Source organism: Malania oleifera, chromosome 2 (assembly GCF_029873635.1).
Source record: "Malania oleifera isolate guangnan ecotype guangnan chromosome 2, ASM2987363v1, whole genome shotgun sequence".
NCBI lineage: Eukaryota > Viridiplantae > Streptophyta > Magnoliopsida > Santalales > Ximeniaceae > Malania > Malania oleifera.
Genome location: NC_080418.1, coordinates 17,416,595 through 17,560,773, shown reverse-complemented (window position 1 = coordinate 17,560,773; position 144,179 = coordinate 17,416,595). Strand labels below are relative to the sequence as shown.

The 144,179-nt window shown below is 36.9% G+C and overlaps 3 protein-coding genes across 8 annotated transcripts; 1 reads left to right on the top strand and 2 right to left on the bottom strand.

The window, feature by feature from the left end:
- The first annotated feature begins 60,362 nt into the window (after nucleotides 1-60,362).
- Nucleotides 60,363-61,635, top strand: LOC131148489 (aquaporin TIP1-2-like). Its single transcript, XM_058098199.1, has 3 exons — nucleotides 60,363-60,576; nucleotides 60,694-60,944; nucleotides 61,041-61,635. Exons 1-3 carry the CDS (start codon nucleotides 60,444-60,446, stop codon nucleotides 61,413-61,415), a joined length of 759 nt encoding a protein of 252 aa, XP_057954182.1. The 5' UTR covers nucleotides 60,363-60,443; the 3' UTR covers nucleotides 61,416-61,635.
- Nucleotides 61,636-62,213: 578 nt separating this feature from the next.
- Nucleotides 62,214-109,225, bottom strand: LOC131148486 (uncharacterized). The gene is made up of 10 exons (XM_058098198.1): nucleotides 109,014-109,225; nucleotides 108,857-108,942; nucleotides 108,518-108,565; nucleotides 108,341-108,429; nucleotides 98,769-98,822; nucleotides 97,035-97,102; nucleotides 96,816-96,865; nucleotides 96,570-96,667; nucleotides 93,176-93,304; nucleotides 62,214-62,610 (listed from the first exon to the last, which is right to left on the bottom strand). Exons 1-9 carry the CDS (start codon nucleotides 109,121-109,123, stop codon nucleotides 93,200-93,202), a joined length of 708 nt encoding a protein of 235 aa, XP_057954181.1. The 5' UTR covers nucleotides 109,124-109,225; the 3' UTR covers nucleotides 62,214-62,610; nucleotides 93,176-93,199.
- On the bottom strand, nucleotides 109,134-118,957 carry LOC131148485 (uncharacterized). Of its 6 annotated transcripts, XM_058098197.1 has the most exons (6): nucleotides 118,455-118,940; nucleotides 117,312-117,381; nucleotides 116,169-116,283; nucleotides 115,979-116,060; nucleotides 112,908-112,959; nucleotides 110,980-111,227 (listed from the first exon to the last, which is right to left on the bottom strand). In XM_058098197.1, exons 1-6 carry the CDS (start codon nucleotides 118,556-118,558, stop codon nucleotides 111,165-111,167), a joined length of 486 nt encoding a protein of 161 aa, XP_057954180.1. In that variant the 5' UTR covers nucleotides 118,559-118,940; the 3' UTR covers nucleotides 110,980-111,164. The 6 variants fall into 6 exon arrangements, with proteins under 6 accessions (XP_057954177.1, XP_057954180.1, XP_057954176.1 ...); XM_058098194.1 differs by lacking the exons at nucleotides 110,980-111,227; nucleotides 117,312-117,381 and adding an exon at nucleotides 109,134-109,244 and having other exon boundaries at nucleotides 118,455-118,928; XM_058098193.1 differs by lacking the exon at nucleotides 117,312-117,381 and having other exon boundaries at nucleotides 111,022-111,227; nucleotides 118,455-118,957.
- Nucleotides 118,958-144,179: the final 25,222 nt, after the last annotated feature.

The window sequence follows — 144,179 nt, the reverse complement described above, 5'->3', positions numbered from 1 at the left end:
GAAATTTCAGAAGATGTTTTGCTTAATCAATGTACTAATTAGGTGCTAATCTAAGCAAATAAACCCCTATACATAGAATAGGTTAAAATTATAACCGTTGGGGATATGTAGGGTATTATTAAATTTATTTTAAAACCATTTAATAAAATTAACCCTATTTAACTTAAAATAACCATGGTAAAAATTAAAACAACCTGAGAGTTTTAGGCGCCTAACCCATGGTTCGGTCGCCCAAACAGACACAATAGAAAAAAGTTGATTTTTGAAGCTCGGGTGCTTGAATCATCGTTCGGTTTGTTGACCAAAGGCGATTTCCATTATGTCCGACGTTTGGTTGCCTGGTACTGAGTTCGGTTTACCGAACTCATGTATTTGGTAGCCTGAGGCAATTTTGAACGTGAATGTTTGGGCTGCCGAGTTGGTGGAAAAGTCAGATTATGAGTTTGGTTGACCGAGGACGCTACGATCCTTTTGGTTCGATCGTCGGAACCAAGTCAAATCTCTGACTGGTCAATGGTTCAGTCACCACGTGTTTTGAACACAACAGTTTGATCTCCTGAAACCTCACTGATTTATCCCTATAAGTTCTGTTTTACTTCAATTAATTCCCCTAATAATATATGTGATATTGGGGACTATCTTACGTGTAAGTGTAAGCACTTAGGGTCATTCTAAGGTCTTTGAAAGTACGCCTAAAAACCTAGCATTGGTCGACCTTTCTTGTCTAAGGTCTCTTGATTTCCAAGTGATGTGGAAGGACCTAGGGTCGTTCTAAGGCCTTTGATTTTGTGGTTCCTACATACATGATATGCATTAATTATTACAGACCTTTCCTATTTAACTATTACAGACCCTAATAAAATATTATCTAAAATTACAACAAATGAATCTTCTAGATCTTCTTTTGCTTCAAGATAATATGTGTCATCATACGATCTTGCTAATATGAACATGCACACAAACTTGATAGACATTAAATACCAGAATATTTGTCATAATCAAAATAAGGTATGATCTATAAAATTAACACGACACGTCCGTGACGTTGAGGTGGATATTCTAGAGTTGACGATGCCCAAAAAATCCTCCCTAGTTGAAAATTATGCGCTTAGAAGCAAACTTAGTTTATTTTAAGCACTTGGGTGTCCAAGTCGGATATACGAGGTCCAAACCAAACTCCTCCCTAGTTTAAAATTGTGTGCTTATGAGTAAGCCTAGCAAACTTAGTTGATTTTAAGCACTCAGGTATAAAAGTCGGGTATACAAGAACCAAACTGACTGGGGGTTAGTCCCGACATGTTCATGACATTGATCTGGATATGTTAAAGTTGACGGTACCCAAAAACTCATTCCCAGTTGAAAATTATGCGCTTAGAAGTAAACCTTGCAAACTTTGTTGATTTAAGCACTCTGGTGTCCAAGTCAGGCATACGAGGTCCAAACCGAGTGGGGTTAGTTCTGACACCTCCATGATGTTTCGGAGGTGATGGTGACCAAAAATTCCTCCCCATTTGAAAATTATGCGCTTAGAAGCAAACTTAACAAACTTAATTAATTTAACTACTCAAGTGTCTAAGTCGAGTATATCCTCTCCAAACAGAGTGTGGTCAACTCTAACTGATTAAACTTAGATATTTGAACTTGTATCATCTTTTTTTTTTTACTATCATTCTTACTATCAAATCATTTGTACTTATTGTACGTACATATTCAAAAATTATATACTAATTTTTTGTATAATTATTACTTTGTAGGGTCTGCGGTCTATCACAGGATGATGAAGACGACAATGAGCACTAGAATAACAATGCAGCCTATTTTTTTGTATTTTTTGTTATCTGAATAGATCATGTATTATTTATGATGTATACAAATTCTAACAATTTTTATGTATATATTTTTGTTTTCTGAACAATTTAGGAATTTATCTTTAATTATTGTTCAATATTATATGTGTAAAAACTTAATTACAAGGTTCTCACAGTGACTAATGCATGATTTTTTTTAAAAAAAAAATTAATTATTTTAAACTTTTAGTGACGATTTTATAACCGTCACTAAAAGTTGAGAAATAGTGCGTCTTTAGTGATGATTTTATAACTATCGCTAAAAGTTGACAAATAGTAACTATTAGTGACGGTTCTGAAACCGTCACTAATATTATATCTTTAGTGATGGTTTATTGAACCGTCACTAATAGTGTGTCTTTAGTGACTGTTTTGAAACCGTCACTAATAGTATGTTTTTAGTGACAGTTTTGAAAACCGTTGCTGATAGTATGTTTTAAAACGAATTTCAGCCCAAAAATTGTGTCTGTAAAAACTGAATACTCTTTCTGATTTTATTGAATGTATCAAGAAGAGAACTAGAAATTACAATCAAGAAGAAAACCAAGAAGTGAACCAGAAAAACTACAATCGTATTTTCTGAAATTCATACCAGCATATTGTATACACTAGCTGGTAAAAATAAAACAGAAAACAAAACAGATTCCCATTCCTTTTGGAGGGAAAAATAGTTACAAGATTAATTTACAGCTACCCATGGTTACAAGGATTATATCACAGCCTCATCTCCTCAAGCCACGTATTAGCAAAAAATTCATCACTGATATTCTATTCTTGTATCACATTTTTGCCTTTCTCTGCATTGATATTTCCAGCATCTTTCATTGTACTGATATCTCCAGCATTAGTTTTCATCTTGTCAAATTTAACACCCCCCCTCAAGAGCAAGGCTCTTGTTGCTGGATCATCCATGATATATTCTGGATATTCAATTTGATGAGTAAAAATATTAATTAATCCCAGCTTCTTAACCATTCCAACATAGTTATCTACACCAAGTGCTTTAGTAAAAATATCTGCTAATTGATTCTTGGATGCAACATAAAAGGTTTTGATTGTACCATCTAAAACTCTGTTTCTAACAATGTGACAATCTGCTTCTATGTGCTTTGATCTTTCATGAAACACTGGATTTGCAGCAATGTGCAATGCTGCCTGGTTATCACAGTAAAGTAAAACTGATTTCTCATGCTTCACTTGTAAATCTTTTAATAAAAATAAAATCCAGGTTACTTCACAAGTAGTGCTTGCCATGGATCTATATTCAGCTTCAGCTGAAGATCTTGACACCATTGATTGTTTCTTTGATCTCTATGATATCAAGGCATTTCCAAGAAAAACACAATATCCAGTAAGAGATCTTCTTGTATCTGGACATCCTGCCCAATTAGCATCACAATATGCTTTTAATTGTAAATCTGAATCACTAGGAAAAAAAATCCCTTGTCCAGGTGTTCCTTTAATATATTGCAAGACTCTTGTTGCAGCCTGGATATGAGGAACTCTTGGCATAGCTAAAAACTGACTTAACCTGTTCACGGCATATGTGATATCAGGTCTGCTGAGTGTCAAATACATCAATTTACCTATGAGCCTTCTATACTTGCTTGAATCTGATAGAAGCTCACCACTGTCCTTTGATAGCTTCAATTGTTGTTCCATTGGAGATTTGGCAGGCTTACAACCCATCATGCTTGTTTCTTTTAAAATTTCTAAAGCAAACTTTCTTTGGTTTAAGCTTACTCCCTTCTTGCTTCGAGAAATTTCAAGTCCTAAGAAGAACTTAAGTGAACCAAGATCCTTTATTCCAAATTTATCATCCAGAACAGATTTCAAAGTTGCTACATAAGTGGGATCATTTCCTGTGATTACCATATCATCCACATAGACCAATAAAGCTGTGAACAAAGAACCTTTAGCATGAATAAAGAGAGAATTATCAGCAGTAGACTGCACAAAACCAAGTTGCTGAATAATATTTGATAGTTTCGTATACCATTGCCTTGAAGCTTGTCTCAAACCATAAAGAGATTTAAGTAGTTTACAAACAACAAGAGGAGCTGAATGTGAGGAAAAAGAAACAACTGAAGTCCCCCCCCTTGCTGTGAAAACCAGGAGGCAATGACATGTACACTTCTTCATTTAAATCTCCATGTAAAAATGCATTATTAATGTCTAATTGGTGAATAGGCCAACATCTAGCAGCCGCCAAAGCAAGAAGAACTCGAACAGTGACTGTTTTAGCAACAGGGGAGAATGTCTCAAGAAAATCAATGCCTTCCCTTTGTGTATACCCCTTAGCCACAAGTCTTTCCTTATATCTGTCCACTGTTCCATCAGCATTCAATTTAATTTTATACACCCACTTCCACCCAATAGGAGTTTTACCAGGAGGTAAAGTTGTCAACTCCCAAGTATGATTATGTTCAAGAGCTTGAATTTCTTTGTCCATTGCAACTCTCCAAAGAGGATCTTTAACAGCTTGAAAGAATGCTTGTGGCTCTTGAGGTGATGTGCTAACTGTCAACAAATATGACTGATAACAAGGCTCCAGATGTGAATAAATGAGCCCATCAGCCACATCATAAGGTGCACCAGAAGGATGAGAAATAGCATGAGTAGTAGCACAAGCATAATCCTGTAAGTAAACTGGTTTAGTGGATTGTCGAGATGATCTTCTGAGAGGTGCTGATGGTAATTCATGAACTAATGGAGAAGTAGATTCTGATGTGACTGAAATAGGAACTGTAGGAATAGTAGGATTAGAAATTGTCGGAAATGAATTTGAATGGAGAGGAGAAACCTGAACTGAAATAGGATCATGAACAAACTCTGAACAAGCAATAAACTCATCTTGTATATTAAGAGGAGTGACAAAAAATCTATTACCTGAGCTGGAAGATGCAAGGTCATCAACTTCAGGAATTGAAGTAAATGGATCTGAAATTTGGGCTTTACCATCAACAAAAGGAAATATGTGTTCATAAAAAACCACATTTCTAGATATGAAAACTGCATTTGTACATAAGTCTAAAACCTTGTAACCTTTAATGCCAAAAGGATAACCTAGAAAGACACACCTCCTTGCTCTTGCTGCAAATTTGGATCTATTATGTGCAAGAGTAGATGCATAACAAAGACAACCAAAAATTTTTAAATGATCATAGGAAGGAAGGCTGCCATAAAGAATTTCATAAGGAGTTTTGTGAGAAAGAGGCGCACTAGGAATTCTATTAATCAGATATACAGCAGTTAACACACAATGTCCCCAAAGATGTAAAGGTAAATGAGAATGAAACATGAGTGACCTTGCTACATTTAAAATATGTTGATGTTTCCTTTCTACAATTGCATTTTGCTGAGGGGTTTCAACACAGCTTAAATGATGTAAAATTCCCTTTTTAGCAAAAAAATCACTCATGATAAATTCAGTTCCATGATCAGTTCTAATAATTTTTACTTTCCTAGAAAATTGAGTTTCAACCATAGTACAGAATTGTTCTAATATGGACTGAGTTTGTGATTTGTGTTTCAACAAATAAACCCATGTACATCTAGAGCAATCATCCACTATAGTGAGAAAATATCTGCAAGAGTCAATGGTAGATACAGAAAATGGACCCCACAAATCGCAATGAATTAAATCAAAATAGTTCTTGGAAATATGTAAACTTTCATTAAATGGTAATCTTTTTTGTTTGGCAACAGGACAAACATCACAAAAGAAATCTTCATTTGAATCACCAATCTGTACATTATTTGACTTGAGTAAATTCAACTTAGCATTTGATGGATGCCCCAACCTCAAATGCCATATATGTGGCTGAATTTTATTAGCAGCAGAAGAAACAGCTGAAACAGAAGAAGAAACTGACTTGCTATCTTCCAGCAGGTATAGACCATTACTCTCTTTACCCAGACCAAGTGTGCTCCAATGAGCAAGGTCCTGGATGAAACACAAGTTACCAAAGAAAATAAGGCAACACTGAATAGATTTAGCAAGTTGACTAACTGATATGAGATTAAAACTGAACGATGGAACACAAAGAACATTATATAAGGTGAGGTTTTCATTAATTTTAACAGTCCCAACATGTGTGACTAAGGCTACCTCACCGTTTGGAAAATTCACATGAGAATTCAATGTAGCAATTATAGTGCTGAAACAAGACACAGAATGTACCATATGATCAGTAGCACCTGTGTCTAGAACCCACTTAGCAGATTCAAAACAGGTTCTATTAACCAGTTTGGCTGAAAAAATGGAATGAGATAAATTTGGACTGAAGGAAAAATTAGAAACAATACCAGACATGGTTTCAATATAATTGTCAGGAGTTTGAGGATAAGATGTAATGGCTGATGCATCAACAATAGCAGTAACACCAGCAAAAGAACACATGTCAGTACCTCCAGAAATCAAACTAGTCAATCCATTACCAGTACTCACATTGGCTGCAAGATGATTTTTACCAGAATTACATCCAGCATTGAGGAATGTCAATAATTTCTCACACTGAGTTTTAGAAATAGAACATTGAATCGAAACATTCTCAGGTGCTGTTCCAGAATTGTAGATAACCTGATTAGCACTTGGTCTTCCTTTCGGTTTATATCCTGGAGGATAACCATGTAACTTGTAACATTTATCAATTGTATGTCCAAGCATATTGCAGTGAGTGCATAAAAGTCTCTCTCTTTTATTATTTCCTTTGTTCCAAGTAGAATTACGATAGTTACTTCCCTTCGAATTTACATACATTGCCACTGAATCAGGCTTTGTAGTGTAAAATCTTCCATGTACTACATTCTTGTGAGACTCTTCTTGAAGAACCAAAGCATAATTTTTTCTAATCGAAGGAAAAGGCTCTTGCATCAGAATTTGAGTCCTTATATTCTCAAAATTCTCATTCAAACCCATCAAAAATCTCATAGCATAAGTCTTGTCGTGAGAAACATTTAAAGCTTTGATGGCTCCACATGTACACTCTGGTAATGGCTCTAAATTTAGTAGCTGATCCCATAGTTTCTTGAATCTTGTATAATACTCAGTAATTGTCATCTGGTTTTGAGAAATAGTAGAAATCTCCTTTTGAAGATTGTAAATCTTGGGACCACTACCCTGTGAAAAAAGTTTTTGTAGTTCAAGCCAGGTTTCTCTGGCAGTTTGGCAGTACATTATGCTACTCGAGACATCAACATGCATGGAATTGATCATCCATGAAATCACCATTGTGTTGCAGCTTAACCAATCTTCATAAAAAGGAGATTCTGGACTTGGCTCAGCAATTTTGCCATTAATGAAACCTATCTTCCTTTTTGCAGTGAGAGCTAATATCATAGCCCTTGACCAAGAGTGATAATTCTTCATTCCAAGCAGTGGTTGTGTAACCAAGATATTACCTGGATTTTCATTTGAATTGAGAAAATACAGATTTGTAGAACTGGTCTCAGTGGTCGATGGAGTAATACGATTTGTTGGATCATTTGATTCGGAGGATGCCATGAAGCTCCAGAACTTGATTGAAAATACAAGCAGAAAAAATGAAAAGAAAATTAGTTAGGAAATCATTGATTCTAAGCTAGCCCAAGCTCTGAATCGATTCTCTGATACCATGTAAAAACTGAATACTCTTTCTGATTTTATTGAATGTATCAAGAAGAGAACTAGAAATTACAATCAAGAAGAAAACCAAGAAGTGAACCAGAAAAACTACAATCGTATTTTCTGAAATTCATACCAGCATATTATATACACTAGCTGGTAAAAATAAAACAGAAAACAAAACAGATTCCCATTCCTTTTGGAGGGAAAAATAGTTACAAGATTAATTTACAGCTACCCATGGTTACAAGGATTATATCACAGCCTCATCTCCTCAAGCCACGTATTAGCAAAAAATTCATCACTGATATTCTATTCTTGTATCACATTTTTGCCTTTCTCTGCACTGATATTTCCAGCATCTTTCATTGTACTGATATCTCCAGCATCAGTTTTCATCTTGTCAAATTTAACAGTGTCAATTATAGCAATGGTCTTAATCTTTTAGTGACGGTTAATTTGTGAGCTTCAATTAACGCGTGCTACATGAGAAAAAATGTAAAAGCAAAGCTGGTGGGTTTCCAACGTTTTCAATGGATGGGGATTCACGTCAACAAAATAGTTGAACTGTTTTTTGTCACAAGCTAGCTTCCATGCATCTATTTTTCTTGCCCAATGATATTTGCCCGGGAAACACTGCCGCTGAATGTCCGTCAACACAAATCATCTTACATAGCCAGAAAACGCCAAGTCTCATATACATTCAGTTATGTACTACGAGAGTGACGAGACAAACCCAGCGATGGATGCGTGTCTTAACTTTCCACTAAAACAACAAAATCTTGAATGCCCTACAGACTGCCAAATGTACGTACCAGTTCATACATACATACATACATGCAGTAGCCTTAATAATTAATTAAGCTCAGATTTATCATTTCATGAGAATATCATTCACTAATTTTCACTACAATCGGCACGTTAATTGTTCTTCTCTCCTTCATTTAAACACCAAAAGTTTATCTCAGTTGAAAAATTATAAATCTCAAGATTCAAATTTAGATAGAAGGCCAAGCACTTACTAATTAATAACCTATGGGAGTCTAAGTTTGATGAAGTGGGAGAGGGTTATAATTAATTAAGCATGGCAAGTCAATGTGAAGTCTATGGGCAGGGGAGGGGAAGAGTGGAGTTGGGTGCATAAGAGGGCAAGGAGAAAAAGGAACAAATGAAGGTTGGACCGCTTTGCTGTTGTCTCCTTTGTTGGTATGACCAAGGTGCTTCAAACAATACTGCGTTATACTGTCTCATCAACTGCAACCCACCATTTATGGCCCATCATATTCATTTATATTTATAAATAATTATATAGTGACATTATGTTGTGTTATGATTCATTAATTTATAAAGTTTATTCACTTGAAATCAATTATAAATAGGAAGTTTCGCACCGAGGATGAGGGGACCGACACTGTCCTGAGCCCTTCAAATACAAAATCTCGCTATTTACTTGAACCAAACTCAATGGAGATGCATTGGGAGATGCAGGAGGATGAAATCTCTCCCTCTTTACCCCCGGTAATATGGTACAACAAGTTTGAGTCAAGATAGTATAATTGTATTATCATATGAGAATATTTTGGAATTTGCATATGGAGTTAAATTTTCATATTATAGCTGAGAGCGAGTTGAAATAGTAAGGCAGTTTTGTTTGATGATAATGAAAATTAAATAGGGATTTTGGACATAGGTACATTACCGAATCACATAAAGTTGCCGTTCTTTTTCTTTCTTTTGATTTTTTTTTTTCTATTTTCTTTGTATTTGTTGTGTATGTGTTCAAAATACTTCCTTAATTGTATGACATTTTTTCTTCAAAAAGCTTTGGGACAAGTTTCCAAAGGGAGCAAGGTTTAATATTTTTTTTTTAACCTAGCTAGGGAAGAATGGGAAAGAGATGGGGTAAGTTGCATTCTTATGTTGATTTTTTTAATGTCCAATGGATGAAGTATAATTTTTTAATTTTAGGGGAAAATTCTCAATCCCGCGTAGATCACTGAACCCCTTCAAATGTCCTTGGATATTTATACACAAAGAAAGATATTTATTATTACAATATATATATATATATATATATATATATATTTCTTTTGAAAAAAGGGGGGGGGGGGGTCCCTGCAGTGTGAGCAAAACAGTAGAGGAGCCCAATTAAAAGTACCTAACAGCATCGATCAAGAGAGTGAAAAAAGTCTTCACAACTCCAGGGGATGAAGAACTTTTAGTCTGCAAAAGTCCATTCATGTACATCTAATCTAAATATAATACATATATATAATAAGCAGAGAAATGTATGTACATATCCCTGTCAACTAGCTAGCAATTAGATATTACATATGTGCTAGTATTTCCTCCTCTAAACATATTAATTAATGGAACTAATTGCTTATTAATGAATTCCTTAAACCCCAAGTTGGTTAATTAATTAGCTAATGGGTAAAGGGTGTAGGGTTTAGTGGCAGCGCCACGTTCCTATATAGCTAGGCATGGCTATGTGGGCTATTTGGGGCGTGCATAGGTGCACCATCACCATTCCCCATTCACCATTCACCGTTCACCACCATTGGAAATTGGGACTCCGAGAGGCATAGCCGCATAGCTGCCCAAGCCTGTTTCCCCTCCATCCCACCTCCAGTCAAATTAAATATGGACTCTTACCAAACTCCCATCATACCTAGCGAGCTCATAGTAGAGAGAGAGAGAGAGAGAGAGAGAGAGAGAGAGAGAGAGAGAGGGTTCTTTTAAAAAATGCATTAATGGGGGAAAATAGTAACGCTCAAATTTGAAAAAAAGGGGAGAAGTGATGTAATAGAGTGTTAGGAAAACGTACCGATGGTATGACATGATGTATGATAGTGGATGGAGGAATTTTATCATATTAATTAATGTTAATATTAGTGATGAGTTAAACTGTTGGAATGATTTTGATGGGAGTGTCAATTTCTAGCTAGACAAGGATAGATGTTAAAGCACATTCATCTAAATCATATCTCTGCTTTGATCATAAGTCTCTCATTATCAGAAACCAGAAACAGTCATGAGTGGGCCTTTTTAGTTAAAGCTACGATTAATTTATTCTACCCATTTGCGGTGGATTTGAAATGAACTCCCAGAACTCCTCCTTTCTTCAACTCTCTCATCATCACCCTTTTCCTTTTTTCAATTCATTTATGTTCAGCTTCTAGACATCAACTTGCTTTTGCACCTCAACTTAATTAATTTCTTTTTTTAGCATGGTGGCATTCTTGCACTGACATATTCATGAATCATATATATATATATATATATATATATATATATATATATATAATCTTGAATTCTCATATGTGGGACTGAACTTGGTATGGGATTCACCTTGGTGTCTCCTTGACAATTATAATCACACGTTTTATTTTATTATTTTTTTTAAATGATGTGCCTAATTAGTTCGATCGATCTGTTTATGTATAGGCTAGTAGCATTTCGCGTCTCCAAAAGTCACATATACTTTCGAGTGTCCGAGTTTAAGTTCATTAATTATTATAAAAAATGAAAAAGAATGAAGAAAGAAAAGAAGAAATAGTAAACATATGGTAAGATAATCAGAACCCAAACACTGCCTATTCCTTGTGAAATAAGGCATCCTTCCATCTTCTTTATTCAAGGGTTTTTAGCTTTAGCTCTCCATGCACCGCGCAGTGCAAACTCGTGTTAGTGATTTTATGTGTCTTGTGTGGTGCGTGGGTGCGTGCGTGCATGGGAACTAGGCAGGGTTAGGCAGTGTTTGGTTTACTGCAAAACAATCCCCAGAAAAGAAATGAACCTTCCTGGAATTAATGATCAAACTGCCTTGGTTGGAACTAATCCCAAGAGCGTTGGCATGGAGTCAGATGCATGGGATCTAGTTCAATGTACTTGGGCCATTACGGGTTGGTTGGGGGCAATTAGGTCTGGGCTTGGGCACCTAGCCACTGGGCCTGCTGGGTCAAAGTCTCCCAACACACACACACACATGTATATATATATATATATATGGTTCATATATGTACCATCTGGGTCTGGGAATTCGGCTATGTGTCTCCAGCTCACTGGCCCTAAGTCAATACTAGCCGTTAGAATTAATAGAGGTGGAGGACTTATTGGGAGTGGATGAAGAGCTTTGGCTAATTTGGCTGCTTAATGAATTTCGTCCTCGATGATGGCACTATAACCACTAAAATTAAAAGATTAATATTATTTTTTGTTTCATTTACGGAATGTACTAGGTAGGGGTATAAGTGATATTAAAGAATAAAAAAGTTTACGAGGTAATAAAATTGATGCTTTTTATTTTATGAAAAATGACGACACGAAATTAATTAAGTTGGTTATATATCAAGTAATATCATGAAAGAGTTTAGGAATAGATACCCATAAAGTAAAATTTGAGAATACCCATTCTCGTTTCTTCTTTGTTGTTATCAATTTTTGTGAAGCTATTTGTCTGATATCTGAGATCAATTTTTGTTCATAAATTAATGTACATACTCAAGAACTTAGTTATGTAGCAAGACAACATTTTCTTTATGCCCCATGTTGATACGTGCAACGAGTAAGCATATATAGTAGGTTTTTATATAGTGCACATTGGCGAGATGAGGAGTCAAGCACCGATACCGTACTTATATTATACGTCACAAAAAAAATCTATAAAATATAGAATTCAACGCGCTTTAGGTGCCATTTGGAACTACTTTTGAGTGACTTAAAATCATTTTCAAGTTCTCAAAATGCCAACATATCATTGCTTAAAAGTGATTTTGGGTTGTCGAAAAGTTGCGTCGAATGACAGCTTAGTGACATCATATTAATTCTAATATGGGTGGGAATGATAGAGTTGAATTAATCCTTTTTAAATTAGAATTTGGTTGTTGGAGTATGGAAACTTGAGTGGGAGAGGGCTGCCAGTGCTGCATCCAGCAATGTATGTAGAACTACAACACCAAGAGAAGTCAATTAATTGTACCACATGAAAAAGGTAAGCACAAGGAGAGAAAATCTTTGATCTCTCCGAAAGGAAGTCAGTGATGAGAATGATGAGCAAGTTGACGGGGAATTCAATTTGGGGGGGATAATGGGGAGGTCAAAATGAAAATTTTCAATTGGTTTGATCCAAACATTCAAAGAAACTCGGTTTGTTTTCAGATTTATATCATTTTGTTCCATGTGCAAATCTCATTAATAAGCTTTGTTGCATTCTAATTATAAGTGTGTACACTCACATCAATTAGAGAGTTTAATTTGTTGGTGTTCAAATTTTGTGAAAGGGGCCCTCCACTTAATTAGGATTTGAAGTTTGCCAATCATAGTGTAGCGTTCGCATTTGAATTTTGCGCCCTCTAATAAATGAAATAAAAACATGTAGAATAGTCGTTCCACTTACAATAATTAAAGTTATAGATATGGTTTGGCGTAGGTCCAATAATGTGACTCCCACACCACTTAGCATACCTAAACATTAATAACATAGCCCAACCTGGTTAGCTCAAGTGGTAAGGATGACTTATGACATTGGTGACTCCAAGGTCATGGGTTCGATGTCCCATTGAGAGTTTATCCCGGTGAATTACCAGGGATGCGTTAATGAGGTGGGCGACTTTCACCCCTCAAATTTGGTGCAGCGCCATAGTATCCAAAGTAGTGCGATGGTGGCTGGAGTACTCCTCTGATTATATTGAAAAAAAAAAAAAAACCATTAATAAAATGAGTTCTAAATCCTATATAAAGAAATCGTCCATTATAAGCATTTCTCTTTAAATGGTGTAGGAATAATCTTAGAGTCTCCAACGACGCATACATAACGTTTGTACTTGTGTTGGTTTGAGCATCAGTAATGCTTTTGTGATTGGCGAGTTTTAAATTTTATGTAAAAATGGTGCTCCCAAAAATCTCGTGTCAAGTTATTACTAATAAACAGTTTCTCTATATAAGAATTGAAATTACTAACCAAAAATTCTATATTTATCTTTGAACCTAAAGTGATACAAGATGCACATAGTTGAAATATATATATATATATATAACACTCACTTAATAGCTTCAACTGTTAAAGTGACATCTTAGGTTTTTAAACTTTTATAGAAATCATTGCCCGCAAGCCGCTCTAGTAACACATGATTGGGTTTTCCTTGGCGGGCCGGCCTCATTCTGGATTTGGGATGACCCTGACTGGGCCGACACCCCTTTTGGGCTTTGGGCTTTATAAAATGAGCACCTTCCCTTGTGGTCTGAACGTATAGTTGGCCCATTAATCCATCAACTGTCAACCCAATGAAAGCCCACCTTGTTCCAGTCCATGTCCTTTTTTAATGTAACAAAAACAATTCCATTAGGGACTGCCATCAAAAAAATGGAACAAGGATGCGAAAGAACTGCACCTATAATTTTTAAAAGAACTCCCTAAATTTTCTAATTTATATTTATTCTATGTTTGAGAGCAGAAAATTCAAACATTTATTATTTGATTTTATCACATATATTTCTTCCTTCACTAGTTTGTAAGTGGCAAACTTCACATTTTACTCCTCAGTACACTCCAACACCCCCAGCAGCTCCTCTATTTCCTGAATCCAATCTTCGGCTGCGATCGGGTTCGATCCACCTGCCAACGTCGATGGGTTCGCCTGAGTGAACTGCTGAAATATGTCACCCCTATCAGCCATTGGCTGATCCTGCTCTCTAGAGTTCCTCATGTTTTCTTTTCTAGCCTACCACGCTATATATCGCATCACTGCTGAAGCATCAGCATCATCCTCGTTAGAGATATCTCATCCAATCATAACATCTTTTCCTCTGGGATCCATCCTGCAAATAGGATATAACTCGACTTAGAAATTTCGCATTTAACATAATTAAAACAACTATGGAATAATGGAATTGATATAATATACATGTTCTAATTTAATAATTCATATTCCAATTCTATCACAAAATCATTAAGGTAAAAATCTCCATCCTAACATTAACTTCATACACATACCCATTCATCCTAACATTCCAACCTAAATTTTCTGAATTTCAGTCCCTCAACCTAAAAACGAAACCATTGATGGATTTACCATGGTTTTCAGAAACTCGTGACTAATTCAGAAAATCATAAAAGTCCGTCAATAGATTTCTGCTTCCAAGCTTCCAGATTAAAACCCATCTTAACCTACCCACTCCTATCCCTATCTTATCTCAACCTATACTCTGGTAATTATCAATCTTCAAAGTCTGCAGAATCTAGCAAACTTAGGCTCTAATACCACCTGTAACAACCTCGACCCGCCACGTGGGCCCGGAGTGCTACTTTAGTGACTTCTGTGTACCTAATACCAGGTTCATCATATATAAAACACACATATACAGCGAAAATAAGACACAAAATTCTCAAATTACATTACCAGAGTTCTAACTATCTTTATACACAAATATATCTATTTCCACATAACTACATCCCATAAAACTAAACAAAAATAAAATATCTATCTACTCACTACCAACATGAATTTACACCTCTAGTCCGGCTCCTCTAGCCCGCTAGACCCGATCTCTAGGATTTTCTGAAAAGATAGTTTATAAAGTAGGGGTGAGATACAGTTCAATAAGGGAAAGACTAAGTTAAAATCAGTGTGTGGCAGTATGCATTTAGTGTACAGAAAATAACCAATTCACTAAACAGATAAACACATTTATGAAAATATTTTAATTTTACACACACACACACAATTAGCCGAGGATAGGGAAGATTACCCGCTCATACAAGTAGCTTTCCTCTGCTCTAGTACCATTACTACTACTAGGGCACTCACCTTTCTCAGTAAGCCCTCGAAGTTATCCTATTAATTAACCGTATTCACATAAATTAATAGATATGTATATAAGACACTCCCTATGACAAATATGTCATTTACTTCCTCATGGCACGAGTTGTACGGCCCAAAGGCTGGACTATTGTGCTGGGGGATCCACCCAGATAATAGTCATTTGTACTCTCCGCTAACATAATCCGCAGGTCTATGTAGCTCCAATTGTTGGTCTGATTGCCCTCACCCAGGGGCTGTATTCACCTCGCGTAGGAAAATCGGACAAGGACACCCTACACCTCTCAGCACAGGTGTGGGCACACACAACCGCATAACAAATCTCTAGCAATGGTACCGTGTTCGCAATACACTGGTTCTTAGGGTTCCTAAAGTATATCATGCAATTTAGATAATAGAAATCATCGTTTAAAACATTAATTCACATATATTCCCTATTATCCCAAAACCAGGCCCCCGGCCACAAAATACAACCTAGCTCAAATCGTTTAAAAAAAACCCTGGCCCTCGACCGTCAAATCAAAGTCCTACATTTTTCACAAGCACTTCCAGTATTTTTCACAACCATTCCAGTATTTCTCAAACAATCTAGTATTTCAAAATCTCAAATCTAGATTTACAGTAATCCATACAAATTAAATCATCCCCCACACAATTTTCCACATTTTAACATATCCATATAAACAAACAAGCTTTCCACTATTCGTTTTATTCAAAAATACCATACCATATATCTTAGGTTTGTAAAATCCATTTCGAATGACTAGTTTTCAAAATAATCTTTAAATTCCCAAATAAATAAATATATTTATATAAACATAACAATTAAATGGATTCAAATTTCATAAAATTACTGATATAGCTTAATCCCCTTACCTGATTCCTGAAAAACTCGATAACACCCCGGCCTACGCCCTAGGCATTCAAAAACCCCTGAAACCTTGAAATTCAAATTTCATTACATTACTCATCACAAGCCCTAAAATAACTTTCCCTAAAATTTTCCTAGGCTCTCAATACCCTAAATAACCTAATAAACCCTAAATTATTAAACTTACCCCCGATTTAGGATTGGTACCCCGGAACTCCAATTCAAAAATCCGCTCCTGCTAGATTGTAGAGAATCTCCTCACGAATCTCCTAGTAATTTTTGTTCTTTAATTGGGCTTATAATTTAAGAGAAATTGAGGTAAGTTTGAAAATTGGCCTTACCCTAAGAGATATACCTACATCGCTCCCATGATAGATCCGCTCCAATAGAAGTGTCGGTGGCAGCAAACAGAGCCCAACGATATTTCCACATTTTCGATCGGCCGAATATCGGAGACGATATTGAGGAGAGTGGGAGAGAGGGGGCGCAGGAGACGCGCTGCTCCTCTGTGTTTTCTTCTTCCTTCAGGATATAATATATATATATATATATATATATATATATATATATATATATATATATCATTATAATATTATATTATTATTATAATATATTATTTAATTAATAATAATTAATTAATTAATTAATTATTTTTTAAAATTTTAAGTTTAATTTTAATTTTAATTTTAATTTTATTTATTTATTTTTAATTTTTTTTAATTTTTTAATTTTTTTAATTTTTTAAGGATCACTACATTCTCCCCTCCTTACAAAAATTTCGTCATCGAAATTTGTTAACTATTACCAATTACATTCTTAACTCACTATCACTGTCTACAAAAGAGTTGGTAGCCACCCACATAGCGGCCTCGTCCCACATTTATTAACTACCCTCACTTATGATAGAGGAATACCGTGGTCATAGTACTGCCTTTGCGAAATTACAATAATCATAACAAATTTTTCCAAAGACTATCCATAATTAAAACTATACACAACTAACCACACAACCTACTATAATCGCTATATATACAACCATATACTTACCTGTCTGGCACTAGCCCTCGCTGAACAGCTGCGGGTACTTCTGGCATATTTCCATTTCTAACTCCCAAGAAGCCTCCTCAACTGCATGATTTTGCCACAAAACCTTTATTAGCGGTATATCCTTGGTATGCAGTTCCTGTATTTTTCGATCCAGAATCTGAACTGGTACCTCCTTATATGTTAGAGTATCCCCGATCTCCAACAATTCATAACTGATCACATGCGAGGGGTCTGGAACGTACCTTCTCAACATGGACACGTGGAACATGTCGTGTATCCTGGACAGCGCTGGAGGTAGTGCTATCTTGTATGCCATCGAACCAATCCTTTCCAGAATCTTGAATGGTGCAATATATCTAGGACTCAGCTTGCCCTTCTTTCCATACCTCATCACTCCTTTCATCGGAGTAATTCTCAAGAATATCACATCACCTACTTCAAATTCTAACGTCCGTCGACGAGTATCCACGTAACTCTTTTGCTGACTCTGGGTTGCCTTGATCCTTTCCCTGATAAGTTCGACCTTTACAGAGGCCTGCTGAACAAGTTCTGGTCCCAAAATTTGCCGCTTGCTTACTTCATCCCAATACAACGGAGATCTGTACCGGCGACCATACAAAGCCTCATATAGTGCTATTCCAATGCTAGCCTGGTGATTGTTATTGTATGCAAACTCAACCAACGGCAGATATCGGATCCAACTGCCCCCAAAATCTAACACACATGCTCGTAGCATATCCTCGAGAATCTGAATGGTTCGCTCGGACTGTCCATTCGTTTGAGAGTGAAATGCAATACTGAAAGTGAGTTGAGAACCCAACGCTCCCTATAAACTCTTCCAGAAACGGGAAGTGAACCGAGGATCCCGATCTGAAATGATGGACACAGGCACACCATGTATTATGACTATCTTCTGAACATAGAGTTCTACCAGCTTATCCATGGAATAACTAGTTCTAACCGAAATGAAATGGGCAGTCTTCTTCAATCTGCCAACCACTAATGCTGAAGGCAATCCCAATACAAAGTCCTTCGAGATATGCTCCCACTTCCACGTAGGGATGTCTAATGGTTGAAATGGTCCCACTAGCCTCTGGTGTTCTGCCTTCACCTGCTGACATGTCAAGCACCGACCCACAAATTTAGCAATTTCCCTTTTCATGTTACTCCACCATAACGATTCTCGTAAGTCTCTATACATCTTCGCGCTACCCAGGTGAACATAATAGAGAGAGCGGTGAGCTTCCGCCAGAATCATCCTCTTTATCTCTACGTCATCTGGCACACACAATTGAGTGTGAAATCTGAGAACTCCATCCTCAGCAACATTAATGTCTGTGTGCTGCTCATCCTGAATCTTCTCTACTATCTCCATCAACTCTGCATCTTTCAATTGAGCTGTTCTGATTCTCTCCTATAACGTCGATTGAACCACCATACTAGAAATGAACGTCTGATGATTCTCTTCTACCAATTCTACACCCAAACTCTCTAGGTCCATCACGATATGGTGAGAAGCCATAACTGCTGAGGCTGACGTACCCTCAGATTTCCGTCTTAATACATCGGCTACCACGTTCGCTTTTCCTGGGTGATAGCTAATGGTGCAGTCGTAATCCTTTATCAACTCGAGCCATTTGCGTTGCCTTATATTCAACTCCTTCTGGGTGAAGAAATAATTGAGATTCTTATGGTCAGTAAAGTTCTCACACCTTACACCATAAAGGTAGTGTCGCCAGATCTTCAACATAAACACAATTGCTTCCAGCCCCAAGTCGTGCGTAGGATAGTTCTTTTCGTACTCTTTCAACTAACAAGACGCGTACGCAATGACTTTTCCCTACTGCATTAGAACGCAACCAAGTCCCTTCTGCGATGTGTTACTGTAAATTACAAATCCACCCTCACCTAATGGAAGGGTCAACATTGGGGCAATGACTAGACGTTACTTCAATTTCTAGAAGCTCTGCTTACATTTGTCGGTCCTGTAAAACTTCACGTTCTTCCTCGTGAGTCGTGTCAAAGACCCTGATAATGTGGAGAACCCCTTGACAAATCGGCGGTAGTATCTGGCAAGACCTAGAAAACTTATGACTTCCTGCACGTTCTTCGACCTTGCCCAATCAATCACAGCCTCTACTTTACTCGGATCCACTGAAATCCCTTCTTTCGATACCACATGACCCAGAAATGCAACTTGCTCTAGCCAGAATTCACATTTCTTAAGTTTAGAAAATAACTTATTTTCCCTGAGCATCTAAAGTACTAGTCTCAGATGAGCTTCATGCTCCTCAGGGCTCCTCGACTAGACCAAAATATCATCTATGAACACAATAACAAACTGGTCTAAGTACTCGTTGAATACCCTGTTCATTAGATCCATAAATACCACTGGAGCATTCGTCAACCCGAACAGCATAACCAAGAACTCGTAATGGTCGTACCAAGTTCGAAAAGCAGTCTTTGATACATCATCTGATCTAACCTTCACCTGATGACATCCAGATCGCAGATCGATTTTAGATAAAATATGCATACCCTGAAGCTGATTAAACAGGTCGTTAATTCGGGGCAATAGATACTTGTTCTTCACTGTTACCTTATTAATCTCTTGGTAGTCGATGCACATTCTCATCGACCCGTCTTTCTTCTTCACAAACAACACTGATGCACCCCAGAGTGATATACTCGATCTGATAAACCCCCTGTCTAGAAGCTCCTATAGTTGTTCCTTTAACTCCTTTAATTCAGCTGAAGCCATTCTATATGGGGTTTTGGAGATTGGTATTGTCTCTGGGATCAGATCAATTGTAAATTCCACCTCCCGATTAGAAGGCAACCCCAGTAAATCCTCTGGAAAAATATCAGAGAACTCCCTTATCACTAGGATATCTTCCAACTTGAGTTCCTCCTTCGACACTTCCTTCACCATTGCAAGGTAACCCTAGCATCCCCCCAACAATAACCTCTTTGCCTAGATAGCTGAAAAGGATCCATGGTGCTGAATGCTCACATGACCCAACAAATACAAACTCCCGCTCCTCAGGAGGTTTGAATTCCACCTCCTTCCTACGACAGTCATTGCTCGCGCAGTTGGATGATAGCCAGCCCATGCCTAGAATAATGTAAAAACCATGCATATCAAGGACTATCAAACTAGCAGGACGCACTCTCCCCTGAATCTCAACTGGATAATCCCTGATCACCTTGCTACACACTAGCACTGACACTGTCAGTGTGCCCACTACTAACTCTGTCTCTAACAGTTGAACCCCTAACTCACATAGTTTAACAAATCCTCGAGACACAATCGAGTGGGTTGCACTTGAATCAAATAATACAATGATACTATTTGACAATATGGAAATAATACATGTCACCACATCATTGGCGTTCTCCGCATCACCCGGTGTAAGGGAGTATACTCGTGCCCGAGCCGCACCCCGCTGGTGACCACCTCGAGGTGCCTGGTTACCTCCTTGATACTGTGGCAGCAGCAACGCGTAGTTCAATACTGCACGACAATCTCGCATCCGATGTCCCACCTCTCCACATCGGTAGTAGACAACTGATCCTCCCCTGCACTCTCCCCAATGCCTCTGATGGCATCTGGAACAGATAGGACGCTAGGCCCCCCCCTAATGGCCTCGGTACCTTATCTCCTATCGCTGGCCCGAGAAACTGTCAAGTTGCTTCCATGAGCCCTGGAAAGTATTGGTCTGAAACCCCTAAGGCAAGAGCCTCTTCTTCTGGTTCACCACTCTCTCCCCTTCCTATGTGCTGACCTCAATTTCCATGGCCCGATCCACTAACTCAGAAAAACTCTGAGTCAATAGCGCCACCACTTGCGCGTGTATGCTCTGTCTCAGTCCCCTCTCAAACATTTGGACTTTCAGTGGCTCGTTCGGAACCATGTGTGACGCAAAACGGGAAAACTCCACAAACTTGGCTGCATACTGCTGCACAATCATGGGCCCTTGAGTCAGCTACAAGAATTCCTCTACCTTAGTTGCGCGGATGACAGCGGGGAAATACCTGTCGAAGAAAACCTCCCTGAATCGACTTCAAGTGATAGCCGCCAACCTTGGTGCTGCTCCACCATTTTCGCCGATCGCCACCATCTCTTTGCTTCCCCCACTAGTTTTCCAGTGGCATACTTCACCTTTTTCTCCTCAGTACACTCCAACATCCCCATCGGCTACTCTTTTTCCTGAATCCAATCTTCGGTTGCAATCGGTTTCGATCCACCTGAAAATTTGATGGTTTCACCTGGGTGAAATGCTGAAATGTGCCACCCCTATCAGCCACTAGCTGATCGTGCTCTCTAGAGTCCCTCTTGTTTTCGTTTCTAGCCTGTTACGCTATATTTCGCAGCACTATTGAAGCATCAGCATCATCCTCGCTAGAGGTCTCTCCTCCAATTACAACATCTTTTCCCCTAGAATCCATCCTATAAATAGGATATAACCCGACTTAGAAATTTCGCATTTATCATAATTAATGCAACTATGAACAATGGAATTGATATAATATACATGTTCTAATTTAATAATTCAAATTCCAATTCTATAACAAAATCATTGAGGTAAAAATCTCCATCCTAACATTAACTTCACACACATACCCACTCATCCTAACATTCCAACCTAAATTTTTTGAGTTCCAGTCCCTTAACCTAAAAACAAAACCATTGATGGATTTATCATGATTTTCTAAAACTCGCGACTGATTCAGAAAATAACAGAAGCCCGTCAATAGATTTCTGCCTCCAAGCTTCCAGACTAAAACTCATCTTAACCTACCCACTCCTATCCCTATCTTATCTCAACCTATACTCTGGTAATTATCAATCCTCAAAGTCTGCAGAACCTAGCAAACCTAGGCTCTGATACCACCTGTAACAACCCTGACCCGCCACGTGGGCCCGGAGTGCTACTTAAGTGACATATGTGTACCTAATACCTTGTTCATCATATATAAAACACACATATGCAGCGGAAATAAAATAAAAAATTCTTAAATTACATTACCAGAATTCTAACTATCTTTATACACAACATTTCCACGTAACTACATCCCATAAAACTAAACAAAAATAAAATCCCTATCTACACACTACCTACATGAATTTACACCTCTAGCCCGACTTCTTTAGCCCGCTAGACCCAATCTCTAGGATTTCCTGAAAAGATAGTTTGTAAAGTAGGAGTGAGGCATAACTCAGTAAAGGAAAGACTAAGTTAATGTTAGTGTGTGGCCAACATGCATTTAGTATACAGAAAATAACCAGTTCACTAAGTAGATAAACACATTTACGAAAACATTCTTATTTTACACTCACACACACAATTAGCCGAGGATAGGGAAGATTACCTGCTCAGACAAGTAGCGTCCCTCTGCTCTAGTACCATTACTACTACCAGAGCACTCACCTTTCTCAGTAAGATCTCGAGGTTATCTTATTAATTAACTGTATTCACATAAATTAACAGATATGCATATAAGACACTCCCTATGACAAACACGCCATTTACTTCCCCATGGCACGGTTTGTGCGGCTCGAAGGCTGGACTATTGTGCTGGGGGATCCACCCAGACAATAGTCATCTGTACTCTCCGCTAACATACTCCGCAGGTCTATGCAGCTCCAAGTGCTGGTCTGATTGCCCTCACCCAGGGGGTGCATTCACCTCACGTAGGAAAATCGAACAAGGCCACCCTACACCTCTCAGCACAAATGTGAGCACACACGACCACATAACAAATCTCTAGTAACGGTATCATGCTCACAATACACTGGTTTCCAGGGTTCTTAAAGCATATCATGCAATTTAGATAATAAAAATCACCGTTTAAAACATTAATTCACATATATTCCCTGTTATTCCAAAACCTGACTTCCGGCCACAAAATACAACCTTGCTCAAAGTCGTTTAAACAAAACCTTGGCCCTCGGCCATCAAATCAAAGTCTTACATTTTTCACAAGCAATTCCAGTATTTTTCACAACCATTCCAATATTTCTCAAACAATCCAGTATTTCAAAATCCCAATATACAATAATTCATACAAATTAAATCATCCGCCACACAATTTTCCACATTTTAACATATCCATATAAACAAATAAGCTTTCCACCGTTCATTTTATTCAAAAATACCATACCATATATCCTAAGTTTGTAAAATCCATTTCGACTGGCTGGTTTTCAAAATAACATTTAAATTCCAAAATAAATAAATAAATAAATATTTATATAAACATAACAATTAAATGCATTCAAATTTCATAAAATTACTAACTTAACTTAATCCCCTTACCTAATTTCTAAAAAACCCGATAACACCCCGGCCTTACGCCCTAAATGTTCAAAAACCCCTAAAACCTTGAAATTCAAATTTCACTACATTACCCATCACAATCCCTAGAGTAACTTTCTCTAAAATTCCCCTAGGTTCAGAATACCCTAAATAGCCTAATAAAGCATAAATTGTTAAACTTACCCCCGATTTAGGATTGATACCCCAAAACTCCAATTTGAAAACCCGCTCCTACTAGATTGCAGAAAATCTTCCCACGAATCTCCTGTAATTTATGTTCATTAATTGGGGTTATAGTTTAAGAGAAATTCAGGTAAGTTTGAAAATTGGCCTTACCCGAGGAGATATACCTACGCCGCTCCCACGATAGATCTGCTCCAGTAGAAGTGTTGGTGGCGATGAACAGAGCCCAACGGTATTTTTGGATTTCTGATTGGTCGAATATCGAAGACGATATTGAGGAGAGTGGGAGAGAGGGCGCAGAGGGCACGTGCTGCTCCTTTGCGTTTTCTTCTTTTTGAAGGATCCTTCAGGATATATATTTATATCATTATAATATTAGATTATTACTATTATTATTATTTAATTAATTAATTTTTTGAATTTAAATTTAAATTTTATTTGTTTATTTTTATTTTTTATTTTTTATTATTTTTAAATTTTTTTTAGGATCACTACAATACACATTAAATATACTATAATAAAAATTAAAATTATTAATTATTTCACTTAATTGTTATACTTTCAAATTTTACTTATTGGACATGATCATTCAAAAATAGTAAAAAGATTTTGTAATTGGTTTTATTATTATTTGAAATTTATGTATATTTTTATTTCAATTATATTTAAATTCATAGGATAATTTAATTTTAAAGTGTATAAAATGAATGATTTAATACGAAAGAACTACTTATGGATATTAAAATTTCTGACACCAGGTTTCTGAAATAACTGAAAACTATAAAATATGATTTTTAATTTTTTGCAAACAGTAAAAAGTCGACAATATGAATAGAAAATTAGCAATATAAACAAATTTATTTTTATAGTCTATTTCTTTACTGTGCAAAAATAGAAATAGAAAATAGTAAATAGTAACGATATCAAACAAACTCTTAAGCAGTCATAGATGGATTTTTATTATTCACATACAAAAGATAATTAATCAAATTTTCTTTTCTTCTCTTTTCTTTTTATTTTTTTCTTTGTCATATGTCGTGTCTTTTGTACTTGAAACAACTATTGTTTTTTTTCTATTACTTCTTGCTCAGTACATGTTGTAGCAACATCCCTGAGGGTCAACCTTGGAAAAGGGAGGAGTCAAATCTACGGATCGGCTTAGCTTAGTGGCGAACTCGATATTATGTGAAACCTAATATAAATTATAAGATTGAAGAATGGGTTACTTATAATTCAACAGAATCACCTCTAACCTATTTTATCCTAAGTGCGGTTAGAATATCTATTTAATATGTCACTAGTTCATTGGTCATTAAACTACATCTAGATCTAAGAAAACTAGTAGTCAATGGTCTGCATCACTAGATTGGATTTGGGAATATGATTATACAAAGAAAAGGTATTAGCATTCCTTCACACTCGTTCAACGAACGATACCTGATTAGCTTTTGTTTACCTTTTGAAATCTATCGATCAAGACTCTAATTCTTCTGTTTTATTCAATTATTTGACTATTAAATATTAGATAATCCTACAAAAGACAAAAACTATCCTCACCTTAGGATCTTCAGAAGTGTGCGAAGGACACAACTCCTAATGATGCTTTCAAGGATTATTTGCTTAGTATACTTATTTTTGAAGTGTATGCTACCTTTCCTTGACTTATTGGGAGAAGTTGCATAAGACGAAGACCCTCCTTAAAAGCATGCAAAGATATAGCCCATAAGACTGAAGGAAAGTTCTTTATGGACTTGATTTGTTCAACAACATTCAAACATGGGGAAAAAAACATAAATACAAAAAAAAATATATATATATATATATATATATATATATTTAAACATGTATACAAACAAGCAACTGATATAAATATTATGCGAAACACTTAATTATTTAAAATATACCGCGAGCCTATTAGAATCACTAGCGAGCAGACTCAAAGTGATTCTGTTAGAATCTCTACCCCTCAAGGAGCTCAAGGAGATGATTAAGGACTAAATAGCCTCAATATATTGAATATTCCTCATATGATAGTGCATACATACGCACAAGCATGTAGGCATACACACAAAAACGAAAGACAAACACATATTCATGCGGTAGGCAAAACATACAATAGGCAAGCCACATAATGAAACTTGCAAGAAAATTTTTTTTCTACAATTTTTCTATTTTTTAAGGATTTTTTTTGCACTTTTAAAAAAATTTTAGGAAATTTTCCAAAATTTATTTATTTTGTGATTTTTTTTATTTTCCAAGTAAAAAAGACTGAGAATTTTTTTGATTTTTTTATTTATCTCAATTTTTTGAGATTTTTTATGAATTAAAATTAATTTTAATTTAAAAAATAAATGGGCGGTTTAGGGAGGTGAACTGGGCCAAACGCAATCCAATCATTTTGACCAGGTCAACAAAGAAGACCTAAGTTGACCCAGGTTAAATCGAGTTGAGCCAAGTCAAAAGAGAGAGAAGACTTGAAGGGGTTGGTTTTGCCAAGTGTCACCCATCGTGGTGATAGGTGGCCCACCATACACGGACTTTTTTTTTTTTGACAAATTTAGATATTGACATGTGGATATCATGCTAACATCACCTGCCACATGGCATCTGAGATTGACTCGGATCCCTTTCACCTTCCCCTTTTCACTTAGATCGCTAGCGTGGTAGTAATCCAAAAAATACAAAACAAATGGTTGAGACCAAGTCACATCAAAGGGTGGCATCACCCAAAACGCATGGTCCAGAACGCACCACGTGTCACCAATGATGGGTGACATGTGGCTCACTATAGGAAGAATTAATTTTTTACATTATAATTTTTTTTATTAAGATTATTTATTTAAAAATATTTTTTTTATTTCTTTCCTTTATTTTATTTATTTTCATTTCTCTCTTGCTCTCTTGAGCCTTCTCCTCCTCCTCCTTTTCTGTCTCTTGCAGCAGCAGCCATGGCTGCATTCCATGTAAACCCATCTCTCTCTCTCTCTCTCTCTCTCTCTCTCTCTCTCTCTCTCCTCTCTCTCTCTCTCTCTCTCTCTCTCTCTCTCTCTCAACCTCTCTTTCTTTTCTGCTCTCTCTTCTCTTTGTCTTCTCTAGTTTCTCCAACTCTCTTTCTCCTCTCGATCTCTCTAACTCTCTCTTTCTCACTCTAATCTCTCTCTTTCCTTGTTAATCTCCCTCCCTAACTCTATTCTCTCTCCCTCTCCCAAGACCATAGAGAACCGTAGGGTTCTCCATATGACCAAATCACTACCTTGGATGCCGAAAATCCCTTTGAAGACCCAAGTATGCCCACTAACCCCCTCTTTTCATTTTATTTCTCTCGTGCTCTTTTCTTCCATTTTCTTTTCTTTTCTTCCATTTTCCTTGTGTTTTATCATGCCAAACAAGGCTGATCAAGGTTTGGGTTAATTAGGATTGAGTTAGGTTTAGGGTTTGGTGGGGTTTGGGCTCAGATCAAATGGGCTAGGTGAGGTTGCGTTTGGGGTTTAGGTTCAAGTTGGGCTAGGGCTATGGACTAATTAGGATTTGGGCCTTGGGGGGGGGGGGTTGGGTTTAGCTTTATGTGAGGCTAAGTTGCATAGGTTGGGTTTAGTTTAATTCAGGCTTAGGCTTGGGATATTAGATTGGGCCTAGGATTTAGTTCATTGCGCTTGGGTTTTGGTTTAAGTTGGGTCAGGCTTTTAGGTTTAAGTTGGGCCTTTAATTAGGGCTTAGGCTTGGGGGGGGGGTTTAATTTAGGTTTGGGCTTGGGTTTTATCTTTGCTAGCAGCTACAATCTTCTGTTGAATGACTATCATACTTTATTCTCTTCTTGTGTTTCTATTTCAAGGAAGAAGATGGAGAATATCATTTCTTTTAAAATGGCCAATGGTTGACCTTTCAAGCCAAAAAACAGAGAGGACTAAAGCATTTTCTTCCCCCCCCCCCCTCAACTAAGTAAATGCATGTGTGGTACATGATTCATTCTTAGTAGTATGCTTATCATTCTTCTAAATGAGAATTTGAATAATAATAATAATATCTTATAACTTTGCAATCAAAGAATCATCTTCTGATATTTGCATTAACCTTTAATATCGGTAATAATGTTGTCTCTTTGCTTAAAATCACAATCTTGTGTTGAATGACTATGATCTTTTTCTTTTTTTCTTTATTTTTTCTTTTTTTTGGGTTTTCTCATTTTATGCTTCTATTTCAAGGAAGAAGAGGGAGAAGACCATTTGTTATAAATATGGCCAAAGCCTTTTGGTTGACCTTCCAGGCAAACAAAAAAAATGTACTCTGCCTTGCCTTCTCCTTTTATTTTCAACTAAGTAAATGCTTGTGTGATCCACAATTTATTTGTATTAGTATGCTTATTGTTGCTCCAAAATTAGCTGGAAAATGTGGACTTAACTCTAACTATGACCACATACAAGGAATAAAAAAAGAGAGACTTGGAGGATCCGAGGTGTCCTCTGGGGTATTGCTCCAATGCCTAAGTCAAGGATTGTGGGAAGATAAGATTATTGCAATAGTAATAATATATGGAAATGAGATCAGATAAGGTACTTTACCTCTTCCTGGAGTGCCCTTTTTCTAGTAGTAGAGAGAGTGCCTATATTAAATTCAATATTTATAAGCCACTTATTTTAATGGTAGGAGGTTATAATTTAATTTAAGGATATTTATATTAGAGAATAATGGTGGTTTCTTAATTTTGGTCTCTTATTAATATGCTCTATTAATCTTGGCTATATCATTATCATTTTTGAAAAAAAAAAAAAAAAGTGAATTTGAATAGTATTTTTGAAATTTATAGTTTTTTTTTTTTTTTGGTAAGAGAGGGTGACACCTCCTTTCTTTATTAGAAAATCTCTCACTTATAGCGGAGGAATACCGTGGTTCAAATCTTGAGACATGGGGATAACAAAATCAAACCCCAAGAATCTAAAACTAACTTAACTAATTTAATCAAAACCAATAAACCAATAACCAACAACCAAACAAATAATAAGAACTAAACAACTATAAGTGGAAAACAAACAAAACTCTGGAAGATCTCAAGAAATAAACCATCCACTACAACGTTCACAAAACACCAGCATAAAGCATCACGAGCGCAAGGAAGGAAATCCCAACAAATCCAATCGAATCATTCCCCTAACTTGCTGTGGAAGATCATCCTGGCAACTATATGATCGAGATATACCAGATTCACCTTACTTGGCAAAGAAATCCGCACTTTGATTCGCCTCTCTATACACATGTTCCACTTTGTAATGTATGCCTCTCAAAGCTAACACAAGCTCTTCCCACAATTCCCATAAGTTCCAAGACGAACACTTCCCAGAATTAATCCACTGAACCAACAAAGCAGAGTCATAGGCAATCTCCACTTGATCAAATCCGAGATCTTTGCACAGATTAATCCCTATAATAATCGCTTTCAATTCAGCCATATTATTGGTTCCATAACCTAGTAATGAGGAATAAGCTGCTTTAAGGAATCCTCTTTCATGTCTTATCACGCCTCCACCACCACAATTACCTGGGTTACCTCTACAACTTCCATCCACATTCAACTTAACCTAACCTATCCCAAGTTTACACCATCTAACTACACGAGAAATATGAACCCTCACATTTTTTACTTGAATATCCAAAGCACGAAGGATTGCAATATCTATGCAAGAAGCAAGTGTACATTTATATAACTTATCCGAAATGGATCTCATCCAATATTTAATATCAAGCCACATAGTTCTCACCAAATCATGAATTGATTCCATCCTGGCTTTACATCGACAAGTCCAAAGTCTCCAAATGATGAGACTAGGTATGAGACCTACCAAAATGCTTAATTGTGAGGCCCGTTTTGCACAACTAAATCAGAAATTAATTCTGGTTTCCATGTATTTGTTGCCATACAACTAACACCCAATGCCATTGCTGCTTGTTTCCAAACCTCCTGAGCAAAAGATCCCATGCAAAACACATGGTCTAGAGATTCAATCTTGGCATTTGAACAACAATCACACCAAGAGGCCATCTGAACACCAACTTCTTGAATATGAGTATCAACCGAATGACAAGCGAACCAATACTTCCACATACAAATTGACACCCGTTTTGGCAACATAGGATGCCAAATCCAATTTGAAACTAAGAATTCCTTTTTACGCTCCCTTATAATTTCTTGAGCACTTGCCATGGTAAATTTCCCATCAGTTGAAGGTTCCCAAATTACTGTATATGGACCCTCCTTGCAAGAAATAGCAGAGTTCATCATTTCCTTAGCATGTTCTTCACCCAACAGATCCACTAATAAATTAACATTGCGCCCATCTCTATCCCAACAATCTCGTGTTCATAGCTTATGGTTTCTGATTTCCTGAACCTTAGCACAAAGGGGACTGGAGGCTAACCAACGATCAAACTAGAAAGAATCCGACCCTTCTTTAATTTGAACCCGAACATGCTCCAATACTTCAGGTATCACACATGCATTCAATCTCCAAAATCCGGTTCCTTTATCTTACTTCATTTCTCTCAAGTGGTGTCTGTTATTCAAATACTTGGCTATAAAGAATTGAGTCCACAGATTATCCATAGTTAACAATCTCCACACAAACTTCATATGCAATGATTTTTTTACTTCCTAAAAATCCCTAATACCCAAACTACCCTCACAAACAGGCTTACATATATTAGGTTAGGAACACCATTTCCTTTTCCTTTTATCATTTACTCCACGCCAAAAAAAATTCGATAATAGAGAATTTATCTTTGTGAAGACAATATTAGGAATGTCAATTACCGCTAATTGATGAACCGCCATTGATGATAATACATACTTAATTAAAGTTAAGCGGCCCCTTTGAGATAAAAGTTTAAATTTCCAACCCGCTATGTTTTTCGTCAATTTTGCAACTAGAGGCTCTAAAATACGGGCCGTAAGACAACCGGATACCAAAGGAATACCCAAGTATGTGGCAGGGAATCCTCCTTTTGCAAAGCCAGTCATCCTTTTGCAAAGCAATTCTCTTTGACAAAAAATAATTGACTTGGCTTTATTTATCATTTGACCAAACCAATCCTCATATTTCTTAAGAGTCTTGATAAGCATTCGAATGGAACTTCTATTACCATTGGTAAAAATAAGAATGTTATCTGCATAAAGTAGGTGAGATACCAAAGGCGCCCCACGAGGATGATAGTAAGCCCCTATCTCATTCTCCATAATTTTTTTCTTTAGAAGATGAGAAAGAATTTCCTGCAAAATAATAAACAGATAAGGAGATAGAGGGTCTCCTTTGCAAAGCCCTCGAGAAGGTTTAAAGAAACATTTATAAGTGTTATTCATCATAATGGAGAACCAAGGAGAGGAAACACATTCTGCCACTAAACCACAGAATATCTGGGAGAATCCAAAGCTTTTCAGAACCAAGTTTAAAAAATCCCAATCGTCCTTATCATATGCCTTAGCCATGTCAACTTTGATCATTACATTTCTACCATTAGACTTCTTATGCAGTGAATGAACCATTTCTTGTGCCAATGTAATATTTTCAAATATACTTCTATCGGGAATGAAAGCTCTCTGCTCTAGAGAAATCAATGAAGACAATAAACTTGTCATCCTTGCAACAATAATTTTTGAAAAAATTTTGTAGATAACACTACAAAGACTAATAGGTCTGAACTTTTCAAAACTCTGGGGATTTTGAACTTTTGGGATTAGAACAATGTAAGATGCAAAATAAAATCTAAGAAGAGAAGACCTAGCAAAAAAATTTCTAGTTGCATCAATCACCTCTTCTTTTACAATATCCCAACAATCATAGAAAAAAGTCGAACCAAAACCATCCAAACTTGGGCTACTATTTCTCGGGATAAAAATAATACCATCCCTTAACTCCACCTCAGATGGTGCATGACAAAGAGCAATATTCTCCTCTTCAGAAACCATAGGAGATATAATATCATCAAGGTAAGTTGTTCGACTGGGTCCTACACCTGTTAAGAAAGATTGAAAATACCTTACGGCAGCTTCGAAAGCTTCAATGAATAAGTCATAGTCTTCTTCCTCTTTTGGTTCACAAAAGCATGAAAGAACTTTGTGTTATTATCCCCCGCCTCCAACCACTTCTTTTTAGCTTACTGAGAAATACGAATCTCCTCCCTCTTTTCCCATGCTTCCAACTCAAGTTTAGTAAGGAAGAAATCTTCCTCAGTTTATGGCGAATACCCTTCCTGAAGCTGAGCCTCTAGAACATTCATACTTTCCTCTAGTTTTTTAATGTTCTGATGCACATGTCCAATTATATACTTGTTCCAGTTTCGGATTGCAACTTTTGTATGCTTTAATTTAGCAGCAAGTCTAACTAAACCCTTGCCAAGTAATTCCTCCCTCCAGGCTTCCTCTACGTAAGACTTAAAATACTGATGAGTGCTCTACATATTTTGATAACTAAAGGGAGAAGGACCATACCGATGCAAATTTCTATGAAACCGAATAATCAAAGGGTTATGATATGAAGTCCTCCTATTTCCATACTCAAAATAAATATTTGGCAAAGATTGGAGAAGAGTCAAATTATAGAGGACCCTATCCAATTTTGCCCAACTCCTAGAATGTCCACCGTGACCATTACACCAAGACACGTTACTGTTAGAAACAGCCAAATCCATAAGACCATAGTTGTCCAAGCAAGTATTAAATTCCTGCATAGCTGATAATGGTCTTGTATGACCACCAATACGTTCCGAATCTGAACATATGATATTAAAATCTCCCGCCACTAACCAAGGGAAATCATCCCTATTTACAAACTCCAAATCATTCCAAAGATCTCAGAGATCTGTTTGATGACATTTAGCATAAACAAATGAAGCCAAGAAATTCTGATCCACAAAACTAAAAATACTTGAAATAACTTGATCATACATATGTTGTAACTCAAAGTGCACTTCCTCTTCCCAAAACATCCAAAGTTTACCCCCCCTCCCACTGATGCATTCGCACAAAAATTCAAAAAATTTAGAAAGCCAGCCCATTGCAATATCAAACTTTCATCATAAAATGGCTTTGAAAGAACCAAAATTGAAGGCGAAAATTTCCTTATTAACTTTTGTAAACGGATTTTAGACGTGCCTAAACCTCGCACATTTCACACTAGAATTGTATTAACCATAAATCAAGTTCCTTTGGACGGGTAATAACCCGTTGAGACTTCTTCTCACTTTACCCATTAATATCCTTCAACTTAACAAGCGGAACATGTAAATCATCATTCGAACAATAGCCTTTTTCCAATGGGAGTTTCTCCAAGTATTTGTCTCCACCTCCCTATCCGATTTACAATTATGTAGGATATACCTAGGCATGATTGTACACTCTAGTTCCAAGATTTCTGAAACCATGTTACAAGATCTCATCATCTGATCACACACTACTATAATATCTTCCACTATCAAAATATCAGCGTTGGGAGCACCCAAAACTGGTTCAACAATCTCCTCCCTCTGCTCAATCTCATAATGTTTTTTGTTCATCTACAAAATCTCCACTTCAAGCCTCAGTTCTTTAGGTACAAACTCCCCCTCTTCCATCTCACTTTGCGGAACTGTCTCAACCACTAGCAAAATTTGTAATGTTGTTGCACCCTCTTGAATATGATCCACCTCTAAAGTTTCTTCAACAATGCATGGATCTCTCAATTCTCTTTGAATTTATTTCCTTTTATCCAAATGCTTCACACGCCAAACTTCTTGTCAATTTTCTTGTCTAGCATTTTTCGTATCCTTACGTCTATGCCCAAATTTTTGTTTCCTTTCACATACTCGGCATACCACCTTGGAATGCCCTTGTCTATGACATTTCTCACAATAAAATCCTTACTTTTCGTACCTCACTTCCTACCAAATTTTTTGATTTGCAGAAACAACAATCAGAAAAGCATCCACCTGATCTGCCAATAAATCCACCTCCATGCATATTCTCGCACCCATAGCCCTAGTTTGGTTAAGTGTAGCATTGTCAGTTCTTAGATATCGACCAAACCTCATGGCTAGAATCTATAAACAATCAGACTTGTACATGTGCATCAAAAGATTAGGGAGAAATAACCATTGAGGGGCCAAGGATGGTTCTTGCTTTAAATTGAAATCCTTTGTCCATCGAAAAAGACGAAACGGGAACCCAGCCAAAATTCTTCCTTTATGTGACCATCCATGAAGAAAATCTCATTCATTATTCATCTGAACTAGAACGTGAAAATCATCCATGAAACTAACAGAAAAGATCTCCGCAGGCCCCAAGACTTTATAATATTCAAACGGATAATGTCAATGGATGGCCTAGAGCATAGAAATTTCAAAACTAACGCAAATCGGAAATCTTCCGCCGCTTTGTTCATCTCAGCCTCAGAGAAAATGAATCCAATACCTCCATCTACATTAATAGGATATCTCATGACTAGTTTGAAAGAGGAAGACGACGGGTTAACAGCATGACAACGTGATACTACATGGGTGTATGACAAAAGTCTTGAACCACCTTTAGGAAGAGGCCCCACTAGTGGAGGATCCACCAGAGGGCCAATGTGCACCGCCATCGAAACCCTAGGTACGTAGGCGCCTAACTTCAATGAGTCTCAATCAGATTCATGCCTAAGAGGAGCTCACGCCAGCGGCAACGGGAGAAGTGAATGACAGCGGCGGCTGAGGGTTGAACTTATAGTTGTTCTTATTCTAAAATTCTTCCAACTTCAAATAGAGAAGGGTCGTGCATAGGGGTGGTTTCAAAAAATCAAAAGAGAAGGGAGCAGAGTTTCAAACCTAGTGGATCAATGAGATTCAAGGTTCATGGGGAGCTCACAGCGATTTGTGAGGTTCCAATCACAAAGGCTGTCATTGTCATTGTAGCCGTCTGTCTGGATGAGAGTGCGCTGGGATTCGATTCACCGCCTGTCTAGACGAGGGTGCCACCGGAGTTCGATTCAACAGTTGTTCGTGGCGATTGCAGTTACACACACACACACACACACATAGAGATGCAGGTGGCTTTGTGATCAATGATCTCACAAAAATTGGCGTGTCCAAATAATTCAAAGAATGAAACCTAATGCAAAGATTCAAAATCAGGGATCTTATCGTCGGTGATGATGAAATCGGCCAAGTTGTCATGTTTGCCGTTCGATTCGGAGCCGTGCGACATTAGAGAATCGTTGTTGCCGCTTGGCGATGGCGCCTACACCTCCTTGCCAATTTTGAAATTTATAGTTGCATAAAGCTTACATAACAATATTCAATGAAAATTTTAAATATGTAGAATTCTCAATTGTATTTATTGTAAATATTTATTCCTTCATTATCTAATTTCTCAAAAATATTAGTTATTTAAACAGTAAAATAGGAGTTTCACAAGAAAATTATGTCGTATTCTTTGCATAGAGTAGAGAGGATTGTTGATTGTTGATTAAAGGGACCAACAAGTGATTATCATCGTGGATATAGAAAATGTGCCTTGTTTGATCTATTGAGCCATAATTACAAAAATTGAGAGAGAGAGAGAGAGAGAGAGAGAGAGAGAGAGAGAGAGAGAGAGAGAGAGAGAGAGAGAGAGAGAGATCAACTAGGTGAGCTTGAGAATGGGTCTCATTAATCCATATCACATGCATGCTTCCCTACCATGCACATTCAAAACTTGAGTACTCTATTTGAGGTTTTTCAACCAAAGTTAATTTGTCTTCTTGGCTAGTAAAAGATCATTTTTTTCGCATTTAATCACATTAAAAACTTACATTTAAAACAATAAAATTATAATTTAAAATAAAACAATATTTATTAATTTAAATCCAATTTTTAAATACCTAATTATAATTCCTTGGGATTTTACTCTTCCAACAGCCTCTCAAAGGGTTTTGCAATAGCCTTTTTAATTAGCACACTATAGCAATTCCTTTCCTCTCATCTTCTCTACTCTACCTTATTTTTCATTGTCTTTGGCAACATCTATCATTTTGATTCTATAAGGACATATTAAATTGAGTTTATTGAATAATCGTAGTGGCCATAAATGACTAAATGTTAAATAATTTTGAACACTACAAGAAGTTTCATTTGTTTGTTTGAATGTTATTCATGCTTACACTATTTTATATCCATTTATTTTTTTAATAAGATTGAATTCATAAATTGCCAGTGGCTTATTATAATCAATTCCTAAAGCAAAACCATAATCATTATAAAAGCTTCAAATGTCCAATACATAAAGGGAAAATTGAAAGATAGAAAAGCCATTGAGTTTTGTCTTATCTACAATACTACAACTATTAGGTGAGTAGGTTATTCAACCGGCCAAAATAAATTAATAAATAGATAAGATTTTTAGAGTGGGAGAGAATAGATAGACACTCTTTGAAACCATAGTAGTTAACTGACAGTGACAACTCTTTTAGTAGAATACAAATGACAATTCAGATAAGATTATTAGAAGTTTAATTGTATTTGTGTATGATATGCAATGTATTTTTAATATTAGTATACTCTGCTCATTATTAAATCTTATCCTTTGGGTAGCAATATATATATACATAAATATTATTTATTCTAAAGTATAAAAAATGTTATTTGCAGGTGGTTCATTAGATCATTATGAACCTCGTTGAAGGTTTATTAAGATTGAGCAAAATAATGCATGAGAGATACTTCGACATGTATTCAAGTCAAGTGGATAGAGTGAGATATTCAAAAATTTGAAAAAATTGAATTTAAAATTTGGCTGAAATTTGATTATTTCAAGATTGTTGAATTCAAACTCGACTCAACTAAAAGTTCTTAAAACTCAAGTTTAACTCGATTAAACTCAATTCAATTATAAATTATATACAATGTATGTATTATATTAATTATGTGTATAAATTGTATATTATGTGACTTACATAATATAGAAATAATAAAATCAAAGGGTTTGATTAGGTTTGATTAGACTCACAAGAAGTATTTTTAAAAATTTGAACTTGACTTATTAAGCTACTTACATAGCTCGAACTCAAGAAGAATCGAATAGAGTCAAGCAATAGAGTGAGTCAAGTTCCAGTAGTTTGCGAGTATGTTTAACTCACTTATATACCTATAAATACCTCATATCCTATCTTATGCCCCTTCTCATTGCTTCTCAAAATCCAAACCTGGAATTTTAATATAAAAAACTTAAAATTCTAATGATTGAAACATCCTATGAGAAACACATAACAATGGACTTGCATTTATTCGGCTCACCAGTAATGGCCTAACTGATGAGCACCGCTCATGAGGCCCAAAGACATGCTCAATTGATGAGCACTGCTTCTGAGGCAACTTGAGAGTGAGCATGGCTCACCAAAAATGGCCTAACTGATGAGCACCACTCATGAGGCCTGAAGACATGCCCAATTGATGAGCACTACTCATGAGGTAACTTGAGAGTGAGTACAGCTCACTAGCAATGGCCCAACTGATGTGCACTGTTCATAAGACCCGAAGACATGGCCAATTGATGAGCAATGATCATGATGCAACTTGATAATGAGCATAACTCACCAGCAATGGATTAACTGATAAGCATCACTCATGAGACCTGAAGACATGCCCAATTGATGAGCACTACTCATGAGGCAACTTTAGAGTGAGCATGGCTCACCAACAATGGCCTAACTAATAAGCACCACTCATGAGGCTCGAAGACATGTCCAACTGATGAGCACTGCTCATGAGGCAACTTAAGAGTGAGCACGACTCACTAGCAATGGCCCAATTGATAAGCCCCTTTTATGAGGCTTAATGACAAGCCTAATTGATGAGCACTACTCATGAGACAACTTGAGAGTGAGCACGGCTCACCAGTAATGACCCAACTAATGAGCACCACTAATGAGGCCCGAAGAACATGCACAATTGATGAGCACAACCACCCAAAGGTAAGCTAAGCTTATAAGGTAGCCCTCTATAACATTGGTACAGCAGATAATAGCACTTGCTCAGCAAGAAGCTGCTCTTCAAAGAAGTAGCTTTCATCCAAAAAGCTACCCTGAAAAAATACAATTTTTTTAATAAAAATTTGCCTTAAAAAATATATACTGGCTCGAATTAAACCGAGAAGCTCTATAATTGACTTGCATTAAGCCGAGGAGCTTTGTAACCGGCTCGAATTAAGCCGAGAAGCTTCGTAACTGGCTCAAATTGAGCCGAGAAGCTCTATAATTGACTCAGAGTGAGCCAAAGACCCCCATAGATTTCATGGCTTAGATGGAGTCAAGATCATACACACAAGGTAAGTGATTCGAAACACTATCAAATAAAAGAGACTTAGTTAAAAAATTCAAAAGTAAAGGGAGGCAATTGATATACCCAAAATTAAAACACATTCATGAGGGGCTACGATTAAGAAACCACCCTTAACACCTTGCATAAATACCCTTAAATTATTCATAATGTTCCATTAATAACATAATAATGCACCTATAAATACAGAATTAAGAGAGGCCATACCTCAATCACTATAAAAGGGTACTTAAAGAGGTAAGCATCTCATTCTCATTCACTTCTCTTTTACTGTTTCAATCTAAACCTCCCACAGTCCCTAACTTAGGCAATCGGAGTGATCTCCCTGGAGTACACCTCGAGTCCTCCAAGCCATTCTTGTTTAAATTCTTACAAGTGGTCACAGTTGAAGATCAATGCATGTATACCATTCAATTTTTGGTAGCAACAGTTGGTACTGATTGTGGGAACTTGGGAGGTTTTCCATCTTTGACCATGGACCACATCACTTAACTCCAAATTAGAGCCTGTTATGGGAGACCAATAGCCCGATCAATTCATTCTACTCTGATAGAGAATTTGTTACTGAGCGTGCCTCCAAGAGTCTAGGATGTGACACTATGCTCCACAGCAGAATAACGTTCAAGCACCATGTAAAGGTTATTTGGTTCTTGGGCACCAAAAAACTTATCCCGTGGAATTTATGTCATGCCATTTTCAAGTTGACCAGCTCCAACAATGCCAGTGACCATGATGTTTGTCCTCAATTGGGAATCAGCTTCCTTGTTAACTCTTGATTGAGTTTAAACCATGAAGAGTCACCAGTAAAAACATATTTGTTCTTTTTAACAAAGTTAAAGACATCTCCTACAAATGATAGATCATAATTTCCGTCAAACATTTTGAAGTTAATGCCTTCATCCAAATGTGTATTTTTATCAGGTTCAAAGTTTTCAAACTGAAAGGTGAAAGGAATTCTCACTGACTCACTCGAAAAATGAGCAGCTTAGAAGCTATCCCAAGTATAGGAGTTCTGTCGTGTAATATTTAGCCCAAAGGTCATATCGTCTTCTCAAGGAATGTAGTTTAATATCAAATTTTACGTGATTCAAATCGGAAAGTAAGAAACAAAATGGCACTGAACACAGTTCAGATTCGAGTTTTCTAGATTGTTTGAGATTTATTTTGATGAATTAAAGTAATTTGCAATTTAAAATCTAAGTCCTAACACACACGAAATTATTACTAAGAAATGGAAATCCTACGTTACTAGCCGAACAAGAATTGAAACACGCGTTGAACTTCGAAATAACAACTAAAGACAATAATTTTCCTACGTAATTAAAACATGCAAAAAAAAAAAAACCCTCAATCAAACACAAACGTAAATAAGAAAAACCAAACTTTTAACAAAATCAAGAACTTGAATCAAGATCAAAATTTAAACGCAAATAAGAACTTGAACAAAAATTAAAGCTTTAACAACTTAAATAATAACTAAACACGATAAAAATGGAAACTTTAATAAGATTAAGCTTAAACTAAATCGAACTTCAACAAACAAAATTTAAATTTTAAGGAAAACTACTAATTTAACTTCTAAAAAAAAATTATTTTTTCTTTTTATATTTTATTCTTTTTTTTTTTTCTAGAAACAACATTAAACCTTAATCAAATAACAAAAATTAGTTCAAGCAACACTCAAATCTAAAGCTCATATTAATTATGAGAGAAAAAGCAAAAACAAAATTCCATAATAACACCCAAACAAATGAACAAAAGTTCCAAACTTGAATAAAAATTTACTGGAATTTAACTATTATTATGCAAGTAATTAAAGACAAAAATAAAGAGAGAGAGAGAGAGAGAGAGAGAGAGAGAGAGAGAGAGAGAGAGAGAGAGAGAGAGAGAGGGGGGGGATAGAAATAAGTTGTTGGTGGCTCGGGTTTGCAGATTGCAGCGGCGGCGGCAGCGGAGATTAACAGCTATGGCAGCAGTCTTCAGTTGGTCCTCTCGGCTTGCAAGCAGCAAAGAGGAGGGGAGGAAGCTCGTGTCTTTGGCTGGGAAGAACAGGGCAACAGTAGCTTCGAGCCTTCAGCAAGAACAACAACAACAACTTCGGGTCTTCAGCAGCAGCTACAGACCGTGGGTGTCAAGTGTTGCAGCAGCAGCCGTGAGCAGGAGCACCAGGCATGGATGGCAGCAAGGAGGGGGGGAGGAAGCTCGGGTCTTTGGGGTTGTGTGTGGCCGAGGGAGGAGATAGGGAAAAAGAAAGGAGAGTTGGCCGAGAGAGAAAGCTGGGAGGAAGAGAGAAGGGAAAGGGAAGAGTGAGAGCTTAGGGCTGGCTATGAGTAAGGGAGAGTAAAGAGTGAGAGAAAAAAGCAGAGAAGAGAGGAGAGGGAAGAGAGGGGGCTGACTTGTGGGGTTCCAACAATAGGGGAAGGAAGAGAGGGAGAAAGTTTAAAGAGATAGAGGAGAGAAAGGTAGCAAGGGAGAGTTGGGGGAAGGGAAAGGAAGGGAAGGAGAGAAGGAAGAGGGAGAGAAGGGAAAAGAAGAAAGGGGAGGCTCGGGTGCTCTACCAAGAAAAAGAAAAAAGAAAGAATTATATAAGGGAGAAAGGGGGCCAGCCCTACCCACACACACGGAAGGTCCAGACCCGGCTGCATGGTTGGGTCACATCAGGTATTTATTTATTTATTTTTATTTTTGCTTCTTTTTTTTTCAGCAAACAAGGGCGATTTTGATCGTCTTAGAGCTCGTATCACTCGAAACTTAAAACACGAACGTTGTAGGTAATATTCTCTCTTTCACTAGAATTTTGAATCGTCTTGATCGGAGTTCGGACGAAAAAATTATGCGCGAAGTATGAAGCAGTGTCGGTTTTAGCTCCCGATAATTGCCCTGCGATAAAAAAAATACCAAAAATTCATAAATTACTCAATAAAATCCAAATATTATAAATAGGATACTGTGCTAAAATATTGAGAGTAATTAGGTATTTAATTAAAAATATAAACCTCAATGCATGAATTAAAGCACCTAATTACGCAGATTAAGCGCGTAATCACACCCCTCAACTAACGTTTTGCTAGTTTCTAGCAAATAACGTGAATAAATTCTAGGGCGGTATCCACAAATACTAACTCCAACAACATAAAATGAATGCACATGCGACACAACCATACCGTTTCACATAGAGGAATATAACCAAATTTCATATCAGCTCATTCATATTCAATGCACACAACTCCGAAACACGTCACTCGTGCAAGTTTCATCTTTATATAGCAATTAAAAACAGTATGCTCACATGAAGTTAACCAGTAGTACAATTCAGAGTTAATGTGGTCATATAAATTGGAGTATAAATAGGTGAAATCTAGAGGAATGTGTGAAGTGTGTGACTCGTTACACTTAGGATACCAGTGGACACCTACAAAATGGTCGTTTTGACTCGGCCTAACTAGTATACCCTCAAAAATACTCAAAAAGGATAGTTTCACTCATCATATGTAAGGAGGAGTGTCGCGATCAAACATCCCATATATTGCAAGGAACAACATTAAATGTATGGAGTGGACTAGTATGAAAAGGATCTAGCCTATTTGTGAGGTGTCGGGTCCTTCACCCTAGCATCTTCTCACCTACTCGTCATATCCAACCAAGACCACCCTAGATCAACTTATTCACAAACCAAGCATGAATATTTCTGAGGCATTAAGTGGTTGAAGAGTCTTCATATGTGGAGAACATGTGTCGTGTCCCTAACTTTTTGTGGTATTTGTGTGGAGCAGGTATTAAATTTTTTTCTTCCGATTTTGGTGCAATTCTATTTCTCTTTTTCTTTCCTCTCCTCATTCTTTAGTTTCTTTCTTTTTATGGTCAATTAAGGCGATCATAACACTTCTTTATTATCTTCATACCTCTCATGTGAATTAAGCTCGAATAGTAGTCCATGAACTAAGTCTATCTCTAGGGGTGACTCAACCTTCACATCTTGAGTCGGCTACAAGACCTGGGTTTCTATCTCCCCATTAGATGTCACCTCTAGGCTAGCAAGTCAAAAACATAGACTAGTGTACAAAGAATATCCAGGGAAAAAAAAGGGAAATTTGAGTTTTATGAACTTTAAGCTGACGTCAAAAACTCAAAAGAATGATAAATGACTCAACAATACCTCACAAGGTATCATAGTCATCACGGACGCTCTATCAGTGCTCGTAAGGAACCTTAAGTGCTGCAAGTCACGTGAACATGTATTTTCAGCCTCGTGAGATAACATGTAAATACAAGAGTTTATATAGACAAATTAACACGAGTGTACTACCAATCAATTCTTCATGGAGTTACAAAATCATATAAAGAGAAACTACACATAAATGACTCGAGTGTGTAATTCTTACGTTATATGCAAGTATGTGAAGGGTATACGTCAGTGTTAATCATGGCATAAGTCAGTGTAATTCCTCAATACTCTTTTTATATTTCTTATTTTTTGTTATTTTTTTAATTAATATAAAACCCAGCAAGTAGACATGCACAGTGTCACATGCAAATTATCACCCCCCAAACTAAAGTGGAACATTGTCCTCAATGTGAAAGCATAGAGGAAATTGAAAACTGTGCATGAGAGAAGTAGAGTATATTTGGGTGGAGAAGTAATGGAAAAGAAAAACTGAACTACAAGAAAATATACCTAAAAATTAACTAAAAATAAAATAAGGTAAAACAAAATGAAAAGAAGGGATATAAAAATATCACAGTCTGTATGGCGAAGGCTTTGGAGGAATTTTATCTAGTGGGTGCAGGTATATAAATTGAACGGGGGAGTCTCCAAATTTGAGTCGCCACAATAAATTAGTCTTGTTACCTAGTTCCTTGAAAATTAAATGTTCACCATTCTGCTTACCCTCTTTATCGGGTGTACCCATCACCGTACCACTACGGGGATTCGCTTCAGTACTGCACTCCGTGACATTTAATCCAGTAGGGAATGATGGTTTCACGGCTATCAATCCCTAAGGGTAAGGTACCACAGGTTGGTACCCCTTACTGGTCTTGGTATCCACATTAACTGACTTCTTCAATTCTGGGCTCGCTTCCTCTGATTTTTCTTTGACCTCATCTATCTCAATTGTAACTTCAAGTGTCGGGACAACTGTTGGTTTGTCGGTGGTTATCTCAGGTTGGGAAACTTCTTTTCCACTTCTCAAAGTAATAACGGCCTCCGCTGTCTCAAAAGAAGCATTATGTATTTGTTGTTGTTGGTTCTAGTTTTCTTGAGGATTAGGCTAATGTTCTACCGAAATTTTCCTTTTTTCTAAGATATCCAACTGCGTGCTCATCGCATTAATGGTGTCTCGCAATTCATGTATAGCATAAGTGTACTGATTGTTAGTTGTGATATGAATCTACATGAATTGTTGAAAGATATTTTCCATCTGCGTCATGTTATCATTAGGAGATTTCTTTGCTTGAATAAGAGCTAAATTTGGTTGAAATCGCAGAGGTGCGTAGCTCTGAGAGACCTTTTGCAGCTAATACTGCAACTGTTGTGGATGGGCTACATAAAATTGAGGAATTTGCTAATACCGTGAGGAAGATGGACCAGACTGATCATTCCTCCATGAGAGGTTCGGGTGATTTCTCCATCCAGGATTATAAGTGTTTAAGAATGACTGATTTTGGGATTTGTTGACCCAATTTACTAATTGTACCCGATTAGATCTACTCTCCTGCCAAACTGGTAGTAAATGACAATCCTGAATTTTGTGGTCTGAGGTCTTACAGATAGAGCAATCCTCAACTTTCACTTTTTCTGATTCCATAATCTCTAGTTTCTTGGACAACGTAACAACAAGAGCCTGTAGACTAGTTTCCTCTTTGACCTCATATCTGCCTCCACCACTGATCACTCTGAGAGGTTGTGCTGCCATTGGTGCCTGTTCATGTCTTGTGTTCCATTGTTGGGCATTCTCAACTAAATAATCGAAGAATGATAAAGCCTCATCCGGTTCTTTGCTGAAGAACTCCCCGTTGCACATAATCTGGACAAACTGTTTACATTCAGGGGTTAAAGCAGTATAAAAATAATTCACTAACCTCCAAGATTTGAATCCGTGATGTGGACATATATTTATCAGGTCCTTGAATCTTTCCTAGCAAACTTGGAACATCTCGTCACCTTTTTGCATGAATCGACTGATCTGTTCCTGCAAAAAATTGAGTTTTCTATAAGGAAAATATTTATACAGAAATTCGTGTTGCATATCAGCCCAACTAGAGATAGAATTAGGCCTAAGAGAATTAAACCACGTATTAGCCTTGTCTTTCAATGAAAAAATGAAATAAACGCAATCTAATTGTCTAATTAGTAGCAACCCCATCTATAAATATAACACATGCAAGCTTAAAATCAGTTAAATGCTGATACAAATTTTCACACTCCATCCCATAAAATTGAGGTATCACTGATATCATTTCAGACTTAATGTTAAAGTTCTGTACATTCTTAGACAATATGATGCAAGATGATTGTGTGGTTCATGTGGGCTGCAAAAAATTCATAAGCATGCGTGGTGTGGGTGCAACCATATTTTTTTTTTCAAAACTCAATTTTTTTTTCTTTTTTTTTTTCATGAGAAAAATTAAAATAATAGGAAAAACACTAATTTGAAACTAAAACTAACATTCCCCGACAATGGCGCCAAAAACTTGACTCACTCAAAAAATGAGTAACTCGGAAGTTACCAAGTATAGAAGTTCTGTCGTATAATGTTTAGCCCAAAGGTCAGATCCTCTCCTCAAAATGCAGTTTAATCTCAAATTTTACGCAATTCCAATCAGAAAGTAAGAAACAAAATGGCACTAAACACAGTTCAGATTCGGGTTTTCTAGTTTGTTTGAGATTTCTTTTGATGAATTAAAGTAACATGCAATTTAAAATCTAAGTCCTAACACACGAAATTATCACTAAGAAATGGAAATCCTACATTACTAGCCAAACAAGAATTGAAGCACACGTTGAACTTCGAAATAACAACTAAAGACGATAACTTTCCTACGTAATTAAAAAATGCAAAAAAAAAAAAACTCAATCAAACACAAACGCGAACAAGAAAAACCAAACTTTTAACAAAATCACTTTGGGGCTATGTGGCTATTTGTGGCCAAGAGAGGAGACAAGGAAAGAGAAAGGAGAGTTGGCCAAAAGAGAAAGCTGGGAGGAAGAGAGAAGGGAGAGAAAGGAAAGGGAAGAGTGGGAGCCTAGGGCTGGCTATGCGTAAGGGAGAGGAAAGAGCAGAGAAGAGAGGGGACCGGCTTGTGGGGTTCTAGCAGCAGAAGAAGGAAGAGAGGGAGAAATTTCAGAGAGACAGAGGAGAGAAAGGAAGCAAGGGAGAGTTAAAGGAAGGGAAAGGAAGGGAAGGAGAGAAGGAGGAGGAAGAGAAGGGAAAAGAAGAAAGGGGGGCTCGAGTGCTCCACCAAGAAGAAGAAAAAAGAATTATATAAGGGAGAAAGGGGGCCAGCCCTACCCACGCACACGGAAGCTCCAAACCCGACTACATGGCCGGGTCACATCAGGTATTCATTTATTTTTATTTTTTTTTCTTTTTGTTTTTGCTTTTTTTTTTTTCAGCAAACAAGGGCGATTTTGACCATCTTAGAGCCCGTATCGTTCAAAGCTTAAAACATGAAAGTTGTAGATAATATTCTCATATTTCTCTAAAATTTTGAATCATCTCAATTGGAGTTTGGACTAAAAAATTATGTGCAAATTATGAAACAGTGCCCGTTTTAACTCTTGATAATTGCCCCACGATAAAAAAAATACCAAAAATTCATAAATTACTTAATAAAATCCAAATATTATAAATAGGATACCATGCTTAAAAATTGAGGGTATTTAGGTATTTAATTAAAAATATAAGTCTCAATGCATGAATTAAAGCACCTAATTACGTAGTATAAGCGCGTAATCACCTACCTTAGAGCTTTTGGTCAGGAGATTTTCCTCATGAAGCTGCACATATTGTCTTTTTATATTTTTTTGTATTTGACTCTTTGTCTCTCATTAGAAGCTTTCTCTACATTCCATTTGAGTGAACTCCACCAATGAAATGATCCTCGTCAACAATCTCCATGATGACATTCGCGAGAAGGAACTTGTTGACTTTTTGAGTCCGATCCCTGGTTTTGATTATGACAAACTGCATGTTACTAATGTGTGTGCCTAAGTACTTGAACAGGTTAATCATTAATATCACACACATGAAAGTGAAATAGAAACCAGAAATGACTTAAAGCACATTATCTTGTCTAATTCCATGAAAAGTCAAGAGCAAAAGAAGAAGATATTTGTTTTAATTGCATATGTATTTTTGTTTCATTATTTGGTCTGTAATAACTGCATCACATGCATAATAAGTATTTATGATCAACATGACCATAAGGAACCAAATGACCATAGGGCACCCTTCGGTCGACCGACATCAAACTTTTCAGATAAGCTCAAAAGACCATAAACTGACTTTAGGTCCCAAATTATTGCATGAAAAAAGCTCCTATAACTTAGAAGTAACAATTATATGACCAGGGGTGTCTTTAAAAGAGAGTTAGGAATTAAATGCACAAAGTTAGTGTGTTCAGTCGACCAAACCCTAACACATAGAGCAACTTCAGTCGACTGAACCTCCCTAGGGTCAACAGTTGACCATTTGGTCGACCAAGTTTGAAATGAACTTCAACGCTCTGGTTGACCAAACTGGCACGTAGGAATTTCCCAGTGCCCTAGTCAACCAAACCTCGAGTTACAATATGACCTGGTCAACAGAACCTATGAAATTTGGTCAACTAAACTTGACCTAGTCGACTGAACCTCGGAGGATCCAAAATCGTTCAAATATGGTCGACCGAACCTACAGTTCAAAAATGCCTCGGTCGACCAAACTTGGCAATTGGGTCGATCGAACTTAAAATATGGTTGATCGAAACTCTCAGGTTACTCGATTTTTACCAAAGTAAAAACGTGGTTATTTTTATTAACCCTACTTAAACTTCCTCAAAAATACCAAATGGGTCCCAAACAATTATATTTTTTGGGGTTTCTATATATACCCCCTCATTTGGTTTGATTAGCAACTGATTAGGAAAATCATTAGCTATAAGATTCTCTGAAATTCTTTTTGCTCATACTACTCATTTTGAACAAATTCTTTCAATCTTTTAAAATATATTTGCTTACTCTCCTCACTCTTTGATTTGAAAAACTATTCTTGAGGAGAATCATTTGATCATATTCCTTGTTTTGCAAATAGATTTCAACTTGAAAGGGAGTTTGAACTTTTTAGTATTGTGCATGTTTTCATCCATTTTCAAGCATAAAACTCTCGGCTTGCATAATCTTTTGAAAATTATTTTTGTGAGTTAGCTTAAAGAGGTTTTCCCATAGTATTTTATATTGATAAATATTGATTGGGAAAACTCTAAATTAACTTAAGGTCTTGCATCTTCATTGTAAGTATCTTAAGCTTGCATATTTTTATTGATATATATATATATATATATATATATATATATATATAGATATAATTTTTTTGCAAGCTTTTATCCTAATCTTAATTGGGCATCATATTGAAAAATATTTATTGAGAATATTTGATTAGGTTTCCCAAGTTCCTTTGATTATTCATTAATTATAATATTTTGAATCAAAGGTCTTACTCACACACACATTGATATACACAAATTATTGTGAGTTGATATCTTTACTTGACCAATCTCACCTAAGCATAAATACTATTATCTGTGAATGCATTGGTTATTGTTTGAGTGCATCGGTACATATCTACTTATTATAGAAGCACTATAATTGTACGTGTTGATTGTGCTCAAATTTTTATATCTGTTATATTCTCGACGTGTGGTCGAAAGAGTGAGACTTGCCCTATGAAAAGTCCCGGATTGACTTTGATCCCATTAGGAAAGCTAGGTGCACCATCCTATTAAGGTGTTGTGTTAGGTGCCGCTCCACCCATTAAGTGAGCCATAATGGAATCCTCTTACTTGTGAGCTTGAGGTAGGGACGTAGGCAGTATTGGCTGAACCCCAATAACATATCTGGTGTTAGTTTTAGTTTCCGCAATTTACTTTCTACACTTGTATGTTTATGTGTATTGTTTGAATATTTGATTGGGTTTGTGATTATATAGAAAGATCCTAGGTATGTGTAGCTTGTGGAATCTAGTTTAACCTACGAAAAATTTTTAAATACCCAATTCACCCCCCCTCTTGGGAATACACTAATTCCAACAAAATTGGAAGATTTGTTTTACAAGTATGGACCGGTTAATCACGTTGATTTAAAATTCAACCAAGGCTGCTTAGTTAGGCATTTGTTGAGTTTGAAGAGAGTCGCCATATGTGGTCGCGATGGCTATGATTTCAATAGGCAACAGCTACAAGTGGAACTTGCACATGGTGGGTGTGGGCATTCTTCATTAATTGATCGCTACAGTAGTCACAGTAGTAGTTGGTGTGATTTTTGGTGTAATCCCAAGAGGGGGGTGAATTGGATATTTTAAAAATTCTAGGTCAAGTGTGTCCTATTTTTATACCCACAATCAGTATAACACAACCTAGGGGCTTTTCTAATCAATCACAAATCCAGTAGATATATGAGTGTGCAATAAATTAAACTGGTATGACAGTTTTAGTATATTCTCAACCAATCACAAATATGTATTCAAACACATAAGCAATAATATCATCAAGTAAATATAAACATGCAAATACATAAATGTAAAAAGTATAGGGAAAGAGTGACACAAGGATTTTATGAGGTTTGGCACTCCGGCCTACATCCTTGCCTCAAGCCAACCTGCTTGAGGATTCACTACCTTACTCACTTAACCGGGAGGAGCAATGTCGTTTACAAACTCTCCTTACAGGATGGAGTCTCCCTAACTCACTTAATTGGGTGGAGCCAAACCGTTACAACCGATCCTTACAGGATGGATCACCTCCTCCTCTGGTAATATCCCATGCTAGGAATACAAAGAAATGAAAATGAAATTTTCGTGTACAAATAAAGTGCTTCTTCAATAAGCAAATGTGTACAATATTAAATTCAATGCACTCTTGTATGATGGGAATTTATGCTCAATAGAGTATTTATAGTTTTTTTCTCATAAATATATTTATGAAATAATGTGAGAGAAGATGATGATAATGATCTTTGATTCCAATACGAAATGTTCATGAGGTACTTTTCAAAGATCTAAAACCCGAATAATATCTCCAAAAGTATTTTTCAAAAATGAAGTGTAGGAGATGTTGGAAATTAGCTCACAAATATATATTTGCAATAAGTACAAAATGAGCTTTTGAATCTTGCAATGGATATGCACAAAGATTCATTAGCTATAAGGAGTTTTCCCAAAAACTATTTATCAATAAAAATAATATGGGAAAAACTCAAAGCTTACTCTCAAAAATAATTTTCAAAAAACAAATGAATGAGTGAGTATAAGCTTTTGAATGAGATAAAAATTGCCTACAATAATGAATATTCAACAATCTTCAAATGCAATAAGTTTGCAAGTGAAGAAGGTGAATCAATGCTCTCTTTCTAAAGATGATTTAATAAGAGAATATGAGAATGAAGTATGCTTGTATATGTGAGAGTAGGAGAAATAATTGCACAAAATATTTTAAGAGAATTTCAAGCTAATTAAGAAGAAGTTAAAATAGCTTTAGTGTAGGCTGTATATAGACTTCCTTGAAAATTTGACCGTTAGGGACACATTGGGCATTTTTAGAATTGTTTAATAAAAAAATTAATGAAGTTTAGCGCTGAAAAATTATCCAACCCAAGAGGTCCAGTCGACTGCGGACAGCACCGGTCAACTAGCCTTTCAAAAGCAGCGAGGGGTCCGATCGACTGGGGACATCACTAGTCGCCCAAACCAAGGCGATTTCCCAATCTCTAAGAAACGGTTAGTAGGCTTGATGATCCGTTCGGCCGAGGTTTGAAGGTTGGTCGACTAGGCATTTTTATTACAAAATTAGGCCAGTCAGCTAGGGCTTTAGAAACATTTTGAATCTTAAGGCCGATCAACTAAGCATATAAAGCACACAAGGTTCGGTTGACTGGACTTAGTTAAAAACAATGATTTATGGCCTAAGGGCATGGTCGGTCAACTGGGCCTTTGTATTCTAGCCAAGATAGCTTGGCTGGTTGACTAGGGCGTATATAACAGGAAATGGTCGGTCGACCGGGGTCAATAAAAAACCTAAGTTTAACCCTGTTTTTGACCTAAAATTTTCAAACATGTTGTATGAGTATGACTTTTTATGAACGATTTTTCAGAAAAGTTTTTGGTTCCCTATGGTCAGTTTATGGTCATGTGTTAAGCACTCAATCCCATCATGCAAGATATGCACTTATTATAGACCAAACTTAATGCAATTACAATTTATATTAAAAATGTTTTCTGCTCTTGCTTTTCACTTTGCCATGCTACAGGACAAGTGAAGTGATCTCTCAATTCCTCATGACTTTCATTGTACGTCAACCCTACGTGCCTTCTAAAAGAATTATTTGTTCAAGCACTAGATGCACAAGTGAAATACTTTGGATTTGTCATAATCAAAATGGAATAAGACTCATAAAGTCAATAGTTGGGGTAACTATGGAGTGTCTGGACATTCAGAATTTCGTGTGTTGGTAACTGGGAAGCCCTTTTCTGCATCATGGTAAGACTTAAAGAACCATATACATCGAGCAAGGGACAAGAAGTATGCAATTAGAAAGCTTGATGATTCTGAATCTCGCAATGCTTTTGTTCGAGCTTATGTTCGTGTGAGGGAATTTAACTTCTAAACTCTTTCACAAGGTACATCCCGACTCAGCTAGGCATTACTCTCAACTTCTACAGCTAACCCTCTATGAGAATTCTATTTTTTGTACCATCTCACTTGAATTAGGAAACCTTGGAAACCTACAATCCATAGATTAATTTAAGTAGTAATCTCTTAAAGGGAAGCATTCCTAAAAGCATTTGCAACTGCACATCCGTGAGAAAGCTTGATGCCAGTGTCAATAAAATCAGTGGCACAATCCGCATTGGCATTAAAAATTTTTCTAATCTCCTATCTTTAGAGTTTCTTCAATTGTATAAGAATAAGCTCATCGGAAAATTTCCATCTGAGCTAGTTCGTTGTAAGAAGCTAGTTACTCTAAACATGTATTTTTCATTGGGATTATTCCATCAACTATCTGTTCACTTCAAAATTTGAAGAACCTATCCCTGGGTTACAACTTTCTTAAGGGATCTGTTCCCTTTTGCCTTTCCAATTGTACCCATCTTATCCAAATTGATTTGGTTGTTAACAGGCTGATTGGGAAAATTCCTCAGGATTCAGGGAACTTGCATGTTCCTTATTCTTGCGGAGAACAAAATGTCAGGGGAGATTCTAGATGATATTTTCAACTATACAAGTGTACACAAACTTGATTTAACTACAAATTATTTCAAAGGAATTTTGACACCAAGTTTTGGCAAACTCTACAATCTACAGATGTTAAAGGCCCATATAAATTCAATGGCTAAGCCAATCCCATGGGGGATTGGCAATCTAAGTCAATTGATCTGCTTAAATCTTGCTACAAATAACTTTTTAGGATCATAGATGCCATCCTAGATGCACTATTTAATCTTAAGGTGCTTTCAAACTTAAAGCTTAATAGAAACATGCTTAATGGGTCCATCCCAAAAAAAGTATTTCATATCTTTGTGGACTAATGGTATTAGACCTCTCTCACAACCTTCTCACGGGGTCCATTGCTGGATCTGTGATCATAGGTATAAGAAGTATGTAGTTATACATGGACTTCTCATACAACCTTCTAACAAAAGCCATTCCTGATAAGCTTGGTATGTTGGAAATGGTACAAACCATTGACATCTCAAACATTAAACTTTGAGGAAGCAGTCTTGAAACAGTTGGAGACTGTAAAAATCTATTCTCACTTGATCTATCTACCAACAAACTTTCTGATGAAATCCAAGACAATGTTTATACAAAAATGGTTTTGCTTACTATCTTGAACCTTTCAAGGAATCTGTTCTATTGTGGGCTTCCTAAAAGTTTGGGGAATCTGAAGCATCTTGTTTCCATTGACCTTTCTCAAAACAAGTTCAATTGTATAATTCCCAAAAGCTTTGTCAATTTTCCATCCTTGAAACTTTAAACCTTTCTTTCAATCAACCCCAATGATCTATTCCTGAGATCGGTATATTTAGAAACAATTACATAAATGCCTTCAGTTTGGTTGGAAACTTTGCTCTTTGTGGAGCTGAATTTCTTGATTCTTATAGAAAAACCACCCACCAAACTGCTTCACACAATGTTTCCAAGAAAATTGTAATAATTGTCCTAGCCCTTGGATCAATTTTGATGATTATAATTCTTTTATTTCTAGTTTCTCTCAATAAGCAGATCAAGAAGCATAAAATAAAAGGGGCAAAGAATGCAAAAGCAAAGTACACATTGACACTGGCCCTCAAAAGCTTTAGACCAAAAGGAAATAAAAGTAGCTATTAATTCATTCAGAGAGGGAAATGTTATTGGTACAAACAATTCTAGTATTGTTTACAAGTGAAAACTCAAGGTATGTTGTTATGTCACAAGTGCCTTGGATTACCTACATTCGGGCTATGATTCCCCAATTGTTCACTACTACTTGAAGCCTTCTAACATTCTTCTTGATGGATCTTGGGAAGCCCATGTGAGTGATTTTGGAATGGCTCGAGTGTTGGGTGTTCATCTGCAAGACAAAAGAAGCCTTTCCTCATATGCATTTGAAGGCATCATAGGCTATCTACCCCCAGAGTCCGCATATATAAGGAAAGTTATGACAAAAGTAGGTGTGTTGGAATTGGTGTGATCCCAAGAGGGGTGGTGAATTGAGTTTTAAAAATATTTTGACTAAATTAAAATTTTACGCCGATTCACCGCCTATCATATCTCATTTTAATTATGATCGTTTATGTAAAACTGAATAAGCAATATGTGTAGACATACACATGTATCTCATTTAAAGTAAAGATGTGCATGCAATTAGTTATAACTATAAATGAAAGCATACACATGATGAATTTAAAGCGCAAAAATTAAATGAGATAAGGAGAGAGAGACACACACGATATTTGTTATCGAGGTTCGGCCAAACCAGCCTACGTCCCCACTTTGGGCATACCCCCCAAGGATTCTACTAACTCTACTCACTTAAACGGGCGGAGTAAAAGCCGTTTACAACATTTCCTTACGGGGCAAGGTAAACCCCAGGTCACATTACAGGAATGACCCCAGCCTACACATCTCTCCTTACGGGACGAGGAATACCCCAACTCAATTACTAGGTTGAGTTGAACTAGTCTTCCTTACGAGGCGGAGACTACCCAGTTCAATTATGGGTTGAACCCAATCAGTACAATAAAACATTTTTTCGTACATAATAATGCTTCTAAAAATACAAGTAAAGATGTACACATTTAAGCTCAATACATGTACTCTAATATGATATGCATTATGCTCAGTGGAGTAAGGGTGCTTATCAAATTATTAATGCACAAATAAAATATATGGATATAAAATAATTATTATGTTCTCTAACAAAGATTTTTGCAAATAAGAATATTTGGAGAATCTGAAGTTTAAGTTCAAGAAAATATTTGTACTATAAGTAATTTCTCCCAATAATATTTATCAAGAAAATAATTGGGAGAAACCCAAACAATACTCTCAAAAATGATTTTCAGAAGATAAATATTAAGTGAAAGTATATGCAAGTGAATACAAATAAAATGCCCAAAATAAAATACTCTCTTCAAAAATAATTTTGAAATAAACAAGTCAAAGAGAGTTGAGAGAGATTTGTTAAAAAAAATTTGCCCCAAAAGAATAATTTTGGCAATAAAAATTGATTTGGGGGAACTTTGATTAACAAAAGTTTAGAAAGAATTTTAGAGTTAATCAAATTTACTAATCTAGAGTAATGAGAGGGTATTTATAGTTTTTCAAAAAATATGACCATTAGGGACACGTTGGGTATTTTTCAAATTATTTAATTAAAAATTAATTACTTTTAAGCCCTTAAAAAATTCGGAACCTGAGAGAGGTTCGGTCAACTGACCTTCAACGTAGGTCGACCAAACACTCACAACCAATTTGTTTTTAGAAATAGGTTCGGTTAGCTATGGATGATGACCGGTCGGCTGAGCCAAGGCGATTTGCCAAACATTCGTAGGTTTGGTCGCCCAAACCTAAGGCCGATATGCCGGTTCATAAGGGTCGGTTGGCCGAGGTGTTTTTGAACCATAAGGAAGGTCGGTTGGTCGGTCAGGGGCAATAGAGAAGTCAAAATTTTAGGTTTGGTCGACCGTGAAAGGTATGTTCATTTTAGGTCGGTTGCATGAGGCATGGTCAACATTTTGACTTCTAGCTTACCGTGTGTTCGGTCGACCGTGGTGATTTAAATGCTACTGGGTCGGTCGACTGGGGCTATTAAATTAACCTAAAAAATCCAATGTCGATCGACCATCTTAGTCAAATTCATTTTAGCCCTAATTTTTTACCTTAACCGATTAGTTATTACGAAAAAGTTTTTCTGATAAAAGTGTTGATCCCTAGGGTTTATCTACGATCAATCTGAGCATTCAATCTATATCATGCAGATGCATGCATTATTACAGACCAAAGATATAAAAATTAAATAAAATACAAATTAAATCAAAATGTCTTCTTCTTTGCTCTTCTAATTTCATGTAAAGCGCCTGAGTGTATAGTTTTTACGTCCTTCATGGCTTCCATTTCCAGTCTCCTTATGTGTGTATTGAATTATGACATTTTTAATCACTAAATACACACATAAGTAACTTGTACTTTGTCAGTATCAAAATAGGGATCAGAATCAAAAAGTCAACAAGATGTATCAAGCTTTGGGGTAATAGTGATGGAATTATTGACTAAGAAAAGGCCAACATAGATCATACTGGAAGATGGTTTCCCAATCACTTTGCACCAACTTGTTGATATTTGGAGCAAATAAGATCATGGCCATTATGATGGTAAATTTGGATTATTGTGAACTAAATGCCATTGGGATTTGGGAACCATCATCAATGAGTGGTAGAAATAATTTCATTGCCATTTCTTTCCCTCCAACATTGTCCAATGAAATATAGGTTTCAAGAAGCATTGATGTCAAACCTGACATAGATATTGCACCTGGCAACAAATATAAAGTGATTTCTCCACAAGATTTTATGTTTACAAATCAAGCAATATAAAAACCCAAGTGCAGAATTGCATTGGCTGGGAGGGATGTCACTCCGTACTGGTGAATCTTACAAGCCAAGGAATGATTCTTATTAGATGACATTGGATTCCCTAAAAAACCATTCATTGTAGGTTGCTAGCAAAACTAAAATCAGAAATGATCCTGCTCAAAATTTGGTTTAGGAATTCAGATTGGCAATGCAACCCTCTGACGTTTGATTGCACTCCTTGATGATGCCAAATTTGAAATAGAGAATGATGGTCAATACTAATCCAAAGTTATTTCCTTTATTGCCAACTAGGTAAAATGGCAAAAGAAGTTGCCTTTGAGAATGGACTGGTAAAATTAGCATCAGAACTACTTTCACAATAGGATTATGGTTCGTGCAATACAATAAGCAAAATAAGTCTTCATTAGGATCTTCGTCGAGGCATACAAGAGCAAAAGAGACTTATTGAGATTTCTTGTGGTTACATAAAAAATTAGCTTCCATTGAAAATCATGCATGCTATTTTGCAACCTTGTTCTACTCTCATCAAAAATCATTTTGTTGTTGTTAGTTTCTTGATGCTAAAGGACTATCTTTGCTTCTTCTTTTTTCCTTTGCCAGCAAGTAGCCCCTTTTTTGGTTTTGACAATGTTGTTGCTACTATAATTCGTCATATCCATGAAGATACCCAAATTCTGCAGCAAGCAATGGAGTCTAATATACGACGTCATAGCCTTGCGGCTAACAGAAATCCCAATGAAAGGTTAAGTCCTTATAATTTTCTTTTGAATTTAACTTCTGCCATTTCACAGGATCCAAATATTTTTATGCAAGCTGCTCAGTCTGTGTGCCAAGTTGAAATGGTAGGTAACAGGCTATATACCATCTTATTGAAGGGTAGAGACAAAGATAAATGCAAAGAGAAAGATAAAGAGAACATGCACATTTTATAAGAACAACTCATGAGGCAGCCCAAGAGTGAGCACGGCTCACCGGTAATGGCCTAACTGATAAGAACCGCTCATAAGGCCAAAAGACATGCCCAACTAATGAGCACTGCTCATGAAGCAACTTAAGAGTGAGCACGACTCACCAGCAATGACCCAACTGATGAGCACCGCCCATAAGGCCCGAAGACATGCTCAATTGACGAACACTGCTCATGAGGCAACATAAGAGTGAGCACAGCTCACCAACAATGGCTCAACTAATGAGCACCGCTCATAAGACTCAAAGACATGCCCAATTGATGAACATTGCTCATGAGGCAACTTGAGAGTGAGCATGACTCACTAGAAATGGCCTAATTAATGAGCACTACTCATGAGGCCCAAAGACATGCCCAATTAATGAGCATAACTTATGCGGCAATTTGAAAGTGAGCCGTATTTCCTAATTGATGAGCACCGCTCATGAGACCTGAAGACATGCCCAACTGATGAGCACTGATCATGAGGCAACTTGAGAGTGAGCACGGCTCACCAGCAATGGCCTAGCTAATAAGCACTACTCATGAAGCCCGAAGACATTCCCAATTTATTAGCACTACTTATGAGGCAACTTGAGAGTGAGCGCCGCTCATGAGGGCCGAAGAACATGCACAATTGATGAGCGCAGCTCACCCAAGTGTAAGGTAAGCTCATAAGGTAGCCCTCTATATAACATTGGTACAACAGATAATAGCACTTATTTAGCAATAAGATGCTCTCCAGAGAAGTAGTTTCACAAAAGTTGTTCCGCAGAATGCTAATCGGATAAAAATCATCCAAAAAGATGCCTTGAAAAGGTTCAATTTTTTTTTATTAAAATTTGCCTTAAAACATATATATATCGGCTCGATTTGAGCCGACAAGCTCTATAATCGGCTTGGATTGAGCCAAGGAGCTCTATAACTGGCTCAGATTGAGCTAATAAGGTCCATAATCAGCTCGCATTGAGTTAAGAAGCTCCATAATCAGCTCGAAGTGAGCCAAAGACCCCTACGGCTTTCGTAGCTTAGATGGGCCCAAGATCATACACACAAGGTAAGCGATTCGAAACACTCTCGAATAAAAGAAACTTAGTTCAAAAATTCGAGAGTAAAAGGGGGGCAACTGACGTACTCAAAATTAATAGGCACATTCATGAGGGGCTACGGTTAAGAAATCACCATTAACAACCCTGTATAAATACCCTTAAATTATCCATAACGTCCCATTAACATAATAATGCAACCATAATTACAAAATTAAGAGAGGGCACGCCTCAACCACTATAAAAGGGTACTCCGAGAGGAGATAAGCATCTCATTCTCATCCACTTATCTCTTACTGTTGCAATATAATCCTCCCATAGTCCTTAACTTAGGCATCTGAGTGATCCCCCAAAGTATACCTTAGGTCCTCCAAGTCATTTTTGTTTAAATTATCACAGGTGATCGCGGTTAGAGATCAATGCATGTACGCCATTCAATTTTTGGCAACAACAAAATGGTTTAATTTTAAATTATTTTTTTAATTTTTTAATTTCTATGTTTAAACTAAACATGTTGTGATCACATGGAAGGATGTTAAATAAATAAAATATTGCCACTTGCTTTCCCTTTGAAATAAAAAAGATGCAAGTTGTTGTTTCTTTTATATATATTTCTTCCGATGCTTAATTTGTTGACCTCAATTTTCATGTATGGTAAAAAACTTGCACGTGTGATGTTGCAATGGTTATATAGGGACTCTATATTCCATTTGACTGTCTTAGAAATTTCTAATAATTTTAGTTAATCTTCCTTTTAGAGATTTTAACAATTATTGGTGAGTTTGAAAAGGGTATTCTTTTGGACTCTAATAGTTTTAGCTAATTTTCTTTTTAGAAATTTTAATAATTAGTAGTGAGTTTGAATAGGGTACCCATTTGCAGTCTTATTCTATATACGAGACTTAAAGATACCTAATTATATTTTGATTTATATAAATTTGTATAAAATGTAATACAAAATTATATTTTTTATTCAAATTCATCCAAATACAGATGCAATGTCTGATTTATAATCCTAAATGCAACATTAATTAATTTAATTAAAACATTATTTGTGTGGAGAAGCAAGATTAGCCTAATGATTGATCAATGCATGGTCCCACGCATTAGTCTTGCTAAATTCTTGAGGTGCATTTGTTTTTTAAGATTATCTTAATTAAATCAAATTAGATTCAATCGATTATAATAATTATTTTATGAGTGAAATTTTATTTTATTTTATTTTATTTTATTTTTCACTTGCAAGTTGTATTGAGCTAAGCTTGCTTGTGGGTAAGAACAAGGAGGACCACAAACTCTAACCGACACACATAAGATAGAGCTAACCAGTCCCCTCCCTATCGATCAACTCAGATTAAGGCATTAAAATGGGTTTTTAAAAATGAATCGAGATTACTAACCTCATATATAAATTTTATCGCTCAATCATAACTCTACAATATCCATATCTTGATATCATCTACCTCTCTTCTATACTTACACTAAGCCTTTTTATTATATCTTTTTCCTCTATCAGCATCAAATAATGCAATTAGAAATGAACAATCAGTAATTTGGTTAGTCTCTTCCCACTTAGTCTCTTCATTATTTTAAACAACTTTCCTCCATTTATAATTTTTTTTTTTTTAGATTTATGTTTTTCTCCCCACTCTAAGATGAAATTCTAGCTCCACCCTTCCATTTCTATACCCCGGCCCATATATACGAAAAATCAAGCACATGATAGAATCATTACCATAGTCCATCAATTAAATACCATTTAGTGTTGTCCAATCCTACCAATTTTAGCTTAGCTTGCCAAACTACCGCACCTTGAAAAACTTAGCCAACCCTAGTCCTCTAATAACCTATAAAAAATGCACCCTCAAGGTTATGAGTACGACTCGTCTCATCTTAATGGTTTTCATTTTCATATATTTCATATTTTTAATTCATATATATCAAGTGACAGCAAGTAATGTTGTCCCTTAGAATACATTTGTGTTGCAAGTTAATTAATTATTATAAGTAGTCTACAAAATCTTTACTTTCAAAACATTCCGACACTAATTAAGACGACATCCTAATGGCTAAAACATATGAATTAAGTTTTATATTGGATTTTAAAATTCTAACCTCGAGAATAGATGATTAGAAGGAATTTCGAACAAATGATTCATCATCTCATATTCTGTAGCTCACTCAATATATGTCCTAATGAGAAGAATAAAAAAAAACGACAGATCAAGTCATCTTAATCCATGCATAAAAGCATTGCAACAATAAACACGCATTTAATATTTCTTTTCCCTCTTTAATTATAAACTCATGGATAAGTAATTCATCGCTCACCACATATCTCTTCTCACTATATATGAATATTTGAACTAAGAATTTAAAACTTGAATGCCTCATGCTCTAACTATTAGAACGTCTACTGAAGAACTGCAACTCAAGATTTTCAATTAATAGTTATAAAGTAAATTATATTTTGAGATGAACTATTTTTTTTACCTAAACAATTACAAACCTATACAAAATTATTAGAAACCCTTTACAAACCTATTTTCCCTTAATAGAATGGGCACGGGTGCATAATAAGGAGACATGCATCCATGCTCAATTGGAGCACTCCACTCTTAATTAAAAAACCATGCCCATTAGATTATTGGGCCAATGGCATTGGCAGGGTTTGTCTGCATCACCACTGCATAAACAATCCATGGTCGGTCAATCCAGATTTAAATAAAAGTCCGCCACAATCATCCCTGGCCCCACCTCCCCCGACTTTTGGCCGGCTATCGAACCACCCCCCACCGTCCGATGATTTCCTTTCTGTTTCATTTCAAATATCAGCCGCACACGTGGCATCCCCACCACGTACCGGAGGCTGGCCTAACCCCTTCTCCCGACACCCTCGCGGCTCCTAAAAAGAGACCTAGCCGGTAGCCCCTCTCGACCATCGTTTGAAAAATCAAAGAATTACCGGATGGTAACCGGCTATTCCGGTTCACATGTGACGACGTATTTATATGCAAGCTGGGAGTAGGAACTAAGCAAGCAAGAACTCAGCAAATTAGCTATATATATATACACACATTCTTAATTAAGAGAAATTAAATTATTTTCAATTGCAAACATGCCAATTTCGAGGATTGCAGTGGGGACTCCGGCAGAGTTTAGCCATCCCGGCGCCGTCAAAGCGGCCCTCGCCGAGTTCATTTCCATGCTCATCTTCGTTTTCGCCGGCGAAGGCTCCGGGATGGCTTTCAGTAAGTTGTCCCCTAAGACATGCATACGAGCGTCGACACTTTTTTCCTCATCCAATACATTTTCCGAATTGTGCATGATGTGTTAGATTAATTATGTGTGTACGTAATGTGTGGCAGACAAGCTGACGAATAACGGGTCGGCCACACCGGCGGGGCTGATAGCGGCGGCGCTGGCGCATGCATTTGCGCTGTTTGTGGCGGTCTCAGTGGGAGCAAACATCTCCGGGGGGCACGTGAACCCCGCCGTCACATTTGGCGCCTTCGTTGGCGGCCACATTACGCTGTTGAGAAGCGTTCTCTACTGGATCGCCCAGTGCCTCGGATCTGTCGTTGCCTGCTTGCTCCTCAAATTCTCCACCGGGGGATTGGTAATTAGACACATTTAGCATTTAAAAAGAAGACAAAAAAGTTAATTTAAATTTCTTAATTTTTTGTTTATTGAATATGTGTGTGTGTGTGAGCAGGAAACTTCAGGGTTCGCGTTATCGGCGGGGGTGGGGGCATGGAATGCGGTGGTGTTGGAGATAGTGATGACGTTTGGGCTGGTGTACACGGTGTACGCGACGGCGGTGGATCCAAAGAAGGGGTGCATAGGCACGATTGCACCCATTGCGATTGGGTTCATAGTGGGTGCCAACATATTGGCCGGCGGGGCCTTCGACGGTGCGTCCATGAACCCGGCCGTGTCCTTCGGGCCAGCCGTGGTGAGTTGGTCGTGGGCCAACCACTGGGTGTACTGGGTCGGCCCCTTCGTCGGCGCCGCCATCGCTGCCGTCGTCTACGAGCTGTTCTTCATCGGGGAGGCAACGCACGAGCAGCTCCCAACGACAGAATACTAGGAAGCTAAGAATGATAATTGGAATGAGTACTGTCTGGAGAAGAGTGATGAAAAAAAGGAGGGGTTGTTGGGATTTGGGTTGTGCTTGGGGCGTGGAGGTGCGTCAATGGCAGTGTGAGCTAGTGCTGCTGTGGTTGTTTGCATGTAGGTGTGTCATGTGTGGGCTCTTGTAAATTGTTAAATTGCATGTTCATTCCCGTCAACTATTTTACCTGGTCTTCTTGTTTAATTACACCTTCATTTCATCCATTACATGCATTTCACTACTTCAGGCCCAAAATCAGAGAATGGTAAAAAGTAGTGGGTTCATGGGTCAAACTGGGTATATGATTCTGATGCTACGAAAATTAATTATCAATCAAAGAGCCGAACTGGGTCACATGGATTAGACACTGAACTTACAATCCAAAATGAAATAAAATAAAATTTTGGTTGGAGAAAAACAATTATCCTATATTTGGAGAGCTTGAATTTGAATTGTATTGGATATGAATAAAATGTATAAAATTATATTAAAATTTGTCCAAATCCACATGAACTTAAATCCAAAGTTCAAAATTCATGCTCCCAAACACTATCTTAGTATTATTGGGTACTTCATTCTAGAATTTATTGCTCTTATGTAAAGTGACTGGTTACTTTTGTGAACAAATATAGAAAATCACTTTAGATGTCACTAATAAACCTTTTTTCGATGTTAAAAGAAATTAGCCTATGCCGATATGGAATAAGTGCTTCTTGTAGAATTTTTAATAAATAAGAACAATTTACATATGTGGAATACTAGAATAATAAGTACTTAGTACCCAAACACAACTCATAGCAGAGCTATTTCAATTAATAAGAGCCTATTGCAAGTCCACGGTACAATGAGTGCACACCAAGATCACGCTTTAAAAAAAATGAAAAATGAAAAATGAAAACAGAACATAAACTACAAATTGCTCAAAATTATATGAACTCTTTAGAATTCAACGCTACATAAACATTACTATGAAATAATGTTGTTTGCTAGAGGAAAAGAAAAAGAGGAACAGTTTAATAAGAAACATCTTAGGGGAAGCATTTCATGAAATGAAAGATGGGGGTGTCCCTTGAGAGGGGGCCATGAATACTTTGCTGTAGTTGGGAGTGCCACAAAAACTAATATTCAGCTCTATGGCATATGGCAAAGGCTTCCTGCAGAAGTCATGTCCCTACAAGACAAACATGTAACAATGGCACAGACACAGCCACTCACTACACTTAAAATAAGTAACAGAGATGCAATAGCAAAGATAATCACTATTACAGCTGTATGGTAAACATCTTAATACAATGATGTAAAATAGCTTCAATATAGTAGCTCAATTAATTGATGTTAGGGTCAAGGCTTGCTTAGATAGGTCTAACAAGGTTTATGGAATTGGTTAACAGTTTTTAAGCGAGTCTCAATCAGATGCCACAGATATCCTGTTCAACTTCACCTATTTTGCATTTAAAAAAAGGCCATTGTTGTAGAAAGCTGAGAGCATATATATATATATATATATATATATATATATATATATATATATATATATATGACATCAATATCCAACCCATGGAAACATGTCAGTGCCAAGACGACTCAGCTTGTTCAGAAACAAAAAAACCAAAAAAAATCAAAACAAAACAAAACAGAAAACAAAATCAAGCTGTGAGCACATATGCTGTAGAATAATCACAAGAACCCTTTTCTGCCTCGCAAAGAAAAGGCAAATGTCTCTTATTTGACATGAACATAGAACCAATCATGCAGACATTTTAAAATGCAATTATATTAAAGGGCCCAACACCAACATGAATGATGAAGACAGCATTCATAGAAGCAGGATTATTAAAATTCATATCTTTAGGATGTACATTGGCACTAAAATCACCAACCACCACCCAGAGAGTGCGCAATTAGTACCTATATTACAGATCTATGTTATCTAGAACATGAAACATTCTGGTTTGTGGAATGGGAACTGGATCACGGTATGGCATGTGGTCTAAAATGTGAAATGTTAGGGGTTGAAGAAAAAAAATTTAATGTCACCTGTATACATGGTTATCAAAATCCCGACCCGGATCATGTGATCCTATGATCCTACAATCCAGACTTACCTAATTGATGAATCTTAATCAAGTAGGATCCCAATAGGATTCTAATTGGACAAGTTAGGATCTTAGAATCGTGATCCTACTTGTTATCCTACCAATCCTACTTGTGCAATGGAATATGGATTTTTTCCGTTTAGGATTTTAAAGAAAAAAGCCCAATATATATTTTTACTGGCCCAACCACTTTACTTTTTCAATAGACACAAAATTTGGTCTAGTTGGCTTGAATGCGTCAAAATTAGGGCAAAATAATGAGTAACAAGTAGGATTGGTAGGATAGCAAGTAGGATCTCTTGCAATCCTTGCAAGATCTGTTCAATCCAAGTCAAGAGAGCAACTAAGCCTCTCTTGCAAGCTCTCTTCCTTCAAAATTGAAAGCTCTTTGAGAGCCTAGAGCTCTTGATAGGCAGATCCTAGGTTGTCTATCAGTAGGAAAGGCCAGCTGAGAACTTTGAGATCAATAGAGAGCTTCAACAAATAACGAGTTGCAGAGTCAGACTGAGAGCTTAAAATTGTAGCCTTATAGCAGTTATGCATTATCTTTACAGTATTAGGCTATAGCAGTTATGCATTATCTTTACAGTATTTTTTAATTTTTTTTACTTTCTTCCTCTTCTTTTTCTCTAAGTATCAACAAGCTAGAGACCTATCCCTTTTCCCAAAGCAGAGAGCTTATAGCTTTCTTTTTCCTCCTCTTTTCTTTGTGACCAACAAGAAGTTCTAGCTTCAACAAAAAGCTTTTCTTCTTCTTTTTCCTTCCTCCTCTTTTCCTTCTTCTCCTTCTTCTTCTTCTTCTTATGGTCTGATAACAAAACCACAGAAGCTGAGAAATTTATATTAGTTTATTGAATTAAGATAGCAATTTTTTCTTCCTTTTTCTCTTCATTCTTTTTGCTTTTCCTTTTAATACAATAACTAAATAAATAAGCTAGCAACAGTCTGCCCTTCGCAGAGCACTTTGCAGTTCAGACTTTTCAGGTTTTTTTTAGGGTCAAAATTGTTGTAGGAAAAACCTGCTAGGACCTAACTAGCAAGCTAGCTATTATTCCTGAAATTTGTTTTAATTCTTAAACTTACAACCAAGTTTTTGGGATTATTTTACTGAGAGTTGACATAAAATGCGAAATTTATAAATTTTTAATTTATTTTATATTATAAGTAGAATGTTACTATCCATGATCCAATACTACAATCCGATCCTGCAGACCTTCCCAAAGATACTACGCAGGATCCCGATTCTAAGTTCTAATGACCAAAGTTGTATATTTAGGAGAGGATGTTGAGCTGTTTCTCAATCTAGAAGAGAGTTTCTGTTGTGGAATAGATTAATGACAGAAATAGAATTAAACTGTGATAATGAATAATTGCAGAATTGAGCAAGCACATATACAAAAACAACCCCATATGCAGATAAATTTAGCAAAAAGCTGTAGTGAACAAGTATCATGAAATGCTCCTGAAGACCACTGAAAACCCCTAGCAAGATCAATTCCAGTACCAGCAAGCAAAACAAGGGAATACAAAGTGAAAAAGCAGTTGCCTAAAAGTTCAAGGAAAAGACTAAATAGGACCTAGAAGCCTATTGTTGAGAGATTTAAAAAGAAGTTGGCTGACCAGAAACAAAACTCTCTCAGAAAAAATAAATCTCTCCGACTCACTCTCATCATAAGTATTCTGTCCAGCCTCCCTCCCAGTTTATTACATGTCCCTTTTCCCCTCGCTTGTTTTCTGGCCAAACGATTGGAGGAAAATCAAAAAACATTTTTTTTGGGAAATATGAGAAAGATATTTTTAAATTCCACTTAGTTCCGTGGGAAGTTGTTCGGCAACCAATTCTAGGAGGTGGCTTGGTGTCTAATCTCTCACACTTTTCAATAAGCCACTCCTCAGTAAATGGCTTTGGAGATTCATGAGTGAGATTTTTCTACAGAGAGATTATTGCATAAAGCACGATCTTTATCACAACGAGTGGGCAATGGGCATCCATAGAGCCCAGGCAGTCCTATTAATTGGGTGTCTAGATATGGATCAAAAAGGGTTAGGTGCAAGACTTTATTCACATCCATTTCAATGCTTGAAATAGTAACATCTTCTTTTGGCATGACATCTGGTGTTGCTTATCCCCACGTAGTTCCCAATTTCCTTCTATCTTCAATTTAGCCTGCAACAAAGATGCAATGGAAAGTATGAATGCTGACCACTCAAATATTGAACAGCCTAGAACATCCCCTTCATGAGAAATTCCCATGATTGGGAGCTTGACCCTTTTGATGATTTCATTGGCTTCCCCTACGCAAAATGTCCCTAATTGTACCAATCCAAAATTGCCAAAATGGAAGCTTCACAAAAGCAGCCACTTCATGGCCAATCCTTTCTACAAGCAGCTGGATGGTCTCCAAGGCTAGGTTTAACTTCCCCTGGAGAGCGAAAACTGCACCAACCAAAGTTGCATTTTTTTCTTGAGAAGCAACTCTGGGGAAGATTTTCACTATTAAGAACCTAGAGAAAAGGGGTATAACTTCGGTTAACATATGCTTTCTGTGCAAAGATTATGCTGAATCTGTGAACCATATCCTGCTTCATTGCCCCTGCAGCTATCTTGGACTTTGGATACTGCTCTAACTGACCAGTACTGGGCCACTGCTGAAACTGTGGAAAAGGATTTCAGGGCTTGGAAGGATATTCATATGAACAGAGAAAGGTAAAAAAAAAAAATAATAATAATAATAATAATAATAACCACCTTGTCCTTTATCCCACTCACCATTTTTTGGATTGTGTGGAGATAGAGAAACACGAGAGCTTTTGAAGAAAGATGTATTTCTCTCACAATCCTCAAGGACAGAGAGCTCACTACTCTTACAATTGGTTTAGCAGACTATACATGCTGGACACGTAAGTATTGATTTCTAGGTTTATTTGTCACTGCTGATTTTACATTTTTTTTGTGCCTTTCATTTTCTTATACCTAGGAGGCACCCCATTGGTTCCCTATAAATGCATGGATCCATTGCTGATGACACTCATTGATCCACTTAACCATCAACCTTGGACTATGTCATCTCCAGAGCAAAATCGGGTTTGGAGGACAGAACAATCCATTGATCAGGAGAGCTCAAAAAAAATGAGGACACTAGAAACCTTAGAGTTTAAGACGTGAAATGTCAAGAACTTACATTGTCAGTAGAAATCAAGATTTTGACTTCCACTTATTTTCTAATTAAGTGATAAAATAGATAAGTGGTTCTACTACGAACTTTCTTGAAATGATCCAAAGAGCACTTATATACGCTAATACACTTATATACACCATACACCACATCTTATCTCCACAACTCACATAGCAACACTTATTTTTAAGTGCTGCCTTACAACCTCCAACTGTGGAGGTAAGGTTGCATGCATCATGCCCATGTCTTTGATATGGAGTCAGAGCTTTTTGCACTGTGTGGCCTTGTGTATTACATTATCAGAACCATGTCAAGGCAAAGGTTTCGTTGTTTTAAGACCAAATTATTTCATCCAACTTAGCTCTTTGTTTAAGGAACACATTATCCCTTTTCGGTACTGTTTTTTTTAAGATAAAAATGTATTAAGAAAGAATACAAAGATATTACAACCTAGGAGTGGAAAATAATCCTCAAAAAGGAAAAAATCATATGCATATACGTACATATACATACATACACGAAAACCTCCCTTTAACCCTTTCTAACATTATTGATAGAGCACTAAAAATTTGATATTTCAGGCTGACCTTTCTTAATCTTACTTTAACCACCATCTAAATGAACTTATTTTCCTCTGAAAACAGGAAGCGAGAACCCCATCTGTCCATAGTTGTTAAGTTCCACAATCTTTCCACTGATATCCTCCATGGGGGTGGCCAAAATCAACATGATTGCCAATTGTTTTGTAATTGATTTATAGTAATTGATTTTCTAAATTTGTGCAAGGAAATTGTTTCCTAGAAAGCAAATTTGTTTGGCAAGGTCAAGGATGAAAATCAACATGAGGCTGCAATGGAGATCATTGTTAAGTTACAATTAGGAAGAAATATTTGGCCTAGCTCTCAAAGAGTCCGAGTAAAACTTGCATTTTTTATTTTTTTGGAGTTTGAACTTTGAAGCTTTTATTGCCACGCCTACTTCTCACTATTTTTTTTTTTAAAGCGCATAAGCATGTAAGTGAATGACAGAGACCAACTAGCACAAAACTTATCCTTTTGATTTATGAAAAGTGGAAAATACACAGCACACGTCGATAATTAAGACAAATGTGAGTATAAACTTAAACTAGACCACTAAATATGAAATGCTCACACTATGATTTGAGTAAAAAATACTACTATGTAATAATCTGACTCAGCAGCCTTCTGTTCATTGAATGTTGCCCCTGAATTCCAATATTCTTGTTAGACAACCCTTTACCTAAAAGCTTCAGCTGTTAGGCTACGGGTCAACAATGTATATCAAGTTTTACCCTCACCTGCACATGCAGCCCGATAGCACGTGGAGAGTGTTAGCCTTAGTGGCTACATGATCCTATTTGTCGTATTTTGATGACAATAACCCATTAGTGGTTCTAAGTTAACTAATCTTTGTATATCAAGCTATGATAGGTACAAGAAGCAAAAACATGAAGGTACAAGTGAAAATGCAAAGATCAAGCGGATACTAACATAGGCAAAGATCAAGTGGACATTCACATGGAAGATCTCAAGCACATTCGATTGACCAAGTGTAAAATCATATGTAATGGGGAATGTTTGAGGTAGAAAAGTTGTAACTCTTGTAGTACTATTTCACGCAAGCTTATTGAGCTAGAGTTGAGCAATTTGCATATGCATACTAGTTCATAGAGTATATAGGATATCATTCAATCATTCAAAAGAAAAATTAGTCTTTCATAGTTTCATACTTCAGATTTTTCAAAGACAAAAACATGGCTTTTATGATATTCTTATACTCAACTTTGTTTATTATGGGACAAGGGTTAAATGGTCTAAGTGTTGTACACTTTAATATACTTGATCCCGGTTGGGTTAAGACCATTTTTTCGTACCTAAAATACAAGAAACTCAAGGTTTTGAAGAAATAGGGAAAACCATCACTAATTTTCCATAGGTACATCGACGGTTTATGGCAGAAGCAAAATAGGAATTTGGCCTAGAGCAAACCATCCACAGTTTCAGGGAAGCCGTCAACAGTTTGGGGAAAACCGTCCACGGTTTTGTGAATCCGTCGACAATTTGTGTCGAGATACAAAACCCAACGGTTATAAACGGCTAGTTTTCAAAATAAAAAATTATTTTTTATGCCCAATGGCCTTAAAACGGCTAGAACTCAAATTTTCCTATAAATACAAGGATGAAGACTTGTTTTAGCATGAATCTTAGTACTTTACATCTAGTGAAAATCATTTCCAAGAACTTTGCATTTTAGTACATCATTTAAGTGCTCACTTTCTCTCTTGCTCTCTAATCTTGTATGTGATTCATTACTTGAGAGATTAGTGTGAGGATTTCTTTGTGATTGATATCAGCCCATTCAAGGAGCATTGTCACTGCCACAATTTGTATATCATCTTCATCTTGTAAGGGTTCTTTGTGAACCAAGTGATATGAGATTTGTTCCCTTGCTAAGGCTCTTTGCGAGCAAGAAGGAATTTGTTTCCTTGCAAAGGCTCTTTCTGAGCGAGAAGGGATTTATTCCCTTGCAAAGGCTCTTTGTGAGCAAGAAGGGATTTGTTCCCTTGGTGGTATAAAGGCTTCTCTGTCCTTAAATGAGTTTGTATAGTGGATTTGGAATCCTTGAGTGTGTCTTAAGGCATGGACATAGGGAAGGGGCCGAACCATGTTAATATCATTTGTTAAGCTTTTCTTCCCTGTACTCTTTCATTTACATTTTGTGCATTGTTTATATTATATATTGTGATATAATCATTTGTATCTAGCCAAGAAATTTTATTTTGTAGAGAGAAGCACAAATATGTAATAGAGTCTATCCACCTCCCCTTCTAGACTCAACTCTAGGGACAACAATTGGTATCAGAGCAAGGCACTTAATTTATTAGAGTAACTTCTAAAGCGGAAAGATCAATGGCATATATGGTGGACACTTCATTTTCTCAAGGGCAATCCATAGATAGACCACCGAAGTTCAACAGCACCAACTACCCATCGTGGAAAAATCAAATCACCATCTTCATTCAATCATGCGATCTTGATATGTCGGAGATCATCACCAATGGAGACTTCTCCTTCACAAAGAAAAATGACAAGAATGAAGATATACCAAAGTCAAGAACGAAACTGTCAATAAATGAAAAGAGGTTAATACAACTCAACTTCAAAACAAAAAATTGTCTTTATTGTGCTTTAAGTGATGATAAATATAATCATATTTGCATATGTGAAACCGCAAAAGAAATTTGGGACAAGTTTGAAGTCACATATGAAGGTACGTCTCAAGTCAAACAGTCTAATATATATATATATATATGTTAGTAGAAGAATATGAGATATTCAAAATGGATGAAGGTGAAACAATCACATCCATGTTCACTCGGTTCACACATATCATAAATGGATTAAAAGCACATGGTAGAACTTATTTAATAGGAGATAATGTGCTAAAAGTTCTTCGATCTCTACCCAAGTTATGGCATGAGAAATCAACAGCTATTGAAGAAGCGAAAGATCTCACCAAAGTCTCACTTGATGAATTAATAAGGTCACTCATGACCTATCTATTAGCTCCGGAGGAGCACATGGGTGGGCTTGATACACATGGGTGAATACCAATTTGACCCAAAAGCTTAAGCCTACTGGGTCTTGGGTCTAACCATGTATCCATCATCCACTCAAATTTTTCAATGTGTGACAAACTCACAAGAATTCTTAACAATCTCCCCCTCACTTATGAGTTCCAACTACTCACCCTTGAACGGAAACAGTCTCCCTTGTGGGAGTAAACCCAATTCCCCAACAGTTGCTCAAGTGAGCCTTACAACTGGTGCCTTACATGCCTCGGATTACATTCCACGTACCTCCGAAAAAATCCTACCTCCCACGTCTTGACCCTATTCGGATCCATCCTTATTAGCCTAGATGATCCTTATTAGCCTTGGTCACACACTTGATCCTCCAACTGTTAGCACGTCAGCAGAATTAGCTTCACGTCTCAACTTTTACAACGTCGCTCACCCAAAGTTACGAACAGTCAACTTTGATACCAGTTGTAGGAAAATTATCACGAAAATCCCAAAAAAAAGCTTGTGAGAAACAAAATTGAGAAAAAAAACACATGTTAAAGAAAAAAATAATAATCGCATGCACAAGATAGTATTTACATGGTTCGGAAATTTGCCTACGTCCATAGAGTTGCAAGGATCACACTATTATCAGGGAAAAAATACAAAGTGCAGTAGCACAGTTTTTTTTCTCTCTCAAAAACAACATCAAAAAAATATATATATCCTAATCACCAAAACAACGATTTCTATATCCTGCACAAGTTTTTTTGGGAATTTTGTGATAATTTCCCTACAACTAGTATCAGAGTCTAGGGTTAGGTTTGAGTGAGAGCAATGGCAGAGGAAGCAGGAAAAGTGCCTCAAATAGAAAAGTTTGATGACACAAACTTTGGATTTTGGAGGATGCAAATCGAGGATTATCTTTATAGGAAGAAGTTGCATCTACCGCTTTTAGGAGAAAAACATGCGACTATGAAAGATAAGGAATGAATTCTTCTTGACAGACAGGTACTGGGAGTTATCAGGTTAACTCTGTCTAGGTCTGTTGCACACAATGTTGTAAAGGAGAAGACCACAGAAAATCTGATGAAGGCTTTGTCTGGTATGTATCAAAAGCCGTCAGCAAACAACAAGGTGCATTTGATGAAGAAACTATTCAATTTGAAGATGGCAGAGAATGCATCAGTAGCACAATATCTAAATGAGTTTAACACTATCACAAATCAATTGTCGTCTATAGAAATTGATTTTGATGATGAGATTCGTGCACTGATCATTTTGACTTCCTTGCCAAACAGTTGAGAAGCAATGAGGATGGCACTAAGCAAATCTATAGGAAAAGAAAAACTGAAGTTCAATGACATACGAGTTTAATTCTGGCTGAGGAGATTCGCAAGAAAAAATGCAGGTGAAACCTCAGGATCTGGTTCTGCCCTAAACCTTGAGACAAAAGGCATAGGTAATGACAAAAATTCAAATCGGGGCAGATCAAAATCCTTAAATTCTAATCGGAACAGAAGTAAATCTAGATCGGGCCAACAAGTACAATGCTCAAACTGCAGGAAAACGGGTCACTTTAGGAGGCAATGCAAAAGTCTTAAGAAGAAGAATGAAGATGATTCTACTTATGTTGTAACAGAAGAGGTACAGGATGCATTACTTCTTGCAGTAGACAATCAACTTGATGATAGGGTTTTGGAATCAAGAGCTTCGTTTCATACCACTCCACACCAAGAAATCATACAAAACTATGTTGCAGGTGATTTTAGTAAGGTGTATTTGGCTGATGTTACAGCCTTGGATGTTGTGGGTATGGGAAACGTCCGGATGTTGTTGCCTAATGGGTCTATTTGGTTACTGGAGAAGGTTCGACATATTCCTAACCTGAGGAGGAATCCGATTTTTATTGGACAACTTGATGATGAAGGGTATGCAATGTTGTTTGTTGGTGGTACTTGAAAGGTACAAAAGGAGCCAGAGTATTGGCTCGTGGAAAGAAGACTAGTACTCTATATATAACCTCAAGTCCAAAAGACACAAATGCAGTTGCTAAAGCAAGTACTGATATAAGCTTATGGCACCGCAGACTTGGTCACATGAGTGAGAAAGGGATGAAAATGCTGCTATTAAAAGGGAAACTACCAGAATTGAACTCCATTGATTTTGGACAAATGTGAAAGCTGCATCTTAGGAAAGTAGAAAAATGTGAGCTTCTTGAAAACTAGAAGGACACCGAAGGCTGAAAAATTTGAGTTAGTACACACTGATTTGTGGGGGCCTTCTCCGATTGCATCCCTTGGAGGTTCAAGGTATTACATCACCTTCTTTGAGGACTCAAGTAGAAAGGTATGGGTTTATTTTTTGAAAAATAAATCTGATCTATTTGAGACTTTTAAGAAGTGGAAGGCTATGGTTGAGACAAAAACAGGTTTGAAAGTAAAATGTTTGAGGTCAAACAATGGAGGAGAGTACATAGAGAGAGTGTTCAGTGAATATTGTGCTGCACATGGAATCAGGATGGAGAAGACCATTCCTGGGACACCACGGCAAAATGGTGTGGCTGAGCGCATGAACAGAACACTCAATGAGCATGTTAGGAGTATGAGGTTGCATGCTAGACTACCAAAAACTTTCTGGATTGATGCTGTTAGTACTGCAGCTTACCTGATAAACCGAAGACCTTCAATTCCCATGAAGTTCAGACTTTCTAAAGAGGCTTGGAGTAGTAAAGAAAAAAAATTTTCCCATTCAAAAAATTTTTTTTTTGTGTTTCTTAAGTTCATATTGATTCCGATACTCGTAGTAAACTTGATGCAAAGTCTAATATATTTTTTCATTGGCTATGGTGATGAGAAATTTGGCTATCAGTTTTGGGATGAACAAAACAGAAAAATCATCAGAAGTAAAAATATGATATTTAATTAACAGGTTATGTACAAAGATAGGTCAACTATAGTGCTAGATGTCATTGAGATAGATCAGAAGAAATTTGAGTTTGTCAACTTAGATGAATTGATTGAAAGTACTATCCAGAAAAGGGGTGAAGCGGATAAGGAGAATGTAGAATCATGGGTAGATCAGAGTACACCTATAGCTAAAGTCCGTAGATCTTCTAGGACCATTAGACCTCCACAACGTTATTCACCCGCTCTAAATTATCCCTTGTTGACTAATAGTGGTGAGCCAGAGTGTTATAATGAAGCCTTGCAGGATGAAAATTCAAGCAAGTGGGAGTTAGCCATGAAGGAAGAGATGGATTCCTTGTTGGGGAATCAGACATGGAAACTGACTGAATTGCAAGTAAGGAAAAAGGCTTTGCACAACAAGTAAGTATACAAAATAAAGAATGAGAATGATGGTAGCAAGTGTTATAAGGCAAGATTAGTTGTCAAAGACTTCCAGCAGAAGAAGGGCATTAACTACTCAGAAATATTTTCTCTAGTTGTGAAGATGTCAACAACTAGACTGGTACTGGAATAGTGGCTGCAGAAAACCTACATCTTGAGCAGTTAGATGTGAAGACGGCATTCCTTTATGGTGACTTGGAGGAAGACATTTACATAATTCAGCCAGAAGGGTTCATTGTTCAGGGACAAGAGAACCTAGTCTGCAAACTGAGAAAGAGCTTGTATGGCCTAAAACAAGCTCCAAGATAGTGGTACAAGAAATTTAACAGTTTTATGCATAGAATTGGGTTCAAGAGATATGAAGCTGATTACTGTTGCTATGTTAAGTTCTTTGGCAATGCTTACATCATTTAACTGTAGTATGTAGATGATATGCTCATTGCAGGGTCTAGCATTGAGGAGATTAATAATCTAAAGAAGCAATTGTCAAAACAGTTTGCAATGAAGGATTTGGGAGCTGCAAAGTAAATTCTTGGTATGAGAATCATTAGAGACAAGGCTAATGGTATATTGAAGCTTTCATAGTCAGAGTATGTGAAGAAAATTCTCAGCAGGTTCAACATGAATGAAGCTAAACTAGTGAGCACACCCTTGGGTAGTCATTTCAAACTAAGCAAAGAACAGTCACCGAAAATAGAAGAAGAAAGGGGCCATATTAGCAAGGTGCCCTATGCCTCAGCTATTGGCAGCTTTATCTATGCTATGATGTGTACAAGGCTAGATATTGCACATGTAGTGGGAGTTGTGAGCAAATTCATGAGTAGGCTAGGAAAGTAGCATTGGGAGGTAGTCAAGTGGATTCTGAGATATCTAAGGGTTCATCAGATAAATGTCTTAGCTTCACAGGTGCAAGTTTGAAACTGCAGGGTTATGTAGATACTGATTTTGCTTGTGATGTTGATAGTACAAAGAGTACTACTGGGTTTGTATTTACTCTGGGTGGTATAGCTATATCTTGGGCTTCAAATCTACAAAAGATTATTACTTTCTCTACTAGAGATGCTGAGTATGTTGCAGCAACTGAAGCTGAAAAGGAGATTATTTGGCTACATAGCTTCTTAGATGAATTGATTAAGAAGCAGGAGATGGGCATTCTACACAGTGACAGTCAGAGTGCAATTTTTCTTGCTAAAAATTTGGCTTTTCATTCAAAGTCGAAGCATATACAGACAAAATACCACTTTATCCGTTACCTTGTTGAAGATAAGCTGGTAATACTTAAGAAGATCTGTGGATCTAAGAACCCCGCAGGCATGTTGACTAAGGGTATCACTATTGAGAAGCTAAAGCAGTGTGTAGCTTCAATTGGCCTTCTAGCTTAAGGACAGGAGGATGAGTTGTAGGGATGAGGGATTGTCCTTTTGGAGGATTGCGGTTGATGTTGGTGATTAAACTAGTCTCCAAGTAGGAGATTTGGCCCGTTTTGTAGCCTATTGTGAATCATGTACGCAGGATATAGAGACAACAAATCTCCCACTTGGAGACTAGTTCAATCACTAACATCAACAGCAATCCTCCAAAAGAACCATCCCTCATCCCTGCAACTCATCATCCTGTCCTCAAGCTAGAAGACCAACTGAAGATGCGCATAGCTTCAGCTTCTCAATAGTGACACCCTTAGTCAACATGTCTGCCGAGTTCTTAGATCCATAGATCTTCTCAAGTATTACTAGCTTATCTTCAACAAGGTAACGGATAAAGTGGTATTTTATCTGTATATGCTTCGACTTTGAATGAAAAGCCAAATTTTTAGCAAGAAAAATTGCAATTTGACCGTCACTGTAGAGAATGCCCATCTCCTGCTTCTTACCCAATTCATCTAAGAAGCCATATAGCCAAATCATCTCCTTTCTAGCTTCAGTTACAGCAACATACTCAGCTTCTGTAGTGGACAAAGTAACAATCTTTTGTAGATTTGAAACCCAAGATATAGTTGTACCACCGAGAGTAAATACAAACCTAATAGTACTCTTTCTACTATCAATATCACCAGCAAAATCAGCATCTACATAACCCTGTAGTTTCAAACTTGCACCTGTGAAGCAAAGACATGTATCTGATGAACCCCTCAAATATCTCAGAATCCACTTGATTGCCTCCCAATGCTGCTTTCCTGGCCTACTCATGAATCCGCTCACAACTCCCAATGCATGTGCAATGTCTGGCCTTGTACACACCATAGCATACATAAAGCTGCCAATAGCTGAGGCATAGGGCACTTTGCTCATATGGTCCCTTTCTTTTTCTATCTTCGGTGACAGTTCTTTGCTTAGTTTGAAATGACTACCCAAGGGTGTGCTCACTAGTTTAGCTTCATTCATGTTGAACCTGTTGAGAATTTTCTTCACATACTTTGACTGTGAAAGCTTCAATGTACCATTAGCCTTGTCTCTAATGATTCTCATACCAAGGATTTGCATTGCAGCTCCCAAATCCTTCATTGCAAACTGTTTTGACAAGTGCTTCTTTAGATTATTAATCTCCTTAATGCTAGAAGTTGCAATGAGCATATCATCTACATAAAATAGTAAAATGATGTAAGAATTGCCAAAGAACTTAACATAGCAATAGTGATCAGCTTCACATCTCTTGAACCCAATTCTATGCATAAAACTGTCAAATTTCTTGTACCGCTATCTTGGAGCCAAGGTCTTAAATTTCGATTTCGACTCAAATTTCGAAGTTCCAAAAGTACGGAAATTTCAACGGAAATTTCGATTTCGATGTCAATTTCGATTTCGATTTGAAAAAATAACAGAAACTAGTAGTAAAGCATGAAATTATTTGTGAAGCTTTAGAAATGGTTAACAAACATAATAATATAAGTTTTAAGACTAATATATTACAAATTAAATACATCTATGTTTTGTATGAAGTGGAAAAGTCGTAAAATAGTATGTGTATCAAACATGCTTGTAAGATAATGTATATTAAACATATTCAGTTAATGCAAATGAAATTCATAAATCATTTAAAAATTATTTATTGTACAAATATTGATAATTTAGACATGAATGGTTAAATAAAATATTACTATAAGTTTATTTTTTTCATATAATTTCAAAGGCACTTGTGATAACCTTTTGTTTCAATAAACTAAATTAAAAGAGAAATTTCACTTCACTCTTGAATCTCTCGTTTGAATTTCGACAAAATTTCATTGCATAGTCAAAATTTATACAAATTTCGATAAAATTTCGAGGTTTCGATAAATTTCGGATGATTCGTCGAGATTTCTACGAAAATTATGCAAGACGGAAATCGACTACCATTTCGATTTCAAGGGTGGCGGAAATCGAAAATTTCGACGAAAATTTTGACAATTTCGTGGAAATTTAAGACCATGCTTGGAGCTTGTTTTAGGCCATACAAGCTCTTTCACAGTTTGCAGACTAGATTCTCTTGTCCCTAAACAATGAGCTCTTCTAGCTGAATCATGTAAATGTTTTCCTCCAAGTCACCATAAAGGAATGTCATCTTCACATCTAACTGCTCAAGATGTAGGTTTTCTGCACCACCATTCCCAGTACTAGTCTAATTGTTAACATCTTCACAACTGGAGAAAATATTTCTGAGTAGTTAATGCCCTTCTTCTACTGGAACCCTTTGACAACTAATCTGGCCTTATAACGCTTGCTACCATCATGCTCATCTTTATTCTGTATACTCGTTGTGCAAAGTCGTTTTCCGTACTGGCAATTCCGTCAGTTCCCATGTCTGATTCCCCAATAAGGAATCCATCTCATCCTTCATGGCTAACTCCCACTTGCTTGAATTTTCATCTTGTAAGGCTTCATCATAACACTCTGGCTCACCACTATCAGTCAACAGGAGATAATTTAGAGCGGGTGAATAACGTTGTAGAGGTCTAATGGTCCTGGAAGATCTACGGACTTCAGCTACAGGTGTACTCTGATCTACCTGTGATTCTACATTCTCCTTATCCTCTTTCACCCCTTTTCTAGATAGTACTTTCAGTCAATTCATCTAAGTTGACAAACTCAAATTTCTTCTGATCCATCTCTGTGACATCTAGCACTACAATTGACCTGTCCTTGTACATAACATGTTCATTAAATATCACATTTCCACTTCTGATTATTTTTCTATTTTGTTCATCCCAAAACCGATAGCCAAATTTCTCATCACCATAGCCAATGAAAAAACATATTTTAGACTTTGCATCAAGTTTACTACGAGCATCGGAATCAATATGAACATAAGAAATACAACCAATGGGAAAACTTTACTTCTTTCCTGCTCCAAACCTCTTCAGGAAGTCATAACTTCATGGGAACTGAAGGTCCTCGATTTATCAGGGAAGCTGCAGTACTAACAGCATTAGCCCAGAAAGCTTTTGGTAGTCTAACATGCAACCTCGTACTCCTAGCATGCTCATTGAGAGTTCTGTTCATGTGCCTAGCCACACCATTTTGCTGCGATGTCTCAGGAATGGTCTTCTCCATCTTGATTCCATGTGCAGCATAATACTCAATGAACAGTCCATCTATGTACTCTCCTCCATTGTCTGACCTCAAACAGTTTACTTTCAAACATGTTTTTGTCTCAACCATAGTCTTCCACCTCTTAAAAGTTTCAAATACATCAGATTTATTTTTCAGAAAATAAACTCATACCTTTCTACTTGAGTCATCAATGAAAGTGATGTAATACCTTGAACCTCCAAGGGATGCAACCGGAGAAGGCCCCCACAAATCAATGTGTACTAACTCCAATTTTTCAACCTTCGGTGTCCTGCCAATTTTCAAGAAGCTCACATTTTTTTGCTTTCCTAAGATGCAGCTTTCACACATGTCCAAAATCAACGGAGTTCAATTCTGGTAGTTTCCCTTTTGACAACAGCATCTTCATCCCTTTCTCACTCATGTGACCAAGTCTATCGTGCCATAAGCTTGTATCAGTACTTGCTTCAGCAACTGTATTTGTGTCTCTTGGACTTGAGGTTCTATATAGAGTACCAGTCTTCTTTCCACGAGCCAATACTCTGACTCCCTTTGTAACCTTTCAAGTACCACCAACAAACAACATTGCATGCCCTTCATCATCAAGTTGTCCAATAGAAATCGGATTCCTCCTCAGGTCAGGAATATGTCAAACCTTCTCCAGTAACCAAACAGACCCATTAGGCAACAACATCCGGACGTTTCCCATACCCACAACATCCAAGGTTGTACCATTTGCCAAATACACCTTACCAAAATCACCTGCAACATAGTTCTACATGATTCCTTGGTGTGGAGTGGTATGAAACGAAGCTCTGGAGTCCAAAACCCAATCATCAAGTGGACTGTCTACTGCAAGAAGTAATGCATCCTGTACCTCTTCTGTCACAACATTAGCAAGAATCATCTTCATTCTTCTTCTTAAGACTTTTGCATTGCCTCCTAAAGTGACCCATTTTCCCACAATTTCAGCATTGTACTTGTTGACCCGATCTAGATTTACTTCTGTTCCAATTAGATTTATAGATTTTGATCTGCCCCAATTTGAATTTTTGTCATTACCTCTGCCTCTTGTCTCAAGGTTTAGGGCAGAACCAAATCCTGAAGTTTCACCTGCATCTTTTCTACGACTCTCCTCAGCCAAAATTAAATCTCGTATGTCATTGTCCTTCAGTTTTTCTTTTCCTGTAGAATTGCTTACTGCCATCCTCATTGCCTCCCAACTGTTTGGCCAGGAAGCCAAAACGATCAGTGCACTGATCTCATCATCAAAATCAATTTCTACAGATGACAATCGATTTGTGATAGCGTTAAACTCATTCAAATGTTGTGCTACTAATGCATTCTCTACCATCTTCAAATTGAACAGTTTCTTCATCAGATGCACCTTGTTGTTTGCTGACAGCTTTTCATACATACCAGACAAAGCCTTCATCAGATCTGCTGTGGCCTTCTCCTTTACAACATTGTGTGCAACAGACCTAAACAGAGTTTACCTGATAACTCCTAGTACCTGTCTGTCAAGAAGATTCCATTCCTCATCCTTCATAGTCACAGGTTTTTCCCCTAAAAGCGGCAGATGCAACTTCTTCCCATAAAGATAATTCTCGATTTGCATCCTCCACAATCCAAAGTCCGTGCCATCAAACTTTTCTATTCCAGGCGCCTTTCCTGCTTCCTTTGCCATTGCTCCCACTCAAACCTAACCCTAGGCTCTAATACCACTTATAGCACCGGAGGAGCCCATGGGTGGGCTTGACACACATGGGTGAACACCAACTTGACCCAAAAACTTAAGCGTATTGGGTCTTAGGTCCAACCATGTATATAAGCACTCATCATCCACTCAAATTTTCCGATGTGGGACAAACTCACAAGTGGAATTCTCAACACTATCAAGTAAATAAAAACACGATTTTGGAACTTGAAAAACCTAAGAAGGAAATAGGTGTTGCCTTGAAATCATCTAGTTTCAGTCACAAAGAAACGCTAGAAAATGATGATGAAGATAGTGAGGATGATATAGCATTACTCACAAAAAAATTAAGAAATACTTAGTAAAGAGAGGACAGTTTGGTAAGCAAACTAGAAGAGAGGAAGCAAGCAAAAACGAGAACATGAAGTGCTACAATTGCAAGAAGGCTGGGCATAAGATGATGAATTATCCCTTGAACAAGAACAAAGGGAAGTTTCGACAAGGAGATTACAATGCCATGAATGCTACTACTTGGGACGAAATCGATGGACTCTCCACCAATGATGAAGTAGAGGAAAAAGCGCATTTTTGCTTCATGGCCAACAAGCAAGAAGAGGTAAGTTCCAATGACAATGATTATACTCCTATGTATGATGAATTAGAAATTACATGCACTAAACTATTTGATGAATTAGTTTTAGTAAAAAGAAAGGAACTAATCGTCTAGCTTAAAATATTCTAAAATCTTGTCAATTCCATTTTCCATGTTGGTGAGGCGAGTATTAATTCCATGTTCCATGTTGGTGAGGCGCGCGTCAATCATATGAGAGTGATCTTCCAATGTAGTGATGCGGGCGTCTATCCTGCCAAGACGTTGCCTAATATAGTCATTACGAGGACCACCAACATCAGGCTCTCCCATACCCTCATCTTGATTTCCAAAATGTTCTGCTCCCATATCTTCTTCCTCCATAGCTTCTTCAACCTCATCTACTGGGCCCTGTGCCTGTTGTCCTTGCTTTAGTCATAGCAAGGATCGCTCATCCTGCACAAAGTGCATTCGCCACAGAGTTGACTCAGAATATATATCATCGGAAGTAAGATTTTCTATTGCTACACCTGCGAATGTCACATCGTAGTAAGAGAATATGCTCGTGAGCAAACGAGCTGAAGGTAGGCACCCAATTTTCTTTCGAAAGTTGCCTTGCATGTGTTGCACAATTATGGAAGGCAGATCAATCCCTTGCCCATGCCATATACAGAACATGAAGAAGATGTCTCCATGAGTTACCGTGTCACGTCCACCATGTCTTGGCAAGACATTGTAGATAATCATGTGATGCAAAACCCTGAATTCAATTATGAGATCTTTTGCTTTGGGTTTTGCCACTTCTGACACATTTGGGTCTCCCGTTATCAATTGAAGTGCTTCATGGGGATTAAACCAATCCCTATATACGAGCCAGACTTTACCAGGGAGACTCGCTATGTTAAATCTTCTGCATAACATAATTGCATTCAATGTGTCAATATCCATATATATCGTTTTACCCCTCACCATGGAATGTGTCGATTCGCGAGAAGTAGACGACACAAAGTTGGCGTAAAATTCCCTTACTAACTCAGGATATACGGGGTCATCCTGGAGTCATAAGGAACTCCCAACCTACAGCTCTAAATTTTTCTATGAACAAAGGAAATTTGTCTTCAAGGAATCTCAATGGAACGATTTTGCTACTTACAATGTTCCTTTTAGAGATGTCCTTCTTGAACCATACATAGGCTTCCTTTGAAACAAATATTCTGGACCATTCTATGGTAAACTTTCTTGATCTTTCGTGAGTTTGAGAAGCAGGTGTGGAATCGCGAATAGGTTCCTTTTCCTGTCTTCTGGAAGAACTTCCTTCACCTCTCTTGGCCTTGGGAGCCATTATAGCAAGGTTTTAGGAGGGTATTTGGAGGATTTTAGAGGAAAGAGAAACCAAGGGTTCGAGACTTAGGGTTTGGATATGTTTAAAAATGAGTCTCGTGCGCGTTTAAGTAGACTTCCCCTAACAAAAACTATCGATGGTTTGGTGCAGAACCAAACCATCATTTTACAAGATTGGCTTTCATAATTAATTCCATACTTCATGAAGAATGAATGATAATTTTGCAATAATTAGAATAATATCTCAAGGAGTATACAATTCTAATTGATTGATCAAAGATTAAGTGCTTATGAGTGGAACTCTTATACAACTGTAGTATGGATAGATATTCTTATTGATAAGATCACAAAGGAAACTTAAAAAAAAAAATAATAATAAGAGTATAAGAAGAAATTTTCTTCTTTTTGGGTCAACCATAAGTTGGTGAATGCTCAAAAACTAATCACATTGCACAAACATATGGATGCTCGTGGCTGAGCATGAATGAGTAGGGGCCTGTGCAAGCATGGACGTTCATTTAAGCATAAAATAGAATCAATTATTGCTTTGAGATATTAAATTGAATTTCCTGTTTATTCAATGTTAGGCACGAATGAGTATTAAGGATCTAAACAGTCTCTTTTCATCCTATGAGCTTTAAGGTGTATCATGTATGAAGTTTCATTTTTTATTCTCGAAGCGACATTGCATTCATCTAAAGTTAAACTTAGGTCAGAAGCAGATTTGTCCTATGTAAAGATTACCTCTCCTTGAGTTTCTTTGGTAGTGCTTCCAGATCAACATCCAAATTTGGAGTCATATATTCCTTGGCAGGGGATGCTTATCAGATTGAATATAGCCCGAGAGCTATTTGCCAATTTAGCCTTCATGAAAGAATATTCCAAAATAATCATAGGTGGATGTTTTCCAAATAAGCATAAAAGCTTCAAGCTTGTGGATTAAGCACGGGACTCATTTTTAAACATATCCAAACCCTAAGTCTCGAACCCTTGTTTTCTCCTTCCTCTAAAATCCTCCAAATACCCTCCTAAAACCATGCTATAATGGCTCCCAAGACCAATATAGGTGAAGAAAATTCTTCCAAAAGACAGAAAAAGGAACCTATTCGCGATTCCATACCTCCTTCTCAAACTCACAAAAGATCAAGAAAGTTTACCAAAGAATGGTCAAGAATATTTGTTTCAAAGGAAGCCTATGTACAGCTCAAGAAGTGGACATCTCTAAAAGGAACATTGTAAGTAGAAAAATCATTCCATTGAGATTCCTTGAAGACAATTTTCCTTTGTTCATAGAAAAATTCAGAGCTGTAGGTTGGGATTTAATTATGACTCAGGATGAACCCATATATCTTGAGTTAGTAAGGGAATTTTACGCCAACTTTGTACTGTCTACTTCTTGCGAATCGGCACATTCCATGGTGAGGGGCAAAACAATATATTTGGATACCGACACACTGAATGCAATTATGTTATGCGGAAGATTTAATGTAGCAAGTCTCCCTAGTAAAGTTTGGCCCGTATATAGGGATTGGCTTAATCCCCATTGTTGTGAAAAATAAGGGCGGCCTCTCCCAACAATACGCAGCGGAATGAACATTATATAAAGGATCACACATACATACTTGCAACAAACAAAATGGTGATAAACAAAAAACATTCCACAACCATAGCAATATAAATAGAGTAATAATAAAGGCAACGACACCAGAAATTACGTGGTTCGGCAAAACCTACATCCACGGGAGCAATCGGCAAGAGATTCACTATGAAAATCAAAGTCTCACAATACAATGATCTTCTCTCCTTTCCTCACCCTCTCTTACTCTCTTATATGTTGAAATATGCCCAGAATGACATATATAACAACCCCTCAGAGGTTTCCCTCCGAATACCCAACCACTCCAACATTCAAATTCAAAATTTAAATTCTTTCTCGCAGACCAACAACCACTCGTCGACGAGAACACGGCACTCCTCGACGAGCCAGAGAAGACCACTTGTCGACGATTATGTCCACTCGTTGACGAGTCTTTGAACTCTGAAATTTCCTGGCTCTCGATATTCGCACTCGTTAATGAGTCTTTGCTGCTGCCCTGCACCAAGACCACATTTATATGTTTTTCCCTTTATTTATAAACTCCCGAAGTATAAAAATCACACCATAAACAACAATCTCCATCTTGGCGATTATACGCCCCTTAGGAGAACTCGAAAAACATATCTAACTGCTCCACCTTGAATTCTGAACATTTGGTTGGGACCGTCTCCCTTCTAGCACTTAGAGACATGCACCAAGTCCAAGCAACGCCACTTGAACTTGCCGATGGCGGCTTCAGCTTCTACCATCAACCCTGATACAGTTGTAGATACAACACCCAAAGAATTCACCCTAGGCTTCCAATAAGACCATCCCACAATTGTAAACACAAAAGCTACCGCAAGCCTTATATTACCAAAGCTCCCTGCATAGTCTTCAACAAAACTAACAACTGACGGTTCACTCTGTTGCCTACTGAAACACCCCATTGTACAATCATGGAGGATCTTTGACATATCCCAGACATCACAGCCCATCCTTGGGTACCGAGCGGTAGACATTCCATATAGATTCTCCACAGAACTCCCCTGAGACAACAAACAAAAGTCTCCCTGCAGTTCCGTCCATAAAACCACCTTGAGATAACACCAATCTCACTGTAGCTCTATCCACAAAGCCACCCTAAGATAACACCATTCTCCCTGTAGCCCTGTCTACAAAACCACCCTGAGATAACACCAATCTCCCTACAATTTTGTTCAAACGAATCAGCAAACCAAGACCCATCTTGGCCGTTCCCAACACATTCATGTCAAAACCTTCCAACAGAGCATCCAACTAATTAGCCTCATTCAAAGCCTTTCCAGCCAATAACATGTCATTCATACATAACAGATACATCACTCCACGGCATCTTATCACCCTCTTCCACACTGGAAGCCTCACCAACTCACATACCTGAGTAGTGGTCTGATAGTACACATGAGCTCACTGTGATCGTACTGGTCTCCCGAGCTAAAACTCTCTGCAATATGAACAACGTCATCTTTGCCCTGAGTCTGTTGCTCCACCTACATCACATGCCCATTCAAACCATGATACTGTTGATCTGAGATAGAACTCCCCGCATTTCTGCCCTGAGTTCCTAACTCCACCTAAATAACATGATTGCTGCTACTGCAGATTTCTGGCATATGTTTCTCTTTACATGAATACGTTGTCCCATGACTTTATCACCAAAAGTCAAGTCCTCGATCACCCCTTTATTTGCCATAGGATCAACTAGCTTGCACCCACCTTTCTTATAAACCAAAAAATGTACTATCCGGACACAACACCAAGCCTAGATCCTCCATCACTAGAATAGTGCACCAGTGGACATCCACTCACAACCGAGTAGTCTACTGCAAAACCTGCCCACCATTCACCTGCAACTTTCCCATCTAGCGATACCATTGGCGATCAATTACACGAGAAACGCGTCATGCTCAATGACTTCACCAAGAAGTACCCTGCAAGCCCTGCATATAACCTGCCCTGCTCACAAAACTTCTTGAACAAAACCAGCATACTTAGCCCCAATGTTTGACTTGAGAATCTCTCTCCCAGTCTGGTTCTCCACCACATCCACTGCCATGAAGTACACCAATACCCTTCGTGATAATCCCACGAAAAACATATGTCTATCCCCTCATGCTATCATCATTGTTCCCAAACATCCGAATACATGTAGTCACCCATATGCTCTAATCGCATATGCCACAAGAAACCCGACTCAGACTCAACAGTTGCAACTCCACCTACAACTGTAACATCCCGTAGTGCAAAGATGTTTCTTGCTACTTTATCCCCTTTCATCACCATTGAGTTGCCACACATTTTCATTTCTTTGCATTCAGACTCGTAGCAATATCCATTACAGTCTAAAATTTCCAATGAAAATACCATTCTTCCTTAGACCCAATTCATGCTTTACATCACATATGGCTTTTACAACACCCCTATACATTTTGATTTTGACATTTCCAATAACAAATATTTTGCATGAAATATCATTTTCCATCAAAATACAACCAGTATAAACTGACCTGTCGGTATCAAATCATTTTCTAGGATAAAAGCATCTGGTGACTAAGATTCAAGAATCACCCGTGAGGCACTCCGAACCCGATGAAACACGTAGCATATCTCCAACACTACATTCTGAGTCTTTCTCCACTAAACTTGCAGATTTTGACGAACCCTTAGACATATATTGGCATTCCCGTTTTCGCCAAACTAATGCCAAAGAATTCTCATCCATGACGTGATACAACACGTCCTTAGCCAAACAAAGACGAATGATTGCTCCCAATTCATTCCAAGTCATTGCATCCATGCTTTCCGGTTGAAATTCTGAATAAACCTTCACCATGCCTTGTTACAACACGACATCCTTAAATTCGGAGTCCATACAACACGCTCTGATACCAATTTTGTGAAAAATAAGGGCGGCCTCTCCCGACAATGCACAATGGAATGAACATTGTATAAAGGATCACACATACATACTTGCAACAAACAAAATGGTGATAAACAGAAAACACTCCACAACCATAACAATATAAAGAAAGTAATAATAAAGGTAACGACACTAGGAATTACGTGGTTCGGCAAAGTCTACATCCACGGGAGCAATCGGCAAGAGATTCACTATGAAAATCAAAGTCTCACAATACATTGATCTTCTCTCCTTTTCTCACCCTCTCTTACTCTCTTATATGTTGAAATATGCCCAGAATGACATATATAACAACCCTTCGGAGGTTTCCCTCCGAATACCCAATCACTCCAATGTTCAAATTCAAACTTTAAATTCTTTCTCGCAGCCCAGCGACCACTCGTTGACAAGAACAGGGCACTCGTCGACGAGCCAGAGAAGGCCACTCGTCGACGATTCTATCCACTCATCGATGAGTCTTTGAACTCTGAGATTTCCTGGCTCTCGGTATCTTGCACTCATCGACGAGTCTTTGTTGCTGCCCTGCACCAAGACCACATCCATATGTTTTTCCCTTTGTTTATAAACTCCCAAAATATAAGAGTCACACCATAAACAACACCCATGAAGCACTTCAACTAATAACGAGAGACCCAAATGTGCTAGAAGGGGAAAAACACAAAGCAAAAGATCATATAGTTGAATTTAGGGTTTTGCATCACATGATTACCTACAACGTCTCGCCAAGACATGGTAGACGCGACACGATAACTCACTGAGACATCTTCGCCATGTTCTATGTATGGCATAGACAAGGGATTGATCTACCTTCCATAATTGTACAACACATGCAAAGCAACTCACGAAAGAAGAATGGGTGCCTACCTTTTGCTCGTCTTCTTACGAGCATATTCTCTTACTACGATGTGGCATCTGCAGGTGCAGCAGCAGAAAATCCTAGATCCGATGATATATATATTCTGAGTCAACTCTGCGGCGAATGCACTTTGTGCAGGATGAGCAATCCTTGCTATGGCTAAAGTAAGGACAACAGGCACAGGTCCCAATAGATGAGGTTGAAGAAGCTATGGAGGAAGAAGATCTAGGAGTAGAAAATTTTGGAAATCAAGATGAGGATATGGGAGAGCCTAATGCCGGTGGTCCACGTAATGACTATATTAGGAAACGTCTTGACAAGATAGACGCCCGCATCACTACACTAGAAGATCACTCTCACAAGATCGACACACGCCTCACCAACATGGAACATGGAATTAATACTCGCCTCACCAACATAGAAAATGGAATTAACAAGATTTTAGAATATTTTAAGCTAAATGATTGGTTCCTCTCTTTTTGATGATGATCAAAGGGGAAGATGTAGGTGTAGGTTGGTGGCTGGTGTGGTGTGTATATTTTGCTCGATTTTTTGGTAATTTTGTTGGTGTATTTCAGTTAGGAAAGATTTGTATATATGATTAGTCAGAAACTTGACTTAAGTTGTCATATCTGTAGTGTAATGCTTAAGTTGTTATAAATGAAAGTTCATTTTGTTGTTTTCAATCTCAATTCTATGTTGATTGGAATGCACTTTCTAGCTAAATGAAATGCATGTTATAAAGCTCCAATGGTATGATATATCTAGTTGAACAATTTAATCATGCCTTATATGCATATAGTAAAGGGGAGCAGACTTTTATTCTGTTCAACCATATGCATAAATTAAGGGGGAGCTTTAAATTATATCTTGTGGAAACACCAATGGTTTGTCACCATCAAAAAGGGGGAGATTGTTAGCCTTAGTGGCTACATGATCCTAATTGTCGTATTTTAATGACAACAACCCATTAGTGGTTCTACGTTAACTAATCTTTGTATATCAAGCTATGATAGGTACAAGCAGCAAAAACATGAAGGTACAAGTAAAAATGCAAAGATCAAGCGGATACTAACATAGGCAAAGATCAAGTGAACATTCACATGGAAGATCTCAAGCACATTCGATTGACCAAGTGTAAAATCATATGTAATGGGGAATGTTTGAGGTAGAACAGTTGTAACTCTTGTAGTACTATTTCACGCAAGCTTATTGAGCAAGAGTTGAGCAATTTTCATATGCATACTAGTTCATAGAGTATATAGGATATCATTCAATCATTCAAAAGAAAAATTAGTCTTTCATAGTTTCATACTTAAGATTTTTCAAAGACAAAAACATGGCTTTTATGATATTATCATATACTCAACTTTGTTTATTATGGGACAAGGGTTAAATGGTCTAAGTGTCGTACACTTTAATATACTTGATCCCAGTTGGATTAAGACCATTTTTTCGTACCTAAAATACAAGAAAATCAAGGTTTAGAAGAAACAGGGAAAACTGTCGCCAGTTTTCCATAGGCACATCGATAGTTTATGGCAGAAGAAAAATAGGAATTTGGTGTGGAGCAAACCGTCCACGGTTTTGTGAATCCGTCGACAGTTTGTGTCAGGATTCAAAACCCAACGGCTATAAACGGTTAGTTTTCAAAATAATAAATCATTTTTTATGCCCAATAGCCATTAAACTGCTAGAACCCAAATTTGTCTATAAATACAAGGTTGAAGACTTGTTCTAGCATGAACCTTAGTACTTCACATCTAGTGATAATCATTTCCAAGTACTTTGCATTTTAGTTCATCATTTAAGTGCTCACTTTCTCTCTTGCCCTCTAATCTTGTATGTGATTCATTACTTAAGAGATTAGTGTGAGGATTTCTTTAGGATTGATTTCAGCTCATTCAAGGAGCATTGTCACTGCTACACTTTGTATATCATCTTCAACTTGTAAGGGTTCTTTGTGAACCAAGTGATAAGGGATTTGTTCCCTTGCTAAAGATCTTTGTGACCAAGTAGGAATTTGTTTCCTTGCAAAGGCTCTTTGTGAGCGAGAATGGATTTGTTCCCTTGGAAAGGCTTTTTGTGAGCGAGAAGGGATTTAATCCTTTGGTGGTGTAAAGGCTTCTCCGTCCTTAAAGGAGTTTGTATAGTGGATTTGGAATCCTTGAGTGTGTCTCAAGTTGTGGACATAGGCAAGGGGCTGAACCATGTTAATATCGTTTGTTAAGTTTTTCTTTCCTATACTCTTTCATTTACATTTTGTGCATTGTTTATATTATATATTGTGACATAATCATTTGTATCTTGCCAAGAAATTTTATTTTGTAGAGAAAAGCACAAATATGCAAAAGAGTCTATTCATCCCCCCCCCCCCCCCCCCCCCTAGACTCAACTCTATGGACAACAAAGAGATAAACACACAATAATAACACCCATTACAGGGAATCATGGTCTTAAATTTCCACGAAATTGTAAAAATTTCTGCTTTCCATTACCCTCGAATCAAAATGGCAATCAATTTCCGTCTTGCATAATTTCCATCAAAATTTCAACAAATCATCCAAAATTTATTGAAATCACAAAATTTTTTAACTATACAATGAAATTTCCTTAGAATTCAAATGTGAGATTTAGACGCAAAATGAAATTTCTCTCTTAATTTATCTTAATTTTTCTAATGAAACAAAAGAATATTACAAGCACTTTTGAAATTATATTATATGAAAACTTGCAATGACATTTCATTTAATCATTCAAGTTAAATTATCGTTACTTATATAATAAATAATATATGATTGATTTATAAATTTATTTATATTAACCTAATATATTTAATACACTGGCTAATATATTTAATACACATTATATTAGGAATTTAATACACATTATACTATGAATATGTTTAATACACATTATATTACAACTATGGCACCTCATACACAACATAATATAATAGTCTAAAACTTACACTATTATGTCTATTAAAATTTCTAAAGTTTCATAAAAGAATTCTATGTCTTACTACTAATTTCCATCATTTTTTAATCAAAATCGAAATTGAACCATAATTTAAGAGCTTCGAAATTTTAGTTGAAATCAAAAAATTTAAGACATTGCAGGGAATACAATGACCTTTTTGAAGACCACACAATAAATGTGGGCAACAAGACTAGAACCCAAGACCTCCTAGCAACTAGCCTTGATAAAATGTTAGACAACCACTTTACATAAAAACTTAAGTTGTTAGGTTGTGGACCAACAATATAGATCAAGCTTTAACGGTTCTAATTTTTTTTTATCAAAAGATTTAACAGTTCTATTAGAAATTATATATGTCTTGTATTACTATTATTATTATTATTAAGTGTGTTTGTATGTTAATTAGTGAGAGTTAATAAGGGTATTCTAATCATTAGAATGTATTTAATTTGTATAATAAATAGAGGGAGAGACATATCTTCAAGTTAGGTCTTTCATTTTAATCAAATCTTAACATGGTATCAAAGCGTGATCCAACCCAAACCCTATTCCCCTCAATCGTCGCTGGAAAACACCATTCCTGCAGCTGTCCTTCACATATCCACCTCCATCCCATATTATTTCACAAAACCAACCATACACCCATAAACATACCCCCCACCCCCGATGACCCACCCCACAAAACCTCATCGTCAGAGGACACCCCGCGTACCCCCACAAGCCAGCCAAACGCCTGTTGGGCCAACCCCACACACCAGCTCAAGTGAAGTTCTGGCCACTTTTTTCTTTTTTTTTTCCCCTCTGTCATGCTCTGATTCCTTCTTTAGACTATATTATCAAGCTGTTATTCCAGTGTTTTGCTCAAAAATTCAACCTTTTTCGACCATGCACTCACAGTATTCCGTTAATTTCTGTTGAGGGTTTGTGAAGGCTTCTTTGGGAGTTTTTTGAAGCCATGGCAGTGATCTTATATTCAGTTGTGAGGCTGTGGCAGTGCTATATCCATCGATGATTTGTTCACCTCATCCATGGTTGTGTCGGTGCTTCACATAGTTTGTGATTGTCCCGATTATTGATTGTTCTTCTTGTTTTTGGCGTGGTTTTCTGATTTGTATATGGTTTAAAACAGTCTCCCAGAGCATGGTTTGGTCATTGCAGTGCTGTAGTACTTGAGTTTGGTCTTTGACGATGTGTTGTGGATCATTCTATGTTTTATTGTCATACTTCTTCGGGTAGGATCCTTCTTGTCGTATATGTGGATGATATTGTTATTTCATGTGATGATAATAAAGGTATTCAGAGTCTCAAACTTTTTCTACAAACTAACTTTCAGACCAAAGATTTGGTACCGTTGAAATACTTCTTGGGTATATAAGTACCTAGATCTCGTATCGGAACTATTGTGTCATAGAGGAAGTATGTTCTTGATCTATTGGATGAAATTGGCTTATTGGAATCTAAACTGATTGATACAAATATGGATCCTAACAGCAAGTTAATGTCAGATATGGCTAATTTGCTACCTAATCTAGACAATACTGGAGACTTGTTGGAAAGTTGAATTATCTCACAGTTACTCAGTTGGATATATATTATGCAACAAGTGTTGTGAGTCAATTTCTATATTCTCTGAATACAAGTCATTGGAACGCAGTAATTCACATCTGAGATATCTCAAAGGTGCATCTGGGAGAGGTCTTTATATCGTGATCAGGGTCACACCTATATCCATAGATATACAAATGTAGATTGGGTTGGATTGCCTTCTAATCGAAGATCTAGCACTGGGTACTATATCTTAGTCGGTGGTAATTTGGTTTCTTTGAAGAGTAAGAAACAAACTGTAGTAGCAAAGTCAAGTGCTAAATCAGAATATAGAGCTATGGCCCACACTCCTTGTGAAATTGTCTGGTTGAAGAACATGTTGGAAGATTTGGGTTTTTCATATCTCGGCCTACGAAGTTGATGTGTGATAATCAAGCTGCTCTTCATATTGCCTCCAACCCAGTCTTTCATGAGCGGACAAAGCACATTGAAGTTGATTGCCACTTTGATCGGGAGAAACTTGTGCAGAAGCTCATTACAACCGTTTATGTGAAGTTGGACATGCAGCTTGCTGATTTGTTTACCAAAGCACTTGTGGGGTGCTTGTGTTAAATTCATTTGTAACAAGCTAGGAGCATATGACATTTATGCTCCAGCTTGAGGGGGAGTGTTAGAGGTTATATATGTCTTTTAGTATTATTATTACTAAGATTGTTAGTATGTAAATTAATGAGAGTTAGTAAGGATACTATTGTCATTAGAATGTATTTAATTTGTATTATAATAGAGGGAGAGACCTACCTTCTAGTTAGGTCATTCACTTTAATCAAATCTTAACAAGTTCTAATAATCCCTACAATGCTATTTTAGCTACAAATGTGTTGAATAATGAGCTTCATCTATTCTGTGAAAGGGCAACATGCATTTACAGTTAATGTTTCATCCTTGGTATATAAGAATAAATTTTGAATGAGAAAAAAGATAATAACATGCAGACATACTGTGGCAAGCCATTAGTACTCTCATCGTGAAACTCAAAAAGAAAAGTTACGATCTGCCTGATCTAATGCCAATAACTTATGTTTTATACTTCTAAAAATTCCCATTATACAACTCCCAGAATTCGATTTGAAGGGGGCAGCCCAGTGCAGAAAGCTCCCGCGTATGCGGGGTCCGGGGAAGGGGTGGACCACAATGGATCTATACAACTCCCAAAATTCATTATCATTAAATAATTATATTAAATTTTACTCAGAAATCCATTAATGGTTACTCGTCACATGGATTTAATCATAAGGAGTACATATTGACTGAAATGCAAATATATTTTTCAATTTCTCAGTCAAATGATAGGAGGCTACAGAAAAAAAGGAAGAAATAAATGGAAGCATACATGCAGTATGACGTCAAAAACTATAACAATAAAGAGTTACCAATCACCATAAAAAAGTGAGTTGGTACCTGAAATGGCAAGAGCTCAACCCTTCACTTTCTCTTTTTCTCATGGCACTTACTGAGTTTTGACTGACGTTGCTTGAATAAATGCAGGTACAGTTTCAACCACAGAAATGGGTAGCAGAGAAACAGTACCTGAAGTAGTTGAAACAAATTTAAAATATATAGATCAAACTTACAAAGGCGCACATAAAATAGCATAAGAAGCAATAGCATCATTTAAGGATGACAAGAAGAGTAACCCATATATCGCTGGCCTTGTTGCACCTATGTACACACCTAAGACCAGACTGAACTTTCATAATGGTTAAAATTATATGACTGCAAATATTTTCCAAGCTACTTAAACAGATAGCCACAAAAAGCTTGGGAAATTTCCAAGAAAGACCTAATTTCAGAAGTTCCTCATCATCTCAAGCCTATTATGACCCAAAAACAAGAACAAAATAGAAGTCTTATACTCTTATCGTAGTATTAAACACGGGTGGCAAAATGGGTTCACGGGCCGGGTCCGGGCGGGTTGGAAATGGGTTGAGTTGTAAACGGGTCGAAATTAAATGGGTCACAACCCTATAAACCCTAACCCGCCCATTTAATAAACGGGCAAGTCACAAGTTACCCCTTTAAAAAATTAATTATTTTAAAATTTAAAAGCAAAAAAAATAAATTATCTCTCATCTCTCATCAAGTCTCTCTCGGTTGGAGGAGGAGGAATCAAAATCATATTTTAAAATCTTGGGGTTTAAAACATTAAATCAAAACCAGTTTGAAGAAAGAGACCTAGAGAAGAAGAAGAAGAAGAACTGTGGCCGGCGAGTGGCGATGGCAAGGAGCTCTTCCTGCTGGAGCCGTTTAGAAGAAGAAGAACAGCAACCAACGAGTGGCGATGGCGAGGAGCTCTTCCTGCCTCTTCCGGCGATGGCAATGGCGATGGAGACCGGCGAGTGGCGCAGCTCTTCCTGCCAGAGCCTCCTATCCAAGCGCTTGTCGGCACACTTGAAGTAAGTTTTTGTCATGGTCATCACTCATGGAGGGAGTGATTGAGGAGGGGAGTCTGGAGCCTCGAGGAGGCAGCCGCAGCGAGGATTAGGAATTGGGAATAGGATTTAGTCATTTAGGGTTTTAACTTCAACAGTAGCCAAGTAAATGGGTCGCCCACCAGGTGACCCGACCCGAACCCGGGTTGACCAGTTTATAAACGGGCGGGTCACGGGTTGACCCGTTTATAAACAGGTTGATTTTCATAGACCCGGACCCGTTTTAACCTGGCGGGTCATGGGTGACCCATTGGGTTTGGACCCATTTTTCCAAGCCTAGTATTAAACAAGAAAGACTCACCCTAATAGCAAAAAGTGACTACATGAAGCAAAAGCATAAGCCGAGTAAGTTTGGGAGCAGAAGGGAAGCACTTGCTAATATGAGGTCCTCAATTTTCTTTCTGAAGCTTTGATCAACGTGCACGCACACGCACAGACAACATACATAGTTGAAATTTCAGATTATAAACAGAAAGGAATATGCTCGTTCTCTTATGGTTCGCGTATTAACACCAAAATATAGTAAATTTCAGATTATGAACAGAAAGGAATATGCCCCATCTCATATGGTGCAAGTTTTAATACCAAAATACAGTAAAATTCAGATTATGAAGACAGATTGATGATAACTTTTTTTCCTTTATATTATAATTTTCTAAAGAAAAGAACAGTATTTATCCCTATTATTCTAGAACTAAAATATGCTAAATAACACAATTATGCTTTCATAAAATGATGAATTTTAATTCAATGTGACCAGAATTTGTCGCAAGTGAGTTCAAGGCTGATTGTGGTTCATGGGCATCGGCAGCAATAGTCAACAGTCTCAGTCAGCGACAACAAGGTAAGAGAAGGGATGAGGAACATAAGTGATGGGAGGAGAAAAAGTTGGGAGTCTTGGACTGTATATGAATCAACAGAAAATTCTAAAAAACAGGGGCTTTTATGATACAATCCTAAAAATTGTTTTGCAAAAATGACTAAACATATGCCCTTTTTTTGGGGGGTATTTCCTATGTTCCTTGTTTTGAATATGAAAACTTGTATCCAAAAACTAAACCAAACAGGCCCTTAGCTTTCCAAATAGTAGAATGTAGAAGAAACTGATAACCAATAAAATAGCAAGTAAAGTGATCAAAAAAATTTAAAAGAAAATCCCTCAAGCCATCAAAAACACAAACCCTACTATCATTTCTAGAAGAAGGATGAAAAGAATCAAGTATCCTGTATCCCTAATGACTAGGCAAGATGATTTGACTCTCTCTCATTCAGGTTTCTTCAAAAATAAAAATTCTAAGAAATAAAATCCCCTTCAAAAATCAATAAACTAGATAGAGAAGCATTATAGTGACTATAAAGGTGATAAAGATGAGGATAAATGATATAAAAATATGCATTCCCAATCCAAAGCCATAAACTCCCTCCCCATTAGCAACCGAAATCTAATCCAATGAAGAAAAAAAGATGAAAAATCTGGGAAATTAACTTCCGAGGACTCACATGAGTGGCAACTAAAACCAACTTTAACATTAAAAAATTTATGTTGGATCCCCCATATCTGCTGCAGATGACCTTATGCCAAAGGGATTCAGGCTCTAAAGAAGAACATCATAACTATTTACCTTCGCAAAAGCAATGTTTTTTGGACACTAGCCTCCCCAAAACAAGCTATCTTCGTACTTCAGTTTACAAACCTTATCCAAACTAACCAAATGAGCATTCTTACTCTCAACCACCCCCGGCCACAGGAAATCTCTCATCAATTTCTCCAAGCTCTAAACCATGTTCATATGGACTCTAAAAAGTGACAAAAAATAAAGACGTACATAAGACAAAGAAGCCTTCCTAAGATAAATATGTCCAGAAACCAAATCATGCATCCCAGCTACATCCAATTAGAGGGGGAAGTATTGCAGCTTTCCCAAGTGATGGGGTTCAAAAGTAACATTTTGCAAAATATGTTCATATGAATGTATGCAGACATAAATAATTGATTAAAGACGCAGTATGCAAATCCATCATGTCCAAGTCTAAACCCAATTATAGTCTAAATTCCCAAACAAACCGAGTTATTCCCTAACTCACATTTTTTTTTTCTTGGGCAGAGAGCAAAATGATGTTGAAGTGTTCACCTTGTCAAACTATCAATTGACGACATCTAATTTTTTTAACTCCTATAAAACTCATGAACTAGTGTCACACGACCAAATTTAGAAATTGAAGTTTTAAATCTTTAAGACTTCTACTCTTGCCAGGTGGTATAGAACTGTGGAAGGAAAGGGATGAAGACAAGATTTCATGCTCTAAAAAAAATTTTGATTTTTCTCACTAACAAAGAATCACAAAATAAATATTAGACATACCCAGACAAAATGATAATAGCTGAAGGGGAGACCAGCAAAGAAATCCGCATAGAGATTTTTCTTCTTTATAAATGGAAGTGCTTGGTACATAAGCCACACTGCATGGGAATAAACAATTAATATCACACTAAATTTATTTTTTAGAAAAATACTACTGAACTTGATGGAGAGAGCAGGAAGATCTTGGTAATATTGATCAAAGAGAAATTCAATCCAGCAGTCATTAAATTCAGAGCAAGGACTCACTTTCCCCAGGAGCAACCCCCACTGGATACAACACAATAAATGCAGTGTACCTAATGAAAAAGAAAAAAAAAAAAAAATGTAAATCAATATAATTTTTCCTTAACACAAATTTTGCATTTTACACATGTATCAGTGCAAGTGCTTGTGTTTGTGTATGCATGAGTTTGAGTGAGTGTGGGTGAGAAAAAGGGAGAGCTTCTACTTCAAATATAATCAAACCTGAGGTAGATGATCCAAGATGGACAACTCCCCATGCAATTCAAAGCATGATGTGAGTACCTGATAACCTGTAATTGCAATTTGGTCAAAGCACATGTGCTTCATTTTAAACCATCATGGTCATGACGCAGAGTAGTAAAGAAGCTACAAACATGTATTAATAGGAAGGTAGAATACACATCATAGAAACAACCCAACAGTACCAAGGTTTCCCTGACATTTAATTTTGACTCAAAAGAATAGAAAATGCCAACATTTTTATTTTTGTGAAATTAACTGCAGCTATGAAATTAAATTAGAAGCAACTTTAGATATCTTTAACATCCTTTCTCTAATGACCTGCCTGCAGATGTTTATGGTAGACAAACTGCAGTGACCAATCAGTTGAATACCAATTTATTGTTTTACAACATACTTATGGATGGTCACTACTCTTTAACCCTTCAAACCACCCCATATTAGCAACTCTTTATACTGCATTCCTGTGTGGTAAATGCTTTTTTGACTTTAAATGTCTTTTAGAGGGCATTTGATTTGCAACATCTTAGATATCCCCAAATAAATTTCTCAGGAATCTTATGCTCAGTAATAGGATGCTTGTCTATTGAGTTACAGTATACTTGGAAATTTATCATCAGATGCCAATCTCTATGTTTGATTCAACATGAGAACCAGGCAGGTAATTCATTACGACTGTAAAAAATACCCCTGAACTTGTATACAAATCAAACATAAATTGGTAAAAATGAATTTGAACCATCAACATTCAACACACCAATAGACCAAACAAATAAAGACTCAACACATCAACAAATCAAACAAGTAAGAGGCTGTGAAATTCAGTAGAAGTGTATCAACAACATTCAAGCAAGAAAATAACCATAAAGATTGAAGAGAATATATCAACAGAGAAAAATCCTTCGTAGCGATTTTAAAAACAGTATAAACAAGGTGGGAAATCACCTGAACTTGTATACAAATCAAACATAGATTGGTAAAAATGAATTTGAACCATGAACATTCAACACACCAATAGACCAAACAAATAAAGACTCAACACATCAACAAATCAAACAACTAAGAGGCTGTGAAATTCAGTAGAAGTGTATCAACAACAGTCAAGCAAGAAAATCACCATAAAGATTGAAGAGAATATATCCACAGAGAAAAATCCTTCGACAGAGGTTTTAAAAACAGTATTAACAAGGGGGCAAAAAAAGCTGGGAATGATGACCGCAGCCAGGAACTTAACGAGTTGAAAGAAGCAGTGACTGCCAGCATTGGAGCTGTGAAACTGCACAGTAGTGGCAAAGGGTAAGGTTTCATGAGTGGATGACAGATGAATTGTGGGTGGGTGTCAATTTTTTAGGGTTTCTTTCAATTATTGATATGATTGAGGGGAATTTCGATCCCAAGCAGCTAAATGCTGAGGGCAAATTGAACCTCCATAATTTTGGATACCAACGGAATAAAAGATCAGCTAAAGAGGGGATCGGTATATGATTCTCATGGTTTATGGGAACAAAGTAATCCACTGACATACACGCACCAAACATGGGTATCTGATGTTTGACGCATCACATACTGGGATTATCCCAGGATGCCTAACCAAACTCCCTCTTAATGTCAATCAGTTGCACAGACCATAGTTTTCGCCCACCCTTGTTTACATGTAAAATTCTAGCATATGACAAATCAAACTTTAAAGAAAGTATAATCAGAAAATCTATTCACCTCACTCAGGCTCCAAGCAACAAAAGTTATGAATACTGACAGCAACTCCTGGACCTACAAACGTTAAGAACAGTAACTTGAGATTAATGTTAAAGGGATAAGCATGTCGAATATAGGCATGTAATGCTTCAATGGCATAAATAGGCATAAATTATCCCAGTTTTACACTTGATCCTCCACTATTGCACGAACAAGCAACCTCCCAGGACTGCCATATTGTGTTGGACTCTGACCCTTCCTTTCTCATGTCTAGAAATGTGCACATATATACCAAGCATGAAAGCACTTGCAAGTTAAGAAAGTATTAAAAATTTCAATTCAACTACAAATTCAAGGTGTTCAAAAGTACAAAAACATTGATGGAAATTTTGATGTTGATGTCAATTTTGCTTTGGATTTTGATTTTAAAAATTATGGAAAGTAGTGGTAAAGCATGGAATTCTTTGTGAAACTTTAGAAACTACAAATAGGCATAATAATGTAAGATTTAGAGCAAATATAATACATCAAGAGCAAGTATGTGGGTATAACGTGCAACAATTGTGCATCGAGCTGCCCTTTTTTTTATGTATAAATAATTTTGAAATGAAAGATTAAATTAAATGTCATAGCTAATATCTGAGTTTAGTTTTTCACATAATTTCAAAAGTCTGAAAGCTATAATTCATATCCTTATTAATCGTTAATTTCAATTGAAAAAAAAGATAAATTGAAAGAGAATTTCAATCTGGGTTTTGAATCTCAAATTTGAATTTCAAGGAAATTTCATTCTATGGTCAAATTTTCCACAAATTTCAATGAAATTTTGAGATTTCGATAAATTTTGGATGATTTTGTAGAAATTTCGTGAGATGGAAATGGAGTGCCATTTCGATCTCGATGGTGATGGAAAGTGGAAATTTTAATAATTTTGTGGAAATTTAAGACCATGCAAGTTAATTAGAATCATGAAGCAGATACTAAATAAAGGAAAAGAATTGCATAGCTTCACTTGAGAAAATGATTTGAACTATTTATTGCTTAGGGGAGAATTGATGGGGCAAAAGTGTCAAAACTGTTTATGGTGCAAGATGTGGTAAATATATAACACCCATACTTGATGTTTGTGACCAGGGGAAGCCTTTGGTTTGAAAGTGATGGGGATTGGCAATTACTTCCCCTTTCGTTCACCGACATGGTGCCACGTGGACGGCCCCTGGATGTCCACAATGTTTGCTAACCATTGCAGGAACTTATGGAAATATTTGAAGACTTTTCAGCATAAGGAAGCCCAAGTTGTGATTCCAAGCTCAAGACCCTTGTGGGCCCCATATGGACCCATTGGGCCCCACACGACTCCTCTAGGCCCCATATAGGAGTGGGCCGCCCTTTTGACTTTGTTTAATTAATTGCCTTCTGTTTTATTGTGAGTTATTTAATTTGTGAGAGAATTGTGTGAGTTAATATGTGAACAGTAAGTGAGTTGTCTCCCATGCCTGTATGGGATGTGTAGGTCAATTATTGCTTTGTTTTCTGTTCCCTATATATATTGCTATTGTAAAAGCTGAAAGACGGCTAGGTATTGTTATTGAATTGAAAAAAAAAGGTTCTTCCTTTGTAAAGCTTTGAGCTTTCTTCCGATCCTTGAGATTGAGTGGCAAGAGGCTACAACGTTCTCCTCGGAGATCAGTTGGTGTGAGACCAACATCTATCCATCACATCTTCACCATCTCATATTCCCCACGCCATTCGCATACAAACATCCACAGCAGCAGTACTTATACCTATTCAATGCGATCATGAGGATTACATGGTTTGATTCAAGTTCGTTGATCATTGGTAAGATATCCAGCAATTCCACACAATTATATATATCCTAATCCCTCCCTAACTTGGTTTTAAACCCTTGTTTAAGATCCCATAAGCCTCAGTTTTGCAAAACCTTAAAAACCCAATTTTTATTTCAACCCCATCACAAGTAAGGCGACTGACCCCAAGGAGTTCAGTCGACTAACCATTAGTTGCTCTTGGTATTTTGCCCAGAATTTCAGTTAGGCAACTGACCCCATAAGGTCAGTCGACTAACCCTTGACAACTCTCGGTATCTCACCCGAAATCTCAGTCAAGCGACTGACCTTCAACCCCAGTCGACTGAAGACACCCAGAACTCTAAATCTTTAGCTTTTTTACACATATTTGCTTGTCAACTGTGGGAATATGATTGTAATAACATAGACTTAATTACTTATTTTCTTGAATGATTGAATAGCATTTTCATAGCATATCACTTGATTCTTTTGTGAAAGAACAATTTGGGAATTGAATTTTGAATCACACTATAGACCTTTTCAAAATACTTGAACCAGTGTGATAAAGCATGATTTGTTTTGTTTAACGTTTGGTTGGTTAAATTCTCAATTCGAAGTGTTTCTCATGTATATTGTTTGAGGGTTGAAACCCATAGCACTAGGTTACCCTACCCCATCCTACATCATCTCGGTATTAGAGCCTAGGTTAGAGCCTAGGTTTAGTCAGGCTGAACCCTCAAAGTCTCTTCTATAGCTGTGAGTAGTTGTCTTTGTGTTGTTATGTTTTGATGGCAAATAGAGCTAGGAACCGTTATCAAGGTCGTAGAACTAACATAGACCATGATACCCTTCTAGATTAACTCCAAACCCAAGTTCAAGTCTTAACCCAAGACTTAACTCATGACCTTGCTAGGATAGAGAGGCTGGAAACTAATTTAGCTCCTGACCAACCTCTAGAGAATCCCAGACCGCCCCGTGAGGTTGAGCATGAACTTGCTTCCCACCACTCTAGGGAAACGCATAATCCTTCAAGAGAAAGAACACCACCCTTAGAGACACCTCCCGTTCCTCCTCCACCAAGGCCCCATGCTCCTAGGAGATTTCAATGTCATGACCCTTATATTCCACATTGGCATGAAGAGGATTATGATGAAGAGGAATTCCCACCCAGGAGACCTTTACGAAGGGACAATCATGATCCAAACAAGGATGTCATGAAGAGAGTCAAAATTGAAGCCCCTGCCTTTGACGGACAAATGGATCCAAAGATTTTTCAAAGTTGGTTAACTGAGATGGATTCATATTTTGACTAGTATAAGATGCATGATCCACATCGAGTGAGCTTTGCAAAAATGAGACTAACCGGGCAAGCTAAGCTTCATTGGATAAATGTCGAAAGACAAGAAGCTCACTTAGGTCATAGACCCATAGAACATTGGGACTTGATGAAAGAAAGATTGACAGAAAAAAATGTCTCAATTTCTTATCGGGAACGTCTCATGGATCAGCTCTATAGCCTTAAACACGGTAATATGAGTGTGACTAAGTACATAAGCAAGTTTGATAAACTATCCATTAGATGTGACCATGTGGGGTAGAAGAGAGCACTAGCCAATAGATTTCTAGGTTTAGGATTGGCCTAAAACCTGAACTTAGGAAAGAGTTGTTTCCTCATCACATTGACTCCCTTGAGCATGCCTTTAACTTGGCACATGATTATGAGCAGATGAGTAAAACTTAGTTGGGTAGAAAATTTGGAAACCCTTCCAATGACACCAACCAAAGAAAAGCCACATCTTATGTGAGGACTGGACCTACCAACACTGGTCAAGTTACCTCAAGAGGTACCAATCCCACTGTCTAGCAGCCTGTGGACAAAGGGAAGGCTTCTATGAATGGGTCCTCCAAACAAGTGTCTGGAAGTGATGTGTGTTATAAGTGTCATAAAAGAGGCCATTCTGCCAAACAATGCCCCACTAGGACCCTCGCCATTGAAAGGGAAGAAGAAGAAGACTCAGGCGAAGAACAGTCTTACATTCCTGAAGAAGTAGCTAGTGAGGATGAATTATCCATAGAAGAAGAAGAAAATGCTACTGTGTATGTGATGCAATGCATCATGGTGACACCTCGAGAACAAGAGGATTGGCACCAAACTTCTTTTTTTCATACTTATATTAAGTGTGGAAATAAGAGTTGTAAAATGATCATCGATGGGGGAAGTTGCATGAATGTGATTTCCAAAGCAGCTTCAGAAAAATTGGGATTGAAAGTTGAACCCCACCCCACTCCATATAAAGTTGCTTGGGTGAATGCAGCAACCATGCCCGTAAGCATGTTCTAAGCAAGAAACAATTTGAGCAAGAAAGTAAGGAGACACAGGTTGTTTATGTAGTGGTAACCAAGAAAAATGACCCCTCCACTCTAGAACATGTGACACCACATGAAGTGTCACCTATACTTGCTGAGTTTAATGATGTTATCTCTGAACCTCCAAATGAATTACCACTAATGAGAGATATTCAGCATGCTATAGATCTTATTCCAGGATCATCTTTGCCCAATTTGCCTCACTATAAGATGAACCCTAAAGAACATGAGGAATTGAAGAGGCAAGTGGAAGAGTTGAGAAGTAAGGGATTTATTCAGGAAACCATGAGCCCATGAGCATGTCCCGCCCTTCTTACTCCAAAGAAAGATGAAACTTGGAGAATGTGCATTAACAGTAGAGCCATTAACAAAATCATAGTCAAATATAGGTTTCCTATACCCAGGTTAGATGATATGTTGGATCAAATGATTGGTTCCAAAATCTTTTCAAAAATTGATCTTAAAAGTGGATACCACCAAATTAGAATCAGGCTTGGAAATGAATGGAAAACTGTATTTAATACTAAAGATGGCTTGTATGAGTGGCTAGTGATGCCATTTGGACTTACCAATGCACCAAACACTTTCATGAGAGTGATGACCCAGATTTTGAGACCCTTCATTGGGCATTTCTTTGTTGTCTACTTTGATGACATCTTGATTTATAGTCGAATAAGGAAAGAACACTTAGATCACTTAAGGAGAGTGTTTGAAGTTTTAAGAGAGCAGAAGATGTATGCAAATATGAAAAAGTGCACCTTCATGAACCGTCAGGTAATTTCTTAGGATATGTTTGTATCCAAGAGCGGAGTTTCTGTTGACCTTGAGAAGGCCAAGGCTATCCAAGATTGGCCTACTCCCAAAAACATTCATGAAGCGAGAAGTTTTCATGGGTTAGCCACATTCTATAAGAGATTCATTAGGAATTTGAGTACCATCATGGCACCCATTACCAATTGTCTAAAGAAAGGAAAGTTTGTGTGGCCTAAGGCTGCAACCAAAGCCTTTTAGACATAAAAGACCGGATGACCAAAGCCTCTGTGCTACACCTTTCGGATTTTCAGAAATTGTTTGAAGTAGCTTGTGATGCTTCCGAAGTTCGCAAGGAGGAGTGTTGAGTCAAGAGGGCCATCCTGTAGCCTTCTTCAGTGAGAAGTTAAATGACGCTAAGCAACGTTAATCAACCTATGATAAGGAATTCTATGTTGTGGTCCAATCCTTAAGGCACTGGAGACACTATTTACTCCCTCAGGAGTTTGTACTCTTTTCAGATCACCAGGCCCTTAGGTACCTAAGCACGCAAAAGAAACTCAATCATAGGCATGTAAAGTGGATCGAATATATATACAGCAGTATACCTTTGTGCTCAAACACCGCGCCGGTGTTGAAAATAAAGCTGCTAATGCTTTGAGCCAAGTAGTGGCCACTTTACAGACATTGGAAGTGAGAGTAATAGGCTTTGAAAGCATCAAGAAGGAATATTCTCAATGTCCGGACTTTTGTGACATTTTCTCTAGTTTGTTACAAGGACTACCCAAATCCCATCCAGATTATGTGATCCATGGAGGATTCCTGTTCAAAGGAACCAGATTGTGTATCCCCTCTACATTCCTTCGTGACCAATTGATATGGGAATTGCACTTAGGCGGTGCTGCAGGTCACTTTGGCAAGGATAAGACCATCACGATTGTAGAAGATAGGTTCTTTTGGCCTAGTCTTAAAAGGGATGTAGCAAGAGTTATCTCTCACTCTAGAACTTGCCAATCTGCAAAGGGTAGGAAGCTAAACACTGGTTTATACACTCCTTTACCAGTACTACATACGGAAGGATATTAGTATGGATTTTGTGTTAGGACTCCCTAGGACTGCTAGGAAGAATGATTCTGTGTTTGTTGTCGTGGATTAGTTTTCCAAAATGTCTCATTTTATTCCATGCAACAAAACACATGATGCTTCAAAAGTAGCATCCATCTTTTTTAGGGAAGTTGTAAGATTGCATGGTCTTCCCAAGACCATTGTTTCGGGTCGAGATGTGAAGTTTGTCAATTATTTGGGGAAAACTCTGTGGGCAATGTTAGGTACTAAGCTTCAGTTTTCTAGTGCTTACCATCCCTAAAATGGCGGCCAAACCGAGGTAATTAATAGTAGTCTAGGAGACCTATTAAGATGCCTTGTAGGTGATAACATTGGGTCATGGGATTTGTGTCTTCCAATGGCTGAATTTGCATTCAATAGCTCAGTGAATAGAACCACAGGTCTTAGCCCATTTCAGGTTGTCATTAGTTATCAACCTAGGAAGCCGATAGACCTTGTCCCCTTACCTCCGCAGATTAGAGTGAGTGAACAGGCCGAAGCATTTGCTAAACACATACATGACCTATACTCTAAAATTAGAATGAAGAACAACTTGAACAATGAACATTATAAATCTATGGCTCATATTCGTCGCAGGTTGCAAGAATTTTCAGAGGATGATATGGTCATGATCCGTATTCGTCCCGAACGGATTCCGGTAGGAAAGGTAATAAAGTTATATGCAAAAAAGATGGGTCCTTTCAAGATTTTAAAGAAAATCAGTTCTAATGCTTATATGATTGATATTCCCATTGAATTTGGCATTAGTAATGTGTTTAATGTTGAGGAATTAACCCCATTTCTTGAAGCATCTACTTTCGTGGAGACTCCTATTTCTAACTCTGCAGGTGATCCCATTCCATTCTCTACTTATCATGAACCCAAACCACAGAAATTGCCTTTGCCACTATCACTACCGATATCCAAGAATCATGATGAAATTGAGGAAATTCTGGATGATAAAACCATGATCACACGAGCTGGATCCTATCAAAAATTCTTAGTCAAATGGAAAGGTAAATCAATTTCAAAGCGCAGCTAGATTTTGAAGGAAGATTTACTTCGTATCAACCTGGATCTATACTCCCAGTATTTTGCTTCTCATTCTACAGAGAAGAATTCTTTTGGGCCCAGGAGAGATGATAGGGATTGGCAACCACTCCCCCTTTCGTTCGCCGACATGGTGGCACGTGGACGGCCCCCGGATGTCCACAATGTTTGCTAACCGTTGCAGGAACTTATTGAAATATTTGAAGACTTTTCAGCATAAAGAAGCCCGAGTTGTGATTCCGAGCTCAAGACCCTTGTGGGCCCCACATAGATCCTCTAGGCCCCACATAGGATTGGGTTGCCCTTTTGACTTTGTTTACATTTAATTAACTGCCTTATGTTTTATTGTGAGTTATTTAATTTGTGAGAGAATTGTGTGAGTTAATTTGTGAACATTAAGTGAGTTGTCTCCCATGCCTGTATGGGACGTGTAGGTCAATTATTGCTTTTTTTTCTTTTCCCTATGTATATTGCTATTGTAAAAGCTGAAAGACGGCTAGGTATTGTTATTGATTAAAAAAAAAAAGGGTTCTTCCTTTGTAAAGCTTTGAGCTTAGTTCCAATCCTTGAGATTGAGTGGCGAGAGGCTATGACATTCTCCTCGGAGATCAGTTGGTGTGAGACCAACATCTATCCATCGCATCTTCACCATTTCATATTCCCCACACCATTCACATACGAACATCCATAGCAGCAGTTTTTATACCTATTCACTGCGATCATGAGGATTTCATGGTCTGATTCAAGTTCGTTGATCATTGGTAAGATATCCAGCAATTCCACACGGTAATATATATCCTAATCCCTCCCTAACTTGGTTTTAAACCCTTGTTTAAGATCCCATAAGCCTCAATTTCGCAAAACCCTAAAACCCCAATTTTTATTTTAGTCCCATCGCAGGTCAGGCGACTGACCCCAAGGAGTTCAGTTGACTGACCCTTAGTTGCTCTCGGTATTTTGCCCAGAATTTCAGTCAAGTGACTGACCCCATCAGGTCAGTCGACTGACCCTTGACAACTCTCGGTATCTCACTCGAAATCTCAGTCAAGCGACTGACCTTCAACCCCAGTCGATTGAAGACACGCAGAACTCTAAATCTTCAGCATTTTTACACATATTTGCTTGTCACCTGTGGGAATATGATTGTGATAACATAGACTTATTTACTTATTTTCTTGAATGATTGAATAGCATTTTCATAGCATATCACTTGATTTTTTTGTGAAAGAACCATTTGGGAATTGAATTTTGAATCACACTATAAACCTTTTCAAAATCCTTGAACCAATGTGATAAAGCATGATTTGTTTTGTTTAACATTTGGTTGGTTAAATTCTCAATTCAAAGTGTTTCTCATGTACGTTGTTTGAGGGTTGAAACCCGTAGGACTAGGTTACCCCACCCCGTACTACAGCAGAAAGCAAGAGGCTTAAAGCTATACACTGTTTCTGAACTCAGGGTGCTGTGTCCATACAGTTTATATGAGGTATTTTGGGGTTTTTATATGGAGCTATTTATTTTGTAGCTATAGGTTTGAAAACCTTAGAGTAGATTGCATTCTTTTAGGCTTTGTTTGAAACTTGGAAAATATTAAGGAAAGCAAAGGAAAATCCGAAAGAATCCACTTTTCATGTTTTTATCAAGGAGAGTGAGAAAAATAAAATAAAATTAAAATCAATGAACAAAAATTTGGTTTTTTCGCATAATTAACATTTGATTTTTCTTAATTTTTAATCATATAGAACATTTTTTATTTTTATTTTTAATAGCGTTTGACATAGAGAGAATATAATGAAAAATGAGTTTCCTTCTTATTTTCCTTTCAACAAAATCTTTGATCCAAATGGATCCTTAGGGTCTCATTTGGAATGCAGAAAGCATGAAGGAAGGAAAAGAAATATGAAGTAATCCACTTTTTGGTGTTAGATTAAGTGAGAAAAAATAAACTATATAGTAAACTAATAAATAAAATTTTAATTTTATACGACATTAACCTTTGATTTTCTTAATTTTTAACTATATTTGAACAAATCTTTAATTTTAATAGTATTTGAATAGAGAAAATAGAATGAAAAATTGTTCTCTTTCTTATTTTCTTTTCCTTTCCTCTACTTTAAAAAAGAAAATCCTTGATACAACAGAGCGCTATAATGTAACAGAGGTTTTTGCAAGAGGCTTGTAGACATAGGCACATGGGCAAACCACATAAATCATGTTGTGCTCCTCTCTTCTTCTTCTTCTTCTTCTTCTTCTTCTTCTTCTTCTTCTTTTTCTCGTCTGTCATTTGCCTTTCTAGTGTGTGAAGGGACAATCCTTGCCTCCTTGGTTAGCTCCACAAGAAGTCCAAAAAAGTGGGAAGTGGGAAAGTCACTTGCCATACAATGGTGCTATGAATAGCTACCATTTCTCAAATCTTGAGCGCCACAATTGCCCATGGATCAAATAAAAATAGTGTTCTAAATTACTGATGTCTAAATGGAAAGGGAAAAGAATTTGAAAAGCAATAGTAAGAACCTCAACGATATGACGAACAATGGCTAATAGAAAATGAGTCCTCCCACCCCATTGCATCAGCGGAAGCAGAATCCCACTCGGAACAATACCTTGAATTTAAGAGAAGCATTAACATTACGCCAAATAATATCATCATTTCAAGGTTGGGCTAATCAAATCAACTTGTGCAAACCCCACCTATAGCTCCATGCAGAACTTCCACGAATGAAACAGTTTGCAACAAACCTTCAAGGCAAAGAAACAACAACAGTGATCTAAAAATATCTAATCAGCACAAAGGTAACACTCAGTTTGGTAACTTAAAATTGTGGCCAAAAAAAAAAGCAGGGAAAAAATAGAACTTTGTAAAATTCATATTGTTTTTAGCTCCCAGTGAAACAAAGGGTCTACTTCATTTTACCTCTCCGGGAAAGGAATCACATGCAAACCAAAAGATTTCTCTCCTTTCTTTTCCCAGTAGTTCTCCGAGAAAGATGTATATGGATTCTTCAGAAGCAAGGCAAAAACATGACTTACAGATAAGCTCTCCAGCAGACGCGTAGGCCCCGTTAAACGAATGGATGGATACGAAGCTGCTCAAAATTATACACAGAGAGAGTGTCCTGCCATGGCATAACAGCAGACTCGTAAATGGAGGAGAGAGACAGAAAGATAGAAGGGGGAGGTGGGTTACCATCCGAAGGCCTGGACGGAATTGTAGGCGAGAAGATAAAGGTTACTTCGACGGCGGAGCATTGCGCGCGCGAGGCTGTGGTCCGCAGTTGACGCCGGCGGCCCATCCATTCCCGCCTCTCCGGTTAAAGAAGTAAATAGAGTTTAGTCTCACACGGTGGTCGGTGATGGTGACACCGACATCCATTTTCTAGGCCCATTTCCTTTTATTCCGTGGGACTCCGTTTTGGGACTCAAAAATATTAGAGAAATAAGAGGAAATATCAAGAAATTTATATTTTTATATTTAATTATTAAAAAAAAGTAAAAAATTTATATATTAAATTTATAGATAAAATTTTGGCTTTATATATCTTTAACATGTACTTTTTTAAAAAAAATTTAATCAGATAAAAATAAGTTTTTTATTTTTTATAATATTTAATAGAAAAGAAAAATATAAGAAAAAAAATGTTTCACTCGTTTTCCTTCCTTTTTCTTTTTTCAAGTAAAATCCTTGACCTAAATGGATCCGAAATTTTAATTAATTTTATATTTTATTTTACTCAATTCTATATAAATTTAAATTTAAAATTTAAATTATAAGAATTTGCAAGATGGATGGTGGTGTGAGTCTAGTTTTTTCAAAATTTATTTTCTGGCAACATATATTAAATTACTATCTCAGTATGATTGTCAATAAAATTTGTAGTTCTTTTGTCCTAGGACATGATTTTTAACTCGAAGCCAAATTTAGTGTTATTATTCCTCACATTTTAGATTATATCATATTGTTTTAGGGTCCTATGTTTTCTTTTGTGATTGTTTGTCTTCGGCAGATTGGGTGGGTAACCATCATATGAATATTAGTTTAGGATTTAATTTTGTAAATAGAGTAATTTCTTAGAGAAAATATAAAATTATGAATTGTCGTTCATGTTGATGTTGCCCTGTGTTAAATTATGGATGACATAGGAAAAATGGTAAAATTTCATCAATCATTGTATGACTTTAATATTTTATTATAAATGCATTTAGCATACTACTCTTTTGTCAACCACATGTTCTTTACTAAATTGCAATAAGGTGAAATGTATCACTCTATTGTTGATCGACTCTCATACTTAATTCACACTTTCTTATCACTTACCATTTACATTGTGCTCAATGTTTGTAAACATGTCATGGGTTTACAGTTTATTTTTGTCTAGCTACTTGAACTTGTGTGCCACAACTAGCATTTGCAATCCTTCAACGCTTAAGAAGACTTCAATGGTGTTGGTATACCTTAATGCATTAATAATATATTTGTCAACACATGCTAATTATAATATATGTGCTCTCTATTTTTATTCCTCACCCTATGCAAAACTCTCTGTCTCTCTCTCTACAAGCTACTTATACTCGATTCAATATTGGTTCATTTGAATTCATTTACTAAGATAAACTAGATGGTCTCCAAACTTTAGTTTGGAGTTTCAAAACTAACAAGCCTTTCTACATAATTCAAATAGCATTTAATAATTCAATAGGTATCCATTCCCCTTCTGATGGGACGCTTAATAGAAATTCAAAAATACCTTCTCTTTCTTCTTATGCTGGAACCAAAATAATAAAATTGCATTTACCCCATGATACATTTGAATATTTGCTTTGCACTTGTATGAACTCGAATAAAATATGATACATGATTATGCACAACTTGGTCCAAATTCACACAAATCTAAATTTGAGAGCTAAAATCCATGCTCTTAAAGGCTAAGGTTAGGGTAAGGGTTTTCATATGTAATTCTTCTAAGGGCTAAAAAATTGTAAGAAGTAATTTAAACTTTGGAGTTTGCAATTGAAATTGAAATTATAAATTTGAATAAAAACACAATACTTCTCCATGACAAAACATTATGAATAATGCTATAAGATATTCATAGTGCCACTAACTGAATCCATAAAAAATAAAATTTAAAATTAAAAAAAAAAACCAGCTGTAATTGAGAAAAATCTGCAAATTGAGGGCATACATTAACATATGATTGTAGAGAGCTAACAAAGAAGAATTTTTATTCCCTCTTTCTTTGTGTTGGTGCAGGTTCTGATGTTATACTGTACAATTATATACCGATAAATTTTCTCTGTTTGATTGGAAAATTACTAAAAACCGAATCACAGGCCTTATTTATAGCCAGTCTGCTAGCCGTGGAAATTGTTGCAGCAGCCGAGTGATTGCCCTTATAGCAATCTGTGCAGGAAAAGAGGAGTTCAAGACCAATATTGAGAGGTTGAATGCATAATCAGTAGTAAAGTTTTAAATCATTTTTTACAAGAATAATGTGGAAACAAGTTGCAACCTGGAGCTTTATTATGGTGAATGGGTGACAAGACTGGGACTGTCTACACTGGTTCATGCATAGGACACGATTAAAGGAATATGTTATAACTTATAGGTGGTAAGGTGAGACGTGTGTGTGTGTGTGTGTGTGTGTGTGTGTGTGTGTGTGTGTGTTTTGCAGATTAAGGGAAATGAGGCTTGAATTAGCTCTTTGTAGCCCATCTTTGTAGCCCATATTTGTGGCAACCAAAATAAAGAATAGGACGGGCTAAGGGGAGGGTTCATATTTGGTACTACTTCATGTTCCCCAATCCACCCCCACCCTTTTGAAAAAAAAACCTCATATCATTATCCTCAATAACTATCATAATCAATCCAATCATCCAATCCAAATCTATTTGAGTCATCTGAAGCCTAGTCTTCTGTATCAAATTGCATCATAAAGGAACATATTTTAAGATGGCAACACAAGTGCTTCAAGGACCATGAAGGGCTGGAATTTTCCCATTCAAGTAATGTGTTCATAGCACAGAAGAAATCATTTCTAAAGGCAGTGATCCACTTGAAGACTTGGTCAGCTATTCAACTTACTTGTACCAAAGTACAAGAAAGACACAAATTCAATATCAACGTGACAGTAAGAAATATGGTGCCAACATCAATTAGAAGTAAGAAAGCACTATTGTATCCATACAAATCCAACGCGATTGAAATTACTTTTAGGTATTAATTAGTGATCTGTGTAACTTAGAAATTTAAGGCCTATTTAGGTTGTGGAATATATTTTTCATTTTTATTTCAGTTATCTAAATAATTAAAAAATACCACAATTTTTTCTAGCTTTTCAAACCTAAACTATTAGACGCTTCTAACCTCCTCTTGTTTCTGATTCTTAAAGCATGACAATGCTATGGGAGATCTTCAAAATAACTTTTGAGTATACTAAATACCAAAAGCTCCAGTTTCCAAATTCTAACACCTCACAACTATAACAACACCAGCATAAATCTTAAATATTATATGGCTTTCCTTGGTTCTTTTGCGGTTAATTCCACTATTAATATTGCAATCCTCATAAATAATTAGTGAAATCTAACTAGTTCAGACATCAGGCAAGGGATTTTAAATTTGAAATCATTGTCTTGCATTTCGAAGTGATTCTGACCCTTTATCGATAATTTTTTTCCGTCAGCATAATTTTGTTTTTATTCTGTTTCTTAAATCTTAATATTATTGATGGATCACAACATAATAACTTAGACTTTTTTAGTTAAAGTGGTTGCTTAACATGGTATCAAAGCCATTGTTACTAGGATGTCCTAGGCTCTATTCTTGTTGCCGATGCATTATATTGTGAAAATTGTCTAACGTGTAACAGTGTAATTCATTATTTGTTTCTCTTTCCAAATACAATCAGGTTGTGCCACAACCTAACAACTTAAAGTTTTTTAGGTGAACTAGGTGCTCATCACTGTTAGATAAATAGTTTGTACATTACACATATTTATGTATGCACATATGGAATTGTTTTGTACAGAGATACATGTAAATATACAAGAAGGTATCATAAACCAATGCTAATAAACATACCAAAGTTGTGTCCCCAGGCTTAACAGAAGGCTCCACACTATCTCGCCCATAACTGTCAACAGAAGTTAGATTACCTGTGAAGCAAGAGTATGCACCTAACCAATTTTTGACATAGTATGGCAAGGAAATTAATGATAATAATTTTATTATTAAAAAAAAACATTGACCTCCCTGATTTCTGTCAAAAAGACAGGAACCTTGAATTACATTTTAAAAACACCTACCTCTCTTGACATTTAGTTTTGTCTGACTTCTAACTATTTCAAAATGCCTCTTTCACCCTCATTTAAGTTTTGCAGTGATATTTTTTTCTCTTTACTCTCTACCCTTTCTTCCTTCTCTCTTACGCCCTCTTTAGATCCCGGAGAATGACTTCACCATTGAGCTCCCCAGGATATCTCAGCCAAACTGGCAGGCTCCAGATATTGGATGATTACGCATCAAAGTTGCGTAATTAAGCGTTTAAAATCATGCATTAAAGATTATAATTTTAATTAAATGTCTAATTATGTTCAATATTCTAACATTGAGCTCAAATTACAATATTTGATTTTTTTTTCAATAGTTTACGGGTTTTTATACTTAATTATTGCAGGGCTCTCTTGGACATTTAAAGGAGAATCACAGGACTGTAAAGACCGCGTATTGGAGCTGCTCGAGGGCCATGAACACCGAGCCACGCACGTGAGAGAAACCGTGTACGTGAGTCATGCACGTGACAAGGAGATGCCGCATGAAAGTGAAGAAGCACAGCATTTAATGGACATTGCATGCAACATCAAAGCAATCAAAAAGGAAGACTGATGCAAGTATGCATTGTGGGCTGGCTTTGGGGGTCTCGGGTGAGCTACCTAAAGACCGCAGCTGGGTTTTCAACAAAAGAGAACAAGAGAACTGGGAGGAGCTGGGCCTTAAAAATATGTGAAGTGACCCGCCCATGAAGGCATGTGAACGTGGAGAAGGGCCGTGAGCTGGGCTTCATGTTAAAAGGATGCACGCGCTAGGCATGCTGTGAGGTTGTGCGTGAGGGCAGCCGAATACACTACAAAGAAAGGGCTTAAAAATATAAGGCCGGCCCATGTAAATTCATTGATGCAACCACATGCTGGCCAGCCATGCACATGAGTTTGTGTGTGTATTGGAGAGGCTGAATTGGGGGTTTGCCATGTTGTGAGTTGGAAGTTAGGCCATGTGGCTGGGCGCTACAGAGGGTTGTGCGTGTGGGCTTAGCGAAGAGCCAGCTGGAAAGGCCTCGTTAGGGCAGCCAAAATCCATGATAAAAGGAGGGGCTAGTGCTGCTTTTGGGAATTAAGCTTTAGGTAGGGTTTTAAAGTTTTGTCTTTATTTTTTAGGGCCGTGCGCAGCAGGAGAGTAAGGATGCTAGGGTTTACTATTCTTCGGAGGAACAGAAACTTTCGGGCAGCAGGCATTCACTCTCACGACTTGCTATCTCTCTCTCTCTCTCTCTCTTATTACTTTGCTTTATTTTTACTTTTATTTTTCTCTTGAAGTATTGTTAAAGTTTAATTTTTTTAGCAGCAGCAAGTTTTAATTTGTTTTTTTTTTTCTGCTTTAATTAATTATTGTTGCTTTAAGTTTGTTTGGGACTGTTTAATTTAGCTTCTCTTCATCTTATTTAAATACCTTGTTTTAGGATTCAAACAACTTCTTTGGACATTCTATAAATAAAGTTCGCATTTTTATTCAGTATTTTTGCGAGAGTTTAATTTTGCTTGATCTGAACATTAAATCTAGTATTTTTATTTAGTTGAATTTTATTATTTTGCATAATTGGTTTTTTTTCAGTTGAATGATTGCAGGGTTTATTTCTTTCGTTATCCTGGTATCGAGTTTGGCATTTATTTAGTTATTCCATGTGCGTTTAATTTTTAGTTAGAGTTTAATTTCGTCACAAAACTCTCAAAAATTCAAGAAACTGAATCTGAACCATGTTCAGTAAACTGTTCTTTTCTTAATTTCTTTTGGGATTACACAAATTTTGGAACTAAACTGCATTCCCTGAAGAGACGATCTGGCTTTTAGGCTAATTATTATACGACTGAACTCCTATACTTGGGATAGCCTTCACACTACTCATTTTTAGAGTGAGTCATTGGCCATAACCACTGATCATCTCACCAAGTGTCACGAGAGATTCATATCATTTTAACAAAACTCTAGGGAGGTAAGTGCATTTCACCCTTATTATTAAAACATTTTTATTGCTATTGTTATTTCTTTTTGTTCTTAGCATTGTTGCTATTGTTATTTTTGTTATTAGAGTGCTATTTTTATTGTCATTCTTGTCATTGATATTGCTATTTTTGTTGTTGTTGGTAGTCTTGTTGGTTTGTTATAAGGACAAATGCTGCCATTGTTAATCTATTCCAAAAAACATTTACGCCGCATTTAGGAGCATGGATTTCGGACCTTGGATTTGGATTTAGACAAATTTCAAAATAATGTTGCATTACATCTTACCCAAATCAAAGACAACTCCAAATCCAAGGACTCTCCAAACATAGAATTAGTGTTTTGCTAAAGCTTCACATGGAATTTTGGGAGGACCTATCCAAATTTTTCTTATCAACATATTTTTTTCTTGGTATCTTTGATTAGTTTGGTGCTTACTCTTATGAACCAATGAAATACCTATGGTTTGATACATAATAAATTGTCTATTGTTTTTTACAGATAGACGAACTAGTTCGATAATCAATAAATTGTCGTGACACTTGGTGAGATGATCGATGATTATGTCCAATGACTCACTCTAAAAATGAGCAGTGCGAAAGCAATCCCAAGTATAGGAGTTCAATGTTTTGTTAATACTTCACATGGAATTTTGGGAGGACCTAAAGCAAAGAAATCAAACACACAAGGTACCACCCCCAATTCGACCTGTTAACAAATGCAAGACTCTATTGCTTATTTTCCAATATCTTCATTTTTTTCGTTAAAAAATCTTTTTTCTGGAAGATATAAAGAAATCAAAAATATATTTTACATAGGTTAATGCACAGTAACTTGTAGAATACATTATCTTTCTAAAGGCCAAAAGTTGTACTTACACTATTTGTCTCTTTCCATTTGATATCTCCAACCGATAAAAGCTGCATCCTTTGCTAAATGGAAAAGGCTTTCCCTGCCATTCTATTGTAAATTCCATTATTAGTTTCTTAGCAAGATCCTAAACAGGAACTTAATATGGACATGGGAAGGGATAAAAAAAGACAAAAAAAAGACTACTGCTCAACATACCCAAGTGCCATGTTACCCCAATTGCCAAGGAATCCTCGTCAGATATATCATCAATAACAAATTGCAAGTCGGTGCTGATAGAATCAATGAACTTCTTAAAAAATTCTAGTATTGCCTGCATAATAGTTGAAAAAATAAACTAAAGCTTGAACAAAAAATACACAAAACTACTCCATTCTGTTAAGTTTTTGAAAATCACTCACTCTCCCAAGTTTAGTAGCCTACATCTAATTAGCCGCTGGTTGTGATACTCGAAATAGATGAAGATAATCGCTTCTCTAGCAAAGGACACTGATTAGAATTAAAATTCCCCAAGTTTCTGTGTCCTCCAACTTCTGAAAACAATTTTATCTCGGACTTCAGAAGAGTTCAAAATTGTCCCTTTCTTAGAGAAAAATAGAAAATAAAATATTAAAAATAAGAAATAGAGGGGAAAAAAAGAATCAGGGAGTCTTGCCAAGAAATTCTCTCTACAAGCCTCTACCACCATAATAAACAGAGCGATCTAAACTGTTTAATTTCCTCTGCCAAATTTTCCTTGTACAAACCTTCCCCAATTCCCAACATAGCACCCCTCATCATTAGGAATAACTATTTCAAACCCATCTTACGTAAATGATCTTTAACAAGGTCATCATCTGCAGCATTTCCCAATGATACCTGCTAGTGAGGAGAGTTAGAACCCACTTCTCCATTTTGCAGGACTGGTAATAATCCATCACCTTTGTAACTCATCTGTCCTCCCTCATCCCCCTTTATGCTGGCATTAGTTGGATTACCAGGAACACTGAACTCCTTACTCTTCCTACGACTAATATCTCCACTCCCTCCTTCCTCAAATATTTAAACGCGTAGGAGTCTCCAATATAGGACTATAGGAGTCTCCAATACATGAGAAACCTCATTAAAATATTGCAGTCATCTAAAAGAAGACCCTCGTCACCCAATCAAAGAGACAATTGTCCACCCCACTTTCAACATCAGCTCACTCTATAGCCTTCCCTTCCCTAAAATTCTACCCGTCATCTCCTAGCTCAAAATTTTATTTTAGCTTCAGTCTTATAAATGTTATTTTAAAAGACTAGAGCAAAAGAATCAAGGACAATTTGCCCTGAAAAATTGGCGAGGGGTAGAGAGACATACAGGAGGGAAGCTTGGTTTCAAAATAAACTGCAGACTGACTGTTCCTTCCACACATACAAGGTGCTTGTATCTGTGAAAGTAAACCCAAAGAACTAAAATTATTAAAATAACTCATAATAAATAAATAAATAAAATCTATAAGCCACTAGATAATTACATTAAAAAAAAAACTATTAAATGCTACAAATATGACAATATTTTGAATAATAATAAATTACAATATCACCCAAAAATCTTAAAAACCACAAATGTGATGAATCTGCATTCTCAAAGCTCATATTGCATGATTCTTCCAAAATTGGCTCCTATACCAACTCAGCATGGGCACACACTAGGCAAACACACTTGGGGGTGAAAAAGCTTTACACTCAAACTCAACTCTGAAGTTGAACTCCTATAAAAAACAATTACAATCACATATTTGTAGGTCTAAATATGCTTGGAAATGAAGCAAATAAAATAAGTAAACCTAGAAACTACTAGGAGATGTCTTTCCTAATAAGTATAACCCTTGAATAGTAGAATCTACTAGATCATTACCTAATATAATACTGCAAGAAAATGTTACAAAAATAGGGAAAATCCCAAAAATTAATAAACTACAAGATTGCCCAAACGTCTTTAAAATACCAAACATGATGAATTTTTGTCCTCGAATCTTTCTTTAAATTTTAATCACCCTTAAATTTGTTTGGTCACTTCTCTATGGAAGACATACAGCAGAATACTCAAAGCTTTATGGCAATGCTTTATAATCGCCATAAGGCTTTCAAGTTTCAAGCATAATACTCATTATACTATTTTTTTAAATAAAATTTTTGCATAGTGCATTTCACAGCTGGTAACAGAAGCAAAATCAAACTCAGTTAAGGGGGTTTTTTCACTTGCGAAAAGCTGTTTTCATTTTTCATTTCAAGTTCTCCAAATTCTGAAAGAACTACAATACTACCAATTTATTTTCCCGCTTTTTATTTTTTTTTTTTTTTTTTTTTTTTTTGTATTGAAGGCCTAAAGAGCACCTCTGACTGCTTCTCTAGTTCCTAACACTCTTTGAACTTGAAAGCAAGTTCATGTTTTTATAACTCTATGGAAAACTCAAAGTACAAACGAAAATAATTTTTACAGAGAAGAGTGAGTGGGTACCTTGCGGCCAACGAAGGGACGAGGGAAGAGGAGGTCTTCATAGACGCAATTTTCAGCAATGAGATCCTCCACGGAGGCCAGATCGTGAGCGTTGATCCTTCCATAGAATTTCCTCACAACATCTGAAGCGGAATCCCCAGAAACTGGGGAGGACTCGGGATTATCTTCGCCAGATGATGACGACGACGACGATTTGGCTGGCGCAGTGATGGCTGTCTGATTGTCTGATGAAACCCTAACTTGAGATCGTGTTATCCCTCTTCCTCTGCTTCTTAATTGAACATACTCGACAATGAGATGAGTTCGGTCCTTTGCAAGAGGGCGGAGGATGGTCGGAGGAGCCACCGGTGAGGAAGAGGGAATGCAAATGGAGCTCGTCATGGATTAAGTTCCGTGCCGGATTTGCAACTGCGAACCAAGGCTCGACGAACAACGGCAAAGGTAACTAACACATGGATCCTTCTGCGCCAAGCGGCAGAGTGATGCGTGGCAAACATTATCCTACTTGGACTAAAACAAAATAATTTGTTTGATTAATATTTTTTAAAACTAAAAAAATTAAAAAATTGATTATACAAATACCCATTTTGACTTTAAATCAAATGACAATTAAAAATAAGATTAAAATGATAAAAAAAATACAAAATTATAACTAATGTAATAAAAAATTATTATAAACTATTTTACTTAATATGATATTTTAAAATTCCTTTACAAGAAAAAAACTTTTTGAACATGACAATGAAAAATAGTAGTAATACTTTTTAAATAGATTTTATAATTTTAATAATTTTTTTAAAATTATGGATATTTTCATTTTAATTATATTCTAAACTTATCTGATTATTTTATTTAACTTTAATTAAAATTATTTATTGTTTTGATTCACAAATTAGTTATGAGTACTAAAGTACGCTAACAATTATGTTTTTTTTTTTTAAAAATAGTTGAAAATTGATAATAAAAATAAAAAATTAATATGATAAACAAGTATATTTTCATTACATATTTTTTTTATCTAAAAATAACAAAAACAAAAACAAAAAATTATACCTAACAAACCCTTTACTATTGGCCTAATAAAGTTTAATCTCATTTTGATAATGACAAACCAAACCATCTAATTGTGTCATTAAATGTGTATACAGATATTATAGTATAAAACACAATGAAAGATGCAAATTGGAAAACCATGAAGCACACAAGTGAATGAAAGATGGTTGTTGAAGAAAAGCTTGGATGAAGACCAATCTTAAGGACATGAAGACCTAGATAGGTTGTTACATGTATTGTGAAATATAAATTCATGTAAGTACATCTCATGTTGGTTTTTGTTACGAAGCTCTTAAGTTATTTATTTGGACCCTAGATACCTTTTAAAGTCTTGGAAAATATTCTTCTTACAAAGTCCAAATATTATTTCAAAAGATCAAAATCATTTTTGGAATCAAAATATAAAGGAATTTGAATTTCGGGATGTTCGGGCACCTGAGGCATCATGCTCAATTGGCCGAATGCAGAAGTTTGAACAAACTGATCTACCATCAGAGAGTTCGAGCGACCGAACTTCAAGTTCAGTCTACCAAATGGCTACTTCTATTGTTAAGTTCTAGATACAGTTGGTTCGGGCGACCAAACCTCAGGTTCAGTCGACCGAATGACTACTTCCAGTTTTGAAATTCCTGATTTAATTGGTTTAAGAGACCGAACATTCAGTTCAGTCAACTGAAGCACTGTGACAAGTTTCGTAAACGATAGAAAATCTTTTTGATTCTCAAATATTAAGTTACCAAAACACATACATCGACTATAATTCGAACATACGTATAAATAGTTAAACCTAAACGTGTTTTAAACAAAAGATTACACCTATTATTGAATATCAAAGGTGATTTGTGTCGTGCTTGCTGAAAGCATTTTCCGTGTTCATATTTTAAAGCTAGCTTTTCAAAATTATAAAACTTAGCCTAAATCTTCAAGCTTCATAGTAATATGATTTTGAAAGTGCATTAGCTTTGATTGTGTACATCTACTCTATTAAGAGAGCTTCTATTTGTACAACTCTACTATTATTACATCTTTGTAACAAGCGAAATGGGATTTTTCGCTTAAGAGGCTTCTTTGTCTATTGAAGGAGAGAGGTAACTCCACCTAAGTAAAGGAGAGAGGCGACTCTGCCTAGTGAAGGAGTGAGGTACTACACCTAAGCAAAGGAGAGAGGTAACTCCAGTTAAGTAAATGAGAGAGGCGACTCCGCCTATTGAAGGAGGGTTTGTAAAAGGCATCTTCGCCTACTAAAAGGGAGAGACTTCTCTGCCTATTGAATGAGAAATAGTGAATCCTTATAACGGGTTTCCTGAGGCAAGGACATAGGCACGATAGCCGAACCTTGTAAAAAATTTGGCATCACTCTCTATTAGACATCCCAGCCCCGGAAGTATATAGTCTAGAGGGGGGGTGAATAGACTCTTTTCGCGAAATGCGTATTTTTCTACAAAATAGAATGTTTGGCAAGATACAAGTAATTATATCATAATATATGAAATGTAAATCATGCACAAAACATGAATAAAAGAGTGAAAGGAGAGAGCTTAAGCCCACAAATTTAACATGGTTCAACACCAAGCCTACGTCCACGCCTTAGCACCAAGTTAAGGATTCCACAATCCACTATGAGTACTCCTTCACCAGTGGAGCAAGCCTTACGACTCAGGAAACTATAGACATACGTGTAGAGACCTGGAAAATAGTAATTAATGAAATAATAAAGGAAAGAAAGGAGTTGGTTTGGCACAGGTCCAAACCGTTGACAATTTGAGGCCATCTCTGAAAACCGTCGATAGTTACAACAACTGAGAGCATTTTAAGTGTCAAACCAGCGACGATATTGTCAAGCCCAGCAAAATCGTCGCTGTTTTTGAGTTACCGCATCTAGATAAGGGTAAAATGGTGAAAAACAGGTTTGGTTAAAGGCCAAACCGTTGACGGTTACAGGAAATCGTCGACGGTTTTGCTCCGGGTTTGTGGCTTATATAAGGCATTTAGCCTTATTTCTTTTGTAAAACTTAAACTCTCTCCCTCTCTCCTCTCTCTCTCTCTCTCTCTCTCTCTCTCTCTCTCTCTCTCTCTAGGGCTATAGCCAATCCTCTCTCTCTCTTAGATTTTTGGCTCGATTTCGGTCCGAATTGAAAGAGGAACGTTATTTTGGGAACCTAGCGACATTTCTCTATAGTTAAATCGGGGCGGATTAGCTGGTTGAGGATCCTAGGCACCACTCCAAAACTGGGGTAAGGAAGTTATTTTTCTAGTTTAATTAGTTATTGGAATATGTGGGCCTAGGAAATGTTAAAATAATAAATATTCTGGGGTTGAACTGATTGAGTTAGGATATATGGACACAGGGTTTGTGCGAGCACCGCATGCATAGTTTTGGGATCCTTGCAAGCATAACTCCAGGAAACAGGTAAGGGGAATAGGTTATGTCATGCATTTACAGAAATTTTATTGAATAAATTAAAGTATGAGATTTCTAAGTAATAGAGAAGTTTTCCTGAGTATACTAATTTGTGAAAATGGGAACTTTGGAAATGATATACAAACATATATGTTTTGAGAAAGTTGGGTTAATGGGATGAGTAAAACCCTAGAGATGGTTATATTATTATTTTCAACAGAAAAGTATAGTATAAAGTATCACTCAATCTTTGTGGCATGATTTGGAATGTATGTATAAATAAATTCGTCAGTTTTTGTGGAGAAATATATATATACAGAGATACGATTTTATATGGTACAATTTTCATATGATATTACAACGTCCTATTAAGTACTACAGTATAGATTTCACATAGTATTATAGCGTCCTATTAAAGACTACAGTATAGATTTCATACAGTATTACAACATCTTATTAAGGACTACAACACAGATTTCATACAATATTATAGCGTCCTATTAAGAACTACAGTATAGATTTCATACAGTATTACAGCATCCTGTAAAGGACTACAACGTTCTATATAGAACTACAGTACAACATTTGATACAGAAATACAGAAAGATAGCGTTCTATATAGAACTACAGTATTATAGTATTTTATACAGAATTACAGTATTTCAGTGGTTTTATACAAATTTATAGTATAACAGATTATACTGATTTGTGAAATGAAATCATGTGATTATATTGTTTTGGAAATCACATTATATGGTTTTTAGAACCCTGATGGACCATAACTAGGTACGGTACCGTAGCCCCATAGTTACCAGTGCAGCCACACTTCTTAGAGTGTAACGACCCAAAAATTATAACCTGCTAAAGATATAGAAATACTCTCTGATATATACATATTGCAACCCGCCCTAATCAGGAAATCACGGGTGCACCTATCATTACTGGAATTAACACCATATAGCGGAAGATGGTAAACATCAAAACACTTTACTAGAGTTCTAACTGTTCCCAAATACATACATACAACTGTAACGCCCCAACCTGGGTCTGCCAGGGAGCACTGCGTCTCTCCTCCTCCACCTGGACCAGACAACAAGGGGGGCGGGCCTTATTGGACTAATGACTGACCCCACAAACCAACACGTGTCCTTTTCTGTATGTTTTGTCCTCACTCACACACTTCCTGAGAAAACTTCCCAGGTGGTCACCCATCCCAAGATTGCTCCAAGCCAAGCACGCTCAACTATGGAGTTCTTATGGGAAAGCTCCCGAAAAGAAAGGTGCACCTTGTTGATATGGGTAGTAACATCTAATCTTTTTAAGTCTTTCATCCATGGGGTATCACATTCTCCCCCACTTATAGAACGCAACGTCCTCGTTGCGAACCTACATTTCCAAACCCAGGCGATGTGAATCTCATCACCCTTCCGGCTGGGTGTTGGCTCTGATACCATTCATAAAGCCCCAACCTGGGTCTGTTAGGGAGTACTGCGTCTTTCCTCCTCTACTTGGACCAGACAACAGGGGGCGGACCTTATCAGACTAATGACTGACCCCACAAACCAACACATGTCCTTTTTAGTGCGCTTTTTCCTCACTCACACACTTCCTGAGAAAACTTCGCAAGAGGTCACCCATCCCAAGATTGCTCCAAGCTAAGCACGCTTAACCGTGGTGCTCTTATGGGAAAGCTCCCAAAAATAAAGGTGCACCTTGTTGATATGGGTAGTAACATCTAATATTTTTAAGTCTCTCATCTATGGGATATCACAACAACTACCTGTCTCTATAATATCACCCATCAAAATAACAAAAGGTAACTGCTGGTGACTCACCATGTAACGCCTCGAACCCCTCGTGGCCCCGAGGTGCCACTTTAGTGATATCTGTGTACCTGATACCATCTCATAATATAAAACATGCAGCGGAATAAATAAAATATTCTTCATAATCTATTACCAATGTGACAACCCAAATAAAAATGGTATTTAAAATAATAAAGAGGACGAGAAATTACTAAAGGACTCGTCGACGAACACAGGGGATTCGTCGACGAGGGTATAAGAGAATTCATCGACGAAAGCAAGATTCGTCGACAAGGAGATACTGAGAAAAATTTTGAGTTGTCTGAATTTCGTCGACGAGGAGTGGATTTCGTCGACAAAATTATTAAAAGACTCGTCGACGAATCCAGTTCTATAAATACTAAAAATTCAAATTTTTTAACTTCACAATTAAGCAAACTCATCCTCTCTCTCCTCCATTCGACCCTCTCTCTCTCTCTCTCTCTTCGATTTTGGGCTGGATTTACGCTAGTTCGACAATCCGAAGCCACCACGTCGCTCTTAGGGAAGTTCTCTCCAAATCTGCCGGAGCGGATAGCTGGTGAAAGCAAGTTGGAATTCATCCCTAAGTTGAGGTAAAACTTTTTAAGTCAAATTTGATCTTACGGTAGTTATAGAAAATGATGTACACGTAGAAATACTGAATTTTAGTACTAGGAGTTTTCATTTTCAAGGTATTGATCAGGAAACCCTACGGGTGTTAGACCAGGATATTTTAGGAGCTTTCTCAATAGTCAAGTAAGGGAATAAACTAAAGCAGTCATTTTCATACAAATTATTATTATTTATGAGAAAAATTATTTTCTAGAAAGCATGTATTATATTTATAGATTATGAAGGAAATGTACGTTTGAGAAAAATACTGCTACTATGTTGAAATGTATATAAATGTATGAGATACCAGAAATTATGATTTTTAGAATGCAATGTATGATTTTATACAGCAAATGTGTGGCATGAATATTATTTTATATGGAAGAATATCATGATATGACAATGATACGAGTGGAATATGTTTTGAGAAACTATGAAAGAATACAGTACCACATGATATTGAAAATGCATGATAAATTGATTATTTTCAGAATGATATACATATATGAAAAGATTTTGGCGCAAGGCCGTATTTATGTATGATTTCGGCGCAAAGTTGTATTTATGTATAATTTCGGTGCAAGGTCGTAATTATGAAATGTTCGGCATAAGGCCGTAATTATGAAAGATGCTATATATCACATATTATATGTTATCAGAACCTAGATGTTAGTTTAGTTCAGTTTAGGAGCTCGGTACCGTAGCTATATAGATCAGATATCTATGTTCAGACTTGTGCTAGCCACCCCATAAGGGGGTGGGAGATGGATAGCTAGTGTGGCTTTCAGTGTAGAGTTATAGATGTCCACCTGGCAATATGAACCAGGGTATGGAGGGCCCATCATACTTACAAACATATTTTTGACTTGACAGTGGTCGGCCAGCCATTGTCGAGTCCGCCTTTGGGCCGCACAACCCGTCATAGGGGATAATACATGACATTAACTAGCTATTCATCCTAGGTATGTTTTTAGTATTATCAGTGATAACAGATGTTTTATGTACGATATGACTTATTAGAAAATATGAAAGAAGGTGATTATTTAGTATGATATAATGAACGTTTACGAAAATATGAAATGTACTATATATGTATAATTGCATTAAATATTCATGTTGTCACATAGCTGCATTTAGTTTATTTTCCCTTACTGAGATGTGTCTCACTCCCAACATTAATTAATTTTTCAGGAGACCCTGAGTGACTGGCGGGTCGTGGCTGTAGTTGAGTCAGTGATATTACCCCGTTAGGAGGGTAAGCAATGTACTAGGATCAGAATTATTTTGGTAATGGGATCCTAGGTGTATTTTAAAATGTTTTGGAAGAATGTAAATAAATACTGTATTTTGGGAATGAAATAGACTCTAGTATTATGTATTCTATGATTTTGACAATGTGATTTATGTTTACTGTTGCTTAGGTTTCCGCTATGAATGACAGGTGTCCCCGTTACCCACGGGTTCGGGTTGACTATTTCATTTATTATATTTCATTTTCTATAAAGGAATTTAAGGTCATTACAACCAGAGTCTAACCATCAATATACATCAAGGTCTTTCCATTCTCATATTACATCTCAAACTAATAAGCCAACATAACTCGGTCCATACGACCACAATACAAGCCCAGTGGCTTACAACATAAACTACTCACATCTGAGTTCTTGCAGACACTCTCAAAAAGAAACTATACTAGTCTCCACCCCCTGGTTCTGCTAAACTCGATCTCTGGGATTTCCTGAAAAGATATGTTGTATAGCGAGGTGAGACACCTCTTAGTAAGGAAGATTAAGTTAATAACAGTGTGTGCTCAACATGTGTTTCAATGTATACAAAATCATACATCTCTCTTTTAACTAAAAAGAGAATTTACACTCATTGCTCATTTCTCACAATATAAATCAATACTGAAAACAATTACATCATTTACATAAATATACAAATATGCATGAAAGACTCTCCCTGGAACTAAACGCCATGTATAAACCCCTGTGGTCAGGGTTGTGATGCCTGAAGGCCAGACTAAAACCTGGGGGATCAACCCAGACCAAGTCACTCCCTACTAACTATGTCTGCAGGCTTTCGCAAGCTCGCTTGCGGGTCCGATTGCCTTACCACTTCTTGGTACGTACTTCTAGGGAACGTAACACCTCTACCTGGGTCAATCGGCTAGACCACCCAACACCACTCTCGAGTCTAGTGTGGGCGCACATGGTCAACTGGTGAAACTCTCTCTAGCAATGGTACTGTGCTTATAACAACTGGGTCCTCAGGGTTCCTAGAGCATATCATGCAATTTAAGTAATTAAAATTGTACTTTAAACCCATTTCACATAAAGTCTGACATTTTATAAACCCCAGCCTCACGCCATTTAAAAACAAACTCGGGCCTCAGGCCTCTGTTACAACTCAGCTCTTAGCCACTAAATAAAACTCCGGCCCTTGGCCGTCTAGTAAAACTCGGCCCTCGGCCCTCTCATAAACACCCTGCATTTCTCAAATAGTTCCAATAAGTTTTGCAAATAATTCATTATTTCACAAACATTCTCATTTCTGGTATTTCCATCACTCTCAAAATAGTATTCACCTGCCACACAAATTTCCATAATTAAAACATTGCCCGTAGGCAATCATGAAAAACACTGTATAAATTGTTTGTAGGATCAAACCGAGCTTTCCACTATTCATTCCTACTCAAAATATCATATCATATATCATAGGTTTGAAAAATGTCACTTTGAACAGTCGGTTTTCAAAAGAATAACTGAAAACATAAATATACTTACTCCAAAAACATTTCGTACTATTCAAAGTTATTAAAATGTTGCATTAACTTAATCCCCCTTACCTGTTTTCGAAATAGAAACCGAAATGAACCAAAAAATCAAAACCCTAGCTTTTCGAACCAATGAAACTACGAGATCCGGCGAGCCATAAAAGAAGAGAATGATTTGGGAGCACGACGGAGCCCGTAGGAGCCTTTTGACGCAAGAAACCCGAAACCCTAGTAGAGCTCAAAAGAGGAGAATTTTGAATTTCTTAAAAAAATGAGCTCACTTCTATTTATAGGTGAGCAGACCTAGGAGAAAATTTGTGCCGGTTTCCCTTGTTCCCATAAAACCATTGCTGATTTTGTGGTTGACTCGCCTAGTTGACCCAAAATCGGCGACGGTTTTTCTATGCTCTAAAAAATCGTCTACCGTTTTAGTCCTACTAGCTGAATTTCTTCCAATTTTTTTATTTCCCTTTATTCCTCTCTTTTATATTTATTTTCTTCTATTTTTCAAGTTTGGGTTCTTACACACCAGCTTTGTCTATCATCCCCCAAAAGTCTAATCCCCGCTTTATAGTAAGCTTGGCACGATCCCCTGAATGACTTGAAAAATGATTTGTATAATGGGGTAAGACACTTCTCAGCAAGACAAATTATATTATTATTAGTGTGTGGCTATCATGAGTTCCCGTGTGAATATAAAACTTCCTTTATTTCACTATATATAAAAAATATGGCATTTAAATTGTACTGTCAGCTCAATATAGCTCATAAATTGTAAAGACCCGGAAATTTAAAAGGATTAAAATAATTTGGAAAAAAATATATAATGAATAAAATAACAAATAAATAAATAAAAGGAATGGGGTGGGAAAAAGAAAAAAAATTAAAATTAAAGAAATTAAATTAAATTAAGATAAATTAAATAGTTAAATAATTAGTTAGGAAATTAAACATTTTTACATCGGATTTAAAAAAAAAAACTAATTGAAATAAGATATATATGTATATATATACATGTAAGCTATTATATAATATATATATATATGTTTATAAAAATAAATATAATATTATATATTAAATATCAATCTGGATGCTTATTGTCCAGATTGATTTTTCAATCTCAGAACAGAAAGGTTTAAGCCCCCTCCTGAGATTCTCCTGCGCGCTCCAGCCACTTCCATCTCCGTCTCTCTCCTTCTCTCAATTTCTCGACGAGTTTGCAGCGGATCGGGAAACGGAAGGTGCCGTTGGATTCATAATTCTGCTGTCGACATTTCTATTGGAGCAGATTTTTCATGGGAATGGCTTAGGCCCTACTCCTGGGGAAAGGTAACTTTACCTCATTTTCTCAATTTCACTTGAAATATGTGGTTAAATCAATGATCGGGCACCACCACGTGGTCCTAATCACAGTTGTCGTCATTTTGGCGTAGGTAAACTTTCAATTGGGGTTTTCTAGGCTCTACTCCAAAGTGAGAGTGGGATTTGAGAAATTTGGCAATTTGAGTTTATGTGCGGGTATTACTATTTATTTAGGAATTATGGCCTAGGAAATATTTAAATAATATTTTATTCAGAAATAATTTATTGGAACTAAAAATTTAATTTCAGGATCCGGTAAGCGCTGCAGGCATCTTTTCAGGGTCCCTGTTGGCGTAGTGCAAGAAATCAGGTAAGGAAAAGAATATATATTAAATCAGAATTTTTATGAATTAAATTGAAAAATAAATTGTGTTATATGTACGTATAAATTTTTCAATATGGGTTTAAAATGTCAACCATTTAAATTATATTTTTCCGCGTTTAGAGCTATTTATTAGATACGTATATGCCAAAATGAACTAATGAAAGTGAGAAATATTTTTAAGATAATTATGTAAGAAATGAAAGGTATTTTCAGTATATAAATATTAAATGTTGGTTGACTTATTTTACAGGAAATGTATGGATTTTATTGCTAAATTGTGTGGCATAAGATTCTGTACAAATATATGTTAAATGTATGAGATGCAGGTTAAGTAAGTAATGTATTGTGAATAAAACATGATATGGACTATGCTGCTTGTGTGTGTTAATGCAACCATGTAAACAACTGAAAAATGCTGGGTAAACAGCTGAAAAATGTTGGGTAAACAGCTGAAAAATGTTAGGTAAAACAGCTGAAAGATGCTGGGTAAATGTATAACAGCTAAAAAATGATGGGTAAAACAGCTGAAAGATGCTGGGTAAATGTATGAGAACTAAAAAATGTTGGGTAAAACAGATGAAAGATGCTGGGTAAAACAGCTGAAAGATGTTGGGTATGAAATGAAATGAAATGAAATGAAAATGGAAATGAATGGAATGGAAATGAAATGTGAAATGTGAACAATGTAAAATGGGAAAGAGTCACTTAAAGTGAAATGAAATACAATGTTTAAGCTATGAACATGAACGGATGTGTATGATTGAATAATGACAGAAAAGAATAATGTATTATGATATTAGAAGTATTTATGTATGTAGAACATGTTACGTTTGGGCGGGGCACACTCTTCGCTCGAGGGCTTGCTCAGTAAGGCGAGTGCACTAGTAGTTTCAGATGTGGCAGTAGCTGCATAACGTACTAGGGCAGAGGGAACCTACTTGTATGGGCAGGTAGAATTTCCTATCCTTAGGGCCTTTGCCGGTAAACTATTGTTGAATGCGTGAGTACGAGATCAATTTAACACTTGAGGGCTTACTAAGTAAGGTGAGTGCCCTGATATGCTTAAATTGTGACCTTCGGGTTGCTAAATGTATCAGAGTAGAGGGTTGCTACTTGTATGGACGGGTAATCACCCCTATCCTCGAGAAATCTGGTGGGTTAAATCTTTTGCATATGTTTGGTTAGGATCAGAGAATGATTTTAGAAATTATGTTAATGATTTACAAATGTTAAATAATATGTTATTATATAAACTCATGTTGGTCACACACTGTTTTAATATATTGTTTCTTCCCTTACTTAGATGTGTCTCACCTGAATATGAATTTATCTTTTTTTCAAGATTTCCTCGAGATTGAGCTTTGAGAGCTCGAGGTTTTTATAGCATTGTTGGGAAATAGAAAAATAAAAGGGTATATTTCTATGTTAATTTTGGGACGCAAATATTTATGTTTTACGTCCTTATATTTTAAGTCCGTGGAGAAAAGAAAGTTTGTGAAAATACTGAATTGTTTTTAGAGTTATGTATTTATGGAAATGCAAGTGATGAATGGATAATTATAATTAGAATTAGTAAACTCTAGTATATTGTTATATGGAGATTATGATTATGTTTTCTGCTACGTATATATTGGTTTATGGATTATCAGGGATTTTATCAGGTATAACGCACCGAACCCGGGTTTAAGGGTTCGAGGCGTTACATAAATAGTAAATTTTCCCAAATATGCATAAAAGACACAACCTAGACTGCTGAATTAGCATCGTCATGCTATCACATACTTATACGACATGCTTCACCCCATGATGAGTTGTGTGGCCCAAATGTTGGACTCAGCATATAGCCGACTAACCATAACTAAGTCAGAAAAAGGTTGTAAGTGCGATTGTGCCTACCCTAAAGGGTCACCTAGAACTATATTGGATGGGGCCCCCAAAACTGCCTTGGAGTAGTATTGTACTTAAGTCTCCAATCGATTATCCCATATCACACTTCCATCCCCGTGTGATTGCACTCATTGCCAACACATAGCTACGGTACCATGCTCATAATATCACATCGCATATCCACAGGGTTCTAAAATCAAATATGGCAATTTACACAATAAAAATTGTATTATAACTCATTTTGTATAAAACCCAATATTTAATAAATCCTGGCCCTCGGCTGTTAAGTAAAACCCAGCCCCCAGCCATTATATCAAAACTCAGATTATAGTTGTCACATCCCATCTCGGCTTATAGTCGTCACATCATATCTTGGCATATAGTCGTCACATCATATCTCGGCATATAGTCGTCACATCATATCTCGGCATATAGTCGTCACATCATATCTCGGCATATAGTCATCATATCATATTGTATAATATCAATGAAAACATTTTGTTTAGATATGCCATTTAAAAATTGTTCTCTTGCCACACAATTTTCATCTGATAACCATAAATAAATAAACTGACAGGGTAAACATTCAAGTTGTTGAAAACAGGAGTATAAGCATCTCCAAGGTTTTATTTAACTCAAACTACATATTTTATTGAAAATGGGAGATTTCAAACCATTCACGTTAGTTTTCCACAAAAACGTATAAGATTCAAAATAACCATTTCCATATCCCCGATTTGTTCAGAAAATCATATATATAGTTTACGTAAATATAAATTGCAATTTAATCGGTCCACAATTCAAAAGCAATTTACATAATATAATCCCCTTACCTGTTCCTAAAGAAAATGTCTAAACCTTCAAAACCACAAAAATCTAACTGCATGAATCTGCTGAAGATTGATGGCCTACGTGCCGGGAGAAAGGAGAGAGGACCGGAGAGCTCTAGCAGAGACTTCCCATACTAGAGAGAAAGAAAGAACCAAAACCCTAATTTTTATAGAGAGAGAGAGAGAGAGAGAGAGAGAGAGAGAGAGAGAGAGCAAATGATAGTTATGAATAAAAATGAATAACTTATCCCTTAAGTAAACAGGCACATAGGAAAATAGTTGCCGATTTTTCTAGGCTTAACAAAATCGGCGACGATTTCACCCTAAACCAGCTCTCGATTGTTTACTTGCAGGAAAGCCATCGATGATTTTTGTGATCCTCACAAAACCGGCGACGGTTTTGGCCCTGGCCAAACCAAATCCTTTTTTTTCCTTTCCTTTCTCTTTTCTTTTATTTATTTCTTTATTTTCTTGGTTCGGGTTACTACATAGAGTGTTGGTGGTATAGTCAATTGTGTCATAGAAGTGTAGAGATTGCCCCATGGAGTCTGGACCAGTTGGGTTGGCCAATCGTACTTATAGTTACAGATACAGATATAGATATAGATACAGTTGACTTAGCCTGGTTAGGCCAACCATGGCTAGGTCCAGCCTTTAGGCCACACAACCCGGATCATGCGGGGTTAACACATGATGTTATTGTTTATCCATCCAGGGCAGTTCTTTTATGCATATATGTGCATTTACTTATACAGAGTTATTGTTTTATACAAAATATAAGTAGAAATGGAAATATGTATTTTGAAATATATTTGTATATACGTGTTTACAGTTTTACATGATTTTACAGTGAAAGAAAAGGTAAGTTATGATTGTATAGCTGGAATGTTAAAACTCATATTGCCATACAATGATGATAACTTATTACCACTTACTGAGAGGTGTCTCCCCCCAAGAATTCAAACATTTCTGGATATCTAGATAGACAGGCGGAGCGAGCTCTGAGGTAGAGGAGGTTGTGGTACTACCCTAGTTTCAAGGTAAGTTTTTGAGCTGGGATATATGTTTTTCTATAATCCCTGGGGTAATTTATGGATTGTTAGGGATGTATATGTATAAGTATGGAGGTTATAACACTCTGGTATTATATATAAGGTTTGGGTATTTTACATCTTCCACTGCATAGATGGTATGTATTTATGGGCAAGTTTATCCCTAGTACCCCACTTTGGGTCCAAGATGTCATTGTGGATGTTATTATCGGTATCAGAGTAATTTTATATTTTTAGCAGCATGAGAAAAAAAATTTATATAGTAGAATTTTTGGGTCGTGACAGTTTGGTATCAGAGCCTAGGTTGTTAGGTTTTGTAGACTTTAGTGCACAGCGAAAAACAATACCAGAGTATAGGAATGGATCTTGATGAGAGTAGGAACTATGTAGATTAGGATATCAATAAGTCATTGTTGGAGGTTAAGATGAAAATTTATGGTTTTGTCTTATAGCCTGGAGATAGGAATTCCGTGACAATTTCTGTGACTTTCCTGGAATGAAAATTTCAGGAAAGTCACGGTAAACTATCGTTGATTTTTGTTTTTGAGTGGTGAGACTAAACCTTAAATTAAGGATAAGGATGTTAAGTTGATTGGTGGTAAAAGGATATTTTATGGTTCATAGTTAGATTAATGTATAAGTTGTGTTATGGAGTTAGGATTCTCAGACTATGTTGTTATATTTTCAGGATGAACCGTGGGGATGGCAATGCAAATGTTGGTGGTGATGACGATGCGGGTCCTTCTAGCATGGGCGGCAGTGATTCAAATGCAGTATTACGTAGTGTTGCCCAGCAAGTAATGGCTGAGATAGCAAGAAATTCAGGGGAGCAGGGCTGCCCACTAGCTCGTTAGGGCTACACAATCGAGCAATTCACTCGAATGAATCCCTTGTCATTTTCTAGAGGAGCTGACCCGCTCGTGGAAGAGAACTGGGTCCAAGAGATTGAGGAGACGTTGGCAGTTCTCCCGTGCACCGAGGAGAAGAAATTTTTATTCTCTACTTTTAAGTTAAGAGGGGAGGCTAAACGATAGTGAAGGTCAACGAAATTGTTGGAAGAGTAGAGGCTGGTGCCTATAGATTTGACCTGGAGCCGCTTTCGGGAGGTATTCTTCAAGCGGTACTTCCTTACTACTACCAAAAATGTTAAACTGGCAGAATTTCTGAATTTGACTCAAGGACATCTGATGATACAGCAGTATGCAGCTAGATTCATTGAGCTGTCCCGATTTGCCCCATACATGGTGCCAGATGAAGAGAAGAGGGTGAGGAAATTTAAGAAGGGCTTGAGACAGAGCATTTATGAGCAAGTCGTGGCATTCCAAGTGCAGACTTTTTCAGAGGTAGTGGATAAAGCCACAGTGATAAAGACCAGCCTGTAGAGAGGTGCTGGAGTACAGAATCAGAGGAAGAGGTCTATGCCTCTTGATTATTGAGCGGGTATCAGTCAGGGTTAGCGAAGGAGATATAATGCAGGCCAGTGGCAAGTTATGGGACGCTGAGCCCCTCAGGATGATCCAGCACCCCCTATTTGTACTAGTTGTGGTCGGAGGCATTGGGGGGATTACCGAATCGGATCAAATGCCTACTATCAGTGTGGTTGGCCTGGCCATATTGTGAGGGACTGTCATGCACTGCTAGCTAATGCACTCACTCCTAATCACTACCGTAGAAACAATCAAGCACCCCGAGACAACCAACAGAGGAACATTGCCCCAACGCGGGTCTATGCACTAACACCGGGAGATGTAGAGGCGGTTGGAGACGTGGTGATAGGTATCATTTCTATGTTTTCAAATAAAGCTGTTGTTCTGTTTGATTCAAGTGCTACCCACTCTTTTATATCTTTGGGATACATCAAGTTATGTGGGATAGGAACACAGTTGTTAGACACCGAACTATCAGTAGCCACACCGACGGGATTAGTAGTGATATGTAGAAGGGTACTCAAAGACTGTCTAGTTGATATTCAGAGGAAAATGCTACCAGCCAATCTTGTAGTATTTGACATGCATGGGTTTGACATAATTATGGGAATGAATTGATTAGCCGCCAATTATGCCAGCATCGACTATTATAAGAAAGAAGTGGTATTCGGACTTCTTGGGAAGCAGGAGTACAAATTTGAGGGGTCGTGTGTGCGCTCTCCACCACAGATGTGGTCGGCTATTCAAGCGAGGAGGCTACTGCTAGATGGGTGCCAGGGGTATTTAGCTTGTGTAAATGAAATGCCAAGGGGAGAATTAAAACTTGTAGATATTTCAGTAGTAAGGGAGTTCTCAAATGTCTTCCCAGAAGATTTATCGGGATTGCCTCCCGACCATGAGATCGAATTTGCCATTGACCTACTACCAGGGACAACACTGATATCTAAAGATCCTTATAGAATGACTCCAACAGAGTTGAGAGCACTAAAAGAACAATTGCAGGAATTACTAGATAAGAGATTTATCAGACCTAGTGTATCGCCTTGGGGAGTGTTAGTTCTGTTTGTGAAGAAGAAAGATGGGATGATGAGGATGTGTATCGACTACAGAGAAATAAATAAAATGACAGTTAAGAATAAGTATCCTCTTCCCCATATTGATAATTTGTTTGATCAGCTCCAGATAACACGTGTTTACTCAAAGATTGATCTTCATTCCGAGTACCATCAAGTGAAGGTCAAAACAGAATATGTTCCAAATACAGCGTTCCAAACTCAGTATGGCCATTATGAATTCCTGGTTATGCCTTTTGGACTGATCAATGCTCCTACAACATTTATGGATCTGATGAATAGGGTCTTCCATCAGTATCTAGACTAGTTTGTAGTGGTTTTCATTGATGATATTTTGGTCTATTCGAAGAATTCTAAGGAGCATGAAAATCATTTGAGGATGGTACTACAGGTATTGAGAAAAAGAAAGTTGTACACTAAATTCAAGAAATGTGAATTTTGGCTAAAGGAAGTTACATTCCTAGGACATGTGATCTCCAGGGACAGTATTTCGTTAAATCCAAGCAAGATAGAAGTAGTAGTGAATTGGGCGACACCGAGGAATGTTTAGGAGATCAGGAGTTTCTTGGGTTTGTTTGTGGAGGGTTTTTCCAGACTATCAAGTCCTTTGACACGATTAATGAGGAAAAATGTGAAGTTCGAGTGGACCAATGATTGTGAGCAAAGTTTCGAGGACTTGAAGCAGCGACTCGTCACTGCATCGATTTTGTATATTCCATCAGGAGATAATGGATTTGTGATATACAGTGATGTGTCTCAGAAGGGACTCGAGTGTGTTTTGATGCAACAAGGGAAGGTTATTGCATATTCTTCTCAGCAACTTAAAGAATATGAAAAGAACTTCTCGACACATGATTTGGAGTTGGCTACGGTGGTGTATGCACTGAAAATCTGGAGACATTATCTATATGGGGGGAGGTGTGAAATATTTACGGATCATAAAAGTTTAAAATATTTCTTCACACAAAAGGAGTTAAATATGAGGCAGAGGAGATGGCTGGAATTGATAAAGGATTACAATTGCACCATCAGTTACCACCCAAAAAAGGCTAACATGGTAGTTGATGCCTTGAACTGGAAATGAGGAAGTGCCTCAGTATCAGCAGTAGTTGCGCAACATTAGGTTAGAATGGACTTGGAAAGACTTGGTGTGGAATTGATAGAGGGAGATCACTAGGCATTTATTGCTAATCTGGTACTTTAGCTGACTCTACTAGAAAGTATTAAGGTTGCACAGATGCAAGATGCAGAGTTAGTAAAGATCAAGGATAAAGTGCAGAATGGATAGGGAGCCAATTTTAATATATCAGATGATGGTGCTTTGAGACTTCATATCAGACTGTGTGTACCTAATGACGTTGAAATTAAAAAGACCATTTTTAAAGAGGCGCACCGTTCTCTATATACGGTACATCCAGGAAGTACGAAAATGTACAGAGATTTGTGGGAATCCTTCTGGTGGAGCAATATAAAAAGAGAAATAGCCTGATATGTAGAACATTGTTTAACCTATCAGTAGATAAAGGCTGAGCCCCAGAGGCCAGCAGGATCATTGCTACCACTTCATATTCCAGAATGGAAGTGAGAGCATATCTCCATGGACTTTGTCCTAGGATTGCCACTAGCACAGCATGAGCAAAATGTCATATGGGTCATTGTGGATCAATTGACAAAGACTGCTCATTTTCTTCCCATCAGAGTTAACTACTTCATGGATAGATTGGCAGAGCTGTATATACATGAGATAGTCATACTGCATAGCGTGCCTGTGTCCATCAATCCTGACTGGGACCCACAATTCATGTCTCAGTTCTAGAAGATCTTACATAGAGCTTTAGGCTTCCCAGTTGGCTTTTAGCATGGCCTTTATCCTCAGACCGATGGATTAACAAAGAGGACCATACAGATATTGGAAGATATGCTACGAGCTTGTGTGTTAGATTTTGGAGGTAGCTGAATTTAGTATCTACCAGTAGTGGAGTTTGCTTATAACAATGGCTATCAAATGAGTATTGAAATGGCACCGAATAAAGCGCTATATGGTCGGAGGTGCCGAACTCCACTATACTAGGATAAAGTGGGGGAAAGACAGATTTTAGGGTCATAGATTGTACAATGGACTTCTGAGAAAATCAAGCTTATTCAGGAAAGAATTAAAATAGCTCAGAGTCGACAGAAAAGTTATGCAAACACCCGACGATGAGCGTTGAAATTTGGTGTAGGAGACAATGTGTTTTTGAGAATTTCACTGATGAAAGGAGTAATGAGATTTGGGAAGAAGGGTAAGCATAGCCCTAGGTACATTGGGCCATTTGAGATACTAGAAAGAATCAATCCAGTTGCCTATAGGTTAGTGTTACCCCCAACATTACCCATAATCCATGACGTATTTCATGTATCTATGTTGAAGAAATACATTTCAAATCCATCACATACTCTAAGTTATGAGGCACTGGAGCTCGAAGATACTTTATCATATGAAGAAGTGCTAGTTTAGATCTTAAATCATAAAGAACAAGAGCTACACACCAAGAAAATCCCATTGGTAAAAGTACTCTGGAGAAACCATGCGGTTGAGGAAGTCTCGTGGGAGCTATAGGAGGAAATGCGTCAGAAGTACCCACATCTATTTAGTGGGGCCCAAAAAAGAAAATGGTTCAAGTAAGGATTGTTGTGGGTAAGTAGGTTTTGTGCAAGTTAAGTAATGTAGGTGTGTTTAATGATAGATTTTCATGTAACAGTTTTTGTGTTTTTAGTGGTTTTGAGAGAGTTTTGTTTTGGTTATTTGTAATCTCCTAGAACCATTTATGTAACCATAGTATTCCTCTGCCATAAGTGAGGATAATTAATAAAGATTTGGTGGTTTCTGTCACGCCCTGATTTTTCTACAATTTTTTTTTCTAATACAATAATAAACAATAATAATCAATCATCTATCAAATATCTCTTATACCATATATCAACATGACCCAACCCGAAGTGGGGTACTGGGTAATCTGTCCAACACTTATAAAAATACCAAGTAGAGGAAACAAATATGTATACAATCCCAAACACAATACTAGAGTGCTAGCATCATTGAAACACATCAGTAACTCTCTCTCCAAATCTAGACTTTAATACAATACTAGGAGTCCCCAAAATACCACTACTCATATGATAGATCTCACCAATACTTACCCTTTACACACAACCAACCAGACCTACCCTGGAGCTTTCTAGACTTGATTCCTAGTATTCCCTAAAATATTAAATTTATAGCAGTAAGACGTAATAAATTATTTATAGTGTGTGGCAACATAAGTTTTGGTGTATCATAACACATTCATTTAAATAATTATATCAATTGAGAAAAACATACCGATATGTACCCATAATCATATATATATATATATATATATATATATATATATATATACATATATAGACACACACACACACACACACACACACATAGTTTCATAAGCTTTCATTTTTCATATTCAAGTTCTGGCCCATGAGTATCCACCAGTATATAACACGATGCATCTGTAACGCATGACTGTTCATTTTTCATTTCATTTCTCATATTCAAGTTCTAGCTCATGAGTATCTACCAGTATATAACACTATGTGTCTGTAACTCATGGCTATTCATCATATTTGTAACATACTTTTATCGCATCTGTAATGAGAAACCATCCTGAGGACATTCATATCACATCATGAGTATTCACCCCACATGACCGGGTTGTGTGGCCCGAAGGCGGGACCTAATCATGGTTGGCCTACCAGGTTAGATCAAAATTGTTCGCATATGTAGTACGATTGGCCTACCCATTCCTAGTCCTGACCCGATGGGGTAACTCTACTCTTCACAGGCCCAATCGACTGTCACTGTCACACTTTATCTAAGACGTGTGGTTGCACTAACACATATGCTAGCAACGGCACCGTGTTCTCTGTATATCACTGATTCATGAGGGTTCTTATTTCCACATTTTTATACTCATATTTTATCATGTCTGTGTAATTCTTATCATATCTGTATCAAACATGTCTGTATATATCACATATCGTCATTTCTATATAAAAACATATATGTATGTCACATTTCATCATTTCTGCATAAAACATGTTTGTATATCTCATTTCATCATTTCTATAAAACAAATATGTATATCATATTTCATCATTTTTCAGTAAAACATATCTGTGTATCACATTTTATCATTTTTCAATAAAACGTATCTGTATTTTACATTTCATCATATCTATATAAAACATAGATGGGTTTCTCATATCTTCATATCTGTATAAAACACATTAGTATATCTCATATTATCTTATCTCAGTGCAAATTAGATATTTCGATATAAATCACATTCTCAATACAAAACTGTTATTTTAAATTCCTTGTGCCATACAATTTTTGTCTGATAATCATAATATAATAATCACAGGGAAATATTCATATCATAGTTTTCCAAAACCATATAAAGTATTCTCATTTTCACATACTTTAAATCAACCAGTTAATTTTCCAAAAATATATGTTATAATTTATTCCCCTTACCTACTTATTGAGAGGGTGTCTGCTAAGATCTCTAAACCAACGCCCACCGCGTTCGGAGCTCAAAACCCTAAAATCATATTTTCCCAGTTTAATCAGCTCAACCCCAGAATTATAATTATCTTAATATTCCTAGGCTCACAAGCTCCCATTAACCGGTTAAATTCTAAAAAAAAACGCGGGTATGATTCACTTCCTATCTTTAAATTTAATTTCTAACATATTTAAAAACACCAATATGATCAAATCCCCGCAGTTTAATCTAATTCCAAAATATCGACAATCCCAGACATATATTTAAATCACATAAATATAATTAAATTCATATATTCAAATTTAATCGGGAAAATTTTAAAATGTGTTTGACATAACCTACTCTCCTTACCTTATCCCAGGAGTGGTTCCTACGACACCCAAAGGACGAATCCACTCAGATTAAAATGTTGGTGGTTGAATTTGGAACTTAGGGATATTTTCGATTTTTCAATCGGTGCACGTTTTGTCTAAAAATCGAGGAGAGAGAAAGTGAGTTTAGGAGAGAGAGAGAGAGAGAGAGAGAGAGAGAGAGCTTTTGGGGGGGCAGTGGATTGAAATTGAATTCAATCCTTCCTAGAGATCAGGAAGGATTGATTACATATATATATATATATAATATTATAATATTATATTATATTATTTAATTAATTAATTAATTTATTTATTATTTATTATTTTTTTATTTTTACACTCCCAAATATATCATTTTCTATGGCGTTACAGTTTGTTTTTCAGTTGATGGTATAAGTGTCGATTAGCAAATTTAGAGGACGAAATTTTTATAAGGAGAGGAGGATGTTGGACGCAGAAAATAGTAATTAATGAAATAATAAAGGAAAGAAAGGAGTTGGTTTGGCGCAGGTCCAAACCGTCGATGGTTTGAGGCCATCTCAGAAAATCATCGACGGTTACAACAACCGAGAGCATTTTAAGTTCCAAACCGTCGACGGTTTTGAATTACCACGGCTAGGTAAGGGTAAAATTTGAAAAATAGTTTGATTAAAGACCAAACTATCGAAGGTTACAAGAAATCGTCGACGGTTTTGCTTTGGGTATGTGGCCTATATAAGGCATTCAAGCTCATTTCTTTTGTAAAACTTAAACTCTCTCTCCCTCTCTCTAGGGCTGCATCCAATCCTCTCTCTCTCTCTCTCTCTCTCTCTCTCAATCCTCTCTCTCTCTCTCTCTCTCTCTCTCTCTCTCTCTTCGATTTTTGGTTTGGTTTCAACCCGAATTGAAGGAGGAACGTTATTTTGGTAACCTGGCGACATTTCTCTACAATTTAATTAGGGCGGATTAGCTGGTTGAGGATTCTTGGCACCACTCCAAAACTGGGGTAAGGAAGTTGTTTTTCTAGTTTAATTAGTGATTGGAATATATGGGCCTAAGGAATGCTAAAATGATAAATATTCCGGGGTTCAACTGATTAAGTTAGGGTATATGGATACATGGTTTATGCGAGCACCGCAAACATAGTTTTGGGATCCTTGTAGGCATAGCTCTAGGAAACAAGTAAGGGGGATAGGTTATGTCAGGTGTTTACAAAAATTTTATTGAATAAATTAAAGTATGAGATTTCTAAGTAATATAGATGTTTTTCTGAGTATACTAATTTGTGAAAATGGGAACTTTGGAAATGATATACAAACATATAAGTTTTGAGAAAGTTGGGTTAATGGGATGAGTAAAAGCCTAGAGATGGTTATATTATTATTTTCAATAGAAAAGTAAAGTATAAAGTATCACTCAATCTGTGTGGCATGAGTTTGAATGTATGTATAAACAAATTCGTTAGTTTTTCTAGAGAAATATATATATATATATATATATATATATATATATATATATATTCATAGATATGATTTTATATGGTACATTTTTCATACAGTATTACAGCATCCTATTAAGGACTACAATACAAATTTCATACAGTATTACAGAGTCCTATTAAGGACTACAATACAAATTTCATACAGTATTACAGCGTCCTATTAAGGACTACAATACAGATTTCATACAGTATTACAGCATCCTGTAAAGGACTACAACATTCTATATAGAACTACAGTACAACATTTGATACAGATTACAGAATGATAGCGTTTTATATAGAACTACAGTATTATAGCATTTTATACAGAATTACAGTATTTTAGTGGTTTTATATAGATTTATAGTATAACATATTATACTGATTTGTGAAATGAAATCATGTGATTATATTGTTTTGGAAATTACATTATATGGTTTTAGAACCCTAATAGACCATAGCTAGGCACAGTACCGTAGCCCAATAGTTGCCAGTGCAGCCACACTTCTTAGATAGAGTGTTGGTGGCATAGTCAATTGTGCCATAGAAGTGTAGAGATTATCCCTTGGAGTCCGGACCAGCTGGCTAGGCCAATCGTACTCATAATTACAGATACATATACAGTTGACTTAGCCTGATTAGGCCAACCATGGTTAGGTCTAGCCTTCGAGCCACACAACTCGGATCATGTGGGGTTAATACATGACGTTATTGTTTATCCATCCATGATGTCGCGACGTCCTGAACCCTACCTAGAGAGAACCGCTCTCTCCGGCAAAAATGTGGGTATGACTGCGAATTGGGAAAAATGGTCGTGTGATTTTGAAAATGTAATTTTCGTGGAAAACAATGTGTGATGGAGTCACCACTAACCTTTTGGAGTACGGTTAGAACACTTGATTGCTACCCCGTTAGGGGTAGAATCGGCCCGCGTTACCAAAGTCGGGCTTAGGAGTACAGTTACGTGAGGGGAAGGTATTAGCATCCCCCACATGCTTGTTCTTACGAACGGTACCAAATTAATCCAAAATTATCCCCAAAATAAATCTAATAAGCCTGTCAAAACTACTCCCTTTCAAAAATCAAAAGAATGAAAATACTATATAGGTATTCCTTCATAATCGGGGCAATCCAATACCCCCAAAAGTCCGTGCCCTTAGTTACAATCATCGGGAAGGAAAATCAAGAAAATAGGATACAAAATACGCTCCCAGGGGTTTTTAAAATTTTTAGGTTTTTTAAAGTAGGAAATTACTATTCCAGGAGGTTTTTGCAGTTTGTTCGGGATGAAAATGATTTTCTGTGCCTAAAAAATACTTTTGTGATTTTTCCTAAGTGTGAAAATATTTTTTGTGATTTTTCCTGAACTCCAAAATAGCACAAATAAAATCAATGGAAATTAAAGCATGACAATATTTTTGGGAATTTTTAGGAATTTTGCGATTTTTGTGAATTTTCTGAATATCTAAAAAACAATCATGTGAAATAGAGAAAATCAGGGTGAACCGGTTCAGGGGATGACGAACCCTTCAGACGTTAACCGGTCTAAGGATAAACCAATTTAAGGTCTTGGTCGAGACCAATGATTTTTTAGGATTTTTCAACATTCTTATGAAGTAATTAAATAAAAAAAGAAATTAAAGCAAAATCCACAAAAATTAAAAAGAAGATGAGAAATAAAATGGAAGACCGAACCAGTTTCATACCGGTTCAGAAGACCCAACTGGTTCGGAAAAGAACCAATCCAAGGAGGGTCGACCCGTTTTAGGCCCGGTCAAGGCCATGTCAACCTACGGCGCCTATGTGGCACGTGTGCATGGATGGGGATGAGTGTGCATGCATGTGTGTGTATGTGTGAAATGGCATGCATAAGCACGTGAATGTGTACATTTGAGTGTGAGTGCATGCATGCATGCATGTATATAAGTGTGAATGTGTGTGTATGTGTGACTGTATGCATGCACGGATGGGTATATGAGTGGGTGCACACGTGTGAAATTGCATGCATGTATATGCTCATGCATGGGGATGTGGGTGTATGTGAATGAAGGCGTTGAGTGCATGCATGTGCTTTGTGCACGTACGTGTGCATGTGTATGGGTGGGTAGGTTGGCATGTGTTGTACGTGCGCGTGAGTTGTATGTGAATTGGTGGTGTGTGGGTCGGTGTGTGAGACTGTGTGTGTAGCAGTGTGCGTGCGAGGAACAGTGTGTTTTAGTGGGTGTTTTAGTGTGTGTGGCAGTGTGTGTTTTCATGTGTGTTTGGCAGTGTGTGTGTATTTTAGTCTGTGTGCGTAGTGCTTCACTGTGTGTAATAGTAGGTGTTTTAGTGTGTGTGGCATTGTGAAACTGTGTGTGTGCAGAGTGCTTCACTGTGTGTAATAGTGTGTGCGTGTGGGTTAATGTGTCAGTGCGCGGGCAGGTGTGTGTTGTGTTGATATATATGCAGCAAGAGAGTGACATAGTAAGAGAGAGATACAGTGGGAGGTTGACACAGGACAGAGAGTGAGCCCGATGAGCCGAGACGCCAGACAGAGAGTGACAGCTGAGGCTGAGCGAGTGATGAGTGCTGCGAGCGACGAGTCTGCAAGTCGAGCAACGACTAAGGTGAGGCCGTGATAGAGAGGAAGGTAGGACTGCCAGAGGTGGTGCACAGAGTTGCCGGGAGACCGTGTGCAAGAGTGTGTGCAGGCCGTGAGGACCT

What these genes read in the sequence shown, in the direction of transcription:
- LOC131148485 (XM_058098192.1), bottom strand. Translation starts at nt 118,835, where the DNA reads ATGACGAGCTCCATTTGCATTCCCTCTTCCTCACCGGTGGCTCCTCCG. An exon ending in GTCCCTTCGTTGGCCGCAAG is followed by an intron (nt 116,284 to 118,454) that starts GTACCCACTCAC and finishes ACTATTATGCAG; the next exon opens with GCAATACTAGAATTTTTTAA. An exon ending in TGGGGTAACATGGCACTTGG is followed by an intron (nt 116,061 to 116,168) that starts GTATGTTGAGCA and finishes AATTTACAATAG; the next exon opens with AATGGCAGGGAAAGCCTTTT.
- LOC131148486 (XM_058098198.1), bottom strand. Translation starts at nt 109,123, where the DNA reads ATGGATGGGCCGCCGGCGTCAACTGCGGACCACAGCCTCGCGCGCGCA. An exon ending in TCCGTCCAGGCCTTCGGATG is followed by an intron (nt 108,943 to 109,013) that starts GTAACCCACCTC and finishes ATGCCATGGCAG; the next exon opens with GACACTCTCTCTGTGTATAA. An exon ending in GCTATTATCATTTTGTCTGG is followed by an intron (nt 93,305 to 96,569) that starts GTATGTCTAATA and finishes CAACTACTTCAG; the next exon opens with GTACTGTTTCTCTGCTACCC.
- LOC131148489 (XM_058098199.1), top strand. Translation starts at nt 60,444, where the DNA reads ATGCCAATTTCGAGGATTGCAGTGGGGACTCCGGCAGAGTTTAGCCAT. An exon ending in AGGCTCCGGGATGGCTTTCA is followed by an intron (nt 60,577 to 60,693) that starts GTAAGTTGTCCC and finishes AATGTGTGGCAG; the next exon opens with ACAAGCTGACGAATAACGGG. An exon ending in AATTCTCCACCGGGGGATTG is followed by an intron (nt 60,945 to 61,040) that starts GTAATTAGACAC and finishes GTGTGTGAGCAG; the next exon opens with GAAACTTCAGGGTTCGCGTT.